The sequence below is a fragment of the Psittacula echo genome (genome assembly GCF_963264785.1).
Source record: "Psittacula echo genome assembly, chromosome: 7".
Classification (NCBI taxonomy): Eukaryota; Metazoa; Chordata; class Aves; order Psittaciformes; family Psittacidae; genus Psittacula; species Psittacula echo.
The window spans coordinates 29873834-29995729 of NC_137740.1; the positions used below are offsets into that span (position 1 = coordinate 29873834).

General features: G+C 40.1%; 6 protein-coding genes and 1 long non-coding RNA gene across 8 annotated transcripts; 5 read left to right on the forward strand and 2 right to left on the reverse strand.

The window, feature by feature from the left end:
- Positions 1-19463: 19463 nt before the first annotated feature.
- On the forward strand, positions 19464-25707 carry AHSG (alpha 2-HS glycoprotein; the record flags this gene model as incomplete). Its single annotated transcript, XM_080623192.1, has 7 exons — positions 19464-19667; positions 21054-21164; positions 22390-22474; positions 23198-23361; positions 23643-23756; positions 24514-24594; positions 25432-25707. 7 exons carry the CDS (start codon positions 19464-19466, stop codon positions 25705-25707), a joined length of 1035 nt encoding a protein of 344 aa, XP_080479318.1.
- Positions 25708-32536: 6829 nt separating this feature from the next.
- Positions 32537-40013, forward strand: FETUB (fetuin B; the record flags this gene model as incomplete). The annotated part of the gene is given in 6 exon segments (XM_080623304.1): positions 32537-32728; positions 32732-32758; positions 37446-37456; positions 37458-37554; positions 38529-38616; positions 39152-40013. Coding segments are annotated over 6 exon segments (612 nt in total). The 3' UTR covers positions 39349-40013.
- Positions 40014-49538: 9525 nt separating this feature from the next.
- Positions 49539-59545, forward strand: HRG (histidine rich glycoprotein; the record flags this gene model as incomplete). The annotated part of the gene is made up of 7 exons (XM_080624002.1): positions 49539-49733; positions 52556-52663; positions 53701-53788; positions 54320-54486; positions 56165-56281; positions 57760-57846; positions 58526-59545. 7 exons carry the CDS (start codon positions 49539-49541, stop codon positions 59543-59545), a joined length of 1782 nt encoding a protein of 593 aa, XP_080480128.1.
- A 3305-nt stretch (positions 59546-62850) lies between these two features.
- KNG1 (kininogen 1) lies at positions 62851-80030 on the forward strand (the record flags this gene model as incomplete). Its single annotated transcript, XM_080623482.1, has 10 exons — positions 62851-63065; positions 65941-66051; positions 67014-67098; positions 69209-69381; positions 71070-71177; positions 73258-73339; positions 74448-74620; positions 76064-76171; positions 77658-77747; positions 79278-80030. Exons 1-10 carry the CDS (start codon positions 62871-62873, stop codon positions 80028-80030), a joined length of 1878 nt encoding a protein of 625 aa, XP_080479608.1. The 5' UTR covers positions 62851-62870.
- A 4928-nt stretch (positions 80031-84958) lies between these two features.
- LOC308223976 lies at positions 84959-96524 on the reverse strand. Its single transcript, XR_013957444.1, has 4 exons — positions 95785-96524; positions 88772-88853; positions 87714-87825; positions 84959-86167 (listed from the first exon to the last, which is right to left on the reverse strand). It is a non-coding gene; the product is annotated as an uncharacterized lncRNA (long non-coding RNA).
- A 107-nt stretch (positions 96525-96631) lies between these two features.
- On the forward strand, positions 96632-104060 carry EIF4A2 (eukaryotic translation initiation factor 4A2). 2 transcript variants are annotated; one of them, XM_080623542.1, is made up of 11 exons: positions 96632-96945; positions 98109-98154; positions 98244-98376; positions 98631-98770; positions 99974-100142; positions 100323-100432; positions 100566-100709; positions 101109-101246; positions 101530-101619; positions 101857-101936; positions 103397-104060. In XM_080623542.1, the coding sequence occupies exons 1-11, from the start codon at positions 96917-96919 to the stop codon at positions 103539-103541; spliced, it is 1224 nt and encodes a 407-aa protein (XP_080479668.1). In that variant the 5' UTR covers positions 96632-96916; the 3' UTR covers positions 103542-104060. The 2 variants fall into 2 exon arrangements, with proteins under 2 accessions (XP_080479668.1, XP_080479669.1); XM_080623543.1 differs by lacking the exon at positions 96632-96945 and adding an exon at positions 97532-97756.
- A 759-nt stretch (positions 104061-104819) lies between these two features.
- On the reverse strand, positions 104820-119528 carry RFC4 (replication factor C subunit 4). Its single transcript, XM_080623544.1, has 10 exons — positions 119296-119528; positions 118601-118679; positions 113225-113304; positions 111932-112051; positions 110924-111067; positions 110518-110638; positions 109939-110064; positions 108204-108284; positions 106348-106464; positions 104820-105327 (listed from the first exon to the last, which is right to left on the reverse strand). Exons 1-10 carry the CDS (start codon positions 119427-119429, stop codon positions 105232-105234), a joined length of 1098 nt encoding a protein of 365 aa, XP_080479670.1. The 5' UTR covers positions 119430-119528; the 3' UTR covers positions 104820-105231.
- Positions 119529-121896: the final 2368 nt, after the last annotated feature.

Here is a 121896-nt window from a genome sequence, read left to right on the forward strand (position 1 = left end):
TCTGACTTTACACCTTTTTTCTTATACAGAGCGATGATGATTGCGCACGAAAATCTGATGGTAATTTACCTTGTTCCCAACAGCGCACAACTAGCTCGTGAAATTTAGCATGAAGTGCTTGGCCTCCATGCTTCCAGATTTCGGGTGAGATTGCATCGACCCCAGCTGCCCTGCCTGTTTTCACCTGCTGCATAGCCTTAAGAGTCTCTCCCATGGTAGGGGCTATATCCAATTCATTTTTCACCAGATGTTGTAAAATGTGCTGGATTCCTTCGCCTTGGACTACACAGCACTAAAGAGTGTTTGAAAATGTTCAGACCAGCGATTCAGGATGGAGATTTTATCTGTAAGAAGCGTTTGGCCATCAGCACTAAGTAAGGGGCTTTGAACCTGAAATGTGGGTCCATACACTGCTTTCAGAGCCTCATAGAATCCTCTGTGGTCACCCAAATCTTCACATAATTGAGTCTTTTCTGCTAGGTTGAGCCACCACTTGTTCTGGATGTCTCGAAGTTTCTGTTGGAGTTTACTACATGCAAGACGAAAGGCTGCTTTTCTTACATGGCAAAATGGCTGAGCGAGGTGTGTTTGATGGGCAGATCTCTTCTTTGTCAGCAATTCCTAGACCTCCTGATTGTTATCGTTGAACCAGTCTCTGTTTTTCTTTAAGGAGAACCCAAAGGATTCTACAGAGGACTGCAGGATGCTATTTTTAATATGTTGCCCAAGCGCTTCAGGAGAAGAATCTATAAGATGGTCTTCAAGCCTAGTTTGAAGGTTAGACTGAAAGCTGTCCTTCACTGCAGCTATTTGAAGATTATTAACATTGACCCTCCTCCTCGGAATGCCACTCCTCTTAGGTTTGGGCTTGAAGTGGAGGTTAAGTTTGCAACGCACAAGGCGGTGGTCTGTTTGACATTCTGCACTAGGCACCACTCGGGTGTGACAGACATCGCGAACATTGCTCTGGTGCACTAAGACATAATCAATAAGGTGCCAATGCTTAGATCAAGGATGCATCCAGGTTGTCTTCAGGCTGTCTTTCTGGTGGAAAATAGTGTTGGTGATGGTAAGCTGTTGCTCTGCACAAAACTCTAGCAAGAAGCGAACATTATCATTGCAGCTACCAACACTGTGCTGAGACGATGTAGTTTTTAATCATGAAGCCAACACCAGAAAGATGACTTTCAGTTTTGGATTTGCCTGACCAGTAGAGTGTATAGCCAGCACCACCATGTTCTTTAAGGCTACCTTCCTCATGAAGGCAAACTTCACTGAGAGCAGCAATATCGATGTTGAGTCGTGACAGTTCGTGGGTAATTAGCACAGAACGGTGCTCAGGACGCCGACTGTTCACCGTATCAAGCATGATTCTGATGTTCCAATGGGAGAGTATCAATCTGGACGCATCTTTGGAGGCAGGTGTATGCCTTTGTTTCTTTGTCTTTGATCGACTGCAACATAAGAGGCCCGTTGGCCATGGCTAGCCAAGCAGGTGGAGGGGGAGATGAGCTTTGGTTAGACCACCTTTTCTAGGCCTCTCTCCATAAGGAGCAAGCAGTGCTCTCCTTGAAAAAAGGCTGCTTGGTCATTCAGGATGTTCCGAACAAGACTGTCATCTCCAGGGTCAAGAGCGACCGATGTCCTGAACTGCCCGCATGCAAGGTTGGATCTGCAGCTTCCAGTGCACCTTATCACCTGCCGTTTCATCCCTTGCCTGTCACTACAGGGCTTTGCAAGTGTGAGTAAACCCTCTGGGCCTGTGCAGTGGATTTTTTAGGTGAGGCACAGCATGCGCGGAACTGGCCCCACCCTTTACATCTGAAGTTTATCTGCCAGGGCCTAGCGAGCTTGGACGATGACAGCAAAGTCCTCAGGTCGTAGGTTTGATTAGAGTATCATAGAATCATAGAATAGTTAGGGTTGGAAAGGACCTTAAGATCATCTAGTTCCAACCCCCCTGCCATGGGCAGGGACACCTCACGCTAAACCATGCCACCCAAGGCCTCATCCAGCCTGGCCTTGAACACCGCCAAGGATGGAGCATTCACAACCTCCCTGGGCAACCCATTCCAGTGCCTCACCACCCTTACAGTAAAGAATTTCTTCCTTATATCCAATCTAAACTTCCCCTGTTTAAGTTTTAACCCATTACCCCTTTTCCTGTCACTACAGTCCCTGATGAATAGTCCATCCCCAGCATCTCTATAGCCCCCCCTCAGATACTGGAAGGCTGCTATGAGGTCTCCACGCAACCTTCTCTTCTCCAGGCTGAACAGCCCCAACTTTCTCAGCCTATCTTCATACAGGAGGTGCTCCACTCCCCTGATCATCCTTGTGGCCCTCCTCTGGACTTGTTCCAACAGTTCCATGTCCTTTTTATGTTGAGGACACCAAAACTGCACACAATACTCCAAGTGAGGTCTCATGAGAGCAGAGTAGAGGGGCAGGATCACCTCCTTTGACCTGCTGGTCACGCTCCTCTTGATGCAGCCCAGGATACGGTTGGCTTTCTGGGCTGTGAGCGCACACTGAAGCCAGCTCATGTTCATTTTCTCATCGACCAGCACCCCCAAGTCTTTCTCCGCAGGGCTGCTCTGAATCTCTTCTCTGCCCAACCTGTAGCTGTGCCTGGGATTGCTCTGACCCAGGTGTAGGACCTTGCACTTGGCATGGTTAAACTTCATAAGGTTGGCATCAGCCCACCTCACAAGCCTGTCGAGGTCCCTCTGGATGGCATCCCTTCCCTCCGGCGTATCAACTGAACCACACAGCTTGGTGTCATCGGCAAACTTGCTGAGGGCGCACTCAATCCCACTGTCCATGTCACAGACAAAGATGTTGAACAAGACCGGTCCCAACACAGATCCCTGAGGGACACCACTTGTTATCGGTCTCCAGCCGGACACTGAGCCATTGACCACAACTCTTTGCGTGCAGCCATCCAGCCAGTTCTTTATCCACCGAGTGGTCCACCCATCAAATTGATGTCTCTCCAATTTAGAGACAAGGATGTCATGTGGGACAGTGTCGAACGCTTTGCACAAGTCCAGGTAGATGACATCAACTGCTCTGCCCCTCTCCATCAGTTCCGTAGCCCAAACATAGAAGGCCACCAAATTGGTCAGGCAGGATTTCCCCTTAGTGAAGCCATGCTGGCTGTCACCAACCACCTCCTTGTTTTTCATGTGCCTTAGCATGCCTTCCAGGAGAATCTGCCCCAAGATTTTGCCAGGCACAGAGGTGAGGCTGACTGGTCTGTAATTCCCAGGGTCATCCATGTTCCCCTTCTTGAAAATGGGGGTTATATTTCCCTTTTTCCAGTTGTCGGGAACTTCACCTGACTGCCATGATTTTTCAAATATGATGGCCAGTGGCTTAGCAACTTCATTCGCCAGCTCCTTCAGGACCCGCGGATGGATTTCGTCAGGTCCCATAGACTTGTGTACGTTTAGGTTTTTAAGATGATCTCGAGCCAGATCCTCTCCTACAGTGGGCCTAGGGTCTTCATTCTCACAGTCCCTGCATTCGCCTTCCAAGACTTGGGTGGTGCGGTCAGAGCCTTTGCCAGTGAAGACTGAGGCAAAGAAGTCATTAAGAACCCCAGCCTTCTCCAAATCCTGGGTAGCCAGTTACCCCGATATCTTCTGAAGGGGGCCTACGTTGTCCCTAGTCTGTCTTTTACTCGCTACAGTCTGTCTTTTACTCGCATCCTTCTCTTAGATGGATGGCCTTACAGGGCTAAACGAGCTCCATCTGCCCAGGTTTGAAGTTAGAGTTGTCCTTCTCCTAGGATGGTTGCTCGAAGGCTAGCGAGCCCATCCTGCCCATGAACACGCTTTGTCTGACCTTTCAGTTGGGACCTGTTTGGCACGGTAGACCCTACCAGAGGCATATGCCACCACCAGCATAGATCCCAACCTCACAAGGGCATGCAAGCTCTTTCCCCATGACAAGGGGGTGTCCGTGAAAGAGCTGAGGACACTAATGAATATATTAAAGCAGGATCAGCTTCAAGACTAACCTGAAGTATCTGGGAAATGTCACTATCAGTTTTCCTTCAAGCTGATACTTTTCCTATGCCAAAATTGTAACATGAAAGTTAACATCTTTAGTAACTCCCCATATGGCAACTATCAGATACTTACTAAAGCCTAGGAGATCTACCACGGTTTCCCTGGCTATGAAAATTTACTATCTTAAAAATTATGCTGTGATATAACCCAACACTGGTTAAAGCTTGTTACATTTTATTCAATATTCCTCTGTCTCTCCTACCTTCCCTTTCATACTGCTCTTCCTTCCAAAGTCTGTTAGTAAGCCTTACATGCTACTGTTACAAGTCTAGCAACCCTGTTGTTACTATTTGTAAATATAGGATTTTTTTTTTCCTGTTCTCCAATCACAAGCCTGAAGTCCCATTTACTCATTTGTTAGGTATTTGTGGGATGAACAATTTCATGTGCCCAGTCTGAAAGACTTCTAGGACAAAAAGTGCCTTGTCCTCAGTGCCCACTTCCCGCTTCCATCCATGAAAGTGCACAGAGCTCTCCAGATTTTGCTGGGCCATTTTCTCTCTTCTACTTCTGCCAATGGCTTTTATATTCTTTAGGGAAGGAGAATGCAGGCAGTTCACTGCTAATTCCTGTGGCAGCCAGAGCAAGGCTACAGATTGTGACATAATGAAGAGATGCAGCAAAAATTTTTATGTACCATTCTCATTGGGCTTAAATGGACTGGGATTGTCCATTGTATGGACCACAAACTCCTTGCGCATGTCCACAAAAATCAAGCTCTTTTCAAGACTTAGTCCTCTAGTTAACTCATACTCAGTCTCAGACCTGCTCAGCTACTGAAGCATCCTCTCATCAGCCAGCAGTCTCCATTTCTGAACCCACGTAGTGTGGGATAGTTTTTCGGAGGTCTTCCTACCCTGAAAGGAAACCAAGCTCTGTTTCTTCCCAAGCACAGGACTCACAGGCAAGACTGCTGCCATGGGCTGAGGCCACTAACATGGTATTTCTTACTTCCTCCACCCCTTTCTGTTCTATTGCCAGCCTGGCAGACCTCTTTTTCAAGAACCTCACAGTGTCTGTCACCAGGCCCTTCCTTCCTCTGGAGAGGATTCTAAGTCTTTCTCTTCTAATTTTCATATATTTATAATATTTTAACACAATTCTCCCTCAGACCTCTCTAATAAGATCAGGCTCACCCTGAGGTGTATATATGCACTACTACTTCCTGCCTGCAGTTAACACTTTCAAGGCCAGTGCAGGATTTTTGCATGAGGTTCTCAAAAAAGTACTGAAGAACAAGGTGAAAGAGATTGACCATGAACTTTTCCTTATTGCATCACAGTGTAATGGTCTGAGTATTTACTAGAAAAAGCAAGTGCTTTGATGCTGACTTAAATGTTGATCATTAACTTCTTTTCCATCTCCCATGTTTCAAACTATGCTGAAACAGTATTTGTTCCTTTGGAGAACATGTTATGTAAACTTCTGATGAAAAGTAAATATTTTTTTTTGAAGGGACTGGTTATAATTGATCCAGTCTGAAACAGCTACTATAAAGGAGCAAAGAAAATTTTTCTTTTCTGACATCATTGTGTTTAGGTAGGCAAATATGACAGCCATTATCACATCAGCAATAGGTTCCAGGCAACCACTGGTTTTATACCTTCGGAGAAACAGATGAATATTTGGTGCTGTGTATCATCCCTTCTTCAATGACATATGGTTGTATTTTTTCCATAGGCTGTGAGTAGAAGAATTAATATTTAAACAAAATCAGCCTTGTATCTAAAACATTAGTCCACATCACAAATACTATACAAAGGCCAGGAAAACCACAATTCCTATCCTTGGCACCCAGCAGCACTGCATGGTCTTGTAAGTCCATCATTTTAAGTCAGTACTTGTCACCTACAGATCTCCAGATGCATCACCAAACACTGATCCAGCTTCATCATGGGGTAACCCCTATTCCATATGCAAAGAAACTGGCACTGAAAGAGCCAGTGCTTCCAACCACCACTGAAATGCCAGTGTTAGTCTTGCTTTGCGTCAGCGGTTTGCCCAAATGATCTCCAGAGATCTCTTCCAGATGAATTTCTTGACTGATTAGATTATCCAGGTTCCTCACTGGCTGCTGTTTCTTCCCATGTGCCAGCTCATTGGATCTCTGTTAACCCAACTCACACAGTGAATCTGCCAGAGAGCTACCCTTACCATAATGAATGATTCATTTTCTGCTGGCATAGCTCCTTGCATCATCTCACCGCATGGTCAGATGAATGACAGAGAAATGCCAGAGAAGGGTGAGAGTCTGTGGCTAGGAACAGGGGGTGGGACCTCCCCTTTCCGCAGCAGCTAGCAGCTACATCAACTGGACTGGTAACATCAATCTATGCCTCAGGGGCAGACATGGGAATTGAGCCTGATCCATTCTCCATGCCTGCCCCATTTCCACAACCTGTCACAGCGTCACAGATGTGGTTGAGTACCTCTGATGGACATCTGCCAAATTGCCCCGCGTTTCCTGCAATTGGGAAGCATTAGGCATGAATTCTGGCATTCCATCTGCAGGCACCAAGTGCAGTGGCAGTCCCTGAGTCCAGTGCTTAATACCTATTACTAGCACCATCTCCTTAATTTTCTCCCAGCACGTTCACCATCTTACTGAAGGTACAACTCCCTTCAACCAGAATATGTTTTCCTGAGATGTGTCACTGGTTCAGGTTTTCCGGTTTTCTGAACACTAAAAATTACAACTGTTAAGAGAATTTGGCTGCAGGCAAAATGTATTTAACCCCATACACAGCACCTCCCCTAGTTCCTAGCTACTTTGAAGCAATTTAGGTTTGTAGGCTCATGTTCTTCTGCCTTAATAGCTTCTCTTCAAAAACATGGACACCTTTCCGCTCAGGTCTGATTTCTTTGACCTTTGTTACACAGCAAACTTGAACTTCTATTCTAGGAAAGCCTGTTCATCTGTCCCTTTCTCCTACCATAAGCTGCTCATAGTATTCCGCAAGTCTGTTTAGCACTGTTTTGATATTCCTTTTGCTCTTGGTAACTTTCCATTCTGTAGTCCCTTCAAACTTGGCTAAACTGGTTTCACAGCTCAAGATCTCTGTTTAAATATCCATCACCCAAAAGCCTAAATACAATCTTTAGTGTTAATTTTCCCACATCATAGAATCATAGAATCATAGAATAGTTAGGGTTGGAAAGGACCTTAAGATCATCTAGTTCCAACCCCCCTGCCATGGGCAGGGACACCCCACATTAAACCATGCCACCCAAGGCCTCATCTAACCTGGCCTTGAACACCGCCAAGATCATCCCTAGTCTGAGGGGACAGGCTGTAAACGCAGCCAATGAGAAATGTTTTTTAAAATATCTACAAAACTTTCAAACTGGCTCTTCCAACCTGATTAGTTTCAGTGGAATTTAATGGCCTTTCCTATTTTTCCCTTCCTCAATTGTTTACACAGATTTAGTTGCTGATAAGTTTCAATTTGTGGTGTTTAAAATCAAAAATACCAGATCTCCAGTTCGCCTCTCTGCTCTACTCAAGATACCGACAAGTCTAGCTCATTGCACAAATGTTTTTTGCAGAGGCACTACTGCATCCTCTCCAGTGTTTTTGGTAAATATAAACTGGATGGAGACAGAGTAGGAACTGAATCTGGAAATAGCTATTTCAGAAATAACCTAATGTGTGGACACTTCTGCCCCCAAATAAGGTGTTTTGTGTTAAGCTCCAGCTACAGAAAGGGTTTTGGGCTGGAACAGGGGAAGTTACTCCTGAATAAAATCTAGTGCTAACACGTTGGAGCCACACACATCTTCTCACAGACACATACTTCTCAAGGGATCACTACTTTCTCTGGATTTATTTGTGGGCAGCTTTGGGGTGAGTCACAGTTGATTTCAGAATGCAGAAGAAGCCAAAGAGCATATATTCCTTGGAAAGCGATTAGTCGTTTCCTTACAAATGCATCTTGATCCTAACAGTGGGACCCAATTGTGACTGAGCCTGTAGGCCTTAATAGTTTATTATTTATCCAAGAAAAGGGGTTCCCCCCTCATTATTGTCATAATACAGAGCAGAAATTGTTCATTTCATCTTGACTTCGAGTTTACTTTCAGCAAAACCGAATAGAAATTATTTAATCAGTCACCCTCTATTTACCTTTGATATCAAAGCAAAGTTAACATAGGGAGCTTCATGATGCATGTAAAACAAACCCCACCAAAGACCATTCCAGGATTTTAGGGGAAATTATTTGTATCATTATTATCCTACCGGGATGCCTGCAATTTTCAGATCAAGCCCAATACATTTTTCCCCCAGTATCTGCAATGACTTCCAAAATAATGCAGATGATTATTTTATTAGCTTGTACCCAGATGGTAGACTGCCAGGCGCAGCTACTGTCATTGCATCTAGCCCTCAGTAATGCAAGTGTTACTAAGAAAACAGTGCATTTGGCCACTGGTTATATAAATTAAGACCAACTCAACAGTTACAAACTCAATTAAAATAAAATCAATAAAAGGCATGTGAATCATCAAAGTAGTAACATTAGACATAATGTTAACACTAATCTTTTCATTTAAGATGTCTAGCACAGCACTGAGATGTGGGAAATGTCTGACAAGCTACTCCTGCCCCGTATCATCATTTCTCATTGACTTTATTTATAGCCAGTTCTATTTAAAACAATTCATCACTGGTGGTGTAATTTACACTACTGGTATACCTTAGACCTCAGCTGAAAGACAAGGACCTAACAGCAGAGCAAACTAGAGTAAACAGGGAAAAAAAATCATATTCACTTTAAAAGATAATTTTTGGACCATAACAATCATGTCCATTTGTGACATTTACCATGCTAGAATGGTAGTAGTGTTTATTCCAGGTCTGTATTTTGTATAATGCAATGTTTGCCTCTTCCTACCTCAAAGGGATTATTACCCTTACAGTTTGTAAAATCATTTTATATCTGAAAAGCACGGAGTATAATACTCGCTGTGAGGATAAAGTACCCAGTGTATTGTAAGATTACTTATTGAATCACAAAGCCACAAAACTGCATGGCTGCAAAGAACTTCCAGAGATGATCCTGTACAAGGAGGCTGGATCAACTGTCTTGTACGCACAGGGGCTAATGAGCTGTTTGCAGCAGGTAGCCATCAGAGTCTCAGTTATTTGAGCACCCACCCTGACTCTAGGGTCTTTTCAGTTGCTGAACACTCCCCTCCTTTCCCTGCTTTGATTTTTTTCCTTTGGGTGTCCGTCTCATCTCCATGGCTCCTTTCAGCAGTTGTGGACTCCTTCTCTGGCATCAGCACTAGCCCTTCTTATTGGGCAGTCACAGTGGCCAACTTGCCTCAGATGGATTTACCCTTAGCCCCCAGACTGCACAGTATTTTATCCTTGCTGGGCACAAGGACCAAATATGGTCTGGGAATTCCTTTCCCCCACTAAATCTTGGTCCTCTCTCTCTTCTCTGCAGTTGCCCAGTGCACTCTGCCTCCCTAGAAAGATCCCTGGGGAGGAAGGTGATGGCAGCAGAAGTCACCTGGCTTCCTCTGTTGGGCTGTGACAGGTAGGTAAAGAACTGTGGCAGTGTTTGCTGTTTGGAAAACTGCTCCCCATCTTCTTCAGGAAGATGCAGAAGGCCAGATTTGGCCCACAGGCCACCAGCTTAACCACATGGGTTAAGGCATGCCCCAAAAGTGTGAAAGCATAATCCACAAGGACTTAGCATATCAAGGAGACAGCAATCTAAATACGCCTTACACTGTTTCAGAAACCTGTTCTCTATCTTTTCAAGCACAGCTGGGAAGACTGTACTATTGGATCTGGACGAGCTCAAAGCCAAGTGTTATATTAAAAACTGTATGCCACAGGAGGCTTGTGAACACAGGACTTTTGTTGAAATGTACTATATATACTATATCTACGGACTGGGTTTAGCTTTACACCTTGATTCTTCTGGCACAGCTGTTCACATTAGGAAAGTCAAACATGATGACAGATCTGATAGCCGGCACTGTCTGATGCAAACATGGGAAGCAGGAAGCAAGCGAAATCAAAGAAGAAAAATGCTTCTCTCCATTAATGCACAACAGCAAACAGTCCAGCCATATTCTTGCTGAAAGGAATTTGATGTCTCGGTCAGTGCTTTGCCTAATGAGCTACCAACATCAATCTGTCATCATCTGTATTATTTGAAATGGCCTCTGCTGACACAAAGTATATTCATGCACTGGCCCTCCTGGGCACTTGAGAGTTCAAGTCCTGGCCAGTTTATACCACACTGAATGATAATGAAGGGTAACAGAATAATCATTGGCTTCCTTTTCTCAAGGGGAGGCAAGAATGTTGTTGTAGGGATCTCCCCCAGCCAAGAATGGCTTTTGATTACAGAGCAGGGAATATGTTCTCTGTGCACAAATAGTCTCTAGCAGATCTCTGCAACTGTGTTTTAACTCTCCATAGCATATGTAGCACATCTGTATTGGCATTTCCATGAGCCTGCCCCAAGTATCTGACTCTCAAGGACTTGCAGGGCTATATCAAAAGCCGAGAAAGACATGAACACTGACAGTAGTGGGGAATTTCAGGCAAAGAAATCCCCTTTTAGCACTCTGTCTCTATCTATTCCTATAATACACACAAAACATTACACAATAATCTTCAACAGTACTTCAGCTCAGAAAATTATTTCCTCTGGAAATACCTACTGAGATTTCTAACCTATACCCAGCAGTTCTCTCAAAAACTGAATATAATTAACTTGCAGCATTATACAACAGCATTATGTAAGCCTCATACAATGAAGCAAATAATTTGTCATGAAACTTCAGGCAAAGGACATCTACTATATTCTTACTGGTGCAGAGTTAAAAAAAGTCTTGTTTCCTTTCAGAAAGCACCTGGGAATTGCCACACCATAATCCTAGTCAAATCTTATGTTTCTGTGTTAATGCATCCTAACAACTGTAGCTGAGTTCCAGGTGAGTTATATAGCAAGATAAATAGAAATGTTTAACTCCAGTATTAACAACTTCTCTGTTGGGAACTCACAGGTTTAAAAATGTATGAACTCATTTCCTTTTCTGTAGCAAGTAAATACTACGTGTTCCATTTTCACAGTGAAAGGCTTTCCTCCAGGTATCCCAAGGACAATGATGTTGTTTTCGAGACTTCTGTGTGGACTACAAGATGGTTTCCTCCCCCTTACATATGCCAACATGCATAATTTCCAAAGAAACATTTCATACCAAACTGCTCTTGGTAAGCAAAGAAGATAAGGCAAACCCTAGAGTGGCATTTCCACATGTGCTTTTAGAGGCAGATTAGGCAAATAGCTGACAAAACAGAAATGCAGCAGACAAACTCACCATTTCAGGTGGTTTTCAAACATTTTGTCTTTTGGAGTCCTAAATTTTTCCAGTGTAAGTGCCGCCCTCTGTGTAATAAACGCAGGTTTAAAAGTCATATAACACGTTACTAGAGATAATGTGAGAAGGGCCCTGTGAGAATTCAGAGAGGTGATAGCCTTGAGGACAAGGTCAGAAATGGGATTCTTTCTGAAGAGAGTGAGAGACATACCTGTCAGTGACATGGCTGAATGGCTCAAAGAGATATTGATGGCAGAGGGGATGAGGTGAGCCCCAGGTGAACAGTTGAACAAGAAGGTCTGGTGTTGGCCAGAGCCTTGCAGATGAAAAGAGAAAATTGGGTTTGATGTTCTCATTAATGGGGAACTGCTTGGAGATACAATGACATATTCAGCAGACTAGTGTAGGGAGTATGAGCAGTGGTTGTGCTTAAGAGGATATTATAACGAAATTAGCCTATATGAACATTTTGAGCTATAGTGACAGATAAAATAGGGATTTCAGATATGTTTGAAAGAAAGAAAATTATGATGTAGACCAGACTAATTTGTGAACTCAAAAAGGCACAAGATTCCCTTCAAGATACAGACTTGTGTGTCAGGGAAAGGGTGCTGCCACCAGCAATGAAGAACTGAAACAATGAATGGAAAAATCAGAAACCCATTGAGACAAACAATGCTCAACAGAACAGTAGAGGGGATATGCCAGAGGCAAAGGCTGAGATGCCCACAACAAAACCTTGTAGCCTCACCAAAGCGGTCCTGTGAGTTATCTTTACCTGTTTTATTCATAAATCCACAAGTACAAAAGCAGTATTCTGCACTAGCCAGTTATATGTACACATTCTAACTGGCAGGATTTAACATCACTTTTAGGTTCAGAATTTCTGGGCTAATAGTAAACAAAAATATAGCTCTTTTTTCTTTGACATTACAAAATGTAACAAATTCACAAACATATCAGGAAAAGGTGTTGATCTGCATCTCTTTATATAAACGTGTCACTGGATGTTGCTTTTAATCAGCTCACAATGTTTACATTCACATCTCCCTTTCTTTTAGACACTAAGGAGAAGGTCACCTGGGCACCTGTGTCTGTTCAGAAGTCCTTACGTTTATTGCTGCTGACAGCCTGGAGTCCCTGTTTGCTGTGAATCTGATGTGTAAATTAAGCAAGGAAAGCTGTGAGTATAGCTACTTTGGTGTCATAAAAGTCATCCATGCTTTATGTCTAACATGCAAAATTCCTTAAGCAGGAATGTCTATATAATTTCTTTCAAATTCCACTTACTTGGGAAGACCCACTTCTCCTATTGCAAATGTGTTATTAATATACTGTCTCCATGCCATTAAATCAAAATGTCCCTGTCATGTTTCCTATCCCAGTTACAGTTTTTATCCATGTAGCTGGAAGGCAGCAGAAAGAGTTGAATAAATGGGTGGTTTAGGGACACGTAGCAGTTAAAAATCCTTCTTGATCATCTGCCTCACTAAAAATAAATAACTTTAATTTTTTAAAAACCCTCTTACTTGTCAGAATTATGTAAATCTCACTGGGATATTGATTGAGGTTGTCATGCTCCTGAAGGAGTGCTCCAAGGTGAGAAAGCATATCAGTTTGCCAACCTCTCACCTGCCATTCCTTAGTCCTGCCTCTAAGTAACATCATGAACCCTCCTGTCACTCACGCGAACGAGCCTCGACGTGGAAAAACATGCACCTTTGTCAAAACAGTAGCCCAGTATAAGTAGGTAACAATCTCATGTTCATAGACTGCCACAGCATGAGAATCAATGTGTAGCTTTTTCTACAAAACTCAGTGGAAAAAGCACGCACTTACAGTGCCAAGAGCAAATTTTGTTTCTCATGTCAAAAATATGTCATTGCAGCTGAGCATGTGGGAATCCAGAGAGCACAGCAGGTTTCCCTAACGCTTGCTACTAAACTTCAGGATTTAACTCAGCAAGGGAAGATAACATGTGGAGTTATCATGTGGAGTTCTCCATCAAAGAGACTAACAGCATCATAGAACATGACAGCATCCAGACCAATTGTGCATTTACATCTTCAGACATTCCTGTAAGTAGGAGAAATTAATGCAGCATGTTTCAATTTGCCTTTTTAAAATGGTGCCATGTGTCTGTGAATACCCTGGTGATGCCAGGACAGTCATTGGTTCTCACAGTGAGTGGAGTTTAAATTCAATTAAGTTGACATGCTGTTCATGGAGACAAGGAGAGGTCAGTTTGACTGCAGGGTGTCTATTTACTCAGTGCAAAATACCCTGTTTCTGCAGTCTGATGCACTATTTGCTCCAGCTGTTCAGCTTTGCATTTCCTTCCCAGGTATCTTGCTTTATTTGTTCTAGGTTCTGATATGGAGCAGCGGTCACGGGGAGCACCCATGTAATCTGTAAGCCCAAACTATACCATAAAGCCAAAAGAAAAACTTTAGTAGCTGCTAATCTCTGATTTCACAGTTGCCACCTATCCATCTCCAACACAGCTTTCCCACACCCATCAAATTGCACAGGCATGGTACTGAGAGAACCATGACATCCCTGCAGGGCTGAAGCAAAAATATCCCACTGTTAAGAGTTGCATGGCAACATAAATAACTTTGACCTTGATAAAAGGGTAAAAATGTATAAAAATTTAGGAAGGGGGTGTTACATACCAGGACAGCATAACACAGGGTAAGTCATACAGAGGCTTGAAAACCCTCAACTCAGAAAAATGCTCTTGTTACTGACTGCAACATTGACACACATTGCAGAGAAAATGCGGAAATGGGGAGGAAAAATTAAATCAATCAAAAACTTCACTAAGACAAAACATCTTATATAATCTTCCCACTGGGAAGAGAAGGAGAATAGACTTTCGTGTAAAAAATGCTAGTTATGTCACTTGATGTACTTCTGGAAGGCACTCAAGTATTTCAGTGGCATAGACAATAGAAGAGCAAAATGGAACAAGAGAGAACAGGACAGAAATAGACTTGGTTGGCTTTGTATGGAAGAGCTGGTCAAAAATCAGAATTTTCATTACAGTAAAGATTTCAGACTTCTTGCCAACTTATCATGCTCTTTCAAAAAATGAAATGAAGCAAAACAAATCAGTACAGTTTTTGAAAAGAAACTCCAGCAAATAACATTTCTCAGAAATAATAACTACTAAATCTGGGAGCCCAAATTTCAACCCTTTTAATCACACTACATCTCCATTAAGTCCAGGAATCTCTAAATTTTTACTGACTGGCATCTGATTTGTCTGACTTTTAGATTCCTCTAATGCTTATGCTTTGAATAGATCTTTCTACCCAGTGATATCAAAACTTTTTACAAAATTCAGTGAGTTATTTCAGATCATTGAAGTAAAATGGAAAATAGTTATTTCCATTTTACAGTTAAAACTAAATAGATATTAACAGATTGAAATCAGAATAGTTGAGTGAGAAGGAATCTCTAGCTGGGCACCCAAAACTAGAGGCTCACAAATTATAGGCCATGTCTGCACATTTTATTTTGCACAATAAGGAATCTCTCAACTGCAAATACTAGAGCAGACCATGGCACATGATCAGCCTTCCTTCTCTTAAAGATTCTCATATACGTATAAAAAACCTCAAAACCAGATAATGTTCTACTACTACAGTCTGGTAAAACTGTTCACACTTAACAGGTTTTCTGGTATGGGAACACTGAGGGACTTGGACTGTAGTGAATCTAAGTCAACTTATATCTGCTGAAGATTTGCCCGTGTAGTGGAAAGAGGCCAGTAAGACTATGCAAACCAATTAGTCTAATTTGTCTTGAGGTTTTTCTCAGACCTTAATGGGTTTTCATACACTTTATTTTTAAATGCTGATTATACTGTCATTTAAGGAAGCAATATGCTGCCTTGACAAGACTGGTCACTTTAGCTATCTGACATTTTCCCTGCAAACATTTTCTTGCCTTAGCATGCAGGTTTCTGTGTAGGTGATGGCTATATAGAAGACAGCCCTGATGTTCCAATATCTTGTGAACTCTATGATCCAAAAGTAATGTACTTAATCAAGTGTAAAGCAAAAGGTGATTAAGTTTTGCAGTACTGTACAATGCCTGACTGCTCAGAAATGCATCTTTTGATGTGGTGCAGAGAATTGGAACAGTTCTGTCTCCTTTACCAAAAAATGACGATTTAGTAATCTGAAAAGAGAGCCTCAGAAATCCCCACAAGTGTTTAACTTTGATCTGAAGATTTAGAAAGATGATATTTATTTGTTTGCTTGTTTAATTCGTTTGAATTTTAAGCTCTGGAAGGTGTCAGCTTGACATTTTGCGGAAGTAATTCTTTGCTTTTTTTCCAAATGAGCTTGAGCAGGGGCAGCAAGTTTCCAATCATCACCAGTTGTTCGAAGCATCCAACCAAAAAAAAAAAAAAAAAAAGAAAAAAGAGAGAAAGCAAACCATCAACTCACCTTTCTATTGTGGTTTATATGAATTATTAAGAACTAAGATTCAGAGGAGCCTCAATTCTTGAGCATAAATCAATATTATATTTTATATAATAAGGGCTTGTTATATAACAACCCAGCTTGTTCTGCTTCCAAGCCTTGTCAAGTCTCTCAGGCAACCTAATTCACTAGGGCCAAAGTCTAACACTACTGACATGAAAGGTAGATTGAGGTGGATTGAAAACTGGCTGAATAGCTGGGTCTGGAGAGTACTGATCAGTGGCCCGAGTTCTAGTTAGAGGCCAGCGTGACCCTCTGGCAGTGTACCCCAGCGGTCAATACTGGGGTCCTGTTTAACTTCTTCATTAACAATCTGAATGACGAGGCAGAGGATACCCTCACTAAGTGTGTGTGTGACAAAAATTGTGAGGAGTGGGTGATATGCCAGAGGGTTGTGCTGCTACCTAGAGGGAACATGACAAGCTGGAGAGATGGGCTCACGGGAACTTCATGAAGTTCAACAAGAAGTCTGAAATCCTGCACCCTGGAGAAAGAAAAACCCATGCACAAATACATGCTGGGGCCCACCTAGCTGGAAAGCATTTGGCAGAAACAGACCTGGTTGTCCTGTCGGGCACCAAGTGGCACATGAGCTAACAATGTGCCCTTGCTGCAAAGAGGGCTAACAGTATCCTGGGCTGCACTAGGTAAAGTGTTGCCAGCAGCTTAAGGGGGGCGATACTCCCCCTTTACTCAGCATGGGTGAGGCCACACCTGGAGTGCTGTGTCCAGTTCTGAACTCCTCAGTACAGGAGAGACAGGGACATACTGGAAGCAGTGCAGCAAAGGGGTCCAAAGGTGGTTATAAGGTGCTGGAACATCTCTCCTAAGAGGAAAGGCTGAGAGAACTGGGGCTACTTAGCATAGGGAAGAGGAGCCTTGGGGGATCTTAATGTGTATCAAGACATGAAGGGAGGGTGCAAAGAGGACTGAGCTCTTTTCAGAGGTACCCAGTCAGAAGATGACAGGCAATGGGCACAAACATAAATAGGAGGTTATGTCTGAATATCAGGAAAAAAAATTTACTGTGAGGGTGACCAAACATGGGCACAAGTTGCCCAAAGAGGCTGTGGAGTCTCCCTCAGAGATACTCAAAAGACATGGTTCTGGACAACGGTCTCTAGATGGCCCTGCTTGTGCAGTGGGGTTGGACAAGATGACCTCCAGATGTCCCTTCCAATGTCAACTATTCCATGATACTGTGATTCTGTATAAGACTTGTTCACTTTAATGGGGTTGAGATGTGACCTTCTGAACAGGAGTCCATGGAATTTAGCTCACTTTCTTGTGCTGTAAGAATTATTTGCAGCCACTACTAAAGGACAACTTTTTACTATGTTCCAGACATGAAAGAGAGAGAATAGATCTCCACTGAGTTCACTGAGAAGTTATTTCTGCAATTACCACCTCTCAAGTAAGGGTGACAAAAAAAGGCCAGTCATGATGGGACACAGGCCTGCAGGGAAATTACATCAGGAATCCCACTTTCAAAAGGGAATACTCAGGCAGATCTGTGCCAGTCTGTATCCAAAAGGTTAAAGGCTCCTTTGTTGTATTACCTGTAGCCAAACTACTCGATTGCACTTTCAAACTCCATTCACAGACATAAAAAACAAATAACAATTTCTTCACACATATAACAAGCACCCATAAAGTGCTAGCTGTAAACATTCTGCATTACACTGAGTATTAATAATCATGTGGGCACATTTTTGATCCTCTCTATGCCAGCAAAGAAATTCATACAGTCATCAAGAGGGGAAAGTCTTCAGTTTTTCTACAAAGAAACTGAAAAGAGGTACATCAGACTCCAAAGTATTTCATTTTTGTCTTGCTTAGTAAATGAAACACTGCATGTGAGTGACAACTGAAAGGGAAGAAAGAGGATAATAAATCCTGGTTTTGCTATTTGAGGTTTTAAGTTGTTCTTTGAAAATGGAACCTGAAGTTGACTGAATTGGGTTATATATTATATTTAGAAAAATATATTATATTTAGGAATACTTAGAGCTTGACTGCAGAAATGTTATACATCCTAGAGTACTTGCAACTCTGAAGTGGAGAAGATGTAACTTAAGAAACTGAGTAATGATCACATTAAATTTATAAATAACGGTAATTATACGATACTGAAGTGAAAACAAGTTTCAGTGCGCACCTGTTGGAAGTTTTCCTCAATGTTTCATATCAGAAAAGGAAAAAGGGAATTAAAAGATTCACAGGATAGAAACTGACCTATGGATTGAAAATAAAGAATAAGAGACTACATTTTTAAATAAATTTGCCATGATTCAAAATATACTCACAAGGATCACCCAGAGTATGTTTTTGGAACACCAAACCTTCATCTTTTAAGTGTTCCAGGCCAAACTCAAGAAGACAAATGATCATCCACACAAGAGAAAAAATGCCAAACAGCACCTGCTTCAAGTGTCAGGAAGAAACAAATCATGCTTAGAGCAATTTTTTATAGCAAGAGAGAGTAAAAGCCTTTCTTTTCCTGGGGAATCTCTTCAATATGCAAATCCTAGTATTAAAAACTCACCTCATCCCATACAGCTCAAAAAAATCATTCCATCTTTTTAGTCTTTTCCCATTCTCTTTCTTCATCACTAAATGTGTCCAACTGAACCATTTCTATGCAGCTACATTGTAGAAGTTATATTCTGCTCCACAGAAATCTTTTGTTATCCAGTTACTGTTTTGTAAACATGTACACTGTGAATGTAAGTATAAGCAGGGGTCCAGCACTCCTCAGCATTTAAGCAGCTAATTTTCATCTACATTCTCTTTAAAACTCTTTTGCCCTTTAGGTCCTTCTGCCAAATCCTCAAATCTGTACAACATATTCCAGAAAAATTTCTGCAAGATGCCTGGCTTTGCAAAATAAAATTCCAGGAACTACTGGAAATATTCAGATTATTCAGAAAAAGAAAGAGCTGATTAAAAAGATTTAGAAACTATGTCTCATTTCCTAATCCAAATGAATTTAGTAGTAAAAGTTGCTATACAATTACATTTACTGTTGAATGTGATCCTTAGAACTGCTTCAAATTCCATTTTCTAGTTTATCATGTTACTGATCTCACAATTTAGACTGGTGTCTGGTGAGATTTTGGCCCTAACAGAATATGTCCTGTTTACAAGAAAGTGCAATTAGCTCTAGCATCTAGCTCTACACATTTAACAGGAGGGATCATATTCCTCTTGCATGCACTGTATTTGTTTGGTAGGAAAGTGTCTAGAAATTCCGTTATATTTTTGCTGACACTTTCTTCTTCAGCTACTTTAGCAGACTTCGCAATATCCTACCTGATAAAATTTACTTTGGCCAATATTAATCAGTCAGGTTCATGTCCTAACATTTACTTTTCTCTTTTGTTGTTTGCAATGCCTCTTGGAACTGGGACAAATATCAGACATGTGCTCATGCAAAGTCTGTGGTATGTACTATATAAATGAGACCCCAGTTCTAGCAACCTAGCTACCATCTGAACAGTATTCTTAGATCTTTATTTCTGAAAGGGATTGTTTTTCCTCAGGCACCATGAAGGCACTAGTAGCTTTAATATTGCTTGTTCAGCTTCCAATTCACAAAGCTGTACCAGCAGCTCCCCCTGCTCCCTTGGGCTGTGATGACCCAGAATCTGAAGCAGCAGCTGAAGTAGCTGTGAATTATATTAATGGCCACAGTCAGCATGGATACAAGTTTGCCTTAAACAGAATCGAGAATATCCGCGTGCTACCCCAGGTAAGTGAGGAGCTTGCAGGCAGAGCGCTGTGCTAACCCGGAGATGCTGGAAATGACCAACGAGCCCTGCCAAGAGCTGTATTCTCACACAGGGTAAATCAGCATGGCTCTGTTGATTTAAATGGGGCAATGCCACCTGGTAGCAGTTGAGAATCCAGGTCACTGGAATGTATCTCTCAAAGAGCAGGACAGAGGGGGAGAGAGAAATGTTCAGATATTTTTGTACAATGCTCGAAAGGACTGAGTTTAGAAATGCAGTATGCTTGCTAGGGCGGGTCCTGCACAATGCTGATTCATGAGCCCAGTAGCTAATCTGAAGAAAAACTGTGAAGATACTCCTCATGATGCAGGTAATTATTTATCGGCTAAATGCATACTTATCATAATTCCATGTGATTAGTTATTTTGTAGTAGGCATTAATTTTACCTATTGAGCTGACAAGGAAGCTGAATGGAAATAACTGCATCTCATTTTCACTAAGATCTATTGCCATCACTGTAAGCATCTAGAAAGGCCACAGATATGGTCATGAATACAATGTATGTGCCTATTCAGAACCTTTGATTCTCTCAAATCATTGAAAAAGGTCCCAAATATTAACATAACTGAAACTCCATGGTTGTTTGCTACTTGTTATGAGAGAGAGGATACCAAAGTCATTTACAAAAGACTAAGACTAATGAGATTAGAAGCATGCCCACAGTTACCCACACAAAAACACCAGTGACCAATTTGATCATATTTAATACTTTTAGACTAAAATAACTTTATTGGTTTAAATGTAATTGCTCATGACTCAAACCTCAGAGTCAATCTTGGAGCTAGGGAACCTCACTTCTGCCCTTCCCCTCACATGTCTTATGTTATAGTTGCAAAGGTTCAGGAACAACCATAAAAGATCCTGCAGTCTATAAAAAACATTAATAGTGGGGCTGGAACTTAGCTGGTGCAATTCAGTGCCATTTCAATGGACTAAATGGGACAGGCTCATGTGCACCAGTGTTTATTTGGTATCTAGTTTTAGAAACACAAAGGTTTTTCATCAACAAAGGCAGCTGTTGTTTTTCTAAAACTACCCAACAATAAAAAAATCAAGTTAAGAGAAGTGACCACTACACACAGGCTGTGTTTTCCAACATTTATAGGCTAGTTCCTTAGCTGGAAAAATACCAGTGTGACTGTCTTGACCATGATACTTACTCCAGCTAAAAAAACTGTGTCCTGGTTCTTATGAAGTTATATAGTAAAGACTTAGCTACTGTAGTGTATACCTGGAGCTACCCAATGACAATCAGCAACAGAGACCACAGCACAGCTCCAGAAAAGAAATCTGGTGATGTTTTTTGAAGTAATTACTACAGTTCCTGTGTTGTGTTTTTTTCCAGGGGCTGAATAATGACATAATATTTCTTGAACTTGAGTTATTGGAGACCACATGCCCCATTCTCAGCCCTACGCCTCTTGCAAATTGCACAGTAAGGAGCTTCACAGAACATGTGAGTATCTAAAACACTACTAGCTTGGTCCAGAGGTGTATTTTCAGTACTTTGAGGCTAGAGGCTATCATCAGATTTCCAAGCAAATGTTGTATCACTGTTACGATTTGTAACCACACAATCACTTGTAACTTCCTTGATGATTTTGTTGCCTTCATGTCATGAAGGATTTCTCTCCTGGTTTTCTTTTATGTCTTTTCATGTGAAGAGGACAGGTCTCTGTCAGCATAACATTCCACATACAGTTCACAGATGCCATGAGGCATTGTTTAGGGCCTCCACATTCAGCCCTCCATGGTCAGTCCAGATGTCACTGCATCACTGTGAATCGTAGACAGGGCAGGTTGTGAATCTGTGCAAACACAACCTTCCCTTGGCTACATGTGGGGTGTTACCTAGTGAAATTATTTCAAGTCTAGTCACCTAGTCCTGGTCAAGACTACAGAAGAGCTATTCCCTTCAGATAGGGCTTTGCCTTCAAAGTAATGCCCAGCTGGAATTTACTTGCCTCAAATATTTTGTTCTTATGCAAGTGCCATCCAACTGTGAAAAGCTTTCCATAACCATACCGTGGAAGTGTTGTCTGAGTACAGGTTTCTAAGCAGAAAACTTAGAGAGCAATTGACAATTTAAGCCTGCTGTTTCTAGAATGGGGCCCAATTCACAGAGCTCACGACTAAATTTGAATCCTGATCCACCCCTGTATTCACCAGGGCTCAGATCCCATTTTCCATCTTGGGGGAGATAACTCTAACGGTTCCCTCTTCCCAGAGACTCCAGCTTTGCCTTTGACATCTCCCCTGCTGGATTGCATTGCATGTGAGCCAGCTTGCACAAGGCAGCACACTGTTGTTAGCATGGCCACTGACCAGCTGAGATTAGTGAGAATGTTATCAAAATGCTCTGCAGAAGGACTGAATTCAAAAGTATTCATATTCTCCTCTCTTTATGAGAGAGGAACCTGAATTAAATGTGCATAATCTGGCTACACTGGCAGTTCTGATACTTTTGAGATCCAGATTTGGATCCAAATTTTGCAGCTTTGGTCTGTGTTTTACAAAATCACAGACACCCGAACACATCTCAGCAGCACCTTTGCAATCAGACTGATACTGCCAGGAACACTCAGCCAGGATCTGCTCTTTTGAATCTAGTAATAGTCACCCTTTTCATAAATTCCTATTTATCTGAACGATGTAACTCTTTGATTTTTTTCTCTGTCCAGGCAGTTGAAGGTGACTGTGATGTCAAACTGCAGAGGGTGGATGGAATATTATCTGTACTTGCTAGTAAATGCCACTCACATGCAGGTAAAGACTTTGTTATTTAAGTTTGAAACCCCTTTCCTTCACCTTCAAACTGAGCCCTCTCTCTTTGCTCCTTGTTATTGTGACTATTAAGACACTATAAGAGTTTCTGGGGAGCAAGCCCCATACCTGACCTAGAGTTTACTGGTACTGAGACTTTTCACTCAGAAGTTTAGCCTGGAGAATTTGATTTCTTGTTGGTCTGAATTTACTGAAGCTTGCTGATATTCAGAGTCCCTTTGCCAGATGCAGCTTATTTACTAATCCAGCATTTTCAATATTGCCACTGGTCATAGGAGATCTCTTTGCTTTATATGAGATATCTTTAGTACTACTTTCAAAACTGGTGAGTGAATGAAATAACACACTCATGAAAAAAAAAATCCCAATAAATGAAAATATCTTCATTTTCCCACCATTTCTTGGGTGAGCTGATACATATTTTCATTGGTGTCATGGATAGTTTGCCTGAAAGAAAATTTATTAAAACCTGAGTAAGAACATTCGAAATGCGCTGCTGAAGTCCACAGCACTTTCAACATGCAGACTTAAATAGGGCAAGTCGTGTGAAACACTGCCATCTATAGTCTGTACTGCAAAAATTCCTCCTCCTATAATTTGGGACTGATGATGAAACAATATTTTCTGTGACTGAACAGGTCTACAACGCCTTTCAAAACAACCTACAATCGGATCGAAACATAATCTGTTTGATTCCTCCCGCAGACTCAAGTGAAGATGTTCTCCAACTCTGCCCTGACTGTCCACTGCTGGCAAGTCTGAATAACACTGAGGTATTAACAGCTGTTACAACTGCACTCAATGACCACAACAGCAAAACTGCTGATGCTTACCTCAGACTCCTTGAGATTGGGAGAGCCAAAATACAGGTAATTGCTAGAACTATGTCTGCCCTCCATGTGAACAGAATATTTCTTCAGTGGTAATTGTACAGTGCTAACTAGGTATGTTTGCAAACAGATCAACCTTGCTCTTATTTGCCCTAATGAATTGCTCTTGATTTCCTAAGCATTTTGTGTCATTTTAGCTACAGGATTCTTTTTCACTTCAGTGAGAGATGCAGAGTTAGAAACCACAATATTTGCCTCTTATCTTTTGTCAGCAGCTCTCTTGGTGCAAAGTCATTTAAACAATTTTCCTGTATTAACAGTATCACCCAACGCATGCTGTTTCTGTTGAGTTTGCCGTGGCTGCCACGAACTGCTCAGCAAAAGTCGCTAAAGTTAATGTGGAGGCTTGTCAACTGCTGCCTGAAGACCAATCTGTAAGTAGAGGTGGAAAAGCAGCATACTGTGATGTGCTCACACTTGTGCAGGGATAGCCTTTTGTGAGAATGAAAGTACAGGAGTGGTATACCATCATTATATGCTTTTCAGTATATAATTCCTAAAGCTATATCACACCTTTGTTTTCTCTCTGAGGTATCTGCACTGAAACCTGATGTATTTGAATACATTTCAAAAAGGCTTGAGGACTAAAATGTCTTTAACACAAAATATTTTGAATCAGCAGAATATATATTAATTTTTTATTCTTTTTACCAGGAACACCTGAGAAAATCAGGCTGTTTGTACTGGGCAGTACACAAACATATAGCAAAAGGGTAGACTGTTTCACCTTCTTATAATTTAAGTGCAGTCATTTCACTTTGTTCTGACATACAGGCTCTTGAGAATTTTACTGTACACTTTATAATGCTAAAATTTTTTTTTGTTTCTGATCAAATTGAGTCCTAAGCAGTTTTAATGGGTGGGAAGATTCCTATATATTCTTTCCCTCCGTCATATCCAGACATACAAAGGATATTATTCTAGAAGAATGCAGGAGTTTAACTTATTTGCTCGTTAGGCATTTAAACAGCTTGGCTTTTTTGTCCAACAGACTAAAAAGCAAGCACTTCACTGCTCAGATAAAACGTGAGAAGACGTAGCTGTTTCTAAATGTACTGATAACTAAAAATTGTAGTGCAGGTCTCCTGTATTTTATAACTATTTTCTATTGACTATGTTCTGCTTTGCCAGAATTTTGGTTTCTGCACAGCAACAATGGTAACACGCCCCTCACAGGATCTCAAAGTGGACTGCCAGCTCTATGGACATCAGGTACCAATACCAGATATTCCCTTCCTTTCCAGAGTATTCTAGCCTACTAAACAGTTAGAAACAATCCCTGAGTTTACTTCTTTTGCTATCTGTGATAACTTGAGTTTAATTTTGTATCCTAAAAAAACAAGGTAAAGCAGCTCCTGATAATCCAATGGATTTCTGTGCCAGGAGTTATGTCATCTCTGTCATCCATGCTTTTTTCATTTTTCTTCTTAACTATCTGGAAGCTTCACATGTTTGATGGAGAAAAGGGAACCAAACTCTGCTCAGTTAGGGGGATGAAGCAGATAGATGTAAAACATAAAAGAGCCATTGTGGTAGATGAAATCAGCTGAGGTTTTTTACATCCTTAGATGTGACTGAATTCAGGGAGCCTGACATGCACTGCTATAGCAACAGGAGGGAAACATATATATGCTAGCACCAGGGTGCTCTCCAGGTAATTAAGTCTCCATTTGGTTTGAGAAGAGCTAGGTCGTGGTTGAATACTTTCTATGGACCAGAGCTCTTGGTAACACAAGAGCTGTCTAGGAGGTATATGAAATAAAGAGTAAGACAGCTAGTTTTGAATGCTTCACCAGCTGCATAGGTGGCTCTGAAAGTTCATGTAGCACAGAATTTGGTGCTAATGATCCACCTGATATTAAAAATGTGTTCCTGGGCTCCTGTGTATGTGTTAAAATGCAAATCAAACTTCTGTGATGGTCATGAATATTTTGTACCTGACTGGAGGTCTATATCTAGTTAGGAGCAGGGTACCTATTAATAGGTCAATGATGTTTCTATTATGAACCCCAAGATACTGAACACAAATACAAACTTCTTCTTTTCCAGCCTGGAGTTACCTACTCTCAACCAGGCCAAGATACATCAGCTGGACTGGTGCCCAGTGTTGTGCAAGGCTTCACAAACCACAATCTCAGGCTCTCCCACAATAATCCTGTTGCATCTGAATCCAGCTCTTCAGAATTTCCTACTCTCATACTCTCTGCAAAACCTGTAGCAAAGAGAGCAGTCGCAGAGGTAGCTCAGCATGACAAAGTACCTCGCCCGGTTGGCTTTGTGCCTCCTCCTCCATGCCCTGGGAAGACTCACCATTTCAAGATATAGGCTGTGTTACAGACATAGCAATACAGCTAAGTGAAACACCAGTGTGCAGCAGCAGCATCAACACATAGGCCACAGCATCAAGTACAAATAGGTGAGAATGCTTGACTCTGAGCCTAAATGAATTTCACCCTCCAGAGGGCAGAGCTGTGGCCAGCATCTTGCAAAGGCCTGGTTCAAAATATAGATGATTACCACATACAGCAGTTCTTTTCTCTACATAAAAGGATGCTAAGTTAAAATACAGAAAATATTGTTTCAATGAAACTGTTGTAAGACCTATACAGCAGTTGCAGCTTTGTGATAGAAACATCACCTGAAAGGTTACTTCACAATAAAATGCTCAACAGAAATGCTTTGGTACCTTCTATCTGTATATATTTTCATTTAGTTGTCAAGTATCTCCTTCACAGCATTATGACTCATATTCTAGGCTTGATCTCAAAAACAGTAAGCTCTTGCACTTCTCATCAGCTTCACTGGGATGTGTGGGTACTCTACTGTAGAAAATCAGGTCAGTCTTTTCTTTTGATCACATACCAGTAACACTGAAGAAGTGGCAGGAAAAAATGTATTTATCCCTTCCACCTGTAGTGTTTCCTAGCATGTACCTACTTTTATTATCTATCAGAAGTACTTCAATACTTTTGGACATGGCATCCATGTCTATGAAAAGAACAAAGAATCAGGATTCATTCAATGCTGTGCACGCTGAAAGCATCAACCCTTCCAGCCAAACAGAAGTGTATTCTCTGTCTTCCAGCAAATACACAGATGCAATATGATCATGGGTACTGCATGTGCTATGTGCATATGAAGGAATACCAATTCAAGGGAATAAAAATATATTACAGACATATATCTCATGTAATAGGAGTCAGACAGTGATGGCAATTTACCGTTGCCCTAGCAGTCAAATCCTCCCCAGATTTCTGACACATGTTAGAGGCAAAATCTATTCTAGGTAGAAAGTAATAAGAGACAGGGGCCAGAATGATCTTTACTGCCAGCCAGACTGGAATTCTGCAGGCCCTGTGGGAGCAGTCTCTAAGACACTCATGAATCTTTAACCAGGAACAGTACTTGCTACAAGGTAATTATCATGCAGGCAGCAAAAGCTGCAGAACACATGTCATTTCTGAACTGTTTCAAATAACCTATACTGTTCTCTGAGTTACAACCTTCTAGTATTCAGAAAGCAACACAACTAACATTTATTCTTGGTGACGGTGCAACAAGTTGCTATACAGAGAGGTTCTGCTCTGTTATACCCATGGGGAAAGAAAAAGCCGTAGGCACTTGGACCAGTGCTTCAACTGGGTGTATGGAAGGGAAAGAAAAAGGGCAGTCAGCCCAGATTATAAGCCATAGTCAAACGTGATGGCAACATAGTGAGGAGAAGCTCTCCCCATGAAGGCAGCAACTCTCACGTTTCAAGAATACAATGCATTCTGGCAGGAAGTGTGTTGCAGACCATTGCACCAGCTACTGCCAGTCAGTTGCTAAGTGAGTTTTTGCTTCTCTGCAGTGACTCCAGTATGTTCTGCATGCAGCTATTCATTCACAAAGTGCTAGCACTAAGCTATAGAAATTTCTCAAAGTGGTAAGGTAAGTGGTCCTCCCATCCCACTGCACGAGCCACAGTACATGATTTAATTAAATGGCTATTATTATGGTGGACAAACCAACTAGGAGAGGAGTGCTGCTGGATCTAGTACTCACCAACAAGGAGGGTCTGGTTGAAGTGGTGATGGTCAGTGGCAACCTTGGCTGCAGTGACCATGAGATGGTGGAGTTTAGGATCCTGTGTGGGAGGAACAGAATACCTCGCAAGGCCACAATTCTGGATTTCTGAAGGGCCAACTTTGGCCTCTTCAATCAATTGCTAAGGGAAGTCTCATGGGAAAGGGTACTAGGTGGTAAAGGGGCTCAAGATAGTTGGTCAGCATTCAAGGAACACTTCTTCCAAGCTCAGGATCAGAGCGTCCCAGTGGGTAGGAAATCAAGTAAGGGAGCCAGGAGACCAGCATGGTTAAACAAGGAACTGCTGGGCAAACCCATGTGGAAAAAGAGAATCTATGGATTATGGAAGGAGGGGCTGGCCACTTGGGAGGAATATAGGACAGTTGTTAGAGGATATAGGGAGGCAATTAGGACAGCTAAGGCCTCCTTGGAACTTAATCTTGCTAGTCGGGTTAAGGACAATAGAAAGGGCTTTTTCAAATACATAGCGGATAAAACAAAAGAGGCAATATAGGCCCATTGCTGAATGAGGTGGGTGCCCTGGAGACAGAGGATATAAAGAAGGCAGAGGTGTTGAATGCCTTCTTTGCCTCTGTCTTTACTCCTGCAGACTCTCCTCGGGGGCCCCAGATTCCTATAGCCCCAGAAGGAGTCAGGATAAAGGAGGAGTTTGCTTTGGTAGATGAGGATTGGGTTAGGGATCAGTTAAGCAATCTGGACATCTATAAATCGATGGGTCTGGATGGAATACACCCATGGGTGCTGAGGGAGCTGGCGGAGATCATTGCTAGGCCTCTCTCCATCATCTTTAGTAAGTTGTGGGAAACAGGAGAGGTGCCTGAGGATTGGAGGATGGCCAATGTCACGCCAGTCTATAAGAAGGGCAAGAAGGAGGACCCAGGTAATTATAGACCGGTCAGCCTTACCTCCATCCCTGGAAAGGTGATGGAACAACTTACTCTTGACACCATCTCTAGACATATCAAGGATGAGGGGGTCATTAAGAGTAGCCAACATGGTTTTACCAAGGGGAAGTCATGTTTGACCAACCTTATAGCCTTCTATGAGGAAGTAACTAGGTGGATGGATGATGGTAGAACGGTAGATGTGGTTTTTCTTGATTTCAGTAAGGCATTTGATACTGTCTCCCACAGCATCCTCATAGATAAGCTAAGTAAGTGTGGGTTTGATGATCAGGTAGTGAGGTGGATCAAGAACTGGTTGAAAGGAAGAAGGCAGAGAGTTGTGGTCAGTGGGGCAGAATCTAGCTGGAGGTCTGTGACCAGTGGAGTCCCTCAGGGGTCGGTGCTGGGACCAGTGCTGTTTAATATTTTCATCAACGACCTGGATGAGGGAACTGAATGTACCCTCAGCAAGTTCGCTGATGACACTAAACTGGGAGGAGTGGCTGACACGCCAGAAGGCTGTGTTGCCATTCAGCAAGACCTGGACAAGCTGGAGAGTTGGGCAGGGAGAAACTTGATGAAATTCAACAAGGGCAAGTGTAGAGTCTTGCATCTGGGGAGGAACAACCCCAGGTACCAGTACAGGTTGGGGGTTGACCTGCTGGAAAGTAGTGAAGGGGAAAGGGACCTGGGGGTCCTGGTAGATAGGAGGATGACCATGAGCCAGGAATGTGCCCTTGTGGCCAAGAAGGCCAATGGCATCCTAGGGTGCATTAGAAAGGGTGTGGTTAGTAGGTCAAGAGAGGTTCTCCTCCCCCTCTACTCTGCCTTGGTGAGGCCGCATCTGGAATTCTGTGTCCAGTTCTGGGCCCCTCAGTTCAAGAAGGACAGGGAATTGCTTGAAAGAGTCCAGCGCAGAGCCACAAAGATGATTAAGGGAGTGGAACATCTCCCTTATGAGGAGAGGCTGAGGGAGCTGGGTCTCTTTAGCTTGGAGAAGAAGAGACTGAGGGGTGACCTCATCAATGTTTACAAATATGTAAAGGGTGAGCGTCAGGATGATGGAGCTAGGCTTTTCTCAGTGATGGCCAGTGATAGGACAAGGGGTACTGGGTGTAAACTGGAGCATAAAAGGTTCCATGTGAACATCAGGAAAAACTTCTTTACTGTGAGAGTGACAGAGCACTGGAACAGGTTGCCCAGGGGGGGTTGTGGAGTCTCCTACGTTGGAGATATTCAAGGCCCGGCTGGACAAGTTCCTGTGTGATGTACTCTAGGTTACCCTGCTCTTGCAGGGGGGTTGAACTAGATGATATTTTGAGGTCCCTTCCAACCCTTGGGATTCTGTGATTCTGTGATTATGATCTGCATTACTATAACAGCAGATACACGAGGATGAGTTTTTAACTCACCTGGAGCAACTATTTTTCCTACCTTTTGTATTTTAAAATCAGGAATTGCCTTAACCATACAAATTGTCTTTCATATAATGAAATGGCACTAAGTTATAGAAGAGACAGTGTTTTCCAGACTTAGAAAATTCTTTATCTGATGGCAGAAACAGAATGTTTATAAAATGGACCCCTACCAATGGGGATCTCTGAACTCCAGAAATGCTGCATTGTCTTGTTGTCTTTTCCAACCACACAAAGCAAGGATATGTAATAGAACACATGCAGCCTCTGCACTTCACAGATGTTCTCCTACACTTGGGGTAACTATTCCATTGTTTCCTAAAACAGGGAGAAAAAAAAAAAGGCAAAATTGCTCTGTGCATTCCAGTTAGTAGCTGCACCTCACCTTCCTTTTCCTTAACACTTGCCCTCTTAAGGACACATTTTTCCCCCTAAAGGATACATCTTCCATGACTATTTTGTCTCTCTCCAGAACAGCCCCGTATTCATGCACCTGCACACTTACCAACAGATTTAGTATTTAATAATAGATTCTATGAGCAGCAAGTGTTGCAAAATGGCAATACATAAAATACAAATGCTTCCTTTCCTGAAATGCAGCCGGAGTAGTTCTGTCAGGTCTGCATCACTAGCTGACAATATTTTTCAGTTTTTTTAAACACTGTTTTGCTAAAGCATAAGTACTTCATGTGCTGCTTTGGCTGGACATGCTCAGATTTCCCAGCTGTGACCGTGTTTTGAAGTCAGCTACTTCAATAGAGAAAATTTTTACTTTCCAGTGGGAGGAAGAGTGCAAAGAACAGTCAGGGATATAACAATTATAAGAGGCACAAACACAACCAGAACTAACTGGTGCTCATCTCCATAGAAATGCCATGCACTGTATGGATAAAGAAAATGAGTTATTATCCTTTAGTTCCAGGGGAATCATCCCCAAGCACAAGGAACAATGTGAGTGAGCCTGAGTTGGTGCTTCTGCTGTTCCTATACTATGGCTACAGCAGCATTTCTCAGCATTCATCCCTTGTGTCCTTTCCTACCAGGATACAGCCCATACATTATCCCTCACCCTGAGTTTGCAAAGCAACTGGTGAAAACATGAGGATGCTCAGCCTAGCAACCCTGTGCCCCTTCCAACCAGCTATCTGAGTTTTCCACATCTGCCACCAACCAAAGCCTTCTTAATAAAAGTTTCAGCCCCAGTGGTGTTGCAGGTCTTCTTGGCTCTGTGTATAATCCCACTCAGCTTTCCATAGACATGCTCTGGGACAGGCTCTGCTGTCTCCCAGAGGAACATGCTTTGAGCACTTCTGGGCTAAAGAGCTGAGATCCTTTATACCACCAGTAAAACCCCATGACAGTATGTAAAATTTTTACTCTCCAAACTTTACATGAGTATTAAATAGAGACAATTATGTCCTTCACTTGCACTTTTCCTTCCTTACTCAATGCAACCCTCAAACTTAAAGGTCCCCTGTCATCCAGCAGACAGCTGCGATCCTACAGACTCCCCTGACAGAAAATGAGGGCCATAGATATAGCTACCCAACTTCTGGTATTCTTCAAGGTGAAACTGAAGAACTGCAGAATTGAACTAAAGAATTGTTCCTTCATAGAAACCCAATTACTTTCACTGGATCCTCCCCAAGTAATGGTGGTAGATCTTCAAGATAACAACAATCTGTACAGCTATTTTACCTTATCCCCAGTATGGAGTTCCTGACAGGTTAGCCACAAGGAACACCAATGCAATTTCAAACTAAAGTTTCTCCAGGCAGAATTTTCAAGGACCTTTGAGGGGTCTTTTACTCCCTCTCAATGCCTCCAGGCATTGATAGCCCTGGTTCACTTATTGTCTATTTCCTCCAGTCTCTTACAGTAGCTCATTTTGCACCATCTCACTGAAAGAAATTAAGTCTTTGGTGCAAGAACAAAACTTACCACATCTGTGCTAGTGAAGTCTCAAATAAATACAATAGAAATTTCTGCTTAAGAGCAGGCACTGTGATGAAACTGTTAATTCTTTACAGTGCCTTGTTATGATGTTATCTAAAGGTATTTAATATCTTGAGCCATTTATCCACAGGCTTCTTGTCTGCACATGGCTGCATTTTGCTAGCTTCACCTGGGCTGAGGGTTAACATTCATCTGTAGGTATCCAACTGAATAGAAATACTCAAAAAATGAATCCAGACTGAGCTTTCTATCCCAACCAAACTGACTGCATATAACAGAGTCAGTGTATTTGTTTACAATTAGCATTTAAATACAAAGTGTAAAATTGGTGAACGTTGTGGCCCTTATCCAATTCCCATTCAAATTACTTGGACCTTTGTCATTATCTTACTTGGGAGAAGAACTGGCTTACTGACAGAATGGAGCTGGAAACAGACCTGTCCTGCATGTAGGTCTATTTAAACAATTCTGGTTTCTTAGGAAAGCAGTTTCGTGTGTATATTCTTGTCCACTGCAATGAAGTCAAAGTTATACAATCTGCCCAATGAAGTTTGAATTAGAAATGTAAAGAATGAGAAAGTGCTTTCTGGTCTCAGAGGGACCAACAACACTTTTGTAAAACCTTGTAATTATTGACTTACTGTTTGCAGTTGCAGCTGTAGGTTTAAAGGTGATGGTCAGCATGCAATAAGAAGAGGACACAAGTTTAAAAAGAGACACAGCTCCATTACAAAAATATGGTATTTCATGCAAGTCTCAGCTTCTCCATACTGACTTACCATTCTAATCTGCTGCACTGGTTTACTGCGCAGAATGGTTTTACTGGGTTCAGTGCTCTTTGGCATACAGGCGCTTTGCTCCTGGGCTGCCTCTCTTCCTGCCAGAGATGCACAAGCTGCATTGCTTTCCCTCACCTGTGATGACACTGCTGCAGAGAAGGCTGCAGATCTAGCTCTTTGCCAGATCAATGCTGACAGAAATGAGGGCTACATACTCAGCCTGTACTGAATTTTCAGTGTCCAAGAACATCCTCAGGTAAGTTGCCTGCTTGTTCTGTATCAGTTTCTCCCATTAAGAGCACTGTGCCTATCACTATTCCTTAGCAATATCTATTTGAACTAAGAAATATTTCAAGAGGCAAATGTAAAGTTACATTCAGAGGACTTCAGAGGCCATGTCAGCTTTACGCACAGATGACTAGGAACAGTTTCATCACCACTGTGAGCAATTAAGAGCGAATCTCAGTCACGATTCTCTGCTGCCTGCCGCTTGGAAAGCTCCAGGCATCAGTTCAAAATTGCTATGAAACACCACTACTCTGATTTAATTTCATTTTACACCTTCCTCCCACTGCCTTGAGCAGTTGGGAGTGCAAAGGCTATTAAGTCATTGTACGTTCTGCACAAAAGATGTAAGCACTAACAGGTGTAAACACACCCAGCTTGGGACCAGGGAATTCCTTCACAGACCTCCAAATGATGACTCATTCTCCAGAAGAAGTCTGAAACCATTTCAAGTACAAAAATTACACTGGAAATATCTATGGAATATCAGTCTCATATCCTCAAGTATCTTATTCCTCTATGTGCGCTTAATTTATTGCTATTTTTTGTAACAATACCTGAATCTACTGGCACTAGCCAGGGACAACCTGAAATGAGTGCACAAGGCCCACAACACGTAAGGTATAGTGGAAGCATGTACTAACATTCCCTGCCATGGCTTACTCACTTCCAAAATCTTAACCTGAAAGGCTGAATTCTGAACCTTTAAAGAAAATCAGGCTCATTGCCAGATGTTTAAAGACCTGTACTGGCAAGAATTTGACACTACCTGCTGCTCTCACAAGGACATAGTTTTTGCAGACATGCTGTGGCCTCCAGCAATCTGAGATCTCACAATTACAGATGTGCACTTTGCTTTACACTGTGTTCTCTACACTGCTTTGCTCAGGTGACAGAATGTGTCCACTAAGCAACTGGATCAGGTCTCTTGAGAATTTTTGCACATGGGATGCCTCTGAGCTGGCCCAGAACCCACATCATCAGTCACGGAGTTTGGTACTTAGACCCCCATCCTGGGGCTTTTTCTTACTGACAATAACTAGAGCACCCCTATGCCCACCCTAAAGTGCAGCATGCTGGGAGCAGACATGCTGTAAATCACTTAATTCATATCCATGCTTCTACCTTCACCTGTGCTAAGAATATCTCAGCACAGGAGAATTTTGGTCCTTGTTTGTGATTTGATCTGTCACTTAATTCTCCAGATGCTTAAATTATTGCCTTAGGGCATGCTTAGCTCTTTGTTAATTTAGGAATTTAATTTACTTCTTTTTTTATTATTTATTATGCTTATCCTATAAATAATTTATTTCAAGACAAGTAGACAATCTAAGCCCTTTATCACATTTTTGCTGCTGCTGGAACTGAGTACATATGAAGCAGTCAGCTATGACAAGGATGTTCATGGACAGTAACAACCTTCTGCAACCTTCTACTTCACTCAAAAAAAAATGGAGAGGTCTCTTTCATTTCATCATTTAATGGTCCTTCCTCCCATTTTTTTTTACCGACACTTAGGATAAAAACATTTTCAAAGTTACTTCAAATTCAAATCTGCCCTAAACAACCTACAGTTCAGTTTTGCTCTAATTGAAACTAATGAGACATTTGCTATTAACTTATATCCAAGTAGGACAGAGCCTTTCTTTCATACAAGATACTTATGATTAGTTTCACTGACAGGCACTTAATCAAAATTACAAAATATGTCAAAATATTTCATTTCTTTCCCTTGCACCAGGTCACCCTGCCACAAAGGTGATGCTGCACTGCTGTCGCATCTCTTCTGACTCCCAGGCTCCCCAGCATGCATTCCAGTGGCAATCCTAGCATCAGCACTGCTGAGGAAGGGATCTTTTGGCAATGCAGAAAAGACAGAAGGTTTTATTCAATACTAAGCAGATATCAAAAGGCCTTTGCATAATGGTCTTTTAATGAAAATTAAAAGAAGGATGATGAAACCTTCAGTGATCTGCTGAGCTCTGAATAAACCCCAAATTATCCTTTCCCCAGTGGAGGATGATACATACAGAAGCAAGTAGACAAAAATATACGTGGAATTTATAATAACCACATCTGCGTATTAGAGCTAGTATTATAAAAGAGAGCCACAGGCAACAGGAAATTTGGTCCACCCTGCTTGCATTTAAAATTCCCAAGATCACTGAGCTTTACAATCAGTCTTCATGATTCAGCTGAGTAAACTCATTTACCTCAAACATTTGACTCTAAGAACATTTCTTTAATGAGATGTGTGTGTGCTTTTGCCACCAGAATACCTGAGCAACCAGCTTGAAAGCTCAGGTCATCAGTCCCAACTTTGTGACTCCTTAAATATACACATTTTTCTTGGTTATTACTTCTTCATGCAGGATAGTCTTAATGATGGTTTTTTCCTCCTAGAGGATATACTTAAAGTTACAGGCTTGTACTAAATCACAGAACCATAGAATCATAGAATAGTTAGGGTTGGAAAGGACCACGGGCAGTGACACCACACACTAAACCATGTAATACAAGGCTCTGTCCAACCTGGCCTTGAACGCTGCCAGGGATGGAGCATTCACAATTTCCTTGGGCAACTTGTTCCAGTTCCTCACCACCCTCACAGTAAAGAACTTCCTCCTTATATCTAATCTAAACTTCCCCTGTGTAAGTTTGAACCCAAATGCTGCACTACTCAAAAACACGCCACATTTTCAGCAAAATGGCAATTAGTCTTTCACCAGTTTTACTTTCTGTTTACTGATTTAACCTATATTAGGGCATAGTAAGGAGACATATTATCACGGTATTTAGGTACCTTGTACATAAACAGAAGATTATGACTAGCTCTTTCCACAGAAAGATCTATGCAGCCGGGTGTGGGGATATTGTCATGTGACTGTACACAGAGCTGCGCACCTCGGCTTCACTCTTTGCCAAAACAGCTTTTGATCTTTTCACAACCTTCCAAACAACACAGATAATTAAACCTCAGGATTAGTGTAGGCAAACCTGAGAGCTAAGTGAAAGACATTACCAGATTACTTCATAGAACACATAGGGAAAAAAGATGATATGAAAATACAAAAAATAATATAAAACATTATAAGTTGCATATGTGAGAATATAACTTAGAGACAAAGCTAACAATTTACTTATTCTTTATATTTTTAATTTCTTTCGCTCTTTCATATTTAAAAGATTTAGTATTACATTTACAAGTATATATGGTAGAGCTTACATGGAATCACCATCCCACTCTCTTTCAAGAGATCTCTATACTGTGACCAGAATAGTTTTTATCACTTTGGTCTCCTCAGAACTCAAGAATGGACATCTGTTAGTGTTTTTCCAAGCAATATAAAAACCAAAAACCCATCAGTACTCCAGCCTTCAGATGCCTCTTCCACTAGTCTTTAGTCACGGTTGAACAGAAATCAAACCTAAAGTCAAAATTGTAGAGATACTAGCCCCAGACTTCCATTAAGACTCTTGCCCTATAGAGCATTTTCTCCATAAACCAGTGAAATCAACTAGGAATGAATGAATACTGTTCTCATTCATTTTCGGGGTTTCTCTCTCTTCAGCAAAGACATAATCTCAGTCTAACTATGCAGCTAACACTCACATCCAAGTTCTTTAAGATGGATAAATGACAGCAGCTCTCTTTCCTGTTTTCCACTACAGAAAACAAAACATAATCCTACTAAGCTGTATCCTTGATAAATATCCTGGAAAGATACTTACCCACATCTACAGTTTAAGCAGAACCAGGAGCTGCACCATGCAGCACCTTGTCTTTCTGTACCACATGATGTACTCACTAGATACATAGAGCTGTTCTTTTAATCTTTCCCTGTTCCTCTCACATGGAAATATGTTTGCCCAAAAGCTGAGCCCTTAACTGCTTTGTGCGCCTGTGCCGCAATGAACTGAATAAAGGGGGTTTGGACTAAAGCACAGGCTCACAATTCAAGCATTGGACTGAAGCTTTAGGTAAGTCACAGACATGCAAGGTCTCTCACGGGACTTTCTGATATCTGAGAGAATATTTAAGTTATCTGCATCAATGCACTCATTTCCTCTTTATGGCAAGTGCAAAGCATACATACTTGAAGAAGACACTACTCTAAGAAATAAGATAATAAGATATTTTTGTTTCTAATGCCTACTGAGAATGATCCACATCAGCTGTTTGTGGTTTTGGTTGGTTGGTTGGTTTTTTGTTTGGTTGGGGGTTTTTTGTTTGGTTGTTTTTGTTTTTGTTTTTGTTTTTATTTGTGGTATTTCTCACCTCATTCTTATTGAAGGCAAAATAACCTGCCTTTCAAATCTAATCATAAAATGCAGTTGATGTTGGAAACATCACCATGTTTAATCCTTATTCTTGGGTTCTGGTTGGTACCAGAATCAGAAAGATAAAAATTACTCCAAAGGGCTTTTCTTTAATTAAAGCCAGCTAAATGCAGGTCCAAGCCTTTTCTAACATGGCCTGAACCTCTGGCTATTCCTAACATGGCCACTCTTGAGAAATTTGTCCCACAGAACTTTCAGTTTTCATAATATCTATGTGTCACACCTGTGTGTTTTGTGTTTTTCCATCTCTCCCTTTTACGTGTCCCTACTTTGTTCTATCAAATCCGGGATATTACCTTTTGTTTTTTTGTTTTCAGGAGATCACTGGTTGTCTTCTATCTCATCTTGGATGTAGTAGATACCGAATGCCATGTACTCAGCAAAAAGTTGTGGAAAAACTGTATGGCCAGATTTGATCATACAACTGTAAGGATTTTATTTTCTTATTTAATCTCAGGTATGATGAGTTACTCAAGTACTGCTGATGACAGCAAAACCCCTACACATGGATTTTTAGTAGGCAGCAGAGTTTAGAAGAAATCAAACTCCATTTTTAAGGTCCACAGTTTCCCTCTGTATTTTCTAATCAGTTTCAAGACTGGTAAATTTCATTTTTAAAAATGAAAATTAAAAGAAAGTTTTTGACCAGAGCTAATAAGCAGACATAACCAAATAGCCATGCTAGGACACTATTTAGAATAAATAGTTTACTTTTATAGCAACTCTGTAGAAGTTTATTTTAAAGACAGCCTGTCAAGAAGGGAATAAAGGAAACTGACTTTTATACAATGTGATTTTTTGTTTAGTTTAATTCCACTTTTATTCTGACAACTTTGCAAAAATTGCAACGAAAGAGTTGGAAAAAGAAAGTTCAGCAAGATAAGCTGCAAAGACAGAAAGTGATCTAAGAGTGTTGCTATGGGTGACCAAAAAGATTCTGAACAAGTGAAAAAAAAAACCCAACCAAATCCTTATATAATTAAGAATGACAAGAAAGAAGCTTCAGGTGAGAAATAAAAAAAAAAGTTATGATTAAATTGTCCTGGGCTGCTTCTTAGGTCAATCAGTTTTCATTTTTAAACTTCTGCTCTTCTGCTCACTTCTACTTACAGAGCTTTCAGCAGGAAAAGGGTCCAAAGCATAAATGGCCAATATGTCTTCTGAGAAGTCAAGAAATAGAATCATAGAATCATTTAGCTCAGAATTACACCAGTGGAAGATCTGGCCTTTTATTTTTGCATGGGATACTTAAAAATGTGCTTTGCTAGCACTACAGGTGTATTAACACAACTTTTTCCTTGACAAGAATATCATGACTGCGAGGAGAAAATTAATCACTCACTGTCCAGGTGTGTGCACAAAGAGTGCAGTATTGTTTCTCAATGTTTATATTGTTTTAGGTTTATGGTCAATGCAAAGCAATTATTTACATTAATCAGGCAAGAAATTTTGCTCATCTGAATACTTACAAGTGCATTTTACAACCAGGTATGTCTTTATTTAACACACTTTAAAAGAGGACTGGTAAAACACTCTTTGCTATACAGCATTACTATAAATTTTAATTGCAATTATGGCATTACCATGTCTCTATTAGCTTTCAGCTGCCCCAATTTTCACAAGTCAGAGATCATAGGGCCAGTGTGGACCTGCAGCTCAAAACAGCCAATAACTGTTTTCATCTCTGGGAAACTCAGCAGAGCCTCTATATAGGGTTTTACCTTCTGGTCCAAAAAGCATTTTTATGGGTTTGTAAAAGGCAAGTACAAACAGCAAGCCCACTGCCAGTAGGTTGAGCTTTTTTCTTGCAGTGTCTCTGCCTCCACTGCAATATTTCTATGAGTCTGCAAATTCATGAAGATTTAAAATTGTTGAGTGAATCAAACCATATATTGTTACTCTAGGGGACTGTAGGACAGGTGGGTAGAGTTGGGGGCATAGATGCATTTACAGAGACCTACACTAACAATATGCTCTAATGGTTATGCTTTCTCTAATGACATTGTTTTGTTTGAATACAAAGTTCCACCCAGATATATTTGGACAATATGTCCTGACTGGCCAGTTGATGACAATCCAACTGAACCCAAATATTTGGAAGCTGCTGTTCAAAGCCTTGCCAAGTTCAATGTAAAGAGTGAACAAACTCATTATTTCTCTGTCCTCAGTGTCACAAGAGCTTCAATGCAGGTAAGCCAAGATTCATCTGATTTGTTTTAGCCCTCAAGAAATATGGATCCAACTGTTATATTTCATACGAATTATGTCTTACAGATTGCTTAGAGTTTGTATCTGTATTGAACAGAGAATATTTCTATGCAGAATTCCCCTGGGAAATGAGGATCTGCATTGATTCAAGACTACATTTATTGCAAAAAAAAAAAAAAAAATAGTTTAAAACCAATTTTAGACTAACAGAGAGTCTAACCGATCTACTGGGTAACTCCTGTTTGTTACCACAGTAATATTTGGTCTCTCTAAAATTCATTATATATAGATAGCAAAGCGGTTTTCACTCTGTCTCAAACAGATATTACTACAATATCTAATGGCTCCTATTTTCCATCCTTTACGCACTTGAGTTTCAGAAATACAAAAAGTGATCCTGGTCATTAAAAGAGCCAGAAATTATCAACAAGGCACTGATGTGGGTCTTTGGATATGTAGTTCTATGTGGATGCTGACTTACTACTAAATCCAAACTCATTTCAACTGTAGCAAAACCATAAGTTACTAAGAAGTAAAAATTATTATTCTCCCTTTTCCTGAAGAAGTTTCTCTATCAGACTCATGCCCAGGAGAAGCAAGGAAGATAAATTCCTTCCTCCAGCCTTTGTTGCCTCAAAAGCCTACCAAAGTCTAGCCAGCATTCAATCACCTCAACTACCTGCAACAAAATAATAGTCACATTGCCAACATGGTCTTTCAATTTGTGTAACATCTTTAAATAAATAAATTGCTTATTATAGTCTTCATCTTTGGGATTCTCAGATTTAAGAAAGCACAAGAATAAATTAGAAAAAGAAATTTAACTGGTGCTTTTTCCAACAAAAGTATTCGGCTTTTAATTCTCAAATTTCTCTTCTCAGTAAGATCATGAATTAAAGTTAACCAAGGAAAGTAAAAGAACTTGCAGGGATCAGACAGCCCAAAGGCATCAGAAAAAAAACTCTGTCACAGCACAGTGTGGGACTGCTACTCCCAAAGAGATAGTGAGATGGAACTGAGCATGATAACCAGGCTGGCAGGGCAGGAGCCTGTACCATGGAACCTAAGCAAGGCAAGCAGGGCAGACCCAGGGATGGTAGACAGGTTATGGGAAGAGGCCAGGTCACCATGTAAGTTCACAGGCAATGAGGCAAGCCTGAGGTCAAACCAGAAATATGAGTTAGTGACTTATTGTCAGGATCAGACACAGCCCAGTGGTCTTCAAACAAGTCCACGGTGATGAGACAAGGGTCTGCCCAGAAAGACAGGCTGCAGGACTGAATCTGGATCAATAATATGCATGGGGAGGCACAGGCACAGCCGCAATGCAGCAGGAGCTGTATAGCACAGGCAGCGGCTAAAACACTAGTCTCAGCTTAGCAGCTCGTGTGGGAAGTGGGGCTGGGTTGGCTCTGGGTGTGGCCTCCCCACAGCATTGCCTGGGACCGTGTCCCCAAGGTCACCAAGGGAAAGGGGAACAGCCTTAGACACACTATTGCTGAGTTGGCCCTGAGCCCTGGTGGCCAAGCCTCCAGAAGAAGGGATGCTCTCAGGGCCCTCACAGAGTCATACCAGGTATAATGGGTGTGACTCTGTATAAACAGGAGAAGAGAACTTCAACACTGTTTAGCATTAAAAGCTAGTGGGTTTTTGTCATTTTATGGGTTAACTTCTTAATTGCAATGCAATGAGCTTAGCCCATTTTTTTTTTTTTTTTTATTTCCTGTGGAAGATCTCAAGAAAGATTATTTTTCCCTAAGGCTTTATAACTTCACTTAAAGACAGTGGAAAAGGCTACCCACGTGTGAAACCTCTGCATACAATTCTTACTGGTGTAGAATCAAGCCCAGGCTATCCATATTCTTATACTTTACTAACCCTGCTGTGCAGGAAAAATGATGGTTCACAAAATCAGCCTAATTTTTTCTTGAGGTAGGTCATCTCAACTGCTTTATAATAAAAACCACAGGGACACTCTACAGCCTGTAGCTAAGAAAAATAAATTTCACTAAAGCAAGACATAGCAACTGTACTGACAATAACAAATATAAATAAATGAGAAGACAAGAAGAAGAAAAAGAGTGAACATGGGAAAGAAATGTCATTTGTGGCCAGGAGTACACTGATATTTGTGTAATTATGCAGCTTGTATGAGGCCAGAGAGCCTTTCTTTAGTTGCCGCCAGATATGTAAAATCATTTGTTCAAAACAAAATCAATAAAATATTATTGTTTCTGAAGATTTTATGCTGCTGAATCACCCCTCAGGATGCTGGACAATTTCTCCATACAAAGAGTCTTTCAGGAAAAGAATATGGGCTTGTTGGAGTATTCTGGCTTTGTGCAATTTGCTTAAAATGGATTATTTTATTGTTATAAATAAAATATAAATAAAAGTATTATTTTATTTTGAGTGGATACAAACTAATATTGAAATATTGTATGGAGTTATGTTCACAACAAATATGTTTGGTTTTTTTTCAGTTTGAAAAGCTCTAAAAAACATAAATTTTACATAAAAGAGTAATTTAATTGCATCCGAGATTAAAAAAAGCCAAAAAGTGATATGTGAAACACAACAGAGGTAAAAATAATTCCACTTCAATTCAACATAATGAGAAATTTCAAGATATTTTCATTTCATTCATTTCAGAGTAAAAAACAATTCAAAATCAGGTAGTTCTCAAAAAATCATGAAATTCAAAATTCTATCTAATTCTTACCACAGTATGAGCTGTTGGCTGTGTCAGCATTCCCCTTTTTATTAAATCATCAAATTGCAGCATCTTGTTTTCCCTTGGGAAGTTTCGCCTTTGCCAGCTCAGTTTTGCCTAGCATGACCAGCGTGTTCCTCCCTGCACAGGCACTGCTGATTTGCCACATACCAAAATCAGGGGTAGCAGACATCATCCCATGCCCTTACACAGAGCACTCACTATTGGCTTTAGGGAGTCAGAGGACAAGAGCATTGAGGCAGCAGCCTATTTCGATTTTCAAAATGCTTTTTCTGCCCCTCTCTTCAGTTAACCACCATACTTCTCACTTCAGCTGTTTTATAAAGCAGTCTATTGTATTAATTGTTTGCATGTTGATTCTTATCTCACTGTGGCTCTATCACTTTAATGGCACTACTGAGATTTATATAAATATATGTAACCAGATTCTTCACCAAAAGGAGTACTGGGAAAGAAATCCACTACATCAACTACTAGCCACAGCCAAGAATACCCCATTTTGGTTAGTTCTCTTTCTTGACTACAGCTGCTTACGATAGTAAATTGAACAGCCACAGCAACAAGTGAAGATATATGTAGTGGAGTTGATGTGAAGATAAATAGGGAGTTAAAAAGAACATCTGAATGTCTGGATCCAAAGTTTTGAGCATTTAATTTGGATATTGGTTAGCCTATTCCATAGACCAGGCTCAAAAATGACATTTGACTCAATTCCTTTTCTAGCACTGATCTGAGATTTAGGCGCAAAGTGCAAACTGAGCAAAACAGCTGGCAGTAACACCCTACACCTATCTTCAGTCACACCCCAAATGGTCTCTTCTTCTGCTAGGACTGTGAACTCCCTGTTTGTGCTTGAAGTGCTGTTTCTCCTTGTCCAGTAGAGAACAGGACAGTAACATAGAGAAGCCATCCATCCCGTCACTGGAGATGAGAAGCAGGAGGATTTTGGAAGATAATTCCCAACTAATTTTTCAATTTTGTTTCACAGTCAACAGTTATTGATTTTATAATACTAAATAACCCATTATTAACTTGCTGTCTGGGCAATGTCCCCTAAAATCTGGTCTGATGTTTATCTGAGCAAACATTCCAGTTTCACAGGGACAATGTTTTTTATTCAGGCACAGATAACTAATGGTCAGTGACCTCTGGGGCTGTTGATGTTCTTACCAGGTACTACCAAGCCTTTATTTCTGAATATAGGTGAAGCATTGTAAATGAAAAAAAAAAGAAGGCCAATAACATTCAAAGGGTACAGAATAAGATATGCTGGCTTATTTATGCACGCATTGGCTGTGCATTTTTTTAGATTTTTAGCTACCTGAATTTTCAGCTATCTGACTCTCATTCTATGATTCTCTTACACTTATCCTTGGTCAATCAAAAAGTTTTTAAAAAGCAAGACCCAGATGTCAAAGTTCTCAAGATGGGCTTAAAAATCAAGATTTTTTCAAAATAAGTTAATTATGAATTCTATTTATGACTTCAGAACCTGCCCATTGAACACATTTCATGGTTAAACATTTTCTTCCACATCTGAGAGACTACAAATGTTAAACAGCTGTATTCAGAATATACATATATATCAGAATCAAAGAATGGTTTGGGTTGAAAAGGACCTTAAAACCATCCAGTTCCAAACCCCTTGCCATGGACAGGGACACCTTCCACTAGACCAGATTGCTCAAAGCCACGTTCAACCTGGCCTTGAACACTGCTAGGCACAACTTGTCAGGGCAACCTGTTCCAGTGTCTCACCACCCTCACAGTGAAGAATTTCTTCCTAATATCTAATCTGAATATCCCCTCTTTCATTTAATGCCATTCCCCCTTGTCCTGTCACTACATGCCCTCGTAAAAAGTCCCTCTCCAGCTTTCTTGTCATTCCCTTTAAGAACTGGCTGCTCTAAGGTCTCCCTGGAGCATTCTCCAGGCTGAACAACCACAGCTCTCTCAGCATGTCTTCACAGGAGAGGTGCTCCAGCCCTCTGATCTGTTTTGTAGTCCTCCTCTGAACTCGCTCAAACAGCTCCACGTTCTTCCTGTGTTGGGGGCCCCAGAGCTAGACACAGTACTCCAGGTGGGGTCTCATGAGAGTGGAGTAGAGGGGAAGATCACCTCCCTTAACCTGCTGGCCAAGCTCCTTTTGACACAGCCCAGCATACCGATTGGCTTTCTGGGCTGTGAGTGCACACTGCAGGCTCATGTTGAGTTTCCCATCAACCGATATATTATTTTGATTTCAAAGGTATATTTTAAAGACCTCCACCAACCAGATGTAATCATAAATACTATACGATCACAACGGTTGCAAATACTTCCCTTATGTTAATCTACTACAACTTATAAGCATGAATTAAAGCTTAAATATTACAAACAGTATAATGCCTCAAGCCCTGAAAAAGTAAAACCCCTTGGAACTTCCTCTGACACCAACCTTAACATTAACTTCTTAATTAACCTCACCTTTTCCCCCAGCCTCTCAAGACTGACAAGCAGGTCAGTTTTGTAGCATATCCTTAGGGACATCATCTTAAAATTGAGGTGTTTTTTTCTAGAAAGCAGTTTGCAGCCAATGACACTGAGGACAAGACAAGGAATACTGACACCTTTTTTATTCCCTGTATTTCTTGAGGCCTCCTAAGCAACGAGACTTCATTGTCAACCTGCTCACTTGACAGTTGGTCTCCAAATAGCTTTTGAACTTAAGGTTTCTTTGAACAAAATTTGATAGACAAGGTGATGAAACTTTTAAAAATTTCATTAAAAAAATGGTGACTGGTAAAGAAAAATAAGTTGTGGGAGGGGAAGCTCTATGATCAGGGTGTAAAATCAGGCCATCCTGGTCTGAAGCTATGAGGCATCACAGACTGAAAAAAAGTTAAGACATGCTAGCCAGGATTTCACCTATAAGTGACTGGAGCCACATGTGTCTTTGTTAGCTCTACTCTTGCTTAGCAGCAGAAATAACAGCAACTGCAGAGCAGCACAGGCTACAAGACGGATAAGGTCTTGCCACCTGCATAACCGATTGAGCTGTGTGATTTGATAACCCCAGCCTATGAGTGAAACACTACTGCAGAAGGCAGAGAACAGTCAGCTAGAGTAACAGTTTCCTCCCAGGAAATCAGAGATATCTGTAAATACTTGTGGCTATACTTTAGGAAAGGAGTAATTGGTTATTGCATATTATCTCCTTTATTTGTCAGCTTTCTTTTTCTTTCCCCCCTAGATTAAATTCCTATTTATTAAGCATCTGGCACACTGTTTTCCAAGTGAGGATAAACCTCTTTTTTGTGTGTTTTCCCAGATTTCTAGAGGGAGGTTTCGAATGGATGTTTCTTACTAACTGCTTGAAGTTTGAATGGGAACCACCTCTTACTGTTGCAAGTCAAGTCTTGGTAAAAATCATGAAGATAAACAAGCTTTTGATAAGCTAGTCAAGAGAAATGCCATGTTTGGATAAATATTCCTATTCCTGCCAGCAACCTGTTTATAGAAATAAGTTCATTAAAGCAACAAACCTTGCAAGTGATAAATATAAAAACAAAATAGGTATTAAAAAAGATATCAAACTGGATGAGAAATACATTACACTAACACGGCTATGACCAATACTTAATTAACTGCTCTGACTGCCTGGAGTGCTTGTCCATGCTGTATTTCAATAATAGAGTCCAATCTTTCTTTTCCGAAGAAATTACGGACAAAACTCTTTACAGAGGGAACAGAATCTTACTTTTACTTCTGCAGTCAATTTTGCAGGAATTGTACATTTTCTACTGTTTATTCATATTGTTTCTATTTCATACACAAAAAATACATAAGCCACTGTCAGGAAAATGATCAGTGTCACAATGAACAGCACAGAACAAAAGGAGAAAAAAAGAACAATCTGCAAACAATAGATGACTATGGGAATGATGTTCTAAATTACCTAATCTGATGCCTTTCTTCAATATGACTGCCCATTTGAAAAAATTAAACGGTATTGCAAGTAATGAATGGGTGTGCAACTTGGAACACAGCAATGAGGCGAATATTACATTTAACTGATGGGATGTATTTCAAATGTCTTTGATTATTTACACAACATTTATTTCACCTTTTTTTTTTTAATCTTCCAGAAGAAATTCTGAATTATAATGAAACATTATAAAAACATATACAAAAGAAATGCCCTACTGCACCAGAACAGTGGTTCACCCAGCCTAGTATTCATCTCTCAAAGTGGAAAGACAGTTGTGGTTAAGAGAAATATATGACCTGCCCCCTTTCTGCAAACCATTCCTCTGGTATTTTTCCTGGAATAGTTGTTCAAGGGATTTTAAAGAGCACTTATCTGCTTAGTCCTCCCAACATCCACTTAAGGACCTGCTAACTATGAACTTTTCTAAGACATTCTGACAATGCTGATACTGTCTGCCTCTGTATCTGTGCATCAACAAGTTACAGAAGTTCTCTACCCTTTGTGTGGGGACTATTTTAATCCATTTTAAACTGACTCACACTAGTTTTGAGTATCTCTGGTTCTAATATGGTAAGATTCTCCATTTAGCCTATCTACTTCCTGAGAACTGTTAAGCGTGTCCTGAAGTAACTATAGAAGAAAGCCACTGCATCAGCTCTGCTAATTAAAAATGTGGTTTCTTAGACACCAGACATACATCAGCTGGGTTTTTTTTAACAAGGATTAATGAAATGAGGTACGGGTTAAGGATGACTACCCACTGTATTTCCCAATGTTTCTCACAAAGATAAGTATAAAAACCCCTCCAGACATATAAACCCAAGTCAATTATATAGCTGGCACCTTTTTCTATGAGAAGCTGATCCAAACCTTCACACCAACCAGGATCTGAAAATTTCTCATCTGAAACTGTCCTTGTAAATTTGGACTCACACAATCTTTGCATTTTCTTATTCAGAGTTTGAATTTTATATTCCACCTTGCTCAGGTGTTGAAGGCGTCCTCTCTTGAGCTAATCATCTCAGCAATTCAAAATTCAAAACTTCAAAATTCAAACTTCACCTCAGCAACTGAAAAATCGTGGCAGTCAGGTGAAGTTCCCGACAACTGGAAGAAGGGAAATATAACCCCCATTTTCAAGAAGGGGAAAATGGATGACCCGGGGAATTACAGACCAGTCAGTCTCACCTCTGTGCCTGGCAAAATCTTGGAGCAGATTCTCCTGGAAGGCATGCTAAGGCACATGAAAAACAAGGAGGTGGTTGGTGACAGCCAGCATGGCTTCACTAAGGGGAAACCCTGCCTGACCAATTTGGTGGCCTTCTATGATTGGGCTATGGAACTGATGGAGAGGGGCAGAGCAGTTGATGTCATCTACCTGGACTTGTGCAAAGCGTTCGACACTGTCCCACATGACATCCTTGTCTCTAAATTGGAGAGACATCAATTTGATGGGTGGACCACTCGGTGGATAAAGAACTGGCTGGATGGCTGCACGCAAAGAGTTGTGGTCAATGGCTCAATATCCGGCTGGAGACCGATAACGAGTGGTGTTCCTCAGGGATCGGTATTGGGACCGGTCTTGTTCAACATCTTTGTCTGTGACATGGACAGTGGGATTGAGTGCACCCTCAGCAAGTTTGCCAATGGCACCAAGCTGTGTGGTTCAGTTGATACGCCGGAGGGAAGGGATGCCATCCAGAGGGACCTCGACATGCTTGTGAGGTGGGCTGATGCCAACCTTATGAAGTTTAACCATACCAAGTGCAAGGTCCTACACCTGGGTCAGAGCAATCCCAGGCACAGCTACAGGTTGGGCAAAGAAGAGATTCAGAGCAGCCCTGCGGAGAAGGACTTGGGGGTGTTGGTCGATGAGAAAATGAACATGAGCCGGCTTCAGTGTGTGCTCGCAGCCCAGAAAGCCAACCGTATCCTGGGCTGCATCAAAAGGAGCGTGACCAGCAGGTCGAAGGAGGTGATCCTGCCCCTCTACTCTGCTCTCATGAGACCTCACTTGGAGTACTGTGTGCAGGTGTCCTCAGCATGAAAAGGACATGGAACTGTTGGAACAAGTCCAGAGGAGGGCCATGAGGATGATCAGGGGACTGGAGCACCTCCCGTATGAAGATAGGCTGAGAAAGTTGGGGCTGTTCAGCCTGGAGAAGAGAAGGTTGCGTGGAGACCTCATAGCAGCCTTCCAGTATCTGAGGGGGGGCTATAGAGATGCTGGGGATGGACTATTCATTAGGGACTGTAGTGATAGGACAAGGGGTAATGGGTTAAAACTTAAACAGGGGAAGTTTAGATTGGATATAAGGAGGAAATTCTTTACTATAAGGGTGGTGAGGCAGTGGAATGGGTTGCCCAGGGAAGTTGTGAATGCTCCATCCTTGGCAGTGTTCAAGGCCAGGTTGGACAGAGACTTGGGTAGCATGGTTTAGTGGGAGGTGTCCCTGCCCATGGCAGAGGGGTTGGAACTAGATGATCTTAAGGTCCTTTCCAACCCTAACTATTCTATGATTCTATTCCACTCTTTGACAAGCAATTACTGCCTTTTAAGAATGGCTTTAAGTATTCTGAATAAATATTTTGAATACAATGATATAATATCTCTATTCTGCTTAGCAAAGGATATTGGTGTATCCTGTGAAAGGGATGTATCTTAGTATGTACTGAATTATTTTAATTAATTAAAAAAGTTACCATCACTTCTCTAAAGAACTCTATGAAGGCTACTACAGCCAAAAAGCACACAAAACTGCTCAGACTGAGAATGCAAAGGCAGCTTTATGTCAGTTCATGCCATGCCTAGATTACGTCAGTATTAAAAGCCAGTCACTCTCATTCTGTACACTGGTCTGAAATGATGCAAAGCTGTTCTAAATTTTCTCAAGCCGGAAGAGTAGCAGGTACTCACATAGCAGCTACAGATCACCAGCATGCAAATGCACTTTAAGCTACAACCCCTTCCAGATCTGAGTGATCATCTTGTTTCCCTTTCACTACTTCTCTGCTAGGTAAGGATCTGTAAAATCAGGGATATGGATATAGCCATCATTTGACCACAAATATTTCACCATATTTTCAGTTCAACTGTTTTTACAATAAACAGAAAACCAAGATTGCGTAATACATGCATACATAAACTGGACCTTCCTAATTTCAGGCTCAGCAGCACACTGTTAGAAGCTACATATTTTTCATAGTAAAACACTATTGCACAATGTCTGCTAAAGAATCAAAAACATAGTCCCTTTGATGGGCCTTATAAGGCCTACTTTCCTCAAAATCTGCTAAATCACTATCTAATCATTTACTCGATGTTTCTAAATGTTAATCCAGGGTCAAGGTAATGACCCTCTGACACAACACTCAAATTCATATAAAATCATGCCCTTCTAGCATTCACTTACAACTTTGGTGAGCTACTCTAATTTTAAAAGCAGACTACTGACTTTATTAGAGCACAGGCAGATGAGATCTGATGCCACAAACAAAATGATGCTTCTAGCTTCAGCTTTTTTCCTAATACTACTGCAGTGCTCTAATGCCCAAAACAAAACAGTTACACCCGCAGACTGTAACACCGTTGAAACAGATGCAGGAGTGGCCCTGGATTTGGTCAACAGACATCGCAGAAGTGGCTATGTTTTTGGGTTATTCCGTGTTACTGATGCACATGAACTATATATAGTAAGTATCAATTTAAAAGCTGATTTACACAAGACTGTGATTTTCAAATAATGACCCAGCTCTTTAAAAGCTTATGTTTATTGCTTTTAACAGAGGAATGTTGATGTAATTCAAGGAATCAGTTCTGATTTACGTTGTCTCAGTATTCATTTGTGCATGGTTTATTGTACATAAGCTTGATCTTGAACAATGCCTTATTCTCTTGGCTCCAAACAGCTTTATACAACACTGAAAATTATTCTGTCCTGCCTGTTGTCAGGTTTCTTTTGTGTTCAAAATTTATATTTGAAGGGTTTCTTTAATCTGTGAATGTCTAATATTAATTAGATCAACCTACCCTCAAGACTGGTATTTTGTTATCATCTTAATTCTGGGAGATGAAAATGCCACTCTGCAGAACAGGGGAAGGGCTGGATAGAGAATCTGCTTCAGTCATTTCCTGTTTCCTTCCTATTTCTATTTCCTAGAGAGAATACATAAACCTTTGTCAATGATTGCCTAAATGCCAAAACAAATCAATAGCAGAAAAAGCAACAGAATACAAAATTTCTTTAACTATTAGATAAAAGAGACCAAGGACATGCAGATATACTAATGCACCTGACTACCTTTTAGCTGCTTGCCTATGAAACTAGAATCCAGGCACACAGCCACTGTTTAAGAAATGCATTGCACATCTCAGTATGTCAACTGAAAAAACAGCCAGTGTTTGATGGAAATGCTTAAAACTGCCTGTTAGGACAAGAAAAAGGTCAGGACCCAAAGCCCAGATTCCAAGGATGTGGCAAGTGATACTATTGGGTTTTACACAATAGCCAGGTAGTTAAAGAACTCATCTAGGGAGCAGTCAGGCTTCTTAATCTTCAGCATTAAAAGATTAAGGCCTTAAGTCTCCCATTCTGGATGAACGCTGCTGCCATGCAGCTATGTGTGTGCCACCCCTGTGAAGGGGAGCCACTGGACAGTAAGACATGCAAAATTCATGGGATGGATGAGTAGAATCATAGTTATTTCTAAAAAGAAAAATCCCAGTGTTTCTACGTTTCAATCAATTATTAACTCCACAAACCATAGAACCGTAATTTGGAATAGGGATCAGAGCTTAGGATTCACATTTCCAGGTGAATTGTATAACCACTAGACTACCATGCTTATGGTCTGCTTTACACCCTTAATGAATTCTGCTGTCATTGCGATCCAGGATCACAGCTTCATCTATCATACAGAGCTACAAGAACAGCAAAGACCCTTCTGTCTATCCTACTGCTAAAGAATTCTCCCTGTAAGGTCTCTGCACCTTCTCAGTTCTAGAATGTCTGACATGGCAGCACTCAGCGGCAGTGTGGCTTCATTCAGGCTATGATAGTCTACTGCTAGTGTCCGCTCTCCATTAGACTGTCACACTGGCCATATGGGGCTATTAAAGGGTGAATGAATGAACATTTTTTGTGACCAATGACTATTACACCAATACCATGAATGCTTACAACGAATTTGTTTTAACACTCTCTGGTAAGATCTGTTGTAATCTCAATATTTCGTGTCCCATGTTGGGCACCAAAAAAGACGGTCATGGTTTAACCCCAGACAGCAGCTAAGTACCATGCAGCCACTTGCTCATCTCCCACCCCCAGGTGATTCCAAGCGGGTTCCGAGGAGAACAGGAAGAAAGTAAAACCCGTGGGTTGGGAAAAGAACAGTTTAATAATTGAATTTAATTGATTTAAAAATTGGAAAAATCCTAACAACAACAATAATAATAATAGGAAAAAGAGAAAAGGAGTAATAAAATTCAGAATTCAGGAAACACAAGTGATGCACAATACAATCATTCACCACCTGCTGACTGATGCCCAGCCAGTCCCCGAACAGTGATCACTGGCTCCCAGCCAACTGCCCCAGTTTCTACACTGAGCATAATGATCTGTGGTATGGAATATCCCTTTGGCAAGTTTGGGTCAGGTGTCCTGTCTCTGCTCCCTCCCACCTTCATGCACATCTCCTCACTGACAGAACATGAGAGACTGCAAAGTTCTTGATCAGGGTAAGAGCTACCTAGCAACAACCAAAACATAGGTGTGTTACTAACCTTATTCTCACAGTAAAGCCAAAACATGGAACTGTATCACCTACTAGGAAGAAAATTAACTCCATCCCAGCCAAAACCAGGACACTTTTACATTACAAACAATAACCAGCTTTGTTGCACTGCTCCTTGAATAACTTGAGCAGGAAGCAGAGTTCTGAAAGAGTATCTGATCACAAAAGTCATTTGAGATGGATGTAGCTATAGAATTGGCTGCCTAGGCAACTGATTTCCTAATAGACCAATATGTTCTATGTGAAAATCAGAAAGACATAATGGCAACTTTTTAACACTGGCATTTTCCCTACTTGATGGATGACAGGATAACAACACATTCTTCTCACAGGTTCTCAACAAAAAGATAACAGTTGTAAGTTGCAGTAAGAGAAATTCTCACTAGATGTAAAGCCAAAAAATAAATCATGGAGAAAGTGGTTAAGTTTTTCCATGGAAACTGGAATAGCTTAGAGAGGTCGTGGAACATCTGCCTTGGTGATACACCAAACTCATCTGAATCTAACTTTGGAGCTAGCTTTGCCATGAGCAAGTGGCTGGACAAGATGATCTCCAAAGTTCCCTTCCAGCCTAAACCCTTTCTAGGCTTGTCAGCTCAGATAAACCTTAATAGAGAACTGGGTAAGCTACATTAAAGATTAAACATACCTACTTCAAAGAAGTTTCTTTCAGACCAAACTTCTTACATACAAACTCATTTTTACCTGCAATTCTCTTCCAGGGAAATTCATCTTTCCTCTACTTAACTTTGGATGTGCTGGAAACTGAATGCCCTGTATTATCCAGAAGACACTGGGCATCCTGTGAATACAGTGACACATATTCCATGGCAAGTAACAGCCGCCAGGCAGACTCATATGTCAATAACGCATTAACTTGATCTTCAACTAACTGCCCAGAAATTTCTGTGTCACAAAATCTCTAAGACTAGGCTTTAATATGGCTCACTATAAAATAAAATCTATTGAATTCTAGACTTGTTGAACGTAAGCTAAAGGTTTGGAAAAGGGTTGATTCCTCAAATAAGTGCAGCTTTATTTATTTGTCTCAGAGAAGATATACTCAGCATTCCACTGCTGGTAGCAGTACTGATGTTTAAAGAATAATTTGCTGACAACTAAAGGGCATTAGAAATTATTTTTTAAGCATATTCCTAGTACATTAGCCAGAAACACCAGTTACATTTTGTCAGTTTCCTGTCATAGCATTTGTTGTATGACAATATGAAATACTGGTAGTGTCATTACACATACGATATGTAGCAATACTTATCCTTTATTGTTGCAGTCCACTGAAGCAGTCTGGGATGAGAACTAAACAAAAGTTTATTTAAATAGAAGAGTGGTGGAACTACCACACAGGACAAAACAGGAAGGCCATGAGGAGAATAGAGAGAGCAGAGCAGAGGAGAGAAGAGGAGAGGAGAAGAGAGGAGAGGAATGGAGAGAAGTTAGAAGAGCAATTTATTCTTTTTATTAAGTTGGGGAAAAGGAATGGAAGAAAAGGTCCATCTATTTTTTGATAGAGATTTATGTAACCTTGAGTATCTCTGTCATCCTAACATCCCCTGTTAGCTAGTATTATATTACTGTAAGTATTAGAATGACTGAGAAGGCTGGTTTAGTTTTTCATTGTCTACTCAGTCATGCAAAATGAGAATTAAAATAAAGGCTCTTGTAGAGCGATATCCCATTTTATCTGACCACAAATTTTGGGAGGTACCAGACAAAACATTCCATTAATGACCACATTGATTATTCTTAGAAGTACTGTACATTAAAAGGAGGCATAATTTCTATGATCACCTACATCCAATTAAATTTGGAGAAAATATCATCATAATCACATATCCTTTTTTCTTCTCAGGACTTTGGGCAGTGTAAGATTATCATGCATACAAACCATCTGCTGAAGAAACCTCAACTATATGGATTCAATTGTACATTAAGTCCAGGTAAAATAATCACTGTTGTAAGCCAATGCATGCCTCAAACCAGCCCTAGTACCAAATTACAAGTCTGCGCATTACTAGTATATGGTAACCATATAGCAGATTCATTCATCTGCTTGCAATTCATTCATATTTTAGATAATTCAAATGGAATGTTAAGAATTAGTAATAGAATTAAGGTTACCCTGGTCTTCTAAAGCAGACTTTATTAATGTCAGATGATGTCACCATTCCAGTCCACCATAGCATGAAAATGAGTATCAGGACAAACCTAAACTTAGAAAGGATGCCTATTTGGGGCAGTAAGATTCTAAGGTGGAGCTAAAAGATTTATAAGAATATTCATTTCCACAAGTTTGTATTTTTTCCACATTATAGGACAAACTCATATTTGAGGAGTGAGGCATAGGTATCATACTTCCAAGGAAATGTTTGCGTTTCAGTTTCTCATTATGAGTTCACATTAAAGGCATATGCATGCTCCCAAGAGTATTAATATCCATTGCAATATTAGTAAATTCTCTGTTTTCACAGTTCCGCCAGATTTATTAGAGTGCAAAGATTGTCCTGTGAAAGTTGAAGTCTTAGAAGTCACTGAGCAACATAAAAATATTGCTGCAAAGGCCCTGGAGAAATTCAACAATGAGAGTAACCACACAAACTACTTTGGTGTGGACAAAGTTGAAAAGATTTTAAAGATGGTAAGTGGCATTTTCTCCTAAAATTACTTATAAATGACAAAATTTTATGAGGAGCTCAAAGCCATGGGACCAGAACTCAAAACTTTCTAGGATCATAACTATTGCTTGTCACCATTCAGCGTAAACCATCTGCTTAAAATTGAAGGTCCTATTTCTGCAAAGATTTGTTATTAACTTTCAGGCATGTGAAAGCAAAAGGACTTCATCTGCTAAAAACTATGGCAGTGAGATGGCAACCAAAATGTCAGAGCCTTCTTTGTGTACCTGTTTTTATTTTGAATGCCTATTTACCTATCATATCATAACATAAAAGGGTGTATTTACTACTGAACAGAGTTCTTCAAGATGTACAGTCATTGTATTATCACAGTCACACATTCTGTCAACCAAAATCAGATAATTTTCTACTCTTAGCATGTTTAGCATTTTGAATCTCTGCTGCAGAGCAAAGCAGAGCTCTGAATGACAGGGGGTATGCATCTGTGCTGTACCCCTTGAAGAACTGCTGGCTCTAGTAAATCACTCCTCCATCTTTGAGTGATGTCACCACAAAGACTTATCCTTTGGGTGATTTGAAGTATAACTCTCACATCATCACAATTTCTTGTTGCTAGATACTGGAGACCTTCACTTAAACAGCACAAGGTCATCTGCCAACACATGTCAGTTCAGGACACCTCAGTAATGAGGTCCCATGGCCCTTCGCATAATACATGTTGCTCTCGGAAACTGCCAAAATTATAGCATGCCAACCCCACCTCCCTGCAGCTTTTAATATTGCTCAGAAACACTACAGTGTTCTACACTGCAGTCCCGTGCAGTGTATCCCTATTCCCATTTAGCAAGTGGCTGTTTTCAGTTTGCCTGATTCATGGATTTCTCCCTAAAGGCTTTGCCTTCACATTTTGCTGCCTTTAGCTATAGCAACAATTTAGATTGCACCAGTGGATTTCAATAGACTCCATAACACTTAGAAACTATTAATTACGATAAAACATATACCATAAAGTATGTGCATCCACTTTTAACCAATTTACTTAAGCTAATGAAACTTGTGTGCACACATATGCTATGGACACCTTTCACACAGACTTAAAATAAAGTACTACTACAGTTGGAAATTAAAATGAAACACCTTTTTATGGATTTTACTAGGATCACAAAGGCTTTCTCTTATGTTTTTATGGAACAATGCCTTCTCTATGAATAATGCCACTGACAACAGAGAAAGCAACTATCTCACTGTAACTGGAAAAATTTTATCCCAAAATGACATCAGCACTGTAGTACTACACATTCCCATCACTGGAGAGGGGTGGCTGTCATCCAATAGATCTCTGTACTTTCAGAGGAGCAGCAGTTCAATTTGGGGAGAAGACTCTAAGGATGCTACTTTCTAAAAACACAGACTGTAAAAGTAACAGGTCTTAATACATACACATACTAGACAAAGAAATAAAGCAACCATTCCTGGAACTCATAAAGGTGTGCAGAAAGTAAGATAGAAAATATATAATCTATTTTCCTTACAGTATATATATGAACATTTGAACAGCATAGGTAATGAAAGCATGAGATAGATGGGATTTTGACAATGATGTGCAGTATGGTTGCTTTTAAAATTACAGAACTTTAAATACACCTACTTACCACTTCTTGTTTGACCTCTTGGTTTCAGATTGGCTCTCGTGAAGGTCACATTTTAGGATTTTCCATAAAAGAGACTAACTGTTCCAAATCTGCACGACAAACAGATCAGGCATTGGAATGTGATTTTCTTGATGACTGGCACACTGTAAGTAGTCATAGAACGAAAATTGATAAAATTGGTGTCACCAGGAAGATCTTCCCACAATATTTCCAAGTATTTCTTATAAGCATGCACCCCAACTCAAAACTAAAAATCCAGCATGTCCATGTCCAGATGCTAATTTTACATCTGCTCCTTTTTATTCTATAAGGAACCAGTCTGAATTCTCGAATTTAAATGTAGCTGGAGTCTGGTATATTACAGGCCTAGAGGTGAGCTTTTCAGTTTATATCTGGCTTTCATATTTGAATTGTGGCCATTCCCTAGTAAATCATTCATACAAACTTTTACACTAACACAAATCATAGATCTTGAGAAAAATGCATGTGTTGTCATCCCAGTGAGCCCAGGGTTACTTTTTTTTTTCCCCTCTGCTGCAGGGGAATGGATAGTGGAATAATTCAAGCTTACCTGCAAAGTACTCTCTTCACCCACCTTCCCATTGCAATAATAGTCTACACCAAAGAAATAACTAGGCAAGAATAAATTTCAGAGATTAAATTGAAGGAATCAAATAAACATATGGAAAAATAAAACATGTAGAACTTTTATTTTATCTACATCCATTTTCTGCTCTGGCTTTTTATATTCCAGATGACTGGGAAGGGTTGTGAATGGACAGGTAGCAGAGACAGAAGCTCACTAGAATCAAGGACAAGCCAGATAGGTGGCTAGTTTTTGAATTCTGTTCTCAATGCTGCCACCACTGGTGTATGTGTGTAAACTGCTGTTAATATTTATGACCATTGATCACAACTGGCTACTAATGGCCCAAGCATATATCAAGACAAAGCATCTGCAATAGAGAACATAGAGAACATACACAGAACACTTTACTTGAGTTCTGTGAGCTTTCACATGAGCAATTCCACACACAATGACTGGAGAGCAGGTGAAAGTCACAGCAAACAGAATGCTGTGGGAAGTAACACTAAAAGATTATGAAAAATCACTTCTCAAAAATACATATGAGTGAAAGCTCTACCTTGAGCTTTGTCTGAAGCAGCATAGCTATGCAGTGTCTGGTTTTGAGGACTTTGAGCAAAACTTCAGAGCAGCCAGTCTGAGCAGATATTTGACAAGCAAAGACAGGAAAAAAAAAAGTAAAAAAAAAAAAAAAAAAGATCAGTCACCCATGGGGTACTCATTTTAGAGACATCAGTAGTTGATCAATTACTTACAGACACCAAAAGAGAAGTTGGAGTGTAGTAGCCCTCTACATGCCCATGGCAAAGTGGTCTTCACAGTAAAGACTACTAAAAAATGGCATATATTTTAATCATGATTAATCACTGACAAGTATCACCGGTCAGAAAGCTCAGGATCTAGCCAAGTTACATAAACATACTTAGGTATTGAAGGAACTAGCCTAACTTTCAAAATGTTAAACTTTCAGTAGCTTCTATTAACTCTATCGCAAGAACCCAGATGTGCATTGTTTTTTGACTTTTTCTTTTGCTTAGCATGTGGGATTCTGCAAGGCAAGAATTATCAGTGGTTCAGATGAACCTGATGGAACAGATATAAGCTGTGAAATCTACCATCCCTGGGTATGTATTCACTTACTGAAATGTCTCTGGTTATATCCTCATGCAGGCTACATAATCATCTGTTAGTCCAGACTGACAGATGATTGGAACGACTGTTTATGTCCCTTTATTATTGCCTGGGTGTGATTCAGCATGTCAGGACAGGCTGGCTTTTGACTGCTAGGTCGATCAGTGAATGAATTAGAATTGAGCTATCCCTACTACTCCTTCCAAGGGCGTCTCCTCCTAGTCCAATCATACTCCTTAGTTAAAGTGAATAGAGATTGGCAAATGAGTTCAGAGGAATTTTAGAAAGCGAGAGGAGATGCTCTTTACCATACTTGGCACTTCAGTTTATATTACAACAGCTACTCCAATGGGGGGTTTATTTTGTTTTGATACATCACAAATTTTGCTCATTTTGCTCATTTCATTTTGTTATGGTGTAGTATTTCCAGACGATTTTCAGTAATTTAGCATTTTATCATCTACTCCTTCTCTTCTATCCTGAAAAAATGCAGAGTTTGGTTTGGGGGTTTTGTGGGGGTTTTTGTGGTTTTTGTTTGTTTTTTTTTTTTTCTTACAGATCACCAGATCCATAAATGCAAACCTACTGCCTCTCACTTCTGTCTCTTTCTCACTGTTTTCTTCCGTCCTATTAACATCTTAATACTTCCTCCCCTGGTGTTTTTACAAACAGAAGCATGGCTATGGGAAAAGATGCAGATATTCAGATCTGGGACAACCACACAGACATCCCCATCATCATTTTGGCCACAGACATCATCACAGACATCATCACAGGCATAGATGTCCACTCTCTTCTCAGTCCAGACCCGAAGACCCTGAGCATGACCATAGTTTCAATGAAGAACATCAAGACAGCCATGAAGAACCTGCTCCTCCTCCCCCCCATGATGGACCACATCACCACCTTCCCCCCCCACACTACTGTCCTCCACCTCCTCCCCATGGTGGACCACATCATCCCCCTCCTCCTCACCATGATGGACCACATCCTCCTCCCCAAGAAGAATCACAACATTCCCCTTCTGCTCCTCCTTCTGATGATGCACCACATCCTCCTCCTCTTGGTCCCCATCATGGACCACACTGTCCTCCCCCTCCTCATGGACCACATCACCACCATCCTCCTCCCCATCATGGACCACACTGTCCTCCCCCCCCTCATGCACCACATCACCATCATCCTCCTCCCCATCATGGACCACACTGTCCTCCCCCCCCCCATGCACCACATCACCACCATCCTCCTCCTCCCCATCATGGACCACACTGTCCTCCCCCACCTCATGGACCACATCACCACCATCTTCCTCCTCCCCATCATGGACCACATCACCCTCCTCATTTCCATGATCACCGTTATAGACATCACTGCAACAAGACAAACATGTCAGGAAAGTATAATCCATTCCAAATAACAGAAGCTCTCTATCTCATTCCAGTTCTAAATCAGCAGGATTCTCTCACACCTCCCACTGCAAACTTTCTTAATCTTCTTAATCTATTCCAAAGCAACCCTCATTCTGGTGAAGGTATTCCCTTCACTGGCTCAAGTCTCAAGGAGATGCCAGAAGCATCTAGTTTTCTAGATCAACTTACACAATCAAAGTTATGCCCAGGAATGCCCAAACTTGTTCTTCCAAAAATTTTGCCTTTATTTCCACATAGCTCCATGGCAGAAAAATCTACATGACCTCAGAGAGAGATGTTCCTGGCTTGAGAGTTGCAGGGCCAATGACAGCTGCACAGTGAATGAAAACACCATGTGGAGAAGGGGGAAAAGTATACAATTTCTAAGAAGCAGCACAAAAACTAATGCTTAGGTATTCCAACCTGCCTCTTGATCCCACCTATCTCAGACTCCACTGTAACTGAAAGGCTATAAATTCTGAGTCCCTCAGATAATGTGAATGGGTACAAATCTCCCCAGCAAACAATGTTCCTTTAGTTCTAACAAAAAAGAGAATTTCCTAATAGTCAAAACTACTATGTAAAATCTTTCCTTTTCTCATAATTCACAATCATAATGTACTTCTCTGAGGAAATCTGACCGATTTCCATAAAAAATGATCCATAGCACTACACTCATGCTTTATAAAAATTCAAAGAAAATAAAAATGAGTACACTTTCTTTTTTTCTTGACACAGTTGCCAAAGTTTTGTCTTTTTTGTTACTATGTAAGTTTAGCTGCACAGTAAACATCCATGAGGCATACTCTAAGATATATTGACCAATAGTGGTTGGGTGCCCAACATTATTTAGAAAAGATCTGCGAATAGTTAATAACTTGGAGTTTAAGACATCAGGGTGGCCTGCTGCACTGGTACGGTTACAGGTGGTGATATACCAGAAATACTGCATTCACAGTATCACAGTATGTTAGAGATTGGAAGGGACCTCAAAAGATCATCTAGTCCAATCCCCCTGCCTGAGCAGGAACACCTAGATAAGGTTACACAGGAATGTGTCCAGGCAGGTTTTGAATGTCTCCAGAGAAGGAGACTCCACAGCCCCCCTGGGCAGCCTGTTCCAGTGTTCCGTCACCCTCACTGAGAAGAAGTTTCTTCTCAAGTTTAAGTGGCATTCAAGGACAGCCCTTTTCAAGCAGTTCATAATTGCTCTCAGAAGAGGAAAAAAGCAAATGCATGTAATAACTATTTCATGTAAATGTTTTCTTTATCATTGAACCTTCCTCATTGGAAACAGAGCTGGGAGGAGCAGGAAGAAAGAGTACTGGTGTCTCTATGAACTCTAGCCCCCATCAAGTTAAAGTCCATTCAGCCATACCTGGGATGTCAATGAGTTAGTTCAGAATGGTTATCTCATGAGAAAGAACATGGGATTAACCTTAAAAAATTAGTTATTTGGTCCTCAGAGTAGATTTTAAATGACATAAAGTAAAACACAGTGCAAGGGCTATGCTGGAGAAAAAAGAAACAAAATGGGAAAACAGCATTTTGTGTAACTGAATGGAGGTCGTCTAATTTTTAAAAGTGCATAACCATGTATGAACAACCTTATTTCTGGCACAGTTTATCCACAAAGCCTCTAAAGTGCATTTTCTTTAAGCAAAACTTGTAGCAAATGCGGTGGGTTGACCCCGGCTAGACTCCACCACTCCCCTCTTCAGCTAGACAGGGGAGAGAAAATATAACCGAAGGCTCATGGGTCAAGATAAGGACAGGGAGAGGTCACTCAGCAATTACTGTCAAGGGCAAAACAGACTTGACTTGGAGAAATTAGTTTATTACCAATCAAATCAGAGTAGGATAATAAGAAATAAAACTGTATCTTAAAATCACCTTCCACCCATCTCTCCCTTCTTCCTAGGCTGAACTTTATTCCCAAATTCTCTACCTCCTTCCATCTCAGCGATGCAGGGGAACAGTGAATGGGGGTTGTGGTCATAGAATCACACATTGTTTCTGCCGCTCCTTGCTCCCCAGGGCAGAACTCCTCACACTCTTCCTCTGCTACAGAGTGAGACCCCTCCCACAGGAAACAATCCTCCACTAACTTCTCCACCATGAGTCCTTCCCATAGGCTGCAGTTCCTAATGAACTGCTCCAGTGCAGGTCATTTGACAGAGTGCAGTCCTTCAGGAACAGATTGCTCCAGCGTGGGTCCCTGCTGGGTCACAAGTCCTACCAGCAAACCTACTCCAGTGTGGGCTCCTCTCTCCATGGGGTCACAGGTCCTGCCAGAAGTCTGCTCCAGCACAGGCTTCCCACAAGGTCACAACCTCCTTTGAGCATCCCCCTGCTCCACCGTTGACCTCCATGGGCTACAGGGAGACAGCCTGCTTCACCATGGGCCACCCCATGGGCTGCAGAGGTTTCTCTGCTCCAACACCTGGAGCATCTCTTTCTTCACTGATCTTCATGTCTGCAGGGCTGTTTTCTTTCATATTTTCACTCCCCTCTCCAGCTGAAGTTGCTATTGTGCAGTTCCCCCCGCTCCCTTCTTAATATGTTATCCCAGAGGCACTACCATTCGCTGAATGGCTCAGCCTTGGCCAGCAGCAGCTCCATCTTGGAGCTGTCTGGCATCAGCTCTATTGGACATGGGGGAAACTTCTAGCAGCTTCTCACAAAAGCCACACATGTACATCCCCACTACCAAAACCTTGCCATGCAAACTCAATACAGCAAGATACAACTAAAACAATGGAGCTGAGGCAATCCTAAAGCATTCACAGATTTAAAGCAAAGCTATTTGGTACTCAGCACTGGAGATAAGTACGAGATGTTCCCATCCAGCTCTAATTCTGGATTTGACAGACACACGCAACATTACTTAATCACTTGTTCTTGGGCATCACTTTCCCTATCTGTAACAGTAACAAAACATTCTGAAGGCTAACTAATCCATGGTCCAAAGGTAGTTGTCATATGGCAGAAAAGATGGACCCTTCCAATAGTAGCATGAAGGACAAAGTTTATCAAGTGTCATTGAAGAGTTATGCGACATTCAATGATATGCATCTGTCCAAAGGCTTTTTCAAACATGTTCTGACTTCTCAGAACTATGGCAGTCTGAACACTAAACAGATCTATAAAATTTACAGGGTTGTTGTCCAGAACCAGAACTTCATTGCCACTGTGACCTTCTTGGGTGTTTTATTAAGCCTTCAAAAATAGATTCTCAGTAGCAGTTCATACGTTAAGAAGCTAGAAACCTACATTCTGCTTTCTCTTTTGCCCAGAGGCCATCCTACTTAGTCTAATCCTGCCTCCAGCTGCAGCCATTTAGCCTGTTATCTTGATGGCAGGTGGATAACCCTAGTGTCATTCTGGTGACCACATAAAGTTTATTTAGATAAACTCAGAAGTTTATTTGCAGTATAAACAGGGTATGATGAAAACCAACCAACCCCAGCAATCCACTCATTCTGTTTACTTAGCTGTAGCTCCTGAAAAACAGGAGAGGTGACTAAAACCCTGGCAAGCATTCCTTTTCCATTTGGTTTTTAAAGAGCCTTCTAATTCAGTGGGGGCTTTTTTTTTTTTATCTAATTATGATCTATTTTATTGTACTAGCACTCTGCTGTAACTTTTTCTCTAGCAGAGCCACCCCTCTTCTATTTGACTTTTTGGACTGTGATGATCCTTATGTCTTTAAAGCTGTCGACGCAGCACTGAAGAAATACAATGGAGACACAGCAACTGGTAATCAATTTGCTCTACACATGGTGATGGAAGCCAAGAGAACTGTAAGTAGACTTTGAAGGAAAAAAAAAAGAGGCTTGAATTGTTCATGCACTCCGAATCAGATTCTCTCTCTCTCCTTCATAAGAAAGCAAGCATGACAGCAAAGCATATTCCAGAATATTTAAAAAAACCCAAAGAAATTACTTGCACAGTAAGATACTCACTACCATGACAAGGAACATATATTATGTTCTTATCTTCAGAACTATGTGTGCTGGTGAACTGCTTATTAACTCAGGGACTAAAGAATAGAACATTTCTACCACTAAAACTGTGTCTTACTTGTCCACTCTCAATTCTCCTTTTTGTGCTGGGAATCCTATCCCTTCCCATCATCAGTAAGGTTGTCAGATCAATGGCAAAACCATACTTTCTAAAAAATGTGAATATTATCTTGATTTGGGAAGAGCTGGTAGCACATATGAAAAAGAAAGACCTCATAAAATTTGGCAATACTGTGAATAAATTATTTGTGACTATTATTTGACACTAGTCCCGAGTCACAGATCTCTCTAAAAGCACTAGGTAGCAGTTTAGACAAATAGGGTGACAGCTAAAATTACAGAAGAAAAAAAAAATGAAATATGATCCATTGCCTGGAGTCCTTTTGCATAATGTTAATCTAACAAAAGAGTATTCACCCCTGAGAGGCATACAAAGAAGACATTACCATAATAATGACAAGCATTACTTTACTTCAAAACATCATTAGCATTTTTTTCTACTGGATTGGATTTTCAGATGTAAAACATAAGATACCCAGTGTCAGAAAGAATATTTTGCACTACAAAATCACAAGACACTTTTACCCAGAAAGGGGACATGAATTGCTAAATGCTTTAGAGTAAACTACTTATATCCCATGGCACCTACCCTCCGATTTTCCTGTTTTCAAACTGGGGAGACTTTCTCATGTAGTGACAAAGACTAAAACCTGGCAAACTCTTTATGCAACTAATATTAAGCAAACGAGTAGTCCCACTGTCTTCATTGAACAACACACATTTTTAACAACAGCCAAATGCAAACATCATTATATCATAGTTGTAACATCACCTTCCTTTTGCTGATAGTCCCAAAAGACAGGTATTAGTTTCAGTATTTTATCTTAAACAGTGTTCTATTTTTTAAGAACACGTTTATTGCAATTATTATTTATCCTTTCCTAGATATCCATCTTTCCTTTCCTTGAAAGATCTGAGGTGGAAATCGATTATTACTTTGAATCATTGATCTGACTATGATATTAAGTAAAAAAAAAGGAATCTGCAACAGAGATTTCCTCATATTCGTTATTCTTTTTCTAAAAAGAGTATAGCCTTTGCTCATCGTTAGTCTCACAATGTTGAATGCATTAATTAAATAACTGGGTATTACATATTCATGTATATTCATTATTGATAAGGTAATAAAACATAAAAGCTGACTGGTGAAAGACTGAACCTGCCCCAGTTAAAGGCATAGCTATTCATTATAATAATGAAATAGACCAACAACAAATACAGAAACAATGTCTTCTCTCACTTCTTTCATTTACTCACTGAGTTGATTTACTGCAGACTTAGAACACTGTAACAGAAAACAGAATTCAGCTCTTTTTAAGTCCACATCCACAATAGTATAATCTGATGCAGCTCTATAAATGTGAATTTATACCTGCTGAGGATTAAGTCCATTACATTTTTAGAGACTCTTTCATCCTGTTTTACAACCTTCAACCATTATATCAGGTACCTCCACACTCCTGTAGTTGTAGCAATACGCGACAGAAATTGAGAGAACACAAAATCTAGTTCTGTGTCTACACAAGTTTAAATCTAGTATGTTCCACTTGTGTCAGCTCAGCTTCACTTTTTTGATACCACTAAGGCAAGAATTATAATTTATTCTCCAGCAGTATCATTTGAGAATAACTGGTGTTAAAGTCCAGCAGCTGCCTGCGTTTGTACTAGAAAAAGCATGTTGGAAGAGCACATTTAGTGGCTGTGAAAGATTAGTAATTTCCAGCTTTATATTTCCTCTAAAGGATTAACCACGAACGTTGCAGTGTGTTACCTGTAGGCACAGTCTCACCACTCAGTTTATGTCAAGGAGAAACTGCCCCTCCTAATTTACCAACATCAGAAACCATTCCAGAGGCCAGGCCCAACTTCACTTAATGCTTTGTCTGTATATTGTCTTATGGATGAAATATCATCATATATTTACCTATATAATCTACCCTCATGAGCAGCACAGCCTTTAACGCCTAGAGGTAAACTGCAGGCACTGCCAAAGGCTGTCTCCAGAGCATATGCTCTCCTCACCCCTTTGCACCAAGTAGGCAAGGCAGCCAATATACCCTTTTACTATAGTGTAAAGGCAGTTTGGGCACAGCCAGCCTGCCTGAGGGTTGCTGGCTGCTGTTTCTGGACTGCCTATAGAATTGTACAGAAGGAAAGTAGACAGATCTGGGAGAAGGCCAAGAGTAAGAGTGAAGGAGTCAGACAGGAGCACAGTCCAAGCTGGTAATTATGCTAACTATTTGAGCAGCAACCCAAATTTGCTTATTTGGAGTACATTTCAATATGAGTACGAATATAACTACTTATTTCTGGTTTTAAAAATCTTGGTACTATAATTTAAAATGAAGGTGGCTGAGCATACTGCATCTAGTGTCAACGTACGTGAACATATTACCTACCTTTGTAAGTAAGGGTTCATTAATATAATTAGATAAGTTAATTGTTGAACTATGGAGATTTGGGAGACCTTGTATGGAGGCCAGCAGCTAATCTGAGATTGTACTATAAAATGGATAATATTTACCTTTTGAAGCTCTTATCTTTTCACCTGATCTATCGCTACACAAACAATGACATGCATATTTTTATCCAGGCAGGTCCTGATGCACAGTTCTATGTGAAATATCGAATACGAGAAACCACTTGTGCCACCGAGGAAAATAAACTCTGGCAAGACTGTGCTTACAAAGTATCTGCAGAGGCTGTAAGTATCTGTTCTTTTCAGAAGTTTTCTGTACAGAAACAGCAGCATAATGACCAGGACTGCAGTTGCTTGGGGAAAAATACAGCAGAGAATTTAGCTTTTTTTAGCTGTGTTGCTTTTGAGAGGATTAAAGTACAGTACAAAAATGTTTACAACATTAAAGTTAACCATCATAAAATGAGTTTACCATTATAATCCTGAATATGTACAGAAGGAGACATTTCAGTGCTTCAATACGAAGGTTCACCATAAATTCAACATAAGATATACGGAGAGTATGAGGGCTATAAAACCTTCTGTTAATTATGCATAATGGAAACTTGCACAACCAAATTTACTTCAGATCTGCACCAACAAAAATACTGACATGGAAGCCACTATGGCAGAAAATTTACAGAGGACTTTTAAAAGTATAAAGCATGTCTGGCTCATGCTACTAGAGGGCACCTACAGGAAATACAATTGGGGCACACATAGTGGGCAGGAACACTGCATATATCCAGTGGAAGTCACTGTTATTTCCCACACTACACAATGCAAAAAAAGGGATGGTTGTGATACCATACGAATCAATGTGAAATGCCATGGTCATTGCGGCATATCTTGTCCTAGCAGTGTGGAAATGATGTAAATACAAAATTTATACAGACCTCATTTATGGGGATGTGTTCAGTTCCGTTATTCCGTTATTCTGACTGCAAATTCTTTAGTTAATTAGCATGCATCAATCATGATACAAAGCAATCTTTCAAACTATCTGCTTAGTTCATCCCTACTCTCCTCACAAACAAAACTGTTCCTTTTTGGGTAACAAACCAGCAAATTAGATATTACTGCAAGTGTACATATGAACTTCTTCCCCAAACTCAATTTGCAAGTGTCAACTTTGTTCAACAGCTACAGGAATACATAATATTGCCTTTTTCTTCAGCAAGTTTAAGACAAATGTTATGTTTTTGCAGAAAACAGGAGAATGCACAGCTCGAGTTCACATGAATAGTGCTGAAAAAACAAGCAATGTTTCACAAGACTGCAAAATATTTCCAGGTATGGGACTGTTTGGGGCAGCATTCAACAAGTACATTGACAAATAAGAATGGGAAATGAATTTGCTTAAGATCAAAACATATCAGTAACTTAGAGACTAGATACCACTTCTCATGCTTTAAATTTTGTCTTTATTTATTCAAGTATCAAATTGTGCCAGAAATTATTAGAAAAAAAAAATACAACAAAATTGTATCTTAATTTTCTCCAAACTAAAAATTACTAATTATTTCTGTTTGTGCACTAAAAGAGCATTTACCCCCATAAAAAAAGAAAAAATTAATTTACAAAATAAACATCTAGCAATGATGTAATTATGTATAAGAAACTGTGATATCTTTTAGACCTTAGCAATAAGCAGTACTACATTTCTTGCCTGTAAGACATTCATATATGACTATGTTCACATAGTAATTTTCTGTATTACAAAGAGATCAGTACTTTAAAGCTTTACAACTGAGATCTCTATGTGCTTATGCCCCGTGTTCATGTAAGACATATCCAAGCTAGTTTTAAACTAACTGGTAGCTGGGAGCTTGAGGTTTTTTGTTCCTAATTACCTTGTTTAAAGCTAAATGTCTATACCTACAGCCAGTGTCATTCTAGGAACTGCAGTACTCACAAAATCCATGTTCTGCTACAGAATAAACACCACTTGGTTTGGACGCATTTGTAGGGCAATGGTGACATCTAGTTGCCAGTAGAAGGTGTGTGAATCCCACAGAAAATGCATGGGAAGGAAATTTGCATTTGAATCTTTGCTTAGAAAAATAATAAAACATACATAAATGAATTATCTATTCAGTCTAAGAAGCTCATCTCCTTTTAGCAAGTCATAGCAATTCTGAAAAAAGAATACATGTTTGTTCAGCACTTATGAAAATGTTGGTACCATAGTCACTTTATGTTTTATTATCTACTTTGTGATTACTCCTTGGAAACATGGTCACATTTTTCTGTAACATGCATATATTTGTCAGTCAAGATAAGTGATGGTAAAAATACGAAGGGCAGGACCTTCGCTCAAGTACTCCTTGGAGAGCTAAAACTAAATAGTGTTGCTTACACTGAGATATTCACAATGTACAGAAGAAACAGATCAAGTCTGAAGGATTAAAACAGAAAGAGTAAAACAATAGATCCTATCTGTTGAGGGATTTCCCCACCATGTCAAGTAGCATATTGTTCAGCCTTCTTGGTAGAACAGTTTGATCATACTGACTCTGGATTGGTTTCTGGCTGGTAGAAGCTGGCTTACCTCCGTTAAAACTGGTTTAAGCCAGCTGAGGATAAGGCACACAAATTTTACTTCAATTCCACAGAGACCACATATTGTCCCACTTTCATTCTCAAGCTCACTGAATCATGAAATTAATTTACGTACTGAACTATAAAATTAATTTATGAAAATCCAATCCATGATTACTAGAAAGGAAAGAAAGTTAATAGGATTAGGAGTAGGAAACAGAAGTTTGAGCATCCCCATCAAGCTTGTCTACGCAAAGAAAATCCAGCTGGTTAATCCTGAAGGTAACACCAAGTGGTAACTGGCAGCCACAGTGACTAGCAGGGGTTTCAAACAGCACAGCAGTAAAATAGTTCAACTACAGTCCCGAAGGAGCTCAAAGTCAGAGCAGTTCACATGGGTGAGCCAAAACACACCTGCCAAAGTCCCCACCCTGAAACATGGTGAGGACAGTAAGCAGCTGCCCACAGTGGTTGAGCTTTGAAGAATCTGAAAGAACATCTTCTACGTTGTAGCCTCCAGTGGCTCTAGCCTGACTGACTGAGTGATGACCCTTCCTGAATGGTGTCACATTCAGAGATTCAATGGCTCCTGAACTCACCCACCCCTCTGAATGAAGTTTGCTGCTGAAACCATGCCTGGATCCTAATGTCATGGATGCCCCCTACCACCACAAACAAAAACATGATGCAGTGAATGTCTTTGCAGGCTCTGAAACTGAAATGTGGGTTTTGCTCATCCCAATTAAATGCAGGAGAGGTTCTAGCTCATTGAGCCTTTTCTCTCATTCCCACATAGGAAAAATTAAAACCTGAGATTGTTTTACATGAAGTTCTTTTTTGTTTTGTTTTGTTTGTTTTCTAGCTACGCCAAAGATAACACTTACTCAGGCTACATGTCTTGGATGCTTTCATCCTATATCAAGTGACAGTTCAGTAGTGTTGGAAATTCTGAAACAAGCCATTCAGAAGTTTAACAAGCACAGTGCTGAACCTGCCCTTTTTAAGCTTGTGGAAATAAAAGAAGCTACAAGACAGGTTTGTGTACAATTTTTCTCTAAATTTTATCAAAAAAACGCCCACAAAACTCCAGACCCTGACTGTTTTATGTACGTGTTTCTGATTTTTAAGTTAGCTTATAATTCACAGTAAAAGTATACAAAATACATATACAGTAGACACTGTAAATAATTCTCTTCATTTATAAGAAATCATAAATCGTTACCTACTGGATTTTCAGAGCTTTCAACTTTACAAACTGATGGCAAACATACTTCTTCTTTATCTGCAGTTCCATCTAACCAGTGTTCAGCCCCAGTTTATTTGCATTCACTGCTGACACAGACACCTTGTGTCATCTTCAAGACTCGGGTATTCTACTTGGCCTCACCCTGAAGCTCCAGCGGGAGCAGATCTATCCTAGGTGCTGTGCCAAAACTGCCAGCCAGCACAGATGTCTCATATACTCTTCAGCCACTCAAACAGCAGCAGGCATCTATGTTTTTGCAATGCATTAGGGCTTGTATGCAGCAGCTGCTATACACTATAGGACAAGTAAACACCATACAGGAAAACTGGGTAAGAAAAACAAAATGCCAACATGCCACTTGCTGAAAGATTTCTGCACACAGGAATATCTGCTTTGCAAGAAGTGACTTCTTAAGTTGCAGAAATCTGGTATTCCAAGCAACAATTATTTCCCTGTGAAAGGCTTTCCCTTGGATAGCATGATTGTTGCTAGAAAATAGAGTTTCCTGTTTGTTTTTCAACCAGTATATAAGCTAACACCAAATACAGACACTTTTCTTTGTATGTATATGTATTTACTTAGCCAAAAAGCATTTCTGATCTCATATCAATCTGACCCATGATTTAATTCAGATTGTCCTCTCTCTATTTACTGATGGTAATGATCTTCTTAGCTGAAGGACAAGATTGCACAACATTTAAGCCACATGACAAAATGTCACAGACAGACTAAAATCCAGCAGCTGGGAAGAGAACCATCATGTCACTTCTGGCCAACAGAGAGTAGTTAGAGCCCTCCACTTTAACTGAGCTGGAATGGAAAGTTCCTATATTTGATTATTTCCCCTTTCTAGCCCAACACTGTGACATGGAGAGATTTCATGGGTGAGCAGCAGTAGCTATAGCGAGGAAAACTAAATCACTTCCAGGAGAAAATGAAAAAAAGGGTCACAAATCTGGACAAAACAGAGGGCAGGGGAAGGCAGACAGAATTATAGGTAGATGATAAATGCAGGACAGCCAATAACAAATGATGTCAGCAGTACAAAGCTACATTATTCAGATACTTCTTTACCATGTCCCATGCTCAGGAACATAGGACTTGCCAAGCCGTATTAGTATAGTCATCTATCTAGACCAGCTTCCTCTCACTGGGAGTAGTAAGTTACACATACTTTGGAGGAAAGCACAAGAAACCAACCATTATGAGGCTGCAGGCTTGCCAGGAGAAGTGGAATCTAAATACAAAGTGTGCTTCTAGTGTATGCATGACTTAGTTTAACTTTAGTATCACAAGAACAAGTTTCCGGGGTTTTTTTTCTCTGCATGAATACTCTATGGCTCCATGACTGCAAGGTGATTTGATGGACGGAAGGCACGAGAAAAGTTGTTTTGCTTTCTTTGCTAATCACATTTAATAGTTTAAGTTCCAAGTTTGTATTGGTTTATATGATGTATCTCCAAAATATCTGTTCTAGGTGGTAGCTGGATGGAATTATGCAATTAAATATGAAATTGAGGAGACTAATTGCTCCAAAGACCAATTTCAAGATTTAACTCCAGAGTGCAAAACCACTTCCAGAGGTGTAAGTAATCTTCAAAATTCGTTAATTGAGAAAACATCATATTAACAAATAATCATTAATATCTGGCTCAAGAAAATATTTATAGTCTTGCTTCAATTTGTGAATGAAGTTTAAATCCAGGCTTGTAGATAGCTGTCTATTTATGCAATTAAAACATCTGTCTTCTCCTGAATTGGTTACTAAGATGACCACTGAAACGTTTACAGATTACTGTACAGAATCCAAAGAGTCTCACACAGATAATAAATCCCTTGAGAACCTCTTATCCAGATATTCAAGAAGTTACTCAGGTCAACCCCAAACCCAACAACTAAAATTAGCGCTATTTTTCCAGCTTAAGATATATTTTCAAAGAAAAGTAAGTAGCCGAATTACCACTTTACCCCACCACAGTCCAAATAAGAGACCTTCAAAAGACATTTATTAACAAACATACATACACTAGCTAAACAGTATTGCAAAACCAGGTACTTCCTCTGGTCTGGAACAGAATTAACTGTCTCTCAATGAATGAAGAAAAGTGGTTCTGCAAATACAAGGTAGAGGGCAGGAACACAAATAATAATGAACAGTGGTGGCAAATGGGAGGGGAAGAACCACAGCAGTCCCAACTCACATCTGCTTCAGCTGTTACAGAAGCGCACTGTTAGGTGTTACATTCAAGAGCCTCTCTTGCTCAAAACTTACTCCTTGGATGTCTCAAGAATGCTTTGGCATGTTTCAGAAGCATTGATCAGAAAAGGAAAGAATGACAACACTGGCAAATAATAGAAGAGTTAGAATCAAACTAGGTAAAATAAATCTTTTCATTTCCCACACTTGCCCTTAAACCTTAAGCAAGTTACTTAATCTGCTTGAGCCTGAATTTTCCAACCTGTCACCTAGAGGTAATGATTTTTATCGCCTCACCTAATGCAGGAGTGCTACCTCATTCACATACTGCTTTGATCACACAGGGTTAGTGGGATTAGATTTTTATCGCTTATCCTCTGAACTGCTAAGAAACCTTGCTAATAGATCATCAGATATTATTAGATTATATGTTCCAAGAATATTCCATACATTGGCATGACCAAATTCCATGGAAGTTGTTTCATACCTTTATTTAGCTCTATACTATGCATTTTGAAATGGGAGGATACAGGGAGCAGCCTCTATTCGACATGCATGTGAACCACAGAACTATTTCAGTGGAGCATAGTATCATTCTCTTTAACCTGAACAATAAGCCTTGGTATTATTTTTTATTATTTTTTCTAAACCAACAACTAAGCAGATATTTTTATGGATGGTTTGAAAACAGTATCTGTCAGAGCCCTAAGATCTTACTCTACAATGGATTAGTTTCTTTTAGAGTCTTTGATAAGAGACTTCACTGAAACCTTTTTTAAAATCTACATATACTTTATCAACAGGTCTCTTTACCCACTTTTCTTCATGCTTTTGAAGAACTTTGATAAATCTGCAAAATATGACTTCTGTTTACTACAGAAACCCAGGTCTCTCCTTGATGTATTCATGCCCCCTAATTCTTTCCTTATAACTATTTCTAATCACTGGAATGGTACAAACATCAGTTCTATGGGTTTATAACCTTTTTAAAAAAGAACTGGATCGATATCTGCTTTCTTCCAGCTCTAAAATACCAAGACAATTTTAAGCAAGCCGTCTACCATGGTTTCTTTAGAACACCTGAGTAAATACAAAAAACTTAATAATGTTTGATTTCTTAATTTCATAATCTTCTTTTTGGTCTTCACAGTTTGAGACAAAAATGCCAGTGAGTTTTCCATTAAACAGGATTCTGGCTTGTAAACCTCCCTGTTTCTTTCTGTAATGAACACATACAAATAGTTCATTTAGCTTCTCTTTTACTGTTTTATCTTCCCTGAGTGGTCCTTTTGAACCCAAATCATTTGTTGGCTCTGCAGACTGCCTGTCAGGCTTCTTCTTCCCAGTGTATTGAAGGAAGGAAGGAAGGAATTAGTAGTAATATGCTTGACTTAGCAGTATGCTCACTTAGAACGTGAGCTTGTTCATTATTTCTAAATAAGAAGCTGTTTTGTGTTTTTTACTCTAGCGGGTAGGTAAATGTGATGCCAAAGCATATCAAAGTCTTCAGGAAGTGATTGTGGATATTGCAAGCCAGTGCAAGCTTCCAGGTATGTCACAGGCACTATCAATTTGCCAAGTTCTGCACTTTTCAATGGTTTTTTACAATTGTAAAAAGAAAGACAAAATAAAAATACAAGAGATAAAACCAGATAATAACAAAAAAGTAATTCTTCTGGGACCAGAAAAGCACTGCCTCTTAACAAAAAATGACTACAGACTTTTCACTTCCTACAAGTATTTCTTATATAGCTAAAAGTTACATTTAATCATTTGTATACTGTCCTATTTCTACTACATGGAAGTGGTTGCTGACTCTCACTTGGAGATTAAAAAACTCAATGAGTATAACTGTCCTACAAGAATTAATTCCTTTTCCACAACAATAACAAGGAAGTTAATATCATATTGTTTAAATAGTAGCTTCTTCTAACATTCCAAAGAACGCCAATGTATTCTTTTGAAAGAGAAAGGAGCTGCAGACTGTAAGATTTTGTCCAAAGTTGGTAATTCACCTAGTGATGCTACCATTGTTCATTTTCTATTGCATAGCTATATTTACATTTGTTATGTTACAGGCTTTCTTTTTTCCCCCCAGTAAATAAATTTCTTAGAATCTGTAAGTTCATTGCAGTCAAACTGGTCTTCTTATTGTTACTTCTTCCTTCAACCATCTATTTCGACACAGATTATCACAGCTTCAGAGCTTTACAACAGGATATACAGTACTACCCCATATAGTAAGTGACGCATTATCACCCATTCATACTTGTTTTCAAGAGATGATAATGGCATTCTTCTACACACTCATTCATTGCAATAATGTACACCTCTAGTTTCACCTGAGTTAGCTCTTTCCATATGCGTAGATGTTCCCTCCTTTTATTTGCTAGCTACCCACAATTGGTACACACCATTCTTGTTTCCATGAGTAAACTGTTAAGCGTCCAATATGACACCAGGTGCTGATGCAGTACTCTTTTAGATAACCAAGACCTAATTATGCTGATCATATAAAACTCAAAGATACTTTGGTTTTATTTGATAGAGCCAAATATGAAGAGTTCCAGAAGACAGGGGTTTATGACATTTTTTTTCAGCCATTACCTACATTGAATTTTTTGTTCCTTATATCTGAAATCTGTTGGTTTCTTTCAGTTGAAGAGACAGTAATTCCTGCCACTCAAACTGGTTGTCCAAAGACTGTCCCAAAAGACAGTCCAGAACTGAAGGAACTACTGAAGGTTTCCATGGAGAAGTATAATTCGGAAAGCAATGATGATTTCTACTACAAAAGTGGAGAGATAGAAGCAGCGACAGTTCAGGTTGGGATATACCACAGAGATGAGGAACAGACATGGCAGTGTTATTGGTCTGAGCTGAAAGTTAGCTAAAGTTTGTATTTCTATTTCAAATAATGTTTTTCTCTAAGTGTTGATAATACGTGGTAACTGAAATATCCATGCAATTTTCCTTGCTAAGTTTTATCCATCTTGGCTTGAATTCAGAAGTGACTTAAAAACCTCTCATCTCTTGATTTTTTTATATTTTTTTTAAACAACACAATTTTAAAAGCATGGAGAGAAAGTTGATTCAGAGTATCTGATTTCTGTATAGCTACCCCACCTTTAGCCAGCGTTTTTTAACATACCTTAGACTTCTAAAGTAAAAAAAGAATGATTAGATGAAACCACTCAAGTGGTTTCACCACACCAATACTCTCTATGCTATTTTAGACACTGTCAACCCTATTCTAAGCTCCAAGAAATGGAGCTTCACAATTTCCCTGAGAAATATGCTCATTTATATACTGATTCTCCTAATAATACTATCGCAGCTAGATTCAGTATATCTGCACATAACTTAAGATGTACAGATAAATACAGTTGGGTAAAGAAGAACAAGGAATTAGGAGGATAATACTGGTCAGTATTTGCCTTGTTTACAGTCCCAACATACCAAAACAGAGGTTTAGGACAGAATTGGAAATAAGACAGTAGAGTAATTCAGAAAATACTTTGGTAACAACTTCTGAGTATGATGATACCAGTGGAGAAGGCAGGAAAAGCACACCAGTTTTTCTCAAAAGCTCACTTTATCTTACTAATAATATCAGTTCTTTTTCTTTTTTTAAACCTTTTTTCTTAGTTCAAATCTTCTTCTTCTTTCTCACTTTTCATATCACGGTTGATATTGGCATGCATACACTTTAAAAACACACTTAAAAGAGACAGAATTTCATGTTTTGCCTGCTGTCTCTGACACAAGATACGTTATCTTGGGCTCTGTAAAAAATACTAGGAAAACTTGTACCAGGCACATTCTTGAACCTATGCAGTTTCTCTCCTTTTGGCAAATACATTTGTTTTCAACTGTGCCTGTTCATCACACACTTCATTTTATACACATTCCACTTTTCTTCCATCATATCTGGCTCTCTACAGAAGTATCTCTAATGATTTTATTTGTTATTGATGAAATTGCTATAGGCATCAAATACAACAAAACCAAAACTTTGGGGCTGATATTATTGTGACCTTTCTGTTTCCTTCAGTTTCAATACTGGAATTTTTGAGAATGGGAATTGGAGTAAAGTAAGTTGATTAGAAGCAGATAGGTTTGCTGCCAAATATTTTTATATTGTTCTTAACATATGTTGTCCCCGTGGTCAGGACTTGTAGAATGTAAGGAGTATAAGCTCGTAGAAAAATTTCCTGTGAACCCTTTTCAATAAAATGCGTTTACCACAGGAAGTCTTCTTGCTAATTTTCCAGGAGGTTGCAGGACAAAAATACCATGTAACATTTGCAGTCCAGAAGACAAACTGTTCAAAGACAGACTTTGAAAAAATTAATGAAGACTGTGAAGCCATGTCAGACAGTGTAAGTAATGATGATGTTGCCAACTGTAATATTCCTCATGGATAAATAGAACTTGTAAACACTTAAGTAAAATCACATCCCGAGTTCTCTTACCTCTTTCAGTAAACTTTTGTTTCAGCAAGCAGGACATGTTTCACTGTTTGTAACCCCAGACAGTGTCGATCTTAATAAAAAATGAAGCTGAGGAGAAGACTTGGGGAAATTGGTTGATGCGAAGCTCAACATAAGCCAGCAGTGTGCACTTGCAGCCCAGAAAGCCAACCATATGCTGGGCTGTATTAAAAGGAGCATGGCCAGCAGGTTGAGGAAGGTGATTCTCCCCCTCTACTCCACTCTCATGAGACCCCACCTAAAGTACTGTGTTCAGCTCTGGAAGCCCCAACATAAAAAGGATGTGGACCTGCTGGTGCAAATCTACAGAGGGCCACAAAGATGATCTGGGGGCTGGAGCAGCTCTCCTATGGAGAGAGGCTGAAAAAGTTGGGAGACCTTGTAACAGTCTTCTAGCACCTAAAGGGGACCTACAAATAAGGTGGAGAGGGACTTTTTACAAAGGCATGTAGTGACAGCACAAAGGGTTTAAACTGAAAAAGGGGAGATTTGGATTAGATATCAGTAAAAAAATCTTCACTATGAGGGTGGTGAGACACTGGCACAGGTTCCCCAGAGAAGCTGTGGCTGCCCTATCCCTGGCAGTGTTCAAGGCCAGGTTGGATGTGGCTTTGAGCAACTTGCCCTTTGAAAGGTGTCCCTGCCCATGGCAGGGGGATTGAAATTAGATGAGCTTTAATGTCCCCTTCAACCCAAACCATTCTATGATTCTATGACTTGCAGCTAACGAAAACATGAAAATGGAGTGTTACTGGTGTGCAAAGGAATGATGTTTCTGGAGTGCATACTGCTGACGCCAGAAAAATGTGTTCCAGACATTGGAAAGTAATGTTGATAGGGCCAGAAACCATTGGCAAGGGATTTGGTTGGGAAAAAGAGGCTTAATTTTCCCTCTCTTTTCCCATTAAATGAGCAGTATTTACCTGTGAGAATTTAAAATCCATTACTGCAGCAGGCTCTGAATAGGAAAAAATGCTGTTTTACATCAATTTCCCAATTTTTTAGAGACAGAAATATCACCAACAAACTATATTTCTTAGGAATATCACGAAGATTAAACCGTTAGTGCTCCAAAAGTGCTGGAGATGAAATATCCAATTTTTCAAGATCCAATCTTCAATCTGAAGTTAAATTTAAGTGTTCACACTGGTATTCTGTAACCTCAAAAAGCTAAGCAGTGATGTGCCCCAGTAAAGAAGTCTCCATTACTAGGATGAATTTCATAGATATTTGGGTAAAGTTCTAGGTATACTTGTATTTAAAAGTATTATTAAAAAATAGTTTGTATTTGTTGTTTGTTGTTGGGGGTTTTTTTTGGCACAACTCTTCCTTTGTGTTTGATGCCTTAATGTGTTGGATTTTGTTTTGTCAACAGGTACCATTGTCATGTGAAGCACAAATTCATGTGATCCCATGGGAGAATAAAATCTTTCCCCAGGTTAACTGCTCCAAAGAACGGTCAATGGTATGATTCCTTTTCATTATCCATCATCGTAAGTAGAGCATAGAACCAAGGCAGTCATTAAATTCTTTATCCATTCCAAATTAACCCATACTTTGTACCAAATACGAAGGCACCCATTGCTCTTTTAACAACCTCAGTAATGCCACACTCCTCTCTCTCAACCTCTAACCTCAGCAACTTGTTATGCTTGAGTCAGTCTCATGACAAGGTGAGACAGGGGATAATCCAGTGACTACAGAAATATAAAGGCAACAGGACAGAAAGAATATTTTGATTGTCAACTACACTTTTGCATTATCAGCTAAGCTCTGAAATATCAAGCCCCAGCAGCTCCTTTGAATTACTATTCATACAAGGCTTAAAAATTGAGACAAAAATGTATTTGACAATGCAGTGATTATTCCCCACAGGTTTCAAAAGCATCTGCAAATCTTTTCATATGAGTAGTGCATCTCCTGCTATGGTTGTCAATTTCTGCAAGAAGATCTTTCAGTTTCCTTTGTGCCCAGCTCCACAATTAACTAGCCCTGAACATGGGTCACTTTGAAAATTTCAGAATGAAATTTAAATCTCTTTTATTATCAGAACTTTTGTAGTTCTGATGATTGCAGGTTTTTTGATAAATGCAGGGACTCTCATACTCCCCAATGAAGAAGATACTTTGAATAAAGTCAGACTGATTAACTTGCATTCGTAATCAGTAGCTTCACTGTACTCAGCATATTCATAACTACCTATTGTTTCATTATGTATCCACAATAAATGTCTTTCTGCCTTGTTTTCACTACAATATCCATATCAACTTTCAAGTTTAGCTCCATCCCAAACAACTCTGATTCGCAGCTAGAGACTGCAAATGGTGGAGAGATATGAAAACTGTATTGGACAGTGACTGCACATCATGCATTCAGTCTCTGTCTTCTAGTTTAACAGATGTGGGAAATAGAGATTACTCAATAACAAATGTTTCATATTATCAACTTTAACCTATATGTATTATTTCTAAGCATTCTTATGAGATGCGTATGTCAGATCTAGAAACAAAAAATTGAATAGTTACATTTCATATAACAAAACAACCCAGATCTTTTGTGCATGCTGGTATTGAGTACTCAGATATGTGTTTGTCTTTAGCACAAACTGGTTTTATACATCGGAGTGTTATATTCTGACAGATGCAGTGACATTCAGTCTTAGAAATCAGCTATATTGTTCATAAATTAAAACCAGTACACATTCTCCTCTCTATAGTTACATTCCCATGTTAAATTTGCAATATTTCAGTGATACTTAAGTTTTTCTTTTAACACATAACTGCTAAAATACTCTGGAGTTATTCAGGAGGATGTTTATGTTTCCACACTTATCACAAATAGAAAAGATAATTATTTAGCTTACTTTAAAAATATAATAACATATTTCTGGTAAATGATTCATATACTTCAATGACCCAACTTCTGAATCTCTCAAATCTGAAAAGATCATTCTTGTTTATGTAAGAAATATGGCTATTATTGCAATGTTTTTTAGGTTGTATTACTAAGAAGGCCTCCTGGATTCACACCTTTTCGAAGCCTTGTTATGCTAAATCAGCCAAATGAAATTTCATGCTCTGATAAAAATGAAGAAGAAAAGCAAAGACCTGATAAAGAAATGAGAGAAGATGAGCAAAGACCAGATAAAGAAACAAGAGAAGATGGTGGACAGGATCCAGAAGGTGAACGTGAACCTGAGCATAAACACAAGCATAAACACGGGCATGAACATGGGCATAAACATGGGCATAAAAAGGATCATGAGTCTGACAGAAGGTATAAGCATCAAAGGGATTGTAAGCACAGAACTGGTCATGCATGTGGGCATAAAAAACACAGTAAAAATGAGAAACATAAACATCCAATCCCCAAATCTTCTGAGGAGTCCAATGAAAGTGGTTTTAACCAAAACAAAACCCTCCCATCATCCAGTGCTGAAACAGCATCAGAGATAGTTAACCCAGGGGTTGCAAGAAAGGAAACCAGTACACCTGCAGAACCACTAATTCTTCCTGATACTTCTCTATTTAATGGGTTGTCAGATCGCCCAGAATCTCCTCTCCCCAGATGCCCTGGAAAACCATGGAAAGAAATTATGGACATTCCAGCTCCTTCTAGCTTTCCCAGAGAATTCACAAATGAGGATCTCTTGCCTTCTGCAGTAGAAAACAGCAATCCAGCCACAGAAAACTCAACACCTTCCCAAAATGAAATGAAAGACCTTGACCTCTCAGATGCTTTACTATAATTCAAACACTGTAGTAGCCTTTCCAGAAATTACATATAGAAAGAGAAAAACAATATGGCCTTTCAAAATGCTTAAAATATGAAGAGGCAAAAGCTCCTATTCTGTTAGCTAAGATACCCAAGTAGGTCACCAGCAATTCTGGGGACCTGGGATCATAAGGCAATACTCTGTATTTTCATATATTTGCAAAGATGTAAATCAGGCAATGGCACCAATGCTTCAGAATCTCTCTAGTAAAGGGACAAGGCAAGTCAATAGCCTTTGGCTGCAGAAGTTAAAATTTTATCTCCCTCAAATTGCTATAGGTACAAAGTGAATCACTGCATCAAATCTTACTGTATCGTGTTTGAAAGTGTCACAAAGTATTTTGCAGATTACATGAAGACTCTTGATCAAATATGGATAAGACAAAAGCAAGTCAAGGATGCCTTTCTTAGATATCTGAAATAGTATTTCTCTAGTTTTCTGGAAGGAACTTTTAAAGAACAAAATAAAACAAGTGAACTTGTTTTACCTGTTAGTTTCTTTAAATAGGTTAGTATTACCACCACTCTATCACTAGCAGTTGTTCTGTTGAATGTTATAACCAGGAACAACTGGGAGAATCCTGAATAATGCAGCTCTTTTATTCCCTATGAACATTATGCTAACTATACCGCAGAGGCACTGTGATTGACAGATTTTCATGTCACAGAGGTGCACAAATATGACAGATGAAAAAAATGCAAACACTTTAGTTGCCTACAATTTGTCTGCCTTCTTCTACAGGTAATGCATAATTTAGAGAATGGATTGTATTTTCTACTCTGGATATCTTCCAAAGGTTGAGGTTTTGGTGGGATATATTACCTAAAAATCACCAAGTATTTCTGGCAACTTAAAATATGTTTTCTTTTTATGGAGCCAATGATTTATACAGCTCATACTCCCCCTCCAGCCCTCAAGAAAAAAAAATCAAAAAACAAAACAAAACAAAACAAAAAACAAACAAAACAACCTCAGCAATAAATAAATACTGTAACGCTAGGTCACTTCACCAGTTTGAACTACTATTTGGTCCTGTAAAAGGTTATTGAAACTGTAAGGCGCTACAAATGGTAACACTTCACTGTTGCAAAAGACCACATTCCTTGAAAGCACAGTGTAAGTATCCTCCAAAAAATCCACAGAGACGGAAAATATATTCTCTTAAATTGTTCATCCCAACTGCTGGGATTGCTGTGGCATCAAGACTAGATACTCAACAGCTGGGAATGTGTCTTTTTGTATCCTATGCATCTATTGCCATCACCTCACTGGTAAGGAAGAATTAGACAAATGAAGACCACTTAGAGGATGCAAAAGAGAGGGATCAACAGGATCAGGAGGGCTTGGCACGAAAGATCCAGTGGGATCTTGAAAGAGAAAATAGCTACAGGGAAAGGACAGAAGACATAAAAGTGGAAAAGACAGAGGCAGGGTAAAACAATATGGATGGTGTGAAAAGAACAAAAGAAACCAGCAACTTAGTGACAAAAATGGAAAGAGAGTGAATGGGATAGAGAAGTGGATGAAAGTTTTGCTCCATTAGCAAGGAGCAAAAAAAAAAAAAAAAAAAAGGACAGGAACTGGGATCACTACAGTTTTGCACACGCAGTTTCTTTTTCTTCATTTTTTAATAACTGCATTAAAAACTACATTAAAAAGATACATTTAAAAGTAATGAAATCCAAAATCAGGAACTGTCTCTGTGAGTATAAATTCAGCCTAGTTATGTGCATCTAAACATTTTTTTTTAACGTAGTGTAATTTGCTGCCATATAGGCATATGATAGATAGATAAATAGATAGATAATTATCTGTCATGACTGGTGATATATGATCAGAACTGCTGTATGTACTTTCTTTCTGAAAACAAATAACTCCTGGATCTATGACTAATCAAATCCTGCATTTTTTTCTTTCATTCTTTTTCTTTCCTTTCCTTGCAGGATAAAACGCAAAGTCAATCTTTTCTTTTTAGCACATGACAAGTACTAAACTTACAAACCTAGGCAAAGGAAAGCCTTGAGAGTTATCTCTAGTTGTTTGATTCTTTTTTTTTTTTTCTGAATATTGACTGCTATGATTATGGCTTTAACTGTGTATTATTTTGAGTATAAGCTCAAAACAGTTTTTCTTTAAATTACTGTAGTAATTTAAGTGATTAACGCAAAATTACAATAAAAGAAGCAAAGATGCAAAGATGAGAAAAACAAGATTTCTTCCCATCTTTGATCCCCCTCATCTGAATGAAAAGATAGTCACACTCTTGACATATTCTCCCCACTCAGCATACATACATGACCACAAGTAGCGAGACATGAACTGAGTGGTCAGAGCAGGGTAATAAGAGCCAAGACCCCTAAATTCTTGACTGCCTGGAATTTACAATGTGCTATAGTTATGATATGAGGATTCATTAATGTTTAATACAAAGATGACGATTTCAATTTTGACTTCTTGGTTTTATAATGTAAAAAAAAAAATTTTTTTTTTAATCCTTTTGGAATAAAAATCAAAGGCTACAGACTAAAAAATTGGAACAGAATATTCTGGTATTTTTAGAATGGAACATTTCAATTTCTCATTGATGTGTTCCCACAGAAAGTTTTAATTATAACAAACCAACGCTTTCTGTTAAAAATATACTATCAGAAAGCTACTGACCAGGCCTATTTGAGATCTGCTGCTGAGGAGCTCTGCACGAAAACCAGCTTCTCCTACCGGAGGAACAGCGCTGTAGCGCTGCAGTGCACCCCGCTGCTTAACAACTACTTTCATCCTTGGCCCGCAGATGGCAGAATTTTTGCCACAAGGTTTTAGGCACAATTAGGGGTTTGTGATTGCCAGGAAAGGTTTAGCAGGTTTAACACTCGGCGTTTCTTCTGGGCCAGTAACACTATAGATAAAACCACCACGTCTGTGCAATCTCTTATATATTAAGCTCTCGCAATAGAGCATTAAAAAAATTGCCAGTTACTTATTATGGGCAACGTATAGAAATAATGCTGTAAGTGTAAATTCATGAATATAAACAATAATAGCCAGTCCTGCAGCAGAAATATTGAATCCTTCTGATACAGATAATCGGAACTAAGAGGCTGGGGTATGAAAATATGTCTGAATTAAACCTCTGTTGATCATACTGCTGAGATGCAGAGCCACCTGATGGCCATTCTGCAGCGACCTGGATTTAAGGTGCTCTCCCTTGTCCATTCCATCTGTGACAATGAGATAAAAATACCTATTTTAACTGACGTATAAAAAATTCTTCATCTTTATTATTGAAGGCCTACTGGATTTTTGCTATAGTTCAGACATGACCTTTTAATCATACTTGGCAATTCTGACCATCCTGTAATGCTGTGTTCACACAGTGTAACTAGCCAAGGGAGAGAGATGTGCAAGCACCTGACAACAGAAAATGTGGAGAACACTGGCATTTGATCTGATGTAAGAAACAATTTCTTCCCTTGTTTTCTCAGGTCTCTCAGCCAGCAAGCTAATTACTCCTAATTTAGAAATATCAGACCTGAGGATAAAATGGGTCTAATTGCCTAGAGAATTAGAAATGATAACACTGCCTGGCTATTGTCATATGGACAGAGCTGCACCAAATTCAGTGTACAAGTTCCTCAGATATCAAAAAAAAAAAAAAACAAACCACAACAGTGGGATAGATGTTTTCAATTCTGTGACTAGCTACTCACACTTGACTAGCAGCCTTCCAGTATCTGAAGGGGGCCTACAAGGATGCTGGGGAGGGACTCTTCATCAGGGACTGTAGTGACAGGACAAGGGGTAACGGGTTCAAACTTAAACAGGGGAAGTTTAGATTGGATACAAGGAAGAAATTCTTTACTGAGAGGGTGGTGAGGCACTGGAATGGGTTGCCCAGGGAGGTTGTGAATGCTCCATCCTTGGCGGTGTTCAAGGCCAGGTTGGATGAGGCCTTGGGTGGCATGGTTTAGTGTGGGGTGTCCCTGCCCATGGAAGGGGGGTTGGAACTAGATGATCTCAAGGTCCTTTCCAACTCTAACTATTCTATGATTCTATGATTCTATGACTCCTAATTCTGCCGTGTTTACATGGCTCCATTAGTGTAATTCAGCTTCCACAGTTTTAATAAAGCTTTAAGAGAAGTTAAATTGGTATAATATAATTAATAATGCAGTGGTTCTACAGCACTCTAAAATAAGAAGGTTGCTTTAAGAAGGAAAGAGTGAAGGCTTTCCTAATTGGGTAAGGCATCTTGCTACAATGAATGCTAGTATTACTGCTGTTATTGAACTGTTTTCAATCTGCTGCTCAATGAAAACCTAAATGTAAGTTCCAAAGAAGTAACTCCTACCAGTATGAAGTAACATGGATTATAAACTGTTAGCGATTCTTTTCTCTTCCGCCATGAATACTGATTGTGCTGGTCTGTGGGTTGAAGATCAGGCATTGAACTACTGGTTTCACAAAGCAAAGTATTTCCCTTGCTGTTTTAACTCAAAGTGAGTCACAGAGAACCAGAATTCCCCACAGAATCCAGAGTAATGCCAAAGAAGTATATTTGTTGTAAAACTGAAGAGCCTGAACCCAAAATATCTTTTATGAGAAGTCACTGTATGAATTCAGTGGATGACTCTCCATCTTCCACTGGATATACTTATTACAGAAGCCCTGACAGATCTCCTGGCTTGAAATGAAAATACAACTATGTGAACAAAAAACAAGGGAGTGAACAGGCAAAACTGATTAAGGCAGAGGATGAATGAGGATGTACCTTTTATCAAGGGAAAATGAATTTTTAACTGAAAGTTAGATTACTATAAAAAACTCAAACAGTTGAGGACAAGAATGGACAATTGTTAATTTCAAGGGGTGAACGTAATGCTCACCAACAAAATGGGGAGCTATAGCATGTTTAAAGAAAGATTGACTTACGTGCCCAAGACACTATAGTTCAGTACATTGAAAAATCCATCAGGTGCATGTAAAGAAATTTAAACAATAAAGGAATGTTGTTTTAATCTTTTATTCTAACCCTTAAGCATGACAGCAGAATTTCTTGCCATTCAATCCAATAGAAAAAAGATTAATGCCATAAAGCATCACAGAGAATTAAATCTATTATAGCTGAATTCTCTTCATTCATATGTGCCTGCTGTTCTACTAGCTGTGTATTAAGTAAAAGAGTCATAATGCTAACAAAATTAATAAAAATCAAGGGATATAATGGGTCACAGCTCAGCTTCCCTGGAATCAAGAAAATATTGGCAATATGTTTTGTAAAAAACAAACAAAAAAAAAAATCAGTTCCATAAAGTATCTAGAATTCAGACTATCATTTAAGCAGTCTTGTAACTGTTAAACTAAAAGCTCTTGTTTGAGTGCTGAGGCCTGATTTACAATTATGCTGAGAAGCCTGTACTCTCATTAACTTTTAACAGCATTGCAGGTATTCAGCATTTCTAAAAATCAGGCCTTAGAGCATTCACAAAAAGCCGACAATGTAGAAAACTGATGCTACTTGGAAGTGACTGAGACAGACACTGAGCAGTGCAACACCTCCTTACAAGCTGAAAAAAGTAATTATGCGCAGTATCACCCATCAGTACACTCTCATATTTTGGGAAGTTTGGGGAATCAGTGTGGGTCCTGGCATTAACCACAACAACACCAGTGGCTTAACAGCTTTATTCCTGGCCCAAATGTAGAGATTACAGTGTTCTGGGTGATGTTTTGCCATACTTCCTTACTCTCTTGACCATTCCCACAATATAAACTAGATGGAAGAAGACGGGAAAACAAGCATAAGCTGTAAGATTGCCTCTTTCTTCAGCGTTCAGCACAAATTTATGGACAGATGAGCAGATTTATAAACAACTCTTCTGCTTTGTTTAGCTTCCAAATAAGTTACTTTTTTTACCGTAAACCATGTCTCTTTCATCATAAGAGATGCCTCTGAAACTTTCTCTGAAGTTGGTAGATCTGTTGATTGTTCCTGGCAGTCTAGCATAGGAATAGTGTCAACATGAAGGTTATGCATCTGTGCTTCACTTCACACACTGGACACAATCAACCAAGACATTTCCGTATCAGTGCTGCTGTAGCTCTTCTCTTTTCCACTGTAAATATTAGCACCATCAACTGGAACCAGTGAATATACATACTATTTGCAAAACAATAACCTGTCAATTAGCTATATTGTGTTTCTGGCTACCTGTTTTTGTCAACGAAGAATTACACTAAATTGATCTAACACTAACCTTCCACTAAATCTTTATCTAAAGCAACTAAATTTTAGTCTGCATAGGGACTATCCATTCCTTCTTGAACAGTTACTGTACAAAAAGGTGTTTATTATACAGTCATATTTGTTTGAATAATCCCCTTAGATCTCAGAAGAACCCAAATGGGTTTGATCCAGAAATTCAGTAATCTATTCTGAAATGTAGTGCCTAATGTTCTGTGGAACTCAGTCCTAACACAATTATTCACTCCAGCAGGATGCTAACAATTGTTTGGAGCAGATAACTAAACCCCTTGCTGATACTGAACTAAATCACAACCACTTGTATTGCAAGGGTTTCAGTCATGGATTGATTGCCATGTGTGCTGGCTCAAGGGACCCATGCAAATCTTAATGGATGTCAACAACCACTGACAGCACTGGGGACTTTAATAAATAAAAAGAATGGTTCTGAAGACCGTTGAAAAAACTGTCTGCAGCTAATGGGTCTGACTACGTTAGTCTGAATCACAAAATGAGTCTGACTAGAAAAAACACACTTTACACATCAAATTCCTTATGACATACCTTTGAAATGGCAACAATGATCAATATACCTCACATGGTGAGATTTCCCATAACTGGGAAATGGCATGTATGAGCTAAGTGCTATAATCTCAAAGAATAGCAATTCCACAGTGAGAAACTATAATGCTAAGAAAAATTCTGAATCCTTAATATGCTTTTATTTATTTACACCCTGAACTGCTGGTTGTTGATCCAACTAACAGGCTGCTATATAAGAAATTTACTCTGACCCAGTCTTCAAATAGATTCCAGGAGAAACAGTCAAACACCATTTGATAAATGGCCATAAAGTGCAAAAAAGAAAGAAATTGTAAGGAAGGGCTGTTCTATCCAAACACACACAATAATACAGCAATCAGATGGTGAAGCAATATCAAAATAGTAGTATCACACATTTTAATACAGACACTCTTTAATACAGACAGAATTAATCAGCTGAAGATTATGCTGAATTTTTTTACTGCCACTTTCTCTTCTTGCTTATCTACCTACTGAGTTTTTTCACAGCTGTCTTTACCCAGGGTAACAATATTAATGCCAAAGCAGTACCTATAAGCAGCTATCTGGAAGCAGCAGTATTTTCTAAACGATAAAGTCACTCCTATTCTCCCTGCTTTCTTCGCAGTATTTCCTCCTGCAAGGGAGGAAAAAGCAAGGGAGTGCGCTTGCTTGCTCATCATTCTTGCTGCTCTAAACAACTGAGATAGCTTTGCTCTTCTGCACCAGCAGTTCTGCTCATGAACACTGACACTGAATTTCCTTTTTTAGACAGCAAGGACGCAGACTTTCTTCCTCTTCTCCCTCCCTCTGCCTCCCCTCCCCCTCCTACAGTCTTTGCTGTGCCCTCATCTTACCTTCAAGAGCAGAAGAAATCCATGCTGCAGTTTTTTTCCTCGTTAGCAACTCTATGGCAACAGCAGCTCTAAGGCAGCAGTCTTTATGGTTCTCACTCTTCTCTCTTTCCTTCTGCATAAAGATACACAGTAAATCAGCAAAGACAATTCTGATGTGATGTAAATTAACAAACATAATTCCAGTGTGCTCCTGGGGGTACAAACTTGTATTCCCAGAAGAGCTGAATGTTTGCAATGTAAATGAACAGTAAAGGAGATCAGAGAACTCCTTTTGGGTAATAAACTGAAAATCATACTTGTGGTAACTCAGTTTTCATGGACAGAAATGTGGAAAAAAGAAAAAAAAAAAGTCTGAGTTTAAGATACACAAAATATCACATCCAAATTAAGTCCTGAAACTTGACTGAGTCTTTATTTGTTATTGACATATAGATTAAATCAGTGGTTTGTTTGTTATATTCCTACTGAAATAAAAGGAATAAAGTCATACAAGATCTTGTAGTCTCATAACCCATAGAAAAGTGTATATCAAAATATATTTAAAAATGGTAACACAAACTACAGAGGACAAAAGGCAAGCAAAATAAAAATATCGGTAACTGGGTTGTTACCGAGTACTGTAGTATCTGCCTGCTTAGCAATTAGCATTTTTCTGACTTTGCTACTTTTAAATTAATTAGAAGAATGAGTCACAAATAAATGTTGAAAATGATAGCAAATAAACCACTCCTTAAGACTGAGAAACAATTATTACCAGAAGCTTTTAAAGTACCTAGCACAAGATAAAACTGCTTTGAATAGAGGCATATATTTGTTCTTTATTTATTTATTTTTTAAAAAAAGCCAGTAAATTATGATCTAGTCACTTTTCAATACATGCATGAAATAAATGAACCAATATATTCTGAAATCCAGCATGAACTCTCATTTCTGTCTCCTGCTGTGTAAAGAACAAAGGTTTCTGGCCACTGCCAATTGCTGTGACATGGCATGTTAAAGTGCATGCCCTAGATTAGCACAAGCAATGCCACAGTTACTCCTGGCTAAAATGTGATTACCTGTATCCTGTGTGTGCTTCCATCAGTGCATGTCCACACTTGTTTGTGTCATTGGACCTCAGGAAAATGTGGGTAGCTGTTCCTGGAAGTAACCAGAGATGAAAAGAATTAATTCCCAACTATCCTGCAACTTATATATTTATTTTTGTCTCATTTGGTAGTATAGTATATTAGCACACAAAATAATATATAATAGCATTCTGGGATAAAGTGCTAACAATTGGGACTAAGGACTGTCTTGCAGAGGCTTTATAACACTAAAAAGAAACCCCAAATAGCAGAACAGAACAGCTACAAGACAGTTCCTTAGCAGGCCATTGGGCAGCTTAAGCTTCTTAGGCACATATTCCTGACCCAATCATAACAATAACAAGTGACTACAACACCTAAAGAGAAAAGCCTTGTTATATTTTTCATCCCAAAAAATCTCAGAAGGATTAACAAACCAAAAAAACCCATATGATTAAACAAGTTGCAATGTTTCTCTTGATGAATTTTTTAAATTTTAACCCAGGTAGAACCTCAGCTTCACACCCAGTACTGGCTGCTTTGTAGTCTGAAGTGCAGCACATCATGCAACCAGTCCCAGCCTTAAACAGTTTATAATCTAAGATACGCTTCAAAGAGGGGATATTGTAATTTCCATCTTACAGGCAGGTGAAACAAGGGCACAAAACTGAAACTAGTTGTCACTAGTTTCATATTAAGCCAGTATCAGTGACAGAAACAAACCTCAGGGAATCTGAGCTATAGTTACGTGCAGAAATGAACAGTCTCTATTTTCTTTCAAAAAGTAAAGCTTAGTAGAAAACCTGCAGTTTGTAGAAATTAAGATTTCCCTTGAGACACTACTTTGTACTATACAGCTCATTTTATTAATGACAAAGTATTTCTCTTTAGTGTTAACATTTAAATGTTGCAATGAGCTCTATAAACTGCAAAATACTGTTTTGGAGGTTAAAATGCTCTGCTAGAAAAGGACGAAGAGACTTTATTTAACACACAAGGCTGAATACAGACAGAAAGAGCTTCTGTTAAAGAACAATGAAGTAATTTTTATGATATCTTACTCCTGCTGTTCAGGGAAGAACATATTTTAAATATTCTAACGATAAAGGCCTGTAAGACACTCATGCCAAAGCTTTCTGTGCAATTCTGTATCAGTTGATACAACCTAGGCATTTTGTTGTTTCTAATCTGAAATGGGCCGTCAGAACTCACAGCACTGTATGCATACCCTGAAGAGCACTGAGTGTTTGCTCTGATGTCTAAAAGTGCAATTTACATGCAATTTACACACAACAGAGTTGTATGACTTGGTCTCATCAGTCAGGACATAGCGCATCTATCATGGTAAGCATATCTACACCACACATTAGAGACTGTTATTTTTTTACCACAAACTCTGGCCCTGTGAATATATTCCTGTAAAATCAATGAACTGCTTGGCCCTGGTGGTGTTTTCATTTTGGGCTTGGTTCACACGCATTAGTTCCTCCTACTAGTAACATAACATTCAACTTTTTTATCAATGAAGAAAGGTGCTCAAAATTAAATCCAGAGAATCGGCCTGCCTGTAGTGGCTGTTTCAAAAATTAAACAATTGAAGCTCAGCAATTAAAAAGCTCAGGCTTTGTCAGTGGATTCTAAATTGATTAACCATCAGCATAAATAACTTTACATAGACAATTAACCAGTATGAGAAGGAAACATGTTTTCCTCAAAAGAATACATAAGCTTATATTTACCTTTCTCTCCAAATTGGAAAAAATGTTCTTTGCAGACTGTTAAACAGCAATACACAACATGTACTATTTCATGGTGGCACGGAAGTCTTCCAATTGACTTAAAAAATGAATGCAACCACAGTGCTCTGCCAGGATGTTATCAGCAGCTGACACCTGCTTAATCTCTCAAGCTTTCTTTACTTTTGTAATGAAGGAACAAACTACCTTGAAAGTACACATGAAACTTCTATCAAAGATTGTTAAGCCTCCTACCATTAATGATCTCCAAGTTTTTCAAGCTTTTGACCACACAACCTCCAAGGTAAATACTATCATCCCTGTTTTACAGAGGAGAAAACTGGAGTGCAGAAAGAGCTCTCATTCCAATAAAAGGCAATGGTGAGTCTCTAATGTCATCTGCTCAATTTTAGTGCTACAATTACATGTCTGCGGTCACACTGGGAGTCTGTAACAAAACAGAGAACAGAGCTAAGCTGACTCCATGTCTTGGGCCTGACTACTAGCCTCAAAAACTGCAAGAAAGAATCTAATCACTCAATCAAGGAGAACATTCGAGACCTAAAACTATAACATGGAGAGGAGTGAATGACTAAGAAAATCAGTGAAAGAAAAGTACATTTCCATTTCAAATATTTGGTTTGGGATTTTATTGTGCCAACGTTCTTATTACCAGAAGAGTTACTAAAATTACAAGACCACCATAAGTGATCCCATATGATAGTTTTCTTACTTTCATACTTATTTAAGGAATTAACAGTAATTTACATATTTCTCCTAAGAAAGGACAAGGGGGAATGGCTTTAATCTGAAAGAGTAGACTCTTCACTGTGATGGTGGTGAGGCGCTGGAACAAGTTGCCCAGAAAAGCTGTGGCTGCCTCATCCCTGGCAGTGTCCAAGGCTGGACAGGGCTTTGAGCAACCCGGTCTAGTGAAAGGTGTTCCTGCCCATGGCAGGGGTTGGAACTAGATGATCTTTGAGGTCTCTTCAAACCTGAAGTAAATGGGAAATGTTACAAGTCCAAAGGCCAGAGGATGAAACCGTATGTACCTATTATAAAAATAAGTATTTAACTTCCCTTAGTTCTTTAGATTTTTGAACCTTTGAGACAGGGTTGAGAATACCATGCTTCTCTGAGGCCCCAGAACGTTTCTGCTACTTCCTCTCAGCAGCAGGTTACAAGAACTTTCCCACTGTATAAAAACCAAACCATCTTGGTTAAATTCATCGAAAACTTCATTATTCCAGAATAATAACTTCAGAACTCTGAAGGCGCTAAGGTCACAACAACTCTGAATTAAAGCTTCAGACTCTAAGAGGAGATGAATTAATGGATGAGTAACCATAAATACAGAATTCTCCCAACTTTGTTGTTTGGTTGTTCGTTTTTTTTTTAAGCAAGTAAATTAATCTTACATAGATTAACAAATGAATATCATCAAGAAAAATAAATCTTACTTAAAATGAGAGAACTTGAGCCAAGAAACAAAACTATGCAAAACTTCAGCAGGAACACTCCTTGGAGACTTGCGCTCAAAGCAATTAGGAAGCACAAGCCACAAACCACCATGCATACATTTCAGACAAATGAATCAGCTGGTCAGCAAGAGGTCCTATCCACCCTGTATCTTCTGTGCCAGTCTGAATATCTTGAAAGACTTAACATGTGGGATAATTAAATTAACTAAAGCAGCTTAAGTCCCACTGGCTTTCTATAGTGCTTGGCTCCTAAATCATCTAAACATTTTTGAAAATGCTCCTTGTTGGTCTAGCGCACAACTATTCAGTGAGACAAAACTTCAACTGGGAGAGGAAATTCTGTGTCTGGATGCACTTACAATTCATTCAACAAAGACATCACTGAGATTTTCCAACACAAGTTTGATATGTTATAAAGGGTAGCAATATCTATCAGAGCATAACAAAGTTGTAAAATAGCTTTAGAAAAGGATGACAAAACCAGCCTAGTAGCTTAATGTCCTTAAGTCATCATTATGTGGATTTCCAATCGCACCATGATACTAAGGAATACAAAGCAAGCTTTCTCAGTGCATTGAAAACACTGCATCTTCTACATTCTTACTATTTTGTTTGTTTAGATTATAATTTCAGTGGAATGATCACCAACAAAAAAAAAAAAAAAAAAAAAAAAAAACAACCAAAAAAACAGGCATAAAATAACATTAATGAAATCCTGTGACTCCATTTAAATAACAAGCATGGGACTCCTGGATTTTTGCTTTCTCTCTCCCCTAGAGGTTTTCCAAAATCTTTCTTATCCACTCCTACGTTTGAGGAAGCATACTTCTGTTTAGGCAAGATGCTTTGGAGTGATGAACTGAAAAACACTACTTCTTGCTAACAACACTAACAAATCATCATGAAAGTGACCTACAGTGAGTAAACTGTTTGTTTACAATTACTTTCTTTGACCTGCTAGTTGTGACAAACAAGTAATATACAGTAGGTACTCTAGCATCAGACTTGCAAATGCAGAAGAGAAACTCGGGATCTTCCAGGTTTCCCATGAAGTACCTGACAGTTTCACAGGAAATTCAAATCATGGTATGAGATTTCTAAAAGGAAATTTCTGAGATCTCCTAATGCAAACTGTGTCATCGCCTTTGCCAGAAAATTGATGAGCAGGGAATGCTCAACTGAGGCTCAGTTTCAGGAGGTGTCAGCTCCTACTGCTTTCTTTAGATACATCACTCTTTACTTCAATCTGCATGAATAATGACTGGAAACCCAGCTGCTAAACCAGCTAGTCCATCTGCTACCCCCTGTTAATAAACATATAATTATGTTCACTCTCACTAAAGAGCTCATGAGTCACTACAGTTGTCTTTTGGGGAGACATCTACTGAAGTATATTACATGGACATAAAAATGTGGATCCTATCTTTAGTAGCACAGACATATTAGTGTCTTTTTGGTATCTCTTCTGCCTGATGATAGCACGAACGTGGTCCTTAAGGAGCAAGTTTTCAGCTGAGATTGCTCTAGAAAGCTTAATAAGATTTAAAGCCAGGGGGCTTTAAATCCCAGTGTCAACCCAAGATTTTTGTTAGTGACAAAATCTGACCTTTTGATACCTCCTGCTATGATGCTTCATATTCAGAACACAAACACAGCTTTGCCACCACCAGTCTAAAAATACACAAATTAGACAAGAGCTCACCAATGAAATGGTTTTTTACCCTACTATATCTGAAAAGCTATCTCTCAAACACTGTATTCAGGTACACAGTGTTTTAAAGAGCGCAAAATGTCAAAACTTTTTCTTGTAGTACAGTTAGGGTCACCGCTAGGACAACAATCCTGTATTTCTGCTACTTTGTTTCACAAAAATAAAAGAGGACTGATTCAGTGTTTCCAACCCTTTGCCTATATGAAGGTAATGAAACAAAATTTCTTTCCTCTTTTCATTTGTGAAACAAGGCAATGATTTTCATTGGAGGAACCACCAGATGCCTTTCCTCTTCTCCTTTGATGTGGAACATCCATATGAAACCCATGATTTGTTTCTTGAAACGTAATTTCATAGTTCCAGTCACACAAAACGTAAGGCAACTAGAGAGCATCTGACAAGAGGCCACCTGGCTGAGGACTGTCTGATGCCATAGCAGTGCATTAAAATAATGAGCCAGAGCAAACAACATGGCCAACTAATCAGATTTGTCGAACTCTGCCATGACCATGTGGCAGGAGATACCAATATGGTCACAGTCTTTTCCTTATATATTATCATCAGGTAAATCACAGATGACCAAAATCCTCAGAGACATGGAAGTTTCAAGCTCCTCAAGGAGTGGCCAGTGGTCAGGAGCTCTGCAGGGCACATAGTGCTGTTTGCCTTCATAGTTGCCTAATGTCTGCATAAAGAAATCTTGGCATCTGCCTGAGAAGCTACCTGTTATCATAAAAATCCATTAAAAAATTGTCGCTTGATTGAAGCTAATGGTAAAAAAAAAATAATTCTAAGGGGTTTTGAGGGGGCTGAAGGGTTTTGTTTGGTTTTGCTTTGTTGTGTTTGTTTGGGTTTGTTTTTTTTTTTTGTTGTTGTGTATTTATTTTTTGTTTGGTTTGAATTTTATTTTTTTTTAAGGGATGGAGTTTCGTTAAGTAAAACAAGACTTGCAGCAAATTAGAGCAATGGGAGCAGTTTCTCCTATAATTATCCTTAAAGAAAGCTAGGAAAGCCTTGTTAGTTAAAAACTTTTATCAAAACCAAACCTTCAAAGTGATTTGGATACACAAGTATCAGAAATTACATTAATTTCTTTGCAAGAAAAGATAAACTAGATGCTTGTTTCTAAGATGACAAATGCTTTTTAAAAAGACATTTAAAATTCGTGGAAAAGGATGGCTTGCCTTCCTGAAATTCCCATGGTAAGAAATCTTTTCCACTCAAGGTTTGAAAATATACTAAGACCCAATCATAAGAAGTATATATATTCCACAGCTTTCTTAATAAATGTTCAAGACCCTTAATTAAAACAAATATTCAGTAATATTATTTTTTTCTCTTTAGACCCAAAGTAATTTTTAATGGGAAACCTAAGTGTGCCACCTTAAAAAAACACAAACGTGTTCATGAACAAACCTGTGTTCCTGTTCCTTCTTCAGAACATCCTGTTCTCTTTTACAACCAGAGGTTTAATAGTCCACACAAACTGCTATCATTCATTTGAAAAGGCTTCTGGTTATTATTGCTTGACTGTCTAAATTGCAAATACAAGAAGCATCTTCAATATTTTCTACCCAGTATGGGTGGACAAAACCTGAAAGGATTACGATGGATTGACAGAGGAGCTGCATTTACATAATTTATCTGGGATATTGATAAGTGTTGCACTATTGCTACAGATCATATTGCCCCAGGAGGGGCTTACCATAGGAAGAGCTGATGTACATTAAGTCTTTCAGTTACCCTTTATGGATATTCTAGATGGTTCTAGACAATTTACAATATTCTAGACAAGTAAAGGGCTGAGTTTTTCAAGCACTGCCTCCATTTCTCCATACATAATCACTATGGAAACAAGTTTGAGAAGTGACACCCATGAACCCATTAGAGTTGTCACAAATTATTGCTTACAATTTATGTTATTTGCCTACACAAGAAATATTGATGAACAGATTATTGTAAAACCCGAGAAGAGCATTAGAAAGATCAATATTTTTTCTACAGCAGCATGAAAGCAACGGGCACAATCACCGATCATTTAATTTTCCTTACTGCTTTATTTTGGGCGGCACTAACCTTTACATTAGCCTCGACAGGTTGTTTTTCGCGGACATGGCTATACTGTGAAGTGCGGCATACCACAGCACCGCGTTTCCAGCAGCGCCCTGAAGACCACCCCGCCTGTCTCCTGCAAATACTCTCCAAATACGCCTTCACTCCCTATAGGAATCATCCCGCTTCAACACGCCTCTAGATAGACGGGTATGCTTCAGCTCGCTGCCTCCGCAGCCCCAGGCGGGCTGAGCGCCTGCCCTGCCGGCCGCTTCACTGCGGTGCCGGTTTCCATACAAATCCGCCCAGTGCCTAAGAGGGCTGGGGCCGAGCATGGAGCCGTCAAGCGCCACCATGTTTCCCCCTCACCTCACTGATCCGCGGCCCCCTCGCTAACTAGCCCAGACTCAGCCCCTTCCTGCCCCTCACCAGAAAGCGAGGAGGGAGAATTCAGGTTGTTCTGCCTGGCAGGGAAGAAGGAGCCATTTCGGGGGGGGGGGAGGGGAAGGGCTAACTCGGCAGCCCAGGCGCCAGCCCCTGCTCGCCTCTGCCATTCCCTGACTCCAGGCAGCGGGGCTTTAAAAGTAACCGACATGGCGGGGGAACTGCAGACATGACAGAGCCGCTCTATCCGCCCGAACAGCTGCCTCAATGCCCACTCCGTCACCCTTCAGCCCGGCTGCCTGCCCCGCCAGGCCCGGCACTCCCGCGCCCCCTCCTCTCTCATTCCCTCCCCCGCCGCGCTCCCCCTCCCTCGTGCTGCAGCAGGGGCCGGAGCGGTAAACCCCGTGCGCAGGAATGAGCGCGGGGGGGGGCAGGGGGACAGAGCGGGAGGAAGGAGCGGGGTACTGTCACGCAGTCAGTGGTGCAATATCCTTCCGCGCTCTGAGGAAAAAAAAGTAGCTCTATGTTCCTCTGACCTCGTGGCCTCAAGCGGCTCAAGAACCTCCTTCAGAGTACCTCAGACAGCGTAGTGAGTGGTATCTCTTGGGAACAGAGCTCAGGTAGGGGGAATTCGTGTATTTTTCCCCGTGGCGTGAGCTGTATATCCATGCGCAGAGCAGGAGAAAACGAGTCCGGCAGCACGGCGGCTATATAAAGCGGGCGCGGCGGAAGGCTTTCCTTTTCAGTTGTGGACAGAGCTGGTGGTCGGAACATGTCAGGCGGCTCCGCGGATTATAGCAGGTATGGCGCGGCTTGCAAAGGCTTTGGGCCCCTTTGTCGTGAAGGGGTCGGTGGGTTTGGCGGAGGCGGCTCAGGAGAGGAAAAGTAAGAGAGGTTATATTCCGGGGAGGGGGGTGTGTGCTGGTGCCTGCGCGTTCGAGGGGAGAGCTCTGAGGGAGGCTCGGCGCTGCGGTTATACAGCTCTGGTGCCCCGGACCGTCGCGCTTCTAGACGTTTCGGTCGCGTTTCTCTCATTACTCGAGTTTCGGCGAGGGTTTAAGTTCCATTCTTCGGGGTTTGCTTTTTCGTTGTTAATTTTTTTAACAATCCTCACCCCTGGAAAAAAAAAGGATATTTTTAATTTATTCGCACATACTTAGCTACGTGGTAGCTAAAATGTTTGAGCGCCTTGTTGAGGAATTTTGTTCTTAAACCCCTCTCCCCCTCCTGTCCTCTGCCGTTGGTTCGGCCCGCGTTTGCGGCCCTGGTTGAGGGCGAGACCATTTTCTCTGGGAGGGGGGAGGGCGCGGCACTCTGGGCGACCGACCGGCGCCTTTCTCCGCCTGCGCGCTGTGTCCGGTTTGCGCAATCCCAGGGGTGGAGCTCTCGCGAGAGTTTGTTAGGGCGGGGCGGGGGGAGCCGCAGCGGAGCCGGGAGTCCGCCCATCTTCTCCCGTCACCCCCCCTTTCTTCACGGCAGGCGTTGCAGCTGAGCTGGCTTAAGAGTGCGCAGCAGTAGCCATTGCCCCGCTCCGTGCCCACAACTGCGGGCCCAGCGTGCACGGCCCCACCCTACAAGGATGCCTTCGTGAGGAGGGGCGCTGTACGCTGGGGTATGCGGTTGTTGACTTGCCCACTAGGTGTTCGGGTTGGGGTTTTTTTTAAGTCGAATCTGTTAACTTGGGGTTGAGCCATATTTTTCTGGTAGGTTTTTCTTAAGTCTGAATTTTGCCGTGAGCTCTGCTGTGGCAAGAAGGCTCCTGTCACGTTGAGAGCTGAGGACTTGGGTTAGTGGCACCTGATCCAGTAGGAAGAGGGTAGGAGTTCAGCCACTGGCAAAATACCAGAGTGCCTGCTATAATGGTCTATCACAGGTTTCAGACATGGCTTTTGGCAGCCAAGATGTCGATTTGCTTCTGTGTGTTAGTTGCTACGGTATTAACGGCTTGTTCTATTTGGTGACAGAGACCATGGCGGCCCAGAGGGAATGGACCCCGATGGTGTCATTGAGGTGAGCACATGAGAACTGACTTGAGAATTTAATCACTGACAGAGATCAGTGTTGGATTTAATATTTTTTTATTTCTTCCTTTATTACAGAGCAATTGGAATGAGATTGTTGACAATTTTGATGATATGAATTTAAAAGAATCCCTTCTAAGGGGCATTTATGCTTATGGTTTTGAGAAGCCATCAGCTATTCAGCAGAGAGCTATTATTCCATGCATTAAAGGTATGTGGGTGACTCATTTATTACCAGCATTCTGTAATTGGGAAAATGTAAAATATATGCATGGGTGAATTATGGTTCAATACCTGTTTTTAATGCTTACTAAAAAAGTGATATGATGGTACACCATCTTTCGGGACTGACCTGAAATGGAGAGAACTCTTAATACTGATCACTTATTTCAAAGGGGATAAAATAAATTGGAAAACATGAATGTCCTGTGTGGGAGCAGTAAACGTGTATCCTACTTTTTTTAGGGTATGATGTGATTGCTCAAGCTCAGTCAGGTACTGGCAAGACAGCCACATTTGCTATTTCCATCCTGCAGCAGTTGGAGATTGATCTCAAGGAGACCCAAGCACTAGTATTGGCCCCTACCAGAGAACTGGCTCAACAGGTATTGATAGTGTAGTTAAAACAAAAAGCTGCTTGTGTGTTGCATAGGTTTCAGGTTTCACAACTGTGAGACAAATGGACTACTTAAGGGGCTGTAGATAATATCCATTCAGAACCCTTTTTGTGTTGAGTCGTGGAGAATATAAACTGGCTTCTGTCCCACAAGTTCTCTGCCCTCTCAAAAAGCGAGTTGATGCATGTAGAGGGTGTGCTGGGGCAGGGATGCAGGAGCCAGCTGCAGCATTATGTATACTTCTGAGGGAGCACCTTCAGCAGAAAAACAAAATACAAAACCGTTTATTACAGTGTTCTGAGTGGAAACAAAGCATACTTTTTTGAAGTTATTTGAATTTGAGTGCAGTTGTGCAACATGAAAACTGCAGTGTGCATGTGGTCACTTCTGTATTTTTGTGTTTTCCTGACTGTTGTTGCATGTCTGTTTCAACTTCAAGGCTTGGTATTCTGTTTTGCTTGAGTGGGAATGTTTAACAAAGCTTGCAGGGTATTTAAATTTTAAGATTAATACATATTAGTAATGCGGGATCTTAAGATGAAACACCTACCAGAGCTCAAATAAAATAGAAAATAGGTTATATAAAACTTACTATTGTCTTCAACTAGAATATACTGAGATGCCAGTGCTGTTGTGAAGATTCTTAATTGTTGTGAAGATTCTAAATACAATAAATGAGACAGGATTTTTTTTTTTTTTTTAATAGAAGGCAGATCTGTGGAACAAGAACCTGTGGTCAGAATGTTCAGCCTTAGTTCTACTCTGAAGACAGGGGTGAGGTTAGACATGCTTGAAGCCTGGCATATAGCAATGCACTTACACGCTCTTTTCATGATCTTTCTCTAAGTGCTTAATATGCAGACCTTAACACTTGGAAAATTCAAAAATTGAAACAGTTGAAAAGCAGAGTCCCTGCTTTTTAACTACTGCCAACAGAAGCATTATAGTCACTTCTTTAGCTAGTGCAACTAGTGAGGAAAAAAATTCAGGTACACCTCTGACTTCAGCTTTCTAGTAAACAACTTCAGTAATAAGCAGTTGGGCAAAACCATTATTGGCAGCTCCCTGTTTTGACCATAAGAGATGCATTGTCCTTGTTTGCTCCCTTGGCTTCCAAAGCCTGTAAGCACCAATGGTAACAGGTCTTCAGTGTACTAGGAACTGCTACTAACAGAAGGGCTTTATTTTTAGATTCAAAAGGTAATTCTGGCACTTGGTGACTACATGGGAGCAACATGCCATGCTTGTATTGGTGGTACAAATGTCCGCAATGAAATGCAAAAGCTTCAGGCTGAGGCTCCGCACATTGTGGTCGGGACTCCAGGGCGTGTGTTTGATATGTTAAACAGACGCTACCTTTGTAAGTATGAATTTAATTTTGCTCTTGATAATAAATTTCAGACCAAGTAGGAGCTTAAGTAATGCATTCGTTGTCATTATAGGGTTGTACTGAAAAATTTAGTCCTAAAGGAGAGTGGCATTAATAAAAGTAATATGTTTCTGAAACTTAAAGAGATACTCCTGGTTTTTTCTTCAATAGCACCTAAATGGATCAAAATGTTTGTTCTGGATGAAGCTGATGAAATGTTGAGCCGTGGATTTAAGGATCAGATTTATGAGATCTTCCAAAAATTAAGCACAAACATCCAGGTAAAAAAATCACCTACATGGTTAAATTGATAGATGCAGATTTAGTTCAAGTGTAGCTGAAAATTGCAGAATTTGTGTTAAATCAAAACTGGTGTCCCCTAAGTATGTGCTAACACAGAGTAATACATTTTAGGTTGTGTTACTGTCGGCTACAATGCCAATGGATGTGTTGGAAGTGACCAAAAAGTTCATGAGAGATCCCATACGTATTTTGGTGAAGAAGGAAGAACTGACTCTGGAGGGTATCAAGCAATTCTACATTAATGTTGAAAGAGAGGTTGGTATCAGTTGTACTTGCTCTGCCTTGGAAGAGTTAAGTTCTCTCACCTTCTTGTTACAGCACTGTGCTAAAATTGCAGAAACCAAGGGTGAGCTTTGGTTTCTGTAGTAATGCTAGCAGAGTACATGCAAGAAGAAGAAGAACTGCACTGGATCAAAACAGACTAGGGTGGACCTCTTTCTTAATGTCCGGTGTCCTGTGTCTAAAGATTTGGTGCAACAGTTGATGCAGAAGCTTTGATTAGTGTGGTGGTTAACTTCTCAGGTTTTATGGAATATAACTCTGCACTAGGGTATGCGTAATTGGTTATTGATTTTTAGCGTTTGTTTGGGATTCTTGTTATGTTTGAAGTGTCAGTGGCACGATGCAATTCCTGACCCTTTCTGTTCTGTTCAGGAGTGGAAGCTCGATACTCTCTGTGATTTGTATGAGACGCTGACCATTACCCAGGCTGTTATTTTTCTGAATACAAGAAGAAAAGTAGACTGGCTTACTGAGAAAATGCATGCTCGGGACTTCACTGTCTCAGCTCTGGTAAGGATTGATGCTTCCATGTAACTTCCGAGATGTGCATGTACTGAAAACCAAGTCATAATGAGCTGTATGTGAGTGAAAAGCAGGAAAGTTATGATATAGCTGTGCAGTGCTGTATTATCGTTCCCCCTGCTTAAAGAAAAATGTTTCCCTCTATCTCTACCTGCTTTGTTCCCACGGCAGGTAGGGACGCTGGGTTTCATACATCACTTCGATTTTTGAAGGCTATTCCAATCTGGAGTATTGGGACTGTGGTATTTACAGGGTTTTTTTAATTCTACAGCATGGCGACATGGACCAGAAGGAGCGGGATGTTATCATGAGGGAGTTCAGATCAGGATCCAGCCGTGTCCTGATCACCACTGACTTGCTGGTGAGCATTCCCTTCCACTCAAGACATTTGTTTAAAGCTGGTGCCAAAAGCTTCATAATTTGGTGAAGGTTCTTGTAGCCTGAACTACTTGGAGCTTCTTGGAACAGTAAAGACTACGCTCCACTATGGGCTACACAGTTGTAGTTCATCACTGACCATGTGGCCGACAAAAGTATGGGATAAGTAACTTCACCTATAGCCTGTGACTTCAGTGACTGACTCTGTATTGCTTTGCAGGCTCGTGGCATTGATGTGCAGCAAGTGTCATTGGTTATAAACTATGACCTGCCGACCAATCGTGAAAACTACATTCACAGGTTAGTTGGCTCTATCCTCTACTTGGTGTGCAATGCTAAGTATCGCATTCTCTGCAGAATCGGCACCAAACCTGTTTCTGTTTTTAGGCATTGCCAATAACAGGGGGGTGTCATGCATCCATTTGTACAGTAACTGGTAAAAAGTTAGCAGGAAATAACACCAGTGGGGCTTCAGCTTTAAAAAGCCCTGACTTGCACAGCCCTGATTCTGAACCAGAGGAAGGAGCAGGACTTTTAGACAATAAAGCAAAGCAGTGGGAAAACTTAGGAATGTGATGGATTCAGGGATAGCTGAGATCTGAGGAAATTGCCAGCTACTGAAGTACGTTTGTCACATAGGTCATGGAGTAGGATTACAATGCCCATTTACTGATACAGCATCTTGACAGCAGTGTAGCTCCATGTGTACAGATCCTAGCTAATCTTCAGTTGCTGTTGCTGCTCCTGCTCCATGACCAAACCTTAATGCTGTTAGCAAACTAGCTGTTAAAGAACTGCCTCTGTTTTTGGAGGCCCAGCTGTGTTCATGCTCCTAGTGCCTTCTGTGCTCTTGGTGGCTCCTCTGGGCAGCAGGATTCTTTGCGGTGTCTTGTGATAGTAATCTGAGGTTGGCCTAGGTTTAGTTAGCTGCTTCTAGTGACTGTCCCCAAATTAAGTGAACTAGTTTTTTACTTGATGTAAAAAAAATACAGGAGTTGATAGCAGCAGTTGATGACACAAGATGGTGCTCAGACAGCGTTGACGTCATTTAGGATGTGGATTCGTTACCAGCACATTTTGAATAAAGAGCAAGTTGGTTTTGTTTTTTTTTTTTTTGTCATGATTATTCACTAAGCTTTGTGAGCCAGTTTTGTGTATTTAGCTCTTGGACAAGGTAATTTATTGTGCAGTCTGCAGGAAGGTAGAACTGATGGGTGGGTGTAACTGAACTGTGTGCACTGATGTGTGAGGGGACCAACTTGGGCTTAAACAATGTTGAGCATGGGTTTCTATTAAATGCAAAGCACAAACCCTAAGTTTTCCCACTGCAAATAGTTATGTTTAATTAAAATTTTCAAATTGAGTGTGCTGTCCTTGTTACTGGCTGTAACTGGATAAACATGGGAGCAGTCTGGTTTTTGAACAAGAGCTTGTTTGGATGCAGGTATGGGTACAGATGTATTGGCTGAAGAGAGGGGAGAGGTGCAGTCAGGACTTGATCCCACAATACCAACTGTTCTTACTTTGCAGGCAGATGAGTAACCTTGTCTGCTCTGCTGCTGTCCATAGGATGGACACTCCTTTTGTACTGCTGGTTTTTTTTGACCAGATAGGACTTTGGTAGCAGCTGGTCCTGTAAATACAGCATAACCTGGCCAGTGGCAGATACCAGAGCAGCAGCAGTTAATGATGAGTGGATCTTGCAAACATTTGCAGTGGATTAGTTAGCATCTGTATAAATGCATTCTCTTTCTGTGCAGAATTGGTCGTGGTGGTCGTTTTGGCAGAAAAGGCGTGGCTATAAATTTTGTCACTGAAGAGGACAAGAGGATCCTGCGAGACATTGAGACTTTCTACAATACTACAGTGGAGGAGATGCCGATGAATGTGGCAGATCTCATTTAATCCCTGGGATGAGGTGGTTTGATGCAGTGCTCGCTGTTGCTGAATAGGCGATTCACAACGTGCATTGTGCTTCTTTCTTTGGGGATATATTGAATCTTGTCTCAATGCTCATTACGGATCAGAAATACAGAATTTTGATAAGAGAAGCGACTTTCTGTCGTGAGCTCTTGTGGGGAAAGCCATTGGCTTTATCCACTTTAGGGTTAGACTGTTGGGGTTGGGTGGAAAGTCATGGGGTCTGTAAATTTTTTCTTTATTAGAAATTTATTTCCTAGTTCCATAGAAGTGGTTGTATTAGATGTTCTTTATCATTTAATAATTTACTTATGGACTAAAAGATATAAGTGCTGTATAAAGTCAGCCAATTATGTTAAACTAGCCTACCTTCCTTTATTATATGTACTTACACTTCAGATCGAATTGGAAAGGCCTTTCAAAATCTCTAAACTTTTATAAGAGCATTAAAATGCATTTTTGTTTCATATGTATTTATTCAATAAAGTATTTAATTAGTGGTAAGTGTGATTTGGACCCTGTTGCTAAGCCCCAGCAAGCAAGCAATCATACTATTGTCTTAGTTAGGGTTAAACCCAGTAAAATTTGCCATATTGCACATGTCTTAATGAAGTTTGAATGTTCAATAAAATACTTCTATATTCACTTAAATTGTAAATATTTGGTTCTTGGGGAGTATCTCTCACTGGGGAGATGCTATGGCTGTGTCTAACCAGTATGGCATGGAAGGTAGAAGTGGCAGCTGCTGCTGGGGTTGAGCAGGCCTGGTTGTGCACAGTTCCTCTTCTGTCAGGGACTTCAGAGGCTGTTTCTACAGTAGAAGACGGTGGTCTTTAGGTACCAGAGGCTGTTTCTGTGTGATACAGTGTTAGGGACACCTGTCCATCACCCTGAGCTGAGACACCCATCGCACTAGGAAATGGCTGGTTTAGTAATTCGTACTAAAATTACTGCATCATTCGTGTGCACTACCAGGCCCAGGAACTCCACTACCAAGGAAATCAATAGATGCTCAAAGCAGCATCCATGAGAGGAACTGACCTAGAGATGGTCAACTATCCCTATGTTCTGTAGTCAGGCACCAGATTTAAAACTTGAGTTTGCCAGCAAGGATAAAGATACTATAGTATGAGCCACTTCCTTAGAGGATTACCTCCCCTTCACCCCATGCTTTTTCTTACATAGCTTGAGTGAACTTACAGTGTTGCAATACAGTTAATAGTGATTTTTGCAGCATTTAATGCTGAAGGAGCAGATAGAAGATGGAGGCAGCATGGGCCATGCTCAGCCCAAGGCCTCTTCATCTGTAAATATGTGATTGGTTTTGAAAGTATTGATGTCAGCTAAGAGGAACAATTCATACTTTCTTCCTCTGCTTTCACCTGATGATGACTTCACTATGTATATGCTCATTTTCTGATGCGTTTACCTTTCCAAGTATAAGTCTACAACAACAAACTGCAAAGCAGGAGCACCACTGTCCCCTCAGCAGCCAGAGAGCACTCAAACCTAGTGTGGAAAAAAAAAAAGCAAATACTTCAGCAGGATCTTTTCCAACTGCTGAGCAGCCCTTTTATTGCAAAAAAACCCCAACCCACTACAAAAGCACCCAGGTCTCTGCTCTCAGACCCTTGGCCACCTGTGAAAAAAATGCTGTTCCATGCTGCAGGAGTCATTAAGTGTTCTGTGTTAGCTGCTGCATCACCACAGCACAGAGACTCATCAGCTGCAAGTATTCATCAGCACCATCTGCCAAGCATTTGTCTACTTCCTGCAACAGAGAAGGTAGAAGCCTCTTAGAACGGTGGTGCTCAAGACAGTTGTCCCTTTGGTTACAGTGGGGAACACCAGATGATTTTCACCAATTATTAATCGGCAATGACACCTCTGGACTCCCACATCACAGCCATCACACCAACCTGGGACAAACTACCTCTGTCTTCTCAGGTTGGCCAAGCCATGACAGCTTACAGGAAAGGATGCACTATTTGCTCTGCAAGTAACTGCTAGGAACAACACTATTCACTCTTCTTTAGTGATTTTAGCAAAACCTCCACCACAGCTGCCATTTCTTCTTGGTCAAAATTTAGCAAGTTAATGAGCTCTTTGGACAGGGCATATTTTACACACCAGAACAAAACTCTGCAATTTGCAGCTCCTGATTTTTTTTCTCTAGGTGCTGACTTAATTGCTGGTGCCCAGTGATAGGATGAGGAGCAACAGCCATAAACTAAAACACAAGAAGTTTCACCTCAATGTGAGGAAGAACTTCTTTACAGTGAGAGTGGCAGAGCACTGAACAGGCTGCCCAAGCAGGTCATGGAGCCTCCCTCTCTGGAGACATTCAAAACCCACCTGGATGTGTTCCCGTGTAACCTGCTCTAGGTGGCCCTGCCTTGGCAGCGGGGCTGCACTAGATGATCTCCAGAGGTCCCTTCCAACCATAACCGTTCTGTAATCTCATCTTAATTTTTCCTCCCACCTTATATTAAAATAAGCCAAAACCCTAAAACCACAACCACCACTCCACCCCAGAAAGAACCAAACCCCAAACCTACAAATCTCCTTCTTGAGTCCTATTAGAACAATATAATATGGCTAATAATTCACTTAGCTGGATTTCAATTCCTTCTCATGAAATTTCTCAGGACAAAAATTTAGGTTCTACCAAGAAACATTCAGAACTAAAAATCAAAATAAAGCAGCATTCTGGAAGGCAGTTCCTAGACAAGAATTAGTCAGTGGAGATTAATGTTGTTTTGTTGTGTTTTAGCTCGGGCTACAGGCTTACCGCAAGTTTCTCGACTATGACAGATTTCTGCTTGTCACTGTAATTTTCACTCTCAACAACAGCATCATGCAGCTGGTTTACAAGCTGAGCAACAGCATACCCATCATTTATGAGATTCTGTGTCAGGCAGAGAGGAAGATGGAAACAATTCAGCAGCAGAGACACCACAAACTGGAAGACCAATCTAAAAAGTTGTCTGAACTGAAAGACTGTACTGAAATGTATTATGGAGCTTTTACATCTTAGAGGACGAGCCAGTAGGTTTGTATGCAGTCCAGCATCCCACCTGACAGCAACCCCAAGTGAGTGCCTAGGAAAGACTGCAAGAGCCTGGCATGCACATAGCAATAATTTTTCCCAAATATTCTTCCAGCTTCTGGCAATCTACATTTTGTGAGCTTGAGACATTTTAAGCATTTAACAACCTCCAATGAACCTGTACAATCTTATTCTAAAATTAGGAAAGCATCCACAGCATCATGTGGTAGTTGCAGAGTCTTCATATTTTAAAGTGCCACCTACTTTATTTTCTTCATCCAGCAGTTGCCAGCCTCAGGCCCACAGAGATCTCTGCAGTCAAAACTTCTTTAATAAAATAAAACCCATGGCAATTAATCGTCACCATTTTTTTTTTAAATTAGTAGTCCCCAGTTACAAAACCACCAAATACTGAGAACAGGTGTCCAGGACGCCATTTATGCAGAGAGAAGTCTATGAAATTAGAAGAGCTGGTGCAACCTTATTTTTCTGTACAGCAAAATATATACCTGCGCTTTGCAGAAGTATGCATTGAAGTGTCAACTGCATATCAAGCACTAATACTTGAAACAAACCCCCACCATTAAGTACCTGCTGGAGGAACTGGTTCCAAACTACTGCATTAGATTTGATAGTGGTTTGATGAAAGACTATGCCAGCTCTGAGGATTTAGAAAATCCGTACCAACACATCTTAAGAGCAACACATTTTCAGACATCATGGTAAGTAAACGTGAAAGTGGAAAGCAGTGACATCTGCACAAACCAATCTAACATCTGCTACCAGTTTCCAGGCTCAAAACCAGAGGTCCTGCCAAAACCACCTGACCAGGCTCAGCCAAGGAAAAAGCAGGAGGCTGACCAATGCCAGCTTTTTTCATACAGGCACGGAATGTTTCACTGGAAGGGAGAACATACTATGGCTTCCTATCCTCTGTCAGGGACAACTCCTTGATTTAAAATCCAGTTCAAGACTGACCGAGCTTCCTTTAAACTCATGAGATGAGGAATTTCCCATTCTTCAGAGGGAGTAAGAATCTCTTCTGTATTAAAGAAAATACATCTACCTTTACGAACCTTTAGCTTGTGCCATCTCCAGCAAGATCTATTTTAAAACACTGCAGTTCATAAGACAACGGTAATCACTGCTGTACTGTAAGACTGATGGGAAATATGTTAAAACTGAGGACTTATTACAGCTTTATTCAGATACTTCTCATCTAATGCAGCTTCCATGTAACTAAGGAAGGCAGTAGTTCAGAGACTAGTTCAGTCCCCTGAAGACACAGTTCTAAAGCCCTGAGCCAAGTGTCTTGCTAGGAGCTCCTACTCTGCCTAATTCAGCCTAACAGCTCCACATGCCATCAGTTTAACTCAGTAGAAAGCCAGTCACACTGGTATGGAATCTTATTTGCAACTTCGACAGCTCTTTTGACAGCTCAGAAGGTAAAGATCAGGGTACTAACTGGTAAAAGACATGCTTCCTGAAATGTCAATCCTAACTGCCCTGAGGCCAAACATTCTTCAGCCCAGCAACAAAGGCTTCAAAGGGCAGCAACGAGAAAAAACATTCAGGCTAGAGCACCAAGAGGACTCTACCTTTGCCAGAGTTTCCAGTTTCTCAAATGAACCACTCCAGCAGACAGACAGTAGTTCATCAATTTTTTCTCTAGGGATGACCTGTAACAAGAAGTTACATTTCTTAATTTCAACTCTATAAGCTTAAACTGAAGTTGATGCTACAGTAACAGATACAAACTGTTTATGAAGGAGACCATTTTAGGTTTCATTCTTCTACACACCCAACCACTTTCAAGCAAGTATATAACTAAAACTACCTAAATTCTAAGAGTCAGAGCTAGGCTGTAATGTTTGTCCTATAGTAGTGATATTAAAATAAAAACTATACAGTAATAGTGAATTGTCAAAGTCACCCTCATGAACACACTCATTCAGGACACTAAGTGGAGGACTTACTTCAACAATTAGATCAGCCAGTTTTTTCGAAACCATTTTGAAACCACCAACCAATACCCAGCCCAACCCAAGCAGCGATCTAGCCCTTCCAGGTAACTGCCCCCAGTTTATATACTGGGCATGACATGCTGAAGTATGGAATACCCCTTTGGCTAGTTTGAGTCAGGTGTCCTGTCTCTGCTTCCTCTCAACTTCCTCTCCTCCCTGGCAGAGCTTGAGACTCAAAGTCCTTGGTCGGAGTAAACATTACTTAGCAACAACTAGAAACATTGGTGTTATCAGCCTTGTTCCCAGGCTGAAAGTCAAAAACACAGCACTGCATCAGCTACTAAAAAAGAGAAAAATGACTGCTATAGCTGAACTGAGGACAGATTTATACAAGCATTATCCAATAACGGAATTTCATGCTTTTTTTCCTATCATGACAGTCAACTTCTGCTGGGTTTCTCTGAAATTGTGACTTACAGATACCTTTAAGTGAAATCCAGCTCTTTCCTACAGCCACACACACAAAACTGAATGAGAAGTTCACCAAGGAAGTTGTTTAAAACTGTTCTGTAAAACATGCACAGTCGCAATAGCCTCTGGTTCCATCAAAGTGAGAACCTCACAATTAGCTATAATGGCAGCACCTTCAAGGGAAGTGTGTCCATTATTAAAGCCCATTTATTTTTCAGCTCCTCAACTCCTGATCTCATGTTTCTTGCTTTAGAGGGTAATTGTTCTGTTGCTATAGGAACACCTTCACAGAAGTCTTATTTAAATGTATTTCCTCTCAGGTTTCTCTTGTCCCCATCAGTTTTATCTATGTCATTCTAGAAGAAATTTCTGCTGTTTTGTTAAAAATCAACATCCTTGAAGAGGCGCTGTCACTGTGAACAGCGTGAAAATGAGTTAGGTGTTACTGTGTTAGGTGAAAATGAGCTGCTACTGAAAGCTACTCCCCTGTGGTGTTTCTAAACCATATTTTGCAATGATCTATACTTATATACATCCACACACATATAAACATACACATATATAAAAGTGCCAAAAAGATGTTCTAGTCCACTGTCCCACAAAAGGCAATACATTTTGCATTCATGGGCAGAATATTTCAATTTCAATTATAAGACTATTTTACAGATTTCCATGACTTAGAGAATAAGTTGTTAGAAACTTGATATATAGTAAGTGTGCAAAACCAGGCCATCTTTAAAATTCTGGTGTTGTGTATTGGCACCATTCTGCAATATGAATGAACATAAAACAATTTTTTAGTCAAAATTTGAGCAAAAGTAGATACAGGTACTCAGCAGACTTGCTACGCAAATGCTTTCCGGACTAATTACAGGAGAAACTGTAAAGTATGGCTTACCCCAGCAATTTCAGTGACTATATTCTCTGTGATCTCTTTCCCACCCATTAGGCGAGTGGCACTTTGAAGAAAAGTAATTGCTTTTCTTAAGTCCCCTTCTGACACTTTAACAAGGTACGACACTGCCTGGAAAATAATGTCAGAAAATGCCAAGTCATACGTTCACAGTTAATTAAAACACAGTGAGCTTTCTCAGAACACTGATTTCAAAACATAAACAATGTCTAGAGCAGATGGTCACAGACAGGCACAATACACAAGTTACAAAGCAACCTCTCTACTTTTATAAATGTGTGACGGCAATTTCATAATGAAGCACGGTTTAATGCAAGTATACTCAGCACAGAACAAAAAGCTCTATAGTTCTGCTTCAGTTTTCTCTGGTGGACATTTCTCTGATTTTAGGAAGACTTAAAATTCAACCCATCTGTGGAAGGAGAATAACATTTAAATGAGGTTATATATTTCCTCTAAATACAACTGAGAAGTCTGGAAAAGTATGCTGACTTAGCCCCTTTCAGTGCAATGCAATTATGCACCGTATTAAGCAATAAAATTACACGGCAACCATGAAGTTACCTCATTACTGATTTTCACTTGTTCCTTCTTAGAAACATCCAACAGCCTCTGCTGTTGGATTTTGTCTGACAAAGGCTTGAAGCGGAATTTGGAGCATCGAGATGTTAAAGGTTCAATTATTCTGAAAGAAAGGAAGGTTAAGTGTTTGGTAAGTGAATGCATGGGTCAAGTTCATACAGATAAAGCTATCAAGGCAGAAAATGGCAAAATAACCTTAAATCCACAACTTTGTGAAAAATACAAGTTGAAACCTAAACACTGTCCTCAGTCTTGTATTCACATAGCTACACCTCTACTACACCTATAACTGAAAACTGTATGTCAATCTCTCAGCAGGAGGGGGCAGGAAGAAACTACAGAAGAAAAATGGCAACAAATACAAATAAGCAACAAATTCCACACATACCTGCTGATATAGTTACAAATAAGGCAAAAACGTGTTGTTTTAGATTCTTTCTCCATTGTCCGTCTTAAGGCTGCCTGAGCTGCTGAAGTCATTGAGTCTGCTTCATCCAGAATTACAATTTTAAAAGGAGGACAAACTTTACCACTGAAAAATAAGAAATCTTTTATCCAGGAGACATGCAACGTACAGACCAAGTTAAAAACCACACCAAAACCCAACCAAACAACAAAAACTCCATACCACTGCAAACAGCAAGTCATACTTTATTTAGTTATACCTGACAAACAGAACATATTCAGTTAAATTTTTTCTGATTATTTTTTAATAAAGGACTGGTATTTGTAAAAAAGTGGCGGACTGAGTTCCCATAGAAAGGCTGACACTTTAATACTACCAAAAGTCCTCAAAAATATGTACTCTTACTTTAAGTTTTTTCTTTTAACAACTAATGCAGCTCTTCTTTTCCAAGCTTCCTGATTCCCTGAACTTCAAAGAACACTGCAACAGACTAATTTCAGTACATAAGACCACTTATTGCCAGATAGTCCTGGCATGCAGTCTCCTTCTCTTACTTTCCAGTATCTGTTTTTTCCACATATATTGGCTTCACCTGCACAGGCCTTCTCGCCACCCTACACCATAATCTTGTTAGCACCTTAGAAACTAGCACCCCATCTTGTAAGCAATGCCACAGATGAGACATACTAGAGAAACAACTTCCACCAAAATTTATCCACAGAAGTTTTTCTATGGTAGTCAGACTACATTTACAAAGCCTATCACCAAATCCAGAAGACTTGATCTTCTAGGGTTTTCCCTCTCTGCCTCTGACTCTAACAGAACTGTTAAAAGCTCCTCCCAGGTATTCAAATTCTCAACATGAAATTACATGAAGTCAAAGCTTAGTCCAAGCACTCTATGTGTTACAAATTCCTGGGCAGTGCTGACTCATCATTTGCATTAGAATTATAAACAAAAAGAACCACAGGCTTTGTCCTAAGCACTTACTCTGAACGGCTTCCAGATGCAGTAAGCTGAGCAAAAGCCTTCACTTTTTCCCGAATTACTTGGATTCCACGCTCATCAGAGGCATTTAACTCAAGGACTCTTTGCCGGAATAATTCAGGACTGCAAAATTTTTATTACAACATATTAGTTGTTAGTTCTTGTAATGATGCATTATAAAGTACCTCAATAACCTGTCTGGGCTTTCTGAACAGCAGGTATTATTTTTACCAGCATTATTAAATAACACATTTCGTTAAAAGACAGTTGAGGTATGAATTTCCATTAGCTACTTTTACAATTGTGTCCTAGACCATGGAAAACAATGAGGTGCAAAATTACATCAATTACCAAGGAAAAAGAAAGCAGGAAGTTGGCTTCATAAGTTCAGAGCACTACACAATATGCCTTTCTACTCATATGTTGTGAGCAACGTGAAAGAACAAGTAAAATGCTCAGATACAGTCACTGGTAGGGCTCTGCCATTGCAATGCTACCAGAAAGAAATATCTAGAAAGTATAATACAGGCAGTATTTAGCAGCAATACTATACAGCAGCACCTCTGATTTAAAAAACAAACCAACCAGTGGATTTTAAGTTCTGAGAATTCAAGTAGACATAAAACGTGAAACTGTCTTCCTACTATTAAACTAGAAGTGGTTCTCTCTAAAAAGCAACATGAACCAGAAATTAAAAATGATGATGGGGGGTGCTGGATAGAGGTACTAAAGTCAGCATTAGAATTAGATTTGATCATAACATCAAACCACCTTCTCATTCTTCTTTTTTTTCCTTTTGGGTCACTGAATTCACTACTCAAAACCCCCAAGTGTTACAAGTGAGTTGATGAATGTACACATGCTGAATTTTAGACTCCTACTATTATTTCTAGACACAATTCAATGGTGCATAACAAAAAGACTACAATTCAGGCATTTTATGAAGTACTTTGAGATCTATGTGTAGCTATCAGCTTACTGAATATTCCATTAAAATTGGGATCCCTTTACAAAGTTCAGTAAGGCATACGCAAGCCACTTTTTTCATACTCTTTGTTACAGAGTTACATGGCTCTTAGTCTGAAGTGTTGTAAGTCTGTATTAGTAACAGAAAGCAAAGACTTGTGACAGGACAGAAGAGAAAGAAATCTCATATTAGAGCTGAATTACAATGTGAAGGTACTCCTGAAAAAGACCTAGAAGCTACGTAAGAGCAGGCAACGGCCAGAGACACTCCATCACATGATTAGAAGACGTGATAGTTGATTACACCAAAGCAACTTGATTCCAGCTTACCCGTAGAGTTCTCTAGCAGCTGCTAAAATAGTGGAAGTCTTTCCAGTTCCAGGTGGGCCATAGAACAACAGATTGGGAAGCTAAAACAGTAACACACCATTTTATGAAAAGCAAATAAACAAAACTAACCACAAACAGGAACACCTGCTGAAAATCTGTGCACCTCATAGACCAGAAACTATCTACTCTTCCTGGTAAATAATATCAAGTCTTTCACTTTTAGGTCATTACAAATAGTGCTGTAAAGGAGGACAAATGGCTGCTGTTTATAACACAGCATGAACAAGCTGTTATTTGGTGTTATGTTCTATCAAAATTAATGCTTCAGTTTATACTTTATTTTGAGGTATTCCCTCCAGGTCATGTTTGAGATTACTAAACCTTACAGAACTTACTGTTATGACTGCAGTGAGATGAAAATTTATCCAAGAATGTCCTTGAAACAGTCTGGGTAATATTAGCAGTACAGGTGTCTCAAAACCTGTCACAGGTTAACTATCCCTTACTTTCTCAGCTCCCCATGTTCAAGCCATGCCAAGAATTCTGTGCTGTCATTAACTTCACTGCAATAAATACAAGGTAGCTTGTGAATGCTGTAAGTGCAATGCAGACATAGCCTAACACTAATCACAGAGATGCTTGTAAGGACTGACTGGACTGCCAGCATAGTGCTGGCAAATTTCTACATCCATCCAAGGATTTTTCGAAGGAGGAGACCAGATTCTTAATCTAATTTCTTTAAGACATTAGGTTAACTGATCTTTCAAATAATTTAATTAATAACCTCAGCATGAAAAATAGGAATGTGTTAAAGAAATATGCTGACACAGGAAGGTCAAAGCAGCACAGCAGATTGCAGTAATGATTATAGGATGACATTTAGCAGCACAAAGCATAAAATCTCGCTGTTTGAGAATACAACTAAATATCTGCTAGATGTCTGGAATTCATCAGCTGGAATAAACTAAAAGTTGCCAAAAGTCTGTCAGTCAGAGGAACAGTGTAAGCCTGTTTAACATGGTAGTCCTAAGGGTGCACTTTCAATGCAGAAGGAAAATTACTGATACTAAGAGGGGGCTATTAAGGCTTAATCAGGAAAGCTACACACAGTTCATGTTATCTGTAATCAAGGATGATGAATCCAAACTGGGAAAGGTGATTAAAGGAGTAAAGAACCCATCTTATGGGAAGTGACTTTTTTTTTTTTTTAAAAAAAGAGTGTGATTTAGTTAGCTCAGCAAAACAAAAGTGAAGAGGGAATATGGCTGTTCTCCATAAATATATCAGAGCAACATATAAGTTGGCAAAAATCAAATTTGCGTAAGTTAGCCATGACTACATTTTGGCTGAAATCAAGAAGCTTTCTAATTACCACAGGAGTGCTAGCTTTCTATACTACAGACTTTCTATACTACAGCTTTCTGTACTATCAGACTGCACTTTAAAACTGCTGCCTTTGACAGGGCGATGTTCCAGTTTTATATTCTTAGAACAAGAATCTAAGAGTCCCTCTGATCAATAGCAAAATGACAAACCTCTCAGTCAGACTTGATTTTCAGCCCTTAATAAAGGTTCTATTTTTAAAAAAGATCAACTAAAATTAGATTAGAAAATTTTATGCTGAGTATAGGAAGCAATATAGACAGAATGGGAACAGCAAAACCAAACACATCCAAGTAGCAGAGAAAAATGCAGAAGTACACAACCCATAATCAGAAAATGAAACAGAGACAGACCAGTTTGGTAACAAGCATCCCATTTTAACAACTGGGTAAGACACAGATAACAGATTGAACTGTGTATGTACTGTAAAAGAACAGAATATTTTCAATCTTCCATCATTTTATAGCAAACATCCATTTCAAGTTTTGCCTGCTCTACCAATCATTTAATTGTTTCTCTAGTTACTGAAAAGTAAACAGTATCTAGTGCAACCAAACACTTTTCGAAGTTTGATTAGATGCCACAACAATTCTACCCCCTGTATCTTTTAGGAAAGTTCCAGGAAAAGGAAATGTTAACTGAATGTCAGCTGAAAATTCACCAACCACTATGTTAGGTTAACACACTGCAAGGATAGGCACAGAGATTCGTAATTTCATGGCTCTATGCTAATTCACATTTTACTAGTTCTCAAATCAAGCATTATCAGGTAGAAAGTTTTATTCACCAACCACTATGTTAGGTTAACACACTGCAAGGATAGGCACAGAGATTCGTAATTTCATGGCTCTATGCTAATTCACATTTTACTAGTTCTCAAATCAAGCATTATCAGGTAGCAAGTTTTAATAAGAATGTTTCTAATTCCATTAAATCCATACTTTATTAATGTTTGTTACAACTTCAGTTATGCTTGTTTCTCACTAAAGTTATCACCAATATTTACACTACTTTTCCATCAAGCACAGCCTACTCCTTTATGCAACAGTGGCAGTATTTTTAAACAGGCTGCAACCTGATCTGGTTATCCATTTTTCCATGCTTGCCAGGGGTAAGCAGCAAACCTGCAGGCATCACCCTGCTTATGGGAAAGTTACTGGATATAGTGTGAACCCCAATTACTTTTCTAAAAGTTTCAGCACAAGTGAAGAGAAAAATTGCCACAATAATCCTACCCCTCTCTTTTTGCAGTCACTAAGATATCATCAAGTAAATGAAAACTAAAGAATACTATGACACTTCTCAGTTTCTCTGCAAAAAACAAGAACAAATCAACAGTCCTGGAAGACAGAAATCGGCTTCTCCAGTTCAAAACCACTTGGACTCTGGTTTCCTTGGTTTCTAACAAGACAGATGCTTGCTGTTACAAATGGAGATATATCAGGGACTTAAAAGTTCTTCTCCATTTAGCAGCTCCAAAACCAAGGCCTACAAATAGAGGCCAATCAACAAAGGACCCACTTTCCATTTTCAATACTAAGGTTTAAATAAAGCACATTACACAAACCTACAGCATTGTCACAGCTGTTTCTTTGATCTCATCAGATCTCCAAATTCAGCTAGAACTTCTGAAATAAGTACCAGCCACTTTAAAGTTCGAATTACACTTTTGCCTTTTTGACAGAATAAGTCCTTTCAAGAACTAATAAAAATGTCCAAATTTTAAAAGTGTCAGATATTTTAAAGTACTTGCATGATTTTGTTCTCAAATGCCTTGCTGGATTTGAGTAGCTATGGCAAAATACAAAGCCTGTAGCCATAAGCAGAAGTTGTAATTTGGTTTTTTAACTCAGGAGGCAAAAAGACAACACAAGTATAAGAGGCTCATAATCTAAGAAACATTGCTGATCCAGAAGCTGTAAGGTTTTAAATAACTGTTGCTCAAAATAGAACTTCATAACCCATCACCTAAGAGATGTTCCACAACTGATATGTCCAGACAGAGTAAGTGGCAGCACCTCCTTTTTCCTTAGCAGTTAGTAGTTCCTTACTAACTACCTCAACTGTACAAATGCATAGTATATAGTACATAGCAACACTGCTATTGAAACACAAATTTCTATGGGTACAATGACACGGTCACATTACAACAGCATTCTCAAAGTAAGTTGCATCTGGAGACGTGAGCTAGAGAAAGAAATTATACAAGTCTTCCCGAGTTCTGTCACACCAGCTCCATTTTGGCTCTTCACGCTTAAGGTACTTCTGCTTTTGCAAGTTCTGATTAAATTAATATTTTTAGATAGAAATAAGCTCCTACCAGTCAAAACCAGAACTACAGAGCAAATTGCCTTAAGGTAAAATTTTCAAATACCAAAGACTACCTGTGCATATAGTGCATCAGAGCACACTACAAGTGAAAGGTTTCTTGAATAAAACTCTGAAAGGTCCAAATTGGTTTTTTTAGGTCTCTGTGAGCAGCCAGCCATATCACAAATGTCATTTTCAGAACATCCTTACCACCCCCTTTCACTGGCACTTTCATGGCATTAGCAGTCCATGAAAAAAGAAGCAGCTTTTGGAGCACAAGAATGACCCTTCTAGGTGAACGTGGAACAAAAACCAACCAAACAAAAAATCTCAGCATGTATGAGAGGAGGAATTGTCCAGATCTGCAGAAAAACACAGCCATCTCTTGGCTACCTACTTTATATCTCCCCTCAGTCCCTCCAACTCCCTCTCACCTGGTTTGGAGGAAATAAACATTGTTCATACTGAGTATTTACTAAATGTTTATCCAAAAGCAAATGCAAGTATAAGCAAAACCAACTGAAAACGCTCTTAGGTCACAGAAGCCAACACTGCAGTGAAGTTAGTGCAACTGTCATACTTAGCTTTTCAAAGCCAAAGACTTACTTAGAAACTTTAACCCCAAAACTCTAGAATCGGTATCTAAGTAGTATATACAGCTATAAGTATATACTGTTATAAGTGGCACTTATAACTTAAACTTCCCTTATGACCAACAAGTGTATTTGTTTTAGTTTTTAGCAGTTTCACAGAAGCAATGATAGATCACTAGAACTGTTTAGGAGTGACTGGCAATCCAGACTTTTGTATAAAAAAAAAATTCCCTCTTCTCTTAAACAGCAATGTCAAAAGTACTATCTGAAAAGTAGCATAGAGACAACAAAAGCCTTTCCAGATTTGAAACTATTAACAAGAAGTCAATCAACTGAGTTTTTCCAGAAAGATTCAAACCACATCACAGAACTGATCACAATGTTTAGAGTGCTGGAAACATCATAAACTTTACGCATATTTCACAACATGCTATGAAGAAGCCACTTAGCTTGTTCATAAAGTACCACTGGAAAAATCATTGCCTTGGTTTTGGCTGGGGTAGAGTTAATTTTTTTTCTTAGTAGCTGGTGCTGTGTTTTGGATTGTGTGATAACAATGTTGATAACACACCAATGTTTTAGTTGTTCCTGAGTAGTGCTCACCCTAAGTCAAGGACTTCTCAGTTTCCCATGCTCTGACAGTGAGGAGGGGCACAAGAAGCTGGGGGAAGGAGCAGACACTTGAACTAGCCAAAGGGCTATTCCATATAATAGAACCTCATGTTCAGTATATCAACTGGGGGGAGTCGGCTGGTAGCTACCAATTGCTGCTCAGGGACAGGCTGGGCATTGGTCAGTGGTTGCTGAGGAACTGTACTGTGTATCACTTGTGTTTCTTTAGTTTTAGTCCTCTTTTTCCCCTTTTCTTCTTCTTCTTATATTATTTCAATTATTAAATTTATTCTTATCTTAACCCACGGGTTTCACTTTTTTTCCCCAATTCTCCTCCTCATGCCTTGGGGCAGGAGAATGAGCTGCGTGGTACTCAGTTGTCAGCTGTGGTTAAACCACAAAAATGACAACCACTGAGTTAGAAGTTTTCAAAGTTTCTGCCTAAACACACTGATTGGGTAGATGTTATTACACTCACATCAGCACCTTCCAAGGACTTTTTCAGCACAGCAACCACTTCATCCTGGAAGGCAACTTCATCCACATTTTTGGGGCGACTAAACAAGAAGACATCAAATGCAATTTATTAGCTAACAGTTTCAGAAGAAAAATGAAAGTGAGAAAAACAACATGTCCCTTTCTGATTACATCAAGTACTTAAGAATTACAGCTAATTTCGTAGTTGAGGTCAAAATCATAACAAGATTACCTGCCTAACGCCTCTGGTCTGTATTACTGAAGTGATCTAATTATTTGGGAAGCAGTTTGTCTATTTCTGTTGTAAACACCTGCCTGAGCTGTTTTTAGGAGCAGAACTGTATTGCAGACTGCAGCATTTTACCACTTCATTAGCTGTTAAAGGCTTCTCAGAACCAAAACATTTCCTACACTTTCACACTAACCCACAGTGATGAAGCACGGCTTGACAGGTGCAAGAGAGGCGTTTTCTGCTCACTAACACCAACAAAGGGTTCTTACAGCAATTGATGGTGCTGGTTTTCCCCCATAACAGAAAAAGTTAAAGCTGTGCTCCCAGGAGGAAACACCTATAGCTGCAACTCCCTTTGCTACGCACCCACTCCCTCTTCCAGACACCGCTCCAGAACCAGCCCCACCCGTGATCAGCAACTACAACCCAAGCCAGCGACCCCACCGCCTCAGAAAAACCCTTACTATTTCTCCACCCAGGGGATGGGTTTAGGCCTCTTGCCCTCCCCGCTGCTTCCCGCTGCGCCGGCCGCACCCCTCTCCTTAGCAGCGAGGGGCTTTGTGCTGATGGTAGATGGGCCTTTGAGGAAGGACTGCATAGCTCCAGCTGTCTCCTTCACCTCACAGCCTCCCCACCTCAGCCCAGCCGTTAGGCCGAACACAGCCAGGCACACAAACCCGCCACACCACAAGCACAACCAGCCACACCGACAGGTCCCGCCAGACCTTCCCGCCAACCCGCTACCGGCGGGGGCAGGGCCACTTCCGCCTGGCCAGGACCAACCACAGAGCTCGGCCCCGCCGCGGAGGCGGGTACTTATGTAACGCCTCGGAGCTCAGGGCTCGCTGTAGCTCTGCGCATGCTCCAGCTCCTGGCGTGAAAGGCGGAAGGGGGAGGGCTTTAGGACGCCGTTGCCGGGCTTCCTATCGGGGTGGGGTGCGGGTGTTTAGTGGTTGATCGTCGCCATTCTTCCCAAACGCTGTAAGCCGCTGTACAAAAGCAGTGTTGAAATCAAGCTCAGGGGAGTGCCCTCCTGTCAGGAGATTGCGGCATTAGGCAGGGGCTGCTCCCCTTGCCCTGGTGGCTGGGGTGCGTACTGGGGGTCTCTGGAAGTGAAACCCACGACAGCGAGATCTGTCCCAGGCCTGTCCAGCTGCGGCTGTCCCTAAGGATTTGTGATCGTACGGTCCTCGCTGCCAAAACCGGCGCCGGCCCTTGCTGTCACCATGCGAGCAGCTACCCTAGGTGTACGGGCGCAGGGGTTTCTTGTGCAAAAGCTACTAGTGAAGGAAAAGTGAATCCTTTTTGTTTTCACATTACTTCTAGTAATCTCCATTACAGTAAAGCCAGGGCAAAAATGGGGGGTGTGATTGCTGTGACAGTTCCCTTTAAATAACAAAACCGCATCCTTGTAGATTTGGCAGTCATGATGGGTGCCCATGTCTTAGAATCATAGTATCATAGAATAGTTAGGGTTGGAAAGGACCTTAAGATCATCTAGTTCCAACCCCCGTGCTATTGGCAGGGACACCTCACACTAAACCATGCCACCCAAGGCCTCATCCAACCTGGCCTTGAACACCGCCGGGGATGGAGCATTCACAACCCCCCTGGGCAACCCATTCCACTGCCTCACCAACCTCACAGTAAAGAATTTCTTCCTTATATCCAATCTAAACTTCCCCTGTTTAAGTTTTAACCCGTTACCCCTTGTCCTAGCACTGCAGTCCCTAATGAAGAGTCCCTCCGCAGTGTCCTTATAAGCCCTGTCAGATACTGGAAGGCTGCTATGAGGTCTCCATGCAGCCTTCTCTTCTCCAGGCTGAACAGCCCCAACTTTCTCAGCCTGTCTTCATACAGGAGGTGCTCCAGTCCCCTGATCATCCTCGTGGCCCTCCTCTGGACTTGTTCCAACAGTTCCATGTCCTTTTTATGTTGAGGACAGCAGAACTGCACACAATACTCCAAGTGAGGTCTCATGAGAGCAGAGGGGCAGGATCACCTCCTTCGACCTGCTGGTCACGCTCCTTTTGATGCAGCCCAGGATACAGTTGGCTTTCTGAGCTGCAAGCGCACACTGAAGCCGGCTCATGTTCGTTTTCTCTTCAACCAACACCCCCAAGTCCTTCTCTACGGGGCTACTCTGAATCTCTTCTCTGCCCAACCTATAGCTGTGAATCACCTGTAGCTTCATGCACTGTGTAGCTGCAGTTTATATGCCCAATTGTGTACTAGCATTCTGGGTAAAAAATTGAAGTAATTCAGCTGCCAACAGCTGTGTATTGCGTGGTTACAGATGTTCTGCTTTACTATTTCACCTTGGCTACTCCTGGGCATGAGGCACAGCCAAAGTGGCCTGGGCAGCCATGGTAATGATTATCCAGAACAGAACCTGTGCAAGTGAAAAGAGAAGATTGGGAATGGTTTCTATGGCAACAGAAGAATAGTCTTTGAAAAAGGAGGTAAGGGAAAGAGTTTAGGCTGAAAATACTTCATTGTGTCAGTGAGGCAACTCTATAATTTTTGGACAATTTTAAATAAGCTGTTTCCTCTCATCTAGCATTAATTGAAGCATGAAATCCAGATCGTAGACTTAGCAGCAGGAAGTGCCTGCACATATAATTAATGAAGTTGTCTTGTTCTAGATGAAAATATAATGCCTTTTTTATATATCTTTTTTTCTCCCACTGTGATTATATTTGGTACTTCTAAGTCATAATAACTTGGAAATGGTAAGGATGGAAAAGCAGCTAGAACTGATCAGCTTGCTTTCTGAAACTAAAAAAGCTTCATTCTCTTTGGTGGTCTATATTCGATCCACTCTCCCTAATTGGGCCGCTTTAAATATACCTGGCATTTGAGCTTTTTGTGAACTATGTATGAATCTCAGGTTCAGTTCAGCAGTGGAAATTCCTGTCTGCTACGTGAACTTAACTTCGTAACACAACTTTTTGTGTCATTAACCAAAGTTAAGAATTCCAGAAAGGAATAATGAAACGCAAGCTCCTCTCTCTTGGTCCCTGTCTTTCTCTCCCTTTCCCTCAGATATACAAGGACTGAAAATT

Bases quoted from the DNA above. Each gene is read 5' to 3' on its own strand.
- EIF4A2 (XM_080623542.1), top strand. From the start codon at position 96,917: ATGTCAGGCGGCTCCGCGGATTATAGCAG. The intron at 98,155-98,243 runs GTGAGCACATGA...CCTTTATTACAG, and splicing joins ACCCCGATGGTGTCATTGAG to AGCAATTGGAATGAGATTGT. The intron at 100,433-100,565 runs GTAAAAAAATCA...AATACATTTTAG, and splicing joins AATTAAGCACAAACATCCAG to GTTGTGTTACTGTCGGCTAC.
- RFC4 (XM_080623544.1), bottom strand. From the start codon at position 119,429: ATGCAGTCCTTCCTCAAAGGCCCATCTACCATCAGCACAAAGCCCCTC. The intron at 110,065-110,517 runs GTAACTTCATGG...ATTATTTTCCAG, and splicing joins AAGTGAAAATCAGTAATGAG to GCAGTGTCGTACCTTGTTAA. The intron at 105,328-106,347 runs GTAAGCCTGTAG...TCTCTGTTGCAG, and splicing joins TCATAGTCGAGAAACTTGCG to GAAGTAGACAAATGCTTGGC.